General features: G+C 47.7%; 20 protein-coding genes and 2 long non-coding RNA genes across 51 annotated transcripts in view; 5 read left to right on the top strand and 17 right to left on the bottom strand.

Annotated features, from left to right (window-relative positions):
- The window catches only part of htr2cl1 (5-hydroxytryptamine (serotonin) receptor 2C, G protein-coupled-like 1), a 17,757-nt gene extending 17,367 nt beyond the window's left edge, over positions 1-390 (bottom strand). The window contains exon 1 of the mRNA XM_061294985.1: positions 196-390. The gene's annotated coding sequence lies outside the window, so the exon portion shown is untranslated. The remainder of the gene's footprint in view (positions 1-195) is intronic.
- A 9,359-nt stretch (positions 391-9,749) lies between these two features.
- ccnb3 (cyclin B3) lies at positions 9,750-13,220 on the bottom strand. Of its 8 annotated transcripts, none has more exons than XM_061294315.1 (12): positions 13,074-13,220; positions 12,857-12,921; positions 12,659-12,775; positions 12,244-12,362; positions 12,078-12,189; positions 11,906-12,004; positions 11,347-11,439; positions 11,115-11,252; positions 10,867-11,022; positions 10,545-10,694; positions 10,347-10,477; positions 9,750-10,062 (listed from the first exon to the last, which is right to left on the bottom strand). In XM_061294315.1, exons 2-12 carry the CDS (start codon positions 12,914-12,916, stop codon positions 9,969-9,971), a joined length of 1,269 nt encoding a protein of 422 aa, XP_061150299.1. In that variant the 5' UTR covers positions 12,917-12,921; positions 13,074-13,220; the 3' UTR covers positions 9,750-9,968. The 8 variants fall into 8 exon arrangements, with proteins under 8 accessions (XP_061150299.1, XP_061150301.1, XP_061150303.1 ...); XM_061294317.1 differs by having other exon boundaries at positions 12,659-12,772; XM_061294319.1 differs by having other exon boundaries at positions 12,659-12,769.
- A 30-nt stretch (positions 13,221-13,250) lies between these two features.
- On the top strand, positions 13,251-14,813 carry LOC133165242 (uncharacterized). Its single transcript, XR_009717544.1, has 2 exons — positions 13,251-13,904; positions 14,121-14,813. It is a non-coding gene; the product is annotated as an uncharacterized LOC133165242 (long non-coding RNA).
- Positions 14,814-15,243: 430 nt separating this feature from the next.
- Positions 15,244-22,822, bottom strand: LOC133163723 (FH2 domain-containing protein 1-like). 4 transcript variants are annotated; one of them, XM_061293921.1, is made up of 15 exons: positions 22,513-22,822; positions 21,395-21,495; positions 19,964-20,287; positions 19,742-19,900; positions 19,492-19,553; positions 18,633-18,735; positions 18,445-18,530; positions 18,264-18,364; positions 18,115-18,185; positions 17,940-18,047; positions 17,747-17,817; positions 17,562-17,679; positions 17,287-17,451; positions 17,076-17,171; positions 15,244-17,009 (listed from the first exon to the last, which is right to left on the bottom strand). In XM_061293921.1, exons 3-15 carry the CDS (start codon positions 20,159-20,161, stop codon positions 15,366-15,368), a joined length of 2,982 nt encoding a protein of 993 aa, XP_061149905.1. In that variant the 5' UTR covers positions 20,162-20,287; positions 21,395-21,495; positions 22,513-22,822; the 3' UTR covers positions 15,244-15,365. The 4 variants fall into 4 exon arrangements, with proteins under 4 accessions (XP_061149905.1, XP_061149911.1, XP_061149920.1 ...); XM_061293927.1 differs by having other exon boundaries at positions 22,658-22,822; XM_061293936.1 differs by lacking the exon at positions 21,395-21,495 and having other exon boundaries at positions 22,658-22,822.
- Positions 22,823-24,101: 1,279 nt separating this feature from the next.
- On the bottom strand, positions 24,102-27,163 carry hdac8 (histone deacetylase 8). Its single transcript, XM_061272674.1, has 11 exons — positions 26,933-27,163; positions 26,810-26,862; positions 26,620-26,750; positions 26,249-26,390; positions 26,067-26,179; positions 25,921-25,998; positions 25,732-25,840; positions 25,427-25,599; positions 25,007-25,101; positions 24,722-24,827; positions 24,102-24,469 (listed from the first exon to the last, which is right to left on the bottom strand). The coding sequence occupies exons 1-11, from the start codon at positions 27,044-27,046 to the stop codon at positions 24,447-24,449; spliced, it is 1,137 nt and encodes a 378-aa protein (XP_061128658.1). The 5' UTR covers positions 27,047-27,163; the 3' UTR covers positions 24,102-24,446.
- A 722-nt stretch (positions 27,164-27,885) lies between these two features.
- phka1a (phosphorylase kinase, alpha 1a (muscle)) lies at positions 27,886-38,124 on the top strand. 5 transcript variants are annotated; one of them, XM_061272637.1, is made up of 33 exons: positions 27,886-28,142; positions 28,734-28,892; positions 29,413-29,460; positions 29,547-29,715; positions 30,191-30,273; positions 30,359-30,439; positions 31,054-31,152; positions 31,430-31,576; positions 31,659-31,712; positions 31,796-31,918; positions 32,030-32,125; positions 32,189-32,296; positions 32,374-32,452; positions 32,524-32,658; positions 32,726-32,835; positions 32,951-33,095; positions 33,173-33,251; positions 33,329-33,396; positions 34,152-34,313; positions 34,396-34,639; positions 34,854-35,007; positions 35,088-35,246; positions 35,318-35,447; positions 35,570-35,671; positions 35,745-35,860; positions 36,094-36,129; positions 36,330-36,365; positions 36,582-36,611; positions 36,765-36,809; positions 36,921-37,082; positions 37,168-37,221; positions 37,331-37,531; positions 37,613-38,124. In XM_061272637.1, the coding sequence occupies exons 1-33, from the start codon at positions 28,065-28,067 to the stop codon at positions 37,784-37,786; spliced, it is 3,666 nt and encodes a 1,221-aa protein (XP_061128621.1). In that variant the 5' UTR covers positions 27,886-28,064; the 3' UTR covers positions 37,787-38,124. The 5 variants fall into 5 exon arrangements, with proteins under 5 accessions (XP_061128621.1, XP_061128596.1, XP_061128603.1 ...); XM_061272612.1 differs by having other exon boundaries at positions 33,329-33,492; XM_061272619.1 differs by lacking the exon at positions 36,094-36,129 and having other exon boundaries at positions 33,329-33,492.
- Positions 28,465-31,434, bottom strand: LOC133150258 (uncharacterized). Its single transcript, XR_009713745.1, has 4 exons — positions 30,881-31,434; positions 30,630-30,724; positions 30,334-30,561; positions 28,465-29,730 (listed from the first exon to the last, which is right to left on the bottom strand). It is a non-coding gene; the product is annotated as an uncharacterized LOC133150258 (long non-coding RNA).
- Positions 38,125-38,224: 100 nt separating the features above from the next.
- Positions 38,225-45,310, bottom strand: ache (acetylcholinesterase (Yt blood group)). Its single transcript, XM_061272660.1, has 9 exons — positions 45,086-45,310; positions 42,503-42,995; positions 41,991-42,214; positions 41,650-41,910; positions 41,330-41,552; positions 41,057-41,257; positions 40,766-40,955; positions 40,515-40,693; positions 38,225-40,376 (listed from the first exon to the last, which is right to left on the bottom strand). Exons 2-9 carry the CDS (start codon positions 42,954-42,956, stop codon positions 40,255-40,257), a joined length of 1,854 nt encoding a protein of 617 aa, XP_061128644.1. The 5' UTR covers positions 42,957-42,995; positions 45,086-45,310; the 3' UTR covers positions 38,225-40,254.
- Positions 45,311-46,920: 1,610 nt separating this feature from the next.
- Positions 46,921-50,719, bottom strand: si:ch211-63p21.8 (kelch-like protein 33). Of its 3 annotated transcripts, XM_061274359.1 has the most exons (5): positions 49,890-50,719; positions 49,249-49,814; positions 48,791-49,161; positions 48,546-48,716; positions 46,921-48,467 (listed from the first exon to the last, which is right to left on the bottom strand). In XM_061274359.1, the coding sequence occupies exons 1-5, from the start codon at positions 50,629-50,631 to the stop codon at positions 47,948-47,950; spliced, it is 2,370 nt and encodes a 789-aa protein (XP_061130343.1). In that variant the 5' UTR covers positions 50,632-50,719; the 3' UTR covers positions 46,921-47,947. The 3 variants fall into 3 exon arrangements, with proteins under 3 accessions (XP_061130343.1, XP_061130337.1, XP_061130351.1); XM_061274353.1 differs by having other exon boundaries at positions 49,249-50,719; XM_061274367.1 differs by having other exon boundaries at positions 48,099-48,337; positions 49,249-50,719.
- Positions 50,720-50,855: 136 nt separating this feature from the next.
- On the bottom strand, positions 50,856-52,820 carry ltb4r (leukotriene B4 receptor). The gene is made up of 3 exons (XM_061274402.1): positions 52,351-52,820; positions 52,013-52,289; positions 50,856-51,943 (listed from the first exon to the last, which is right to left on the bottom strand). The coding sequence occupies exons 1-3, from the start codon at positions 52,818-52,820 to the stop codon at positions 51,560-51,562; spliced, it is 1,131 nt and encodes a 376-aa protein (XP_061130386.1). The 3' UTR covers positions 50,856-51,559.
- A 498-nt stretch (positions 52,821-53,318) lies between these two features.
- On the bottom strand, positions 53,319-55,429 carry LOC133151414 (leukotriene B4 receptor 1-like). Its single transcript, XM_061274416.1, has 4 exons — positions 54,881-55,429; positions 54,178-54,378; positions 54,072-54,112; positions 53,319-53,857 (listed from the first exon to the last, which is right to left on the bottom strand). The coding sequence occupies exons 1-4, from the start codon at positions 55,427-55,429 to the stop codon at positions 53,560-53,562; spliced, it is 1,089 nt and encodes a 362-aa protein (XP_061130400.1). The 3' UTR covers positions 53,319-53,559.
- LOC133151416 (uncharacterized) lies at positions 54,294-57,736 on the top strand. 2 transcript variants are annotated; one of them, XM_061274431.1, is made up of 4 exons: positions 54,294-54,435; positions 56,851-56,990; positions 57,056-57,397; positions 57,468-57,736. In XM_061274431.1, the coding sequence occupies exons 1-4, from the start codon at positions 54,416-54,418 to the stop codon at positions 57,608-57,610; spliced, it is 645 nt and encodes a 214-aa protein (XP_061130415.1). In that variant the 5' UTR covers positions 54,294-54,415; the 3' UTR covers positions 57,611-57,736. The 2 variants fall into 2 exon arrangements, with proteins under 2 accessions (XP_061130415.1, XP_061130408.1); XM_061274424.1 differs by lacking the exon at positions 54,294-54,435 and adding an exon at positions 56,204-56,416.
- A 17-nt stretch (positions 57,737-57,753) lies between these two features.
- tec (tec protein tyrosine kinase) lies at positions 57,754-62,894 on the bottom strand. 2 transcript variants are annotated; one of them, XM_061274379.1, is made up of 17 exons: positions 62,735-62,894; positions 61,389-61,571; positions 61,220-61,324; positions 60,694-60,775; positions 60,494-60,622; positions 60,353-60,405; positions 60,099-60,274; positions 59,956-60,021; positions 59,813-59,867; positions 59,628-59,710; positions 59,432-59,565; positions 59,279-59,353; positions 59,018-59,189; positions 58,657-58,938; positions 58,468-58,586; positions 58,234-58,391; positions 57,754-58,166 (listed from the first exon to the last, which is right to left on the bottom strand). In XM_061274379.1, the coding sequence occupies exons 2-17, from the start codon at positions 61,524-61,526 to the stop codon at positions 58,083-58,085; spliced, it is 1,911 nt and encodes a 636-aa protein (XP_061130363.1). In that variant the 5' UTR covers positions 61,527-61,571; positions 62,735-62,894; the 3' UTR covers positions 57,754-58,082. The 2 variants fall into 2 exon arrangements, with proteins under 2 accessions (XP_061130363.1, XP_061130373.1); XM_061274389.1 differs by having other exon boundaries at positions 59,640-59,710.
- Positions 62,895-63,050: 156 nt separating this feature from the next.
- mrpl48 (mitochondrial ribosomal protein L48) lies at positions 63,051-64,895 on the bottom strand. Of its 3 annotated transcripts, none has more exons than XM_061274461.1 (8): positions 64,778-64,895; positions 64,536-64,641; positions 64,438-64,469; positions 64,270-64,358; positions 64,029-64,198; positions 63,851-63,953; positions 63,271-63,360; positions 63,051-63,201 (listed from the first exon to the last, which is right to left on the bottom strand). In XM_061274461.1, the coding sequence occupies exons 2-8, from the start codon at positions 64,583-64,585 to the stop codon at positions 63,124-63,126; spliced, it is 612 nt and encodes a 203-aa protein (XP_061130445.1). In that variant the 5' UTR covers positions 64,586-64,641; positions 64,778-64,895; the 3' UTR covers positions 63,051-63,123. The 3 variants fall into 3 exon arrangements, with proteins under 3 accessions (XP_061130445.1, XP_061130428.1, XP_061130438.1); XM_061274444.1 differs by having other exon boundaries at positions 64,536-64,564; positions 64,701-64,838; XM_061274454.1 differs by having other exon boundaries at positions 64,701-64,822.
- Positions 64,896-65,100: 205 nt separating this feature from the next.
- On the bottom strand, positions 65,101-68,785 carry zgc:92594 (uncharacterized protein LOC436996 homolog). 4 transcript variants are annotated; one of them, XM_061293427.1, is made up of 9 exons: positions 68,441-68,779; positions 67,304-67,957; positions 67,113-67,221; positions 66,927-67,025; positions 66,632-66,865; positions 66,522-66,544; positions 66,281-66,429; positions 66,070-66,218; positions 65,101-66,000 (listed from the first exon to the last, which is right to left on the bottom strand). In XM_061293427.1, the coding sequence occupies exons 2-9, from the start codon at positions 67,942-67,944 to the stop codon at positions 65,743-65,745; spliced, it is 1,662 nt and encodes a 553-aa protein (XP_061149411.1). In that variant the 5' UTR covers positions 67,945-67,957; positions 68,441-68,779; the 3' UTR covers positions 65,101-65,742. The 4 variants fall into 4 exon arrangements, with proteins under 4 accessions (XP_061149411.1, XP_061149394.1, XP_061149386.1 ...); XM_061293410.1 differs by having other exon boundaries at positions 65,101-66,218; positions 68,521-68,785; XM_061293402.1 differs by having other exon boundaries at positions 65,101-66,218; positions 68,441-68,782.
- A 716-nt stretch (positions 68,786-69,501) lies between these two features.
- On the bottom strand, positions 69,502-76,890 carry supt16h (SPT16 homolog, facilitates chromatin remodeling subunit). The gene is made up of 24 exons (XM_061293348.1): positions 76,573-76,890; positions 75,598-75,690; positions 75,349-75,519; positions 75,113-75,265; positions 74,893-75,039; positions 74,667-74,818; positions 74,383-74,555; positions 74,186-74,276; positions 74,050-74,123; positions 73,845-73,957; positions 73,681-73,746; positions 73,507-73,605; positions 73,110-73,225; positions 72,883-73,036; positions 72,683-72,810; positions 71,738-72,000; positions 71,552-71,670; positions 71,241-71,479; positions 70,982-71,057; positions 70,734-70,903; positions 70,534-70,663; positions 70,329-70,455; positions 70,178-70,252; positions 69,502-70,053 (listed from the first exon to the last, which is right to left on the bottom strand). The coding sequence occupies exons 1-24, from the start codon at positions 76,636-76,638 to the stop codon at positions 69,953-69,955; spliced, it is 3,096 nt and encodes a 1,031-aa protein (XP_061149332.1). The 5' UTR covers positions 76,639-76,890; the 3' UTR covers positions 69,502-69,952.
- Positions 76,891-77,861: 971 nt separating this feature from the next.
- On the bottom strand, positions 77,862-83,210 carry tox4b (TOX high mobility group box family member 4 b). 3 transcript variants are annotated; one of them, XM_061293360.1, is made up of 9 exons: positions 82,488-83,210; positions 81,520-81,668; positions 81,350-81,418; positions 80,994-81,278; positions 80,664-80,924; positions 80,213-80,536; positions 79,455-80,129; positions 78,924-79,078; positions 77,862-78,830 (listed from the first exon to the last, which is right to left on the bottom strand). In XM_061293360.1, exons 1-9 carry the CDS (start codon positions 83,161-83,163, stop codon positions 78,773-78,775), a joined length of 2,652 nt encoding a protein of 883 aa, XP_061149344.1. In that variant the 5' UTR covers positions 83,164-83,210; the 3' UTR covers positions 77,862-78,772. The 3 variants fall into 3 exon arrangements, with proteins under 3 accessions (XP_061149344.1, XP_061149352.1, XP_061149360.1); XM_061293368.1 differs by having other exon boundaries at positions 81,520-81,632; XM_061293376.1 differs by lacking the exon at positions 81,520-81,668 and having other exon boundaries at positions 82,488-83,207.
- Positions 83,211-83,289: 79 nt separating this feature from the next.
- Positions 83,290-84,667, top strand: anapc10 (anaphase promoting complex subunit 10). Of its 3 annotated transcripts, none has more exons than XM_061293469.1 (5): positions 83,290-83,478; positions 83,580-83,702; positions 83,944-84,034; positions 84,100-84,220; positions 84,332-84,667. In XM_061293469.1, exons 2-5 carry the CDS (start codon positions 83,588-83,590, stop codon positions 84,560-84,562), a joined length of 558 nt encoding a protein of 185 aa, XP_061149453.1. In that variant the 5' UTR covers positions 83,290-83,478; positions 83,580-83,587; the 3' UTR covers positions 84,563-84,667. The 3 variants fall into 3 exon arrangements, with proteins under 3 accessions (XP_061149453.1, XP_061149435.1, XP_061149444.1); XM_061293460.1 differs by having other exon boundaries at positions 83,291-83,478; positions 84,329-84,667; XM_061293451.1 differs by having other exon boundaries at positions 84,100-84,667.
- Positions 84,668-84,780: 113 nt separating this feature from the next.
- On the bottom strand, positions 84,781-89,975 carry LOC133163487 (F-box/WD repeat-containing protein 7-like). The gene is made up of 13 exons (XM_061293441.1): positions 89,772-89,975; positions 88,760-88,842; positions 88,542-88,671; positions 88,012-88,146; positions 87,800-87,923; positions 87,625-87,740; positions 87,450-87,563; positions 87,185-87,366; positions 86,885-87,110; positions 86,428-86,494; positions 86,202-86,345; positions 85,993-86,142; positions 84,781-85,865 (listed from the first exon to the last, which is right to left on the bottom strand). The coding sequence occupies exons 1-13, from the start codon at positions 89,808-89,810 to the stop codon at positions 85,684-85,686; spliced, it is 1,692 nt and encodes a 563-aa protein (XP_061149425.1). The 5' UTR covers positions 89,811-89,975; the 3' UTR covers positions 84,781-85,683.
- Positions 89,976-90,310: 335 nt separating this feature from the next.
- On the bottom strand, positions 90,311-94,035 carry trmt44 (tRNA methyltransferase 44 homolog). Its single transcript, XM_061293390.1, has 11 exons — positions 93,438-94,035; positions 92,723-92,840; positions 92,355-92,574; positions 92,199-92,267; positions 91,979-92,086; positions 91,786-91,857; positions 91,582-91,688; positions 91,320-91,503; positions 90,957-91,233; positions 90,744-90,860; positions 90,311-90,620 (listed from the first exon to the last, which is right to left on the bottom strand). Exons 1-11 carry the CDS (start codon positions 93,781-93,783, stop codon positions 90,385-90,387), a joined length of 1,854 nt encoding a protein of 617 aa, XP_061149374.1. The 5' UTR covers positions 93,784-94,035; the 3' UTR covers positions 90,311-90,384.
- A 1,833-nt stretch (positions 94,036-95,868) lies between these two features.
- On the top strand, positions 95,869-100,594 carry tnk1 (tyrosine kinase, non-receptor, 1). Its single transcript, XM_061280074.1, has 13 exons — positions 95,869-96,147; positions 97,011-97,220; positions 97,348-97,418; positions 97,497-97,661; positions 97,777-97,929; positions 98,004-98,281; positions 98,438-98,564; positions 98,625-98,866; positions 99,083-99,298; positions 99,371-99,432; positions 99,514-99,932; positions 100,103-100,198; positions 100,308-100,594. Exons 2-13 carry the CDS (start codon positions 97,064-97,066, stop codon positions 100,482-100,484), a joined length of 2,163 nt encoding a protein of 720 aa, XP_061136058.1. The 5' UTR covers positions 95,869-96,147; positions 97,011-97,063; the 3' UTR covers positions 100,485-100,594.
- Positions 100,595-100,866: 272 nt separating this feature from the next.
- Positions 100,867-104,336, bottom strand: LOC133155079 (phospholipid scramblase 2-like). 3 transcript variants are annotated; one of them, XM_061280092.1, is made up of 8 exons: positions 104,070-104,336; positions 103,748-103,783; positions 103,352-103,605; positions 103,095-103,137; positions 102,811-103,031; positions 102,046-102,207; positions 101,538-101,699; positions 100,867-101,463 (listed from the first exon to the last, which is right to left on the bottom strand). In XM_061280092.1, the coding sequence occupies exons 3-8, from the start codon at positions 103,577-103,579 to the stop codon at positions 101,404-101,406; spliced, it is 876 nt and encodes a 291-aa protein (XP_061136076.1). In that variant the 5' UTR covers positions 103,580-103,605; positions 103,748-103,783; positions 104,070-104,336; the 3' UTR covers positions 100,867-101,403. The 3 variants fall into 3 exon arrangements, with proteins under 3 accessions (XP_061136076.1, XP_061136070.1, XP_061136086.1); XM_061280086.1 differs by having other exon boundaries at positions 103,715-103,783; positions 104,070-104,330; XM_061280102.1 differs by lacking the exon at positions 103,748-103,783.
- Between the last annotated feature and the right edge of the window lie 323 nt (positions 104,337-104,659).

Below are 104,659 nucleotides of genomic sequence, written 5' to 3'. Positions count from 1 at the left end.
GTCACCCAAAATCTGTTTCCATGCATCCAAGACTGAGAGCGAGACCGAGATGGAGAGAGAAAAAATAGAGTGCGAGAGAGCGAGAAAGAGAGCGAGAGAAGCAGAGTGGGAGAGAGAGAAGCGGAGAGAGAGAGAGAAGCAGAGAGGGAGAGAGATGGGGGAAATGCGAGCTGAATGGGGAGAGTCGCGTCTCACCTGCCAGCTCGTCTTCGTCCTCCTCCGATCGCTCCACGTCGTGGCTTTGAGGAGGAGCAGCTTGTCTGGACGCACTTAAGAGAACTTGCCACTTCCCAACAGAGGGCGAAGGCAGGGCAAGGTGCCCGCCCCGTAGTGCTCTCGGTTCGGTTCTGTCTCCGGACTCAGCTGCCTGTGCGCAAAGCAGTCCTGCAGCGAGGCTGACTTAAAAAAAAAAATAGAAAGGAGGGAGGGGGCGGTGACAAAAGACCCTCTTGCGTGTCCAGTCCACTGGGGATGCCGCTCATTTGCTCATGCAAAGGCGTCAAGATACGCCTCGTTGAAAGTTAAAAAAAAAAAGCATGAAAAGAAGGAAAGCAGCTACCTCTCGCCGTCACGTTGCAAGAAAGCCAGCGTGTGCATATGCTAAAAGCTCCTGTCGCGCGCGTCCCTGCGGTAAGGACGCAAGGAGAGAAGAAATCAAAAGCAGGAGGCAGATCTGATCTCACAACCGCGCACGCGGCAGGGCGAGCAGGCTGCACTGCGTGACGAAGACACCTTTTCTCACTGCACTTGTCAAAACGTTCTTTTTTTTACATACAGCAACTCCAAGGACGAGCAAAAAACGCTGAACAGTGCAACGCACACTCACTCACGCAGTACAGAAACTGATTCTGCTCAACTTCTGGGCAGACGCCCCTGTTCGACCCATTCATTACACCTTACACCAGTGGCGTAGCCAGGAATTTTTCCGGTAGGGGCGCGCGCCCACAGGAAAAAAAAATCGAACATCACCCACGCCGTTCGCTGATCGCTAAAACAACATCCGGGTCCGGGAGGCAAACGGCGAATGGATAACATCGCGCACATAGAATAGCGCAAGCATTCGCGCAAGATCGAAAGAAAAAACGCCATGAAAATGAAGAATCGAAAAAGCTCGATTTTTTTTCAACCGGGGCGCAGGGAGTCCTAACCGGGGCGCCGCCCTGGCTCGCCTTACGCCACTGCCTTACACTATTCAACAATCATTTTTAAATTCGAGAAGCGACCTAAATGATCATTCAGTGTGCTCATCTGCGTCAAGCCCCTCGAAACTCCTATAATACAGCATTAGTGGGTCATGAGTTGTACTATGTGTTTGCATTACTCCACAAGAACGAAATTGAATCCTGATCCTACACACACACACTTTAAATCTTAATCAGAGGAGCAGATGTAATAGAATATGCAATGTGCGGAACAAACAGAAAGGAATCCCGAGACCAGTGCTCGGGGCTTCTTCGCACCATGATTACGGCGATAATACCTTCTGCCAACACGTTAAAGGGGATTTAAAAAGATGTCGACTGTGATGCAACCCGGGGGTCTCTATTGATGGGATGCGTAAGTGTCACTCCCGCCTCGACCCTCAATCGTCTTTGCTTTTCCCGGAAAACATTGATGGTGCTTGCCGATGTTTAATTAAAACCTAAGATTTACTGGCTGGCTCGCATTTAGGCAACTAGCATTGACATTCTCTCGCGTGCACGTAAAAGCAGGATTATTGGAGGAATAAAAATCAGAGCTTCCCTTAATCCCATAATGGTCGCATGAACAATCCCCCCGGTAAAACAGAGCACGCTTCATATGGGTACGCTTCACTTTTTTTTTTTTCTAATCCAATTCATTCAGGAAAAGACAGAAGAAGAACAAAATGTGTAATTTTGGGACATTTCTTTCATGCAGTCTTGTGATTTGACTCCACTCAGACTTCTTGGAATTTCTTTGAAAGGAAAAATCGTGCAGCTCCAATGGCTCAAACTGATGCATCTGACCGACCTGCAGTACTCAAGCATCCTTGGAATGGAGCAATGTAAATCTTGATTTATTGTTATGAAGAGGAAATGTCATTCAGATGACGAATTAAGCGGGTGACTAGACATTTTTCTCCAATAACATTTATCTCTTTTTGAACTTCCCGTTAAATCTTCCGAGTAGCAACGGCAGTGTTATGCTCATTTAAAAAAAAAAGATCTATGTGATCTATGACAGCATGGTTACGGCACCACACAGGTTCTTAGAGGTAGAAGAGCTCAGAAAGGCAAGGTGGGGCGAGACCACTTAAAGACAAAACAATCTTCCGACAAATTCTAAAAGAGTTAGGTTAAAGAAGGCTAAAATTATGTGCTGCCTCCTATGAGCTCCAGGTAAGAGGCGAGCGGGAGCATTTTGGACCAACTGAAGACGCGGTTTGGATCTACTGAAGACAACTGAGGGAGGACTGGTTGTCTCCAAAATAAAGTACATTACCATGGTTTGAAATAGAGCCGAGGGGCAGCAAATACAATGAAAACAGCAGGGGCCCTAGAACGGAACCCTGTGGAACCTCGGTCAACAGTTGGTTAGAGTAGGAGTGGTTCACACAAAAGGTTCTGGCTGCCAAATAGCACCTGAACCACATTAGAGCGTTTCCACTCAATCCCAACTTCCGCTTCAAACGAGCCAACAGATGAGCTGATGAAGTTCAACGAGAGGCCAAACATCTCCGACAACCGCGACAGTCCAGTTGCCCCAAATCCAGGATTGGTTGTGTTTCCTTCGATCCATTCCTCCCCTTTCCCAGTGCAAGGTAAAATATGCCAGACAAGTTGCTGAAAAACAAAAAATGACGGTTGTGATTGACGACTCATGCGTCGCGATTCTAAAATTAGATTCGGGGGTGCGGTGGAGGGGGAACGTACGCAGACACACTCCATTTTCGCAGGCATACGTTCCGAATGGGCACATCAATCAGGAATGATCTCAAACGGATCATTAAGTACTATTATTAGAACAAAGAAAGACATGGCGTGGACCTGCGTCCAATTTAGACTTTTGGTGACAAAGTCGCCCGAGGCCAGAAGTTGACGACGAGGTGGACCTTCACAAAAAAGTCGCTTCCTAAAAATAGGCCAGACTTGAACTAAATTGTGTCTTTTTTGTTTTTTTCCAAATGGCCCACGGCGCAAACAAGACGAGTCGTAGCGTTGATGGTGTCGAGCACAGTATAATCCTATAAACGGTGGCTTCCATCCAAGCGCTCAATAGCCACTCGTGCTAAACGTGGACATTCTCACTCAGTGGAAATTCAAAAAGCTTTGCTAGCAACTCTATTGTGTGCCAAAGACTTTGGAGTTGAAGTGGAGAGTGAGCAAAGATTGAAATAAGTATAAGAGATAATAGGTAATAGATATAATAAGAAATAATTTGATGTTGTGACTCAGCCTCACAGCTCCAGGATCGAAATGAAATCTTTCGACAAATCAGAGTCACTCGTGGTTCTTGGGCAACCCTGTGAGATTGGAAAACGAGAGAGGAGAGTCTTTGAGATTTCCTTCAAGGTCAAAGTTGAAGCCACGTTGCCTGGATGTAATTGGTTTCCAACTGGATCCCAGATAAAATAGTGATGAAAATAAAAATTAGAAGCTAGATTTCATCTCGTTTGTTGCTGGGTCTCCACACTGACCGGATTAAAAAAGATGGTGCAAAATTCATTTAGTTCCACTCCGAGCCAAACAGTAGTCACTCTCATCCCTCTTGTGGCTCATCCACAAGCCGGTGTGAGTAGGCGATAAACAACCACGTTGATGACACACGCTATTGTCTGCTTGGAACACAGGAAAGGTCGCAATCAAAGCGCCACCGGGGTCAATCCTAAACCAGAAGTGACTGTCCTAGTGAGTAATCTCGTATAAACAGAAAATGTTGGGGATGCTAAAGAGTGGCTTGTCCAGATGTTTAGCAGCACCTGAGAGCTTGACCAGGATTGCGCAATTCCCCGCAAACTAGATGGCAATGGAATGGTGCGGCATAATCTGAGCGAGAGGCGGCAAGTTGATATAAAATAGTAATGGTCCCGGGATAGACCCTTGTGGAACACCACATGGGATTTATATACTTGAAGATGGCTGTTAGGGTTGACAAATTATCTTGATTGTATGATTATGTTGGAATGTAGACTAGAATTATTAACTTTTACCTTTCCTTGACTCTGAAAAGTTTAAGCATTCAATTGTTGAAACTTTCCGTATGATGTGGAAACATTCTTGCTTAGTTAGTCATCTAAAATGCTCCACTAGTTTCTATTTTCCAGGACCTTGTAAAACAATGAGCTGGGACCCTCCGTACTGATTAACCAGTTGCTGAGGTGACCACCAAACATGTCCAATGTCACCTGGCCCACCGTGCTTGTTCTCAATGAATATGCAAGTTCCCCGAAATGGACTTCAATTGCAATTTCTCTTCCCCGTATATTTCAAGCATTTTGTTCCACCAAATCCAAACCAGAGTGAAGCCTTGCACGGTCTTGCACCACCAGACTGATGCAAGTCCATCAAACACGTTCATCTCAACGTCACCAAACCATCACGGCTGCTCCTACATTCAGCCAGTCGTTCTGCGTGAAGCTTCTTCCTGCTGACAGTTTGGACCAAAAAAATCCTGTTGATTCAAACGACATGCAACAGAGCGAGAGGCCTCCATTGTCGAGTCGTCACGTTTTGTAATCTTTTTCTTTCGGGGGGCTCCGCCTGCCTTCAAGCGCCATTGATCGCTGATGCAATCGGTGTCTTAATGCGGTACGAGTGTGCTTGCAGCCCATGGCGGCAGATGCTAATTTGGATCGTGCCATCGACGCCATGTTTTATGTGATGCTGAGGTAAGCGCGGATCAAAGTGAGCTTGTCCTCCAAAGCAATAAGCGCGATACAACTGCAGATAATCTCTCTCTCTCTCTCTCTCTCTCTCTCTCTCTCTCTCTGTCTCTCCTCGCACGCATCTGACAACACAGAGCATTGGAGTCTTCGAACACAATAACGATTTTGCCCTAACAGCAACAAACGATTTAACTATATTGGCAGAAGGAGAATGAACTCGCTTGCCAGAGCCAAGTGGCACACTAAATCACTACACGCACACTCAGGCACGCACATGCGAGACACACCTCCTCTCCCAGTTCACAAGTGATCAGTCCAACGGGGAAGAAAAGCTCTTTTTGATGCAGTAAATCCCGAAAAGCCAGTTGAGCTCGTCACGTTATGGCACACAAACCGTTTGATCCCCCGGAATGCAAATACATGCCAGGGGATGCAGCTTTTGTTCAAATTCACATGCACTTTTGTTTAAGAGCCTTTGCTCTGCTCAGGCCAAAGCAATTCATATTGGTGCCAAAAAAAATACCGGATGTTGACGTGAGACAAAAGTAGCAATTAGCCACCTATTGATCCATTTAAGTCAATGAAAAATGCTCAAGTAGTTTTGCAGCATTAAGGAGACAAAGGTCAGGGATTTGTTCAAAGCCACAATCACCCACAATTGCACTCTTGCGAGCCAATGCACAGAATAAATACACACGTGCTCTTGACGCCGAGCATCTTTTCAGGTCAGGCAGCCGCAAAGACATGTATGCTTTGATTGAGGTGAGTGTGCGTTTGAGCCCCGAGCCCGAGTCCAGGCGCCGGCAGATGGAGAGCGCAAATGAGGCTCCGAGACGGATGCGTCTTGCTCTGACACTGACAGTGCAATATGGCGCAAGCGGAAGGGGGGGGGGGGGGGTCTTCCCAAAAAGGGAACCAGAAAGAAGCAGACCCTTCTGTGGATGAGTGAGAACGCAAAAAAAAAAAAAGGCAGCAGCGCAAAAAGCAAGAAAGATCTTCACGGATGGATGCATGGGAAACATTTTCAAGTTGAATGTGAAGAATGCAAACGCAGATTTGTCAGCGCTCCTTTTCAAGTCAACCAATCAGCTCGCGAAGTGCTGCATCCACTTAAAATGACCCAAAGTCAGCAATCGTTTGCTTCGATAAAGATTCAATCGGTCACTTCAGAGTGATTGAAGACAAGCACATGGCAGAATAATATAAATGATATAAAGTTTGCAAATGTGGAATCTTAACTCCGAGTTGCATGACGTCAATTCTTCTGATGTGATCAAATCAGACACACACACACCTCTTCACTGACGTCTGGTAAATAATGCATCATAATGACATTCAGAGGCCAGGTTGAGGTCCAATGGCACCCCAAGGTGATACTGCAAGACTGACGCTTGCGGTTTCTTTGAATTCTCCAAGCACTTGGTCTTTCTGTCAGCAAATGAGCAATGACTTAAATGTGAGCTGAACCTCGGGAAAGCAACCAAATTGGAGGCTTGACTCCAAAATCCAACTTTGCTGATAAAAAGTGGGATTAAAAAAAAAAAAAAGGAAAAAAATCATCTTTGTGTGCTGAGACCTGGTGGCCATCTCCCTCGTGTGAACGGCGCCGAGGTCCCTGTCCTTGAAGAAAAAGCGTTTTCCATTGCACACTTCTGCAGACGCACAAAAGCCAATTACAACATAAAACATTGAGACAGCTTGTAGGGCTGGCAAAGTTTTCCTGTGGCTTTTTATCTTTGTGACCTTGAAGAAGTTAAACGAACAGAGAGCAGCTGATCACACGCCTGAACCTCCCAGACGGATGATCAGTACGGCAGTACGAAGACAGCGAGACAAAAGACTTGTGTTCCGACCAGATGAGGACTTTGAAACGTCTTTCGTTTCGAGTGGAATAAGGTGCCCCCGATTCATAATTTCCTTCGTGACCACGAGATAGAGCCAATTCTAATTGAAGCTGCATCCCTAGACCGAAGCCGCCTTGACATTGAAACAATAGTGTGGCCACGCTATACTGACCCAAAAAGGCCACATACAAAATACATTTTTAGGATCTGTCAATATGATGCAGTCCAGGATCAAAAGGAAAGAAAAGTTACAAGCTTGTGGAAATGGGGGGAAAAAAAATACAAACATAAGCTGATGACGCATGCCGGCCATCTTTTAAAAGACATTTTGTGTCATGTCAGAAGGGCGGATGATAATGCTGCTCGAGTGTGTGCAGTGTAAGTGTGTGTGTGTATTTGTGTGTGCGTACAACACACCTGTAGGCGTCAGCGTATGTGCTCCACTTTGAATTTATATAAGATACAAGAGCTTTCTAGACTGTTCCAGTCCTGTTTGCATAATGACGCACAATGAAGGGTGCCAACTGGTGTGTGCGTGTGTGAGTGTGTGTGTAATATTACAAAAGAGATTAGGGGGGGCAGGGATGCGACACCTGATTAATGCCCAAAAATGGATTGGAAAGTGGATTTGTACCAGTGTATTTCAGCTCACGCGTATTTGTATTGTTTGGGAACATGACGACGCTGTTTGGTGGCCTTCATTCGGTCAACTGAGAGATGGAAGCCGAAGGCCTGAAGGTTGACCCTTATGTATCCAACTTTCCTTTCGACTAATTCTTGTCATGCACAATAATCCAATTTTCAGATTTGAAAGCTAAAAGGCCCATCGCTTGCTTGCCTCATCATTTTGTTGTTATTTGGTGGAAGGAAGGCAGCCTCAATCCAGACAACCTGTAAATGTGCTGAATCAATATTGAATTTGCAGGGCGAGCGTAGCCAAGCCTTAGTTTGTCGATATTTGGTACTAGCCCGAGGGGGACGCAGCAGTTATCAATATATATCTGATGATGCATTGTGCTCCTCAAGGAAAAAGAGGCTCCAGGGTAATGTGTGATTTTGGCCACGAGATATATTTCAAAATATCCTCACTAGAAGAAGCGCAAGAACATCTTAACAAGAATGGACAAAAAGTCAACATTTCACAAAGCTAACTTGTGACTCTAATGAAAGGCAACATGAGGCAAAATCATTCCATAACTTCTGGTACGCTATCTAAAGGTTTTAAACCTGATGTAAAAGACTCAATTGCGTGTTGAGCTCACCTACGAGCATCACGGCAAGGCGACGGGACGTTGGGTTGTTGTGTCGACGAGCGTGTCTGTCTTGTGGTCTCACTAGCCAACGACCGCCTTCTTCGCACTCTGGAAAAACATAACAGCGGGTTAATGAATCACATCATATGAGACCCCAGGGATGAAAGGGATGTATGTCACTTAAATTGAAAAAAAAGAAAAAAAAATAGAAAAAATATTAAAAAATAAAAAAATAAAAAAATAAAAATAAATAAAGAAGATAAAAAAAAAAAAAAAAAAAAAAAAAATAAGAAAAAATGAGAATAAAAAAAAAAAAATTAGAAAATAAAAAAAAAAAAAAAAAAAAAAAAAAAGAAAAAAAAAAAAAGAAAGAAAAAAAAAAATAAAAAAGATTAAAATAATAAAAAAAAAAACTAAAAAAAAAAAAAACATATAAAAAAAATAAAAAATAAACAGAAAAAAGAATATAAAAAAAAATAAACATATAGATAAAGAAATTACGCCCATCCACCCCCACGGCCCTCCCCCCGCCCCCCCCCTGCCCCACCCCCCCCTCCTGCCCCCTCCTCTGCCCACCCCCTCACCTCCGCCTCCCCCCGCCACCTTCCACCCCCACCCACACCCCTCCCGCCCCTCCCCCCCTCCATCCACCCCCACCCCCCCCCGTGGCTAAACATTGTCCACCCAAAGTATGGATCAACTCCTCTAACTACTCCTCGCCTCCATGGCAGAAAATAAGCTCCATTTCTAATAAGCATCGTGTTGGCTAAAGGCGGAGTAGGGGTAGCGGCCCGTGAGACTCACCAAATGAGAAACGAGATTGCAAAGCTAATGTGAAAGAGTGCTTTGGTGTTGAACAGAGCACTTTCCACGCAAGTCTGGTCGGAGACGCGTTAAAAGTGCAACCAGCCATGAAGAGCAAATTAACAGGTTCATTGTAAAGTGTCAAGGGCAGGGGTCGGCAACCTTTTTGAAACTGAGAGCAGTGGCGTGGTTACTGCTGAATGCAAATGGCTACCATCAGTTTGAAGCAAATTGGTTCAAAATACTTGGTAATAAAATGTCCCCCTCATAATTGTTTCTGCCACAAGCACTTCTCTATGAACAATATTATGTAGTCATTCGGTGCAAGGGTGATCTTTGCCCTATACCCCCCCAATATTGTGACCAAATTTACTTCTGTGCAAATCATTTCAAAAGATTAAACGCAGCCGAGTGATAAGTGAAGCGACTACTTTTTTTCTCCCAGAATAATTCAAATACAAACAGCAAGCTATCCTATTAAAGAGGCTCACAGGTTACCCAAGTGGTCCTTAGGGGCTACCTCGTGGTTTAGAAAGAGAATAGAACAGCAAAAAATGACACAGAAGGCCTCAAAACCCGTTAGATTAATCCTTTACGGTAACCGGGTGCAAGGTGGCTCTTTACTGAAATTCAAACCTCAATGAAATTACATCTTAGACTCTATTCTAATCAGGATATTCCCGACAAAATAAACTTGAATAAGCTATACGTCATCTAATTAATTTTGACAAAGCGATGATGACAATATTAAGCGTAAATACTTATATTAGAAAGAGAATGGATTTTGTTCATGTTTGCAAATTGAACTGTACATATGGGGAATATAGTTAGGGTTTGTTTACTATTGTTGCCAACAGGATGCACCTGTGACGTCATGACAAAACACGAGCGACTGAACCGTGATGAGGCTAACCCTAACCTCACCAGACGAGCTAGCTGGTCTGCTTCTGCCCTCTAGCGGCTTGTGTCTTAATCGCCACAAAAGTCAAATGGAGACGTTCACAGTATGAAACATCTTTATTTTAAAACACTGGCAAACCTTAATACACATGGGCCATTAGAAAAGTAATGGACAAAATTACTTTTGTCAAGTTACCTTTTTTTTTTTTTTTTTTTTAAAGGCCGAACATTAATACTAAAATGTTTTTAAGAACCTGAACACTTTTTGCAACAGCAATAAAATGGGACAAACTGAATATAAATATTTAACATATTAACTATTTACAACTGTATCAGAGGGAACCTTTGAGGTTCTAAAGTCTTCTCCAAGACATCATAGTCCACCAGTGGCAGGGAAGCAACTCGGAAAAATACCCTGGGAAGGGGGACAGAACACAAATCAATTGGAAAAATCACCCGTTAAATATTAATGTTGAATTAGAAAGAAAAAGGTGTGTGGTGTGTTTTCTGTTTGCAGAAGTAGACTATGAAGTTGAATTGACAGTCAAATGGAGAAAAAAAAAAAGTTGGAAAATGACTAGGTGTGGTTTCTGATGCACAATTACAAACCCAAATTCCCAAAGATGTAGTGAACAAATTCTTCCTTGTTTTAATGTATAATAGTAATAATATTAATCATTTTGTAGTGTGTAATCTTACTCGTGGGAGTATTTGCTGCGGACCACCTTCAGCTCACTGCTGGGAGGCTGCGCCGCCATCGCGTAAATCTTTCGGACGACGGGGGCCAATTCGGAAATTTCGTAGCCGCTGTGAAACTGCAGGACGGGCGGCTACGAGCACAGAAACGAGAATGACAAGACGAAAGGCGTCCGGCGACGCGTCGCCACAAATCCGTACCCATCCTGGCAGATCTTTGGTGAGCAGAGCAAGAAAAAGGCAGGCGGCCGCCAGCAGCGAGCTTCGCTCCTGCACCAGCTCAAAGTCCATCAGGCTCAGCTCGCTAAAGTAGCGCGCCAGTGTCAGCATGTCCATACCCACGCCGGCGCACTGCACACGCGGCACAAAAACACATGAGTGACTTGCGTAGCTGCCATTGATAAACATCACGCCATTTATTATCTTAATTGATCTCTTTAAGCCATTGTCAAAAGTTTCTCTTTTCCCGATAGTCTTTTGGCCAAATGAAAATGCAAAGAAGGAACACTGGCTCGGGACTTACCTTGGCGTAGCGCCGGAGGAAGTGGTAGGCAACGGGGATGCCGATGTCGAAAGAGAGTGCTTGCAGGATGCTGGCCTCCATGCGGAGGAACTGCTCCCTGTTGTAGGCGTCGTCACAAATGTACAGGAAGTTGTCCACGGAAAGTGGGTCGCGCTCCTGCAAAACACACGGTGTAGTCTATTTCTTAGCGGGAATGAACCTTGCTTCCGGGTCTTGTCAGGTCTCAAAAGGCACCCACACCCGCGTACCTCAAACTTGGAAGCCAGCAGCATGGCGGTAGAGCCCACTAGCTGCAGCGAGTCGCGATGAATGGGGGTCCGTGCCAGGAAGTGGTCCGTCAGCTTCACAGCCAGGTAAAGAGTCTCGTGGTAGAGCTCAAAGTTCTCCTGGTGGTGTGTGTGAGGGGGGGGGGGGGGGGGGGGGGGGGGGGGTAGTGTGAGAGTGGCACGGGTAGCCTTCGCACGTGACGACGCCACTCACCTGTACTTCCACCAGCCAGTCCACAAGGATGGCACGCATCCCGGCGTTGATGCTGGGCTGCTGGCACATGTAATCTTGCAGCACAAACTTCTCCTGAAAGCAAGCGTAAGAAATACACGTAGGGCCCCAGAGAGCCCAAAAGGATCATAAAACAGAAAGAAAGAAAGAAAGAAAGAAAGAAAGAAAGAAAGAAAGAAAGAAAGAAAGAAAGAAAGAAAGAAAGAAAGAAAGAAAGAAAGAAAGAAAGAAAGAAAGAAAGAAAGAAAGAAAGAAAGAAAGAAAGAAAGAAAGAAAGAAAGAAAGAAAGAAAGAAAGAAAGAAAGAAAGAAAGAAAGAAAGAAAGAAAGAAAGAAAGAAAGAAAGAAAGAAAGAAAGAAAGAAAGAAAGAAAGAAAGAAAGAAAAAAAGAAAAAAAGAAAGAAAGAAAAAAAGAAAGAAAGAAAAAAAGAAAGAAAGAAAAAAAGAAAGAAAGAAAGAAAGAAAGAAAGAAAGAAAGAAAGAAAGAAAGAAAGAAAGAAAGAAAGAAAGAACTCTTGCCGGAACCAGATTGCACCGCTCACCTCTCGACTTTTGAGGTAGTCAAAAATGTCCTTGGCGTACTCGGGAATCATGAAACAATCGTTGCGGTTTTCAGAGTCCACATCAAACTCGACCGGAACCTGGAGAGGTGGAAGTGAATATTGAAAGCTCCCCTGGCGAGGATTTGGGAGGGGGGGGGGGGGGGGGGCTCACCTCAGGTGTAACAAGGTCCTGCGCCACGTGGCAGACCGCTTGCTCTTCAGCTTCCTCTTTCTCCTCTTCATCATTTTCAGACGATTTTCCCTCAGTGCTCTCAGACGTCGACCTGAACGACAAGCTGCTGGAAACGGTGCGAGGAAACCAAAGACGCGGACGCTACCTTTGCTGCTCGGCTTGACTTTTTTCTGACACCGAGCTGGTTTTCTTCACCTCCTGCTGCTGCTGCTTTTTCTTTTTCTTCTTCTTCTTGTCCAGGAAGCTGAGGTTGACTTTGTGAGCCTGTAAAGCATAATGCAAGTGAATGCAACGATTCCCAAACGCTGCAAGGGATCCTCGGGTGTGCGGCAGGAAAACGATCGTTTCGTGTAATGGCTCCAAAAAACGAGCATTGATTGTTGATTGCTAACTTGGTTGTGATTGATTCGCTAGGATTCAAACATAAACCAGGAGTGCTGAAATCATCAAAAATGCTGTGATTCTTATTGGTTAAGACACGCAGCCATGTCACACTTTGATGACTATGGCCGTGATGGTTGGTAGTGAATTTTAGAGGTGAAACAATATGCGATGCTCACATTGGTCATGTCGACCAGGGCTGTCCTCTTCTTGAGCTTGGGGACTCCGAGGCAAGGCGAAGTGGACCTCTTGGACTTTGAAACTTCTTGCTCTTCATGCTGCTGCTGCTGCTGCTGCTGCAAAACAACCGAGATGATTGAGCGGGACAGGGGCGTCACAACATGCACACGCATAACCCGGCTCCATTTTTTGCCTACCTCAACGGGAACATTAAGGGCAGCAGCAACAAGGCCTCTCCTGCCTCTGACGGAAGGCATGGCACCTGCACAAAAGAGCGTTTGGCATCGGGGGGCACGCGCAAGCCCCAAAGCTCAGGCCTCCAAAGTGGAGCAATTCTGTATCGACTTGTATCGACCACACGCGAATCTCTGAACTCGCTTGCATCCAAACTGTCAACAGGAGCGCTTTGCTTACCTTGTGTGACGATGCCCGCAAGTGGAACGCTTGGGAAACGGCGGAGTATGTTCACTTGAAGAAGATTGGAAGCCGTGCTTTACCAACCGCCAAGACCGACGTTGTTTTCTTTTGCAGACTCGAATCCTGGTGCAGCCTCGCGATTGGCTAGAATTAAAGCAGTGCGGACCAATCAGCGAGCTCCTAGGAATGCAGCTTTGAAGGACTGCTCGTTTTTTTGATGTCTTCTCCCAAGTGGGAGAGAGACGCGTGGTCTTACTGCATTCAAAGCCAAACACCAAGTAACTCAGTTGATTGGTGCTATTTTATAGGTCATCTAAAAGGTCATTAAATGCAAAAACAAAGTCAACTTCTCATCTTATATTTGTCGTCGAGCTCCAAATGTTACCGGGAGATTCTGCATTACTTTCAAACACACAAAGGGCCAAGGCTGGGAAACGACCAATAGGAATTTATATAGGTTTGAAACACGTGACCAACGAATACTGTCCTATGAAAAAATACAATACTTGACACTACCATACACACAGTCCCATTTAGATTCATTCATGTGCTTTTTTTCCTCACCAAGTGATGACACTTAGTCAATTATTACTACTTGCAAACTTTACACACATCCCAGCAATTGTTCCAGATAGGCCTCAGAGGTCAGGATGACAGCACGAATACAATGCAAACAACACACTCGATTTCTTGTCATATCAAGGATATTAATGCACACACACACACACACTCAATACACTTCCTGTTAAAGGCTCAGGAAGTGAGTGTGGTGGTTTGTGTTCAAACTCAGTGTCACAAGTGTCGTGGGAGCATTGAGAAAATCTTCCGGTGAGTTCGATGTAACTAAGATTGCATTTATTTGTTTTTGTTTTCTGCATTGTACTCTTTTTGTAGTAATATTTTCGCAAAGTGTGTGCATGTTGTTATTATGCATTGCATTGATGGCGTGATAAAACAAACAAAAAAAAAATCACCACTGCTGCTGCTTTGATCGGACTGGCCTTGATCCGATCTTTCTGATCAACTCTGTTTCCATATCAATAGGGAGCCACGATGAATACATTGACTGAAAATCCCAGCGGGTTGTCCGGACACGTGAAGGAAGCGCAGCAGCGATCCAATCCGCCCACCTGCATTCCCGGATCCGCCTTGGATACTTTCGCCGACTATCTGGCCCGCGATGTCGTCGGCCAACTCTTGCGTGGCAAAAGCAGCCGACCGGGTGGCCAAGACCCAGTTGGTGCGCTCGCCCGACAACTGGCTGGAAGCATCATCACTTCCTCTCTTCAAACTTTGATATGAGAACGAACGCTTAGGCGCCACAGTTGTTTTCACAAAAGGTCAAACGGTCCACAAGATGGGAGCACCCTTTGGAAACTTTAACAGGAGGCCGAGCTGGCTGAGTACAGTTCCCCCCACAACCCCCATGTTCACACCTCCATTTCCGTTATCACCTACTCTCTCTCTTTCAAGGAGAAGAAATCATTTCGCGCCCCCCCCCCCTCCCCATGTTATTAACATTAAAGAAAACAAAATATAAATAAAAAGGAAAGATCAAACTTCAATAAAGAATACCTATTAATAACATTGTTTTTTAGTCTGTAACAGAACAAATTCCATGTGCATCACTTTGCCTGAAATTAAAAATGAATTATAATTTATTTAAACTCTAAATATTCTTGACCAACTGCCATTTTATGTTGGAAAAAATACAATAAAAATACTTTTTATCCCCTGCTCTGTGCGGTGTATGAGTGTTCCGTGCTCTCTCCACTTTAGAGCGGATACTCCTTTAATCTAGTACAGCCAAAGGAAAAGCATGTTCCCTGGTGTCCCCCCCTTGGTATCGCACCGCCTAGGGGGGCGCGCCCCACTCCTCTACACCAACAATTGCTCCTCAGGCGACTCTTCTCCGGACAATACCACTCTCATTGGACTGTGGGCGAGGGGAAGAAAAGCAAAGCAGCGAAAAATGGAAGGGTTCTACTACAGTTCCTGCATTTTCATACAAATACTTTTTCTAACTTTTTCTAATCTTGGCATTGCGAAGGTTCCCCGAGACATTTTTCTTCGATGAGCGACAGCTTCCCAAAGCCACCAGACTCTCAGTGACACAGAAATGGACATGTCAGTCAAGTTGACAGCTCATCTATCAAGGAATTCACTGTTCTCAGTACAAATTGCTCCATTTATTGAGTAAAGCCAAGCAGGTAGCATGGAATGATCACAAATGCTCATTTCGTGAAGAGAGTATCTGCTTGTGGTGGTTCATGTTATCCGTGTCTCGTGTTATCTCCAGCTGGGTTTGCGGACCTCGAGCGAACGCCGCGATTGGCCGGACTTGTCCGAGAAGCTTCCGTCACCTCTGTGGCTTTTAGAGGAGGCCGGGGAGTTGGGGTCTGTCGAGTCCAGAGGCTTCCCGACGGTTGACGACGTCTTGGAATTAGGAGGTGATCTCGCACTCGAAAGAGTCTTGACGCTTGCAGGTGCCCTGCCTTTCAAAGGGGGCCTGATGTTTGGTGGTGTGCTGATGCCTGGTGATGTCCTGGCACTCGAGGGAGCCCTGGCACTCGAGGGAGCCCTGGCACTCGAGGGAGCCCTGGCACACGCTGGTGCCCTGGCACTCGCTGGTGCCCTAGCACTCGCTGGGATCCTGGCACTCGCTGGTGCCCTAGCACTCGCTGGGATCCTGATTTCCGAAGTGGGCCTGATGTTTGGTGGCATGCTGATGCCTGCCGATGGCCTGATACTCTGTGTGCCAATGCTTGGAGGTCCCTTCTTACTCTGGGTCTTCTTGGGCGAGGACAAAGATGAGGAGGCGCGAGGGTGCGCGGCAGATGCGGAAGCTTTGGAGGATGCTTCAGAAGCACGTTTGGGGACATTCGCTGGTGGACAGCCGGCTTGCGTTTGTCTGAAAGAGGAAGAGGCGGTGTTTCGGGCGAAAGACGGGCCTGACGACAGGTTGGGAGGACGAGCAACAGGTGAGCCGTCGGCGGGAGGGCTGCGTTTAACGCCGAGCGATTGCAGCGTCGAGCGACATATCTTCTCTGCTGGCTTGCGAGCAGAAGGAACACGGCGTGCTGTTGAATCCTGGAGCTGGAGGCTGCCGCGTCGGGATGACTGAGCAAGAGAGGGCTTCTCTCCTCGTTTCTCTCTGCCTGTCCTGGAAATGGGCACTACTTTCCTCATGTTTTGATTTTCAGAGGTGGTGAGGGTGCGCACCATCTTGGATCGGATCCCGTTCGCGACAGTAGCAACGGCTTCCGACGAGCCAGACTTCTTGCGCTGGTCTGGCTGAGGAAAATCCGCGGGTGGGACGGAAAGCGCCGAGGAAGGCGGCGGTTGGTGGCTGACTGGCTCGGAATGGGTCGGAGCAGCAAAGGACGCCGGGTCTTGTTCTCCCGGTTGGTCTGTCTCGCACACGGCCGTCACGCACCACGTCACCGCCGCCTGCGCTGTCGTCGCCTCTTCGGAAGCTCGCGGCTCTACCGCACCCACGGTGGCGACATCGCGGCGGTAAGCAAAGGCACCGATCTCTCTGGAGGTCTTTGGCTCAGGGACCAGCGAACAGTTCTCCAGGAGCGCCACGATGTTCCCGCCGTCGTTAGCATCACCGTGGCCGTCTTCGGGAGGTGTTTTGCAGCGACGATGCGCCGGCTGTGTCACGGAGGCAACCGCGTGGTCTCGGCCGGTGCTGTCCAAGTCGGAGGCGATGTATGGAGTTGTCGGTGTCAACGGCGACGTGTTCCAGGTGGGCGAGGATGAGCTTTGCGTCGGCGAGTGACGAGCGTGTCCCGTACGCCGGCGAGAAGCGCGCCAGCTGCGCGACTTGGGGGAGAGGAGCTCCAGGAGCACGCTGGCCTCGTCATGCTCCGACGTGGCTGCCGAAAGATCTGTTTCACTACTGTAGTACGAGCTGATTGTGCCGCCCACCTGCCACAGCGCAAAGTGGTCGGTCAACTGATTTACAGCACGCTTTGGGATTTGGTGCGGTTGTACCTCCTCGCCGCCGGCCCACGAATGTCTCTTCTGCTCCTCCAGCACTTGCAAGCGATGGCGCCGAGACCGCTCCTTGGCTTCCCGCTCTTTGTTCTCCTTCAATCAGCCAACCAGCCATTCGTCAACAACAACGACAACCGCTTGAGTCATTCTGCGAGCATGATCGAGAAATATTGCTGCAGACATTTTTCGCCCTGTGCCAGCAGCCTACCTTGACAGCGCAGCTGAACTTGCAGCAGAAGCCCTGCAGGACAGCAAAGCTCTCATCCAGTCGGAAGGTGTCGGCGTCCTCGCAAAAGAAGTCCATCAGCTCGCCGGCCTCCTTGCTCAGCAGCTGGCGGCTGCCGCGCAACGAGCACAGCTCCGCTGTTGTGTCCTGAAACACGGTCAGAAGGAATTGTGGAATCCTCACCACAAAGTTTCAGGCAAGTCTCGAGCGACACTGCCAAAAATAGGGCAAGTCATGAAGATACTTGTCAGCGGTACCTGCAGGAAAACGGCCAGCTGCTGCAGGAGCTCACTGTCCTTTTGGACACTCTCCTCGAGAGCGCGCATGCGGCACGTCAGCCGCTGCAGTTCGGCGTCCAACGTCTCCAAAGAGACCCTTTGCAAAAGGGAAAAGTTCAGACACTAAAGTCCACCCCATGACCGAGAAGAGAAGACTGTCTAACCTTGAAGCGGCCTGAATATGACTCAACTTCACTGGGAAGTCCAATAACTTCTCCTCTGTTTTCTGGGCTTCCTGGGAAGATGAGTTTGATCCGTTAGGAGGACAACCAACAGTCACGTCACTGAAGGAAAGATGCGGAGGAAGAAGACGAGGACAAAGGAGAACTTGGCTTGTTTTTGTTTGCGACGACCCACCAGAGCCACAAAATGCAGCAGGTTCATTCCAGGTTTGTTGGCTTTGGTGTCCGCCAGAGACAGAAGCGACGAGAGTTTGAAACCCGCCGCGTTACCGCCGTAACCTCCCTGCAAGACACGCGTGCGTGACTTAATCACGCATGCAACAACGTTAACACGCTAAGGAGTGGCTCACAGCGTTAAGGATGTTCCCGGCCTGCAGCACCAAGTGGAGGACGGCGTGCAGCTCCTTGCAGCCCAGAACCTCTGCAGCGGAGAAAGGATTAGCACTCTCTCAAAATACATAGCGGGACGAGGAGCCGACGCTAATGGCTTTGGCCTCACCTTTGGTTGCAGAGCGAAGGACGTCAATGTGTGCCCCCATGGCTTGGCACATGCCAGGAATCTCCTCCTTGCCCAGCATGCACTCGATGCGCGTGGCGTAACTGCAGGCCGATCAGGACAGCGCGATGATGACGAGCCATCCGCTAGCGGCGACGCGGCGGGCGAAAGTTTAGCGGCTGACCTGGGGAGCTGAATGAGCAGGAAGACGAAGGAGTCGGCCAACGGCAGCTTTGATCCGTCGCCGCCGTACGCCTTCATCTTCTTCACCTTGCTCCAAACATAATTACGAATCACTCGCTAGCCACTCCACACACTTGCGCTTTTACGCACATGCAAAATGACCTCAGTTAGCGGAAAAGTGGACCATACCTCGTCCGCCTCTGGTAGAAGCTTCATCAGCTCTCGAAGAGGCTCCGCCCCGTAAGACTCACTGTTGCCATTGCGAATGTCGTTGACGATGGCCTGATTGGACCTGAACGAGAAGGACGAGCAATAGGGCTTTTGTGTGCGCTGCAGTGTTGAGTAAACACACTCAACAGCACGCAAACACAAATGTCACGTTTGACTCCGTGTTTTGTGTCTTGTCTTACTTGGAGCTTGACAAACATCTGTGACGTTTTCACCTTTTACTTTTCTGGATGATGCATTTCACCATGCTGTAATTGTTGCAATTATTTACAATGTTTTCCCTTAAAACTAATCACTAAAACACAATCATAATTTGTATATTTTGTTAGTTTTATACCTTTAAACAAAAGTCAACTCCATTTTTTTTTCATTACAATATTACGCTAATCCAAACACTGTATTCTGATTAATGTTGCACTTGTCAAATAGGAATTAAAGCGGGAGTCAACCCAACCATTTTTTTTTTTTTGTAGTAGCCTAAATAGTCGTGTGTTTTGATTAATAGTACGAATTTGAATGAAACAAGCAAAATCTGCCTGTTCTTTCAGGGGGCAGCAATCTTGCCACTTGCTATGGCCTGAAAATTACATCAGTTGCCAGGTTCGCTTTAAAGACGTGGTTAATTCATTTTAAAATAATAAATAACAGTGACATTTGATTCATTTATGGGATCACAATAGTAACAAAATAAAGATGTATTTTACTTTCTTTTTTTTTTTGCACACTGTCCTAAAATGCTCACGGACATGCAATGGTCGTGACGCCGTGTGTTTTACCCACAACACCCTGTGGGCATGAGGGCGCCTCTGTCGCTTTTTACCTCTTGAACTGTTTGAGGAAGATGGCCACGTTCATCCCTCGCTTGTTGTCCAAGATGGAGACCTGCGGACCGACATCGGAATGATCGTTGGCGACGTCGACACCAAGTTACATTGAATCGTCCTCGTTGCTGTGTTTGATCATTGTCGTCACAGAGGTGGAATTGAAGTGAATTGCTGACGGCACTGCCGTTGCCATAACTTTTTCTTATTGTCACTGTTGTGATCGTCACCGTCTTCATCATTACCAACCTGGTCCTTTGTGTCTCGCAGGGAGGAGCGGCCCCTCCCTCCCCTTGCAGGTGTGTCGCCGTCTCGTGTCTGACCAAAGAGTTCTTCTACCGTGTTGGCGTCTATCTGGTAGCGCTGCTGCGCCTGGCCCTGCGTCCACAGGTTGGTGCGCCCCCGCACCTGCCGGCCCGAACGAAACGTTGCCTTCACACGCAGCTGGACGAGGTGCGCTTCCTTCCTTACCTGCTCTTCCGGGATTGTCTTCCAGAAGAAACTCCTCACCCTCTTACTGAGCCTCAGGCCTCCTGTGGACGCTCCTAGAAAGGGAGTCGGCGGAGGGAGAGGCGGAGGTGGTGGAGGCGGCGGTGGCGGCGGCGGCGGCGGCATCGTGTCCGCCGTCTGGTTCTCACTGGCCGGCGAGACGCCGTCCATCATGCGCATCCCGGCGGCAGACGGACGGGAGCGGCGGTGAGGTCACGGTCGTGCATGATGGCCAATCATTTCGCTTCATACGGAATGGCACCTCCCAGCCCGAGTTTTTGACAGTCCATGTTCACACACGAGGAACTAGAAAAAATATAATAAAACCATTTAAAAAAACTCCTGCGGTTAAGCAGCCACTACCTGAAAACATCTCCACACAGGCCCAAAACCACAGCTTGCTGGATTTAAGCGTGTGTTTGTGTGTGGGTGCGTGCTCGTGTGTGTCTTTCACATTGATGTCATTTGAAAGTTCACGTGCGAGCTGACTTTGTGTACTTGTGAGTGAAACCTGCTGGTCTGGTTTTACTTGGCACCGCATGCAAGGAGCTCCCCCCCCCCCCCACCCCCAACAGCTCTTCCTCTTGCGGCGCTAATGTTAAGACGCAAAGCAAAACGATTTGAGCAAAAGACTGAATTGTTATTTTCTGACCGGTATAGCGATTTGGATTGAATTCACCTTTTTCTTCAAATTCAACTCAAGTGCACAATTCACTATGCACAGAAGAAAAACATGACAGAACAGGACATCAGACCATTAAAAACTTAAAACGCTAACCATGCACAGACACGAAAGAAGTCGTATGAGTGAGGCAATCTTCTTTAAAACGGTTCGATGAGCAAGACCTGCTGCTTGTTGGGATACCTGTACAAATATGTACTTTTGTATAAGTGAAAAAAGTGTTTGCACACCAAACATTTTAAATTGTGTACTAGTACATGTACCCTATATGTCAACATAAGTTCTGTAGTTTGATGAATTTATTGAGTTGAACCTTTTTGACTTGACCTAACTGGTCACGACAGTTTGAGCTCGGAGCAAAAAAAATAAATAAAAAGCAGTAAAAGGTGGGTGGCTCAAAAGTCATCAGAATATCCAATGGGCTTCAATCATCTATTTCGCGGCTGTTGCCCAGATGCCACGTGCTACCGTGGCAACCGCTCAAAACCGCCGCGCTAATGAAGCGACTCACCAACAACGGGGCTTTGTTTGTCTGATGCCGACATGACAGTCGCAGCATGTGTGGCGACGCCTTTTAATGGGGCGCCTCCTGGAGCTGATTCGAAACCCCGATGACACCATCCCATGCAAATTCCCAAACATAGAATAACCAGCCTTTCCGTTGACCTCATTATGAACCATCGATCCAAACAAACTTGGCTTCATGTTCCCACAGCACCCTCAGCACTGACCTGTATGGAGAGCCGAACCGGATCACCTGCCGCCGATTCTTTTGGCGGTTCTGACGCGCACGCGATGAACAAACGCAGCTGGGAGACCACAGAAGTAGAATCTGTTTGAAGAAAAATCCAGAGGGGGGAGGGGGGGTTGAGGAGAACGCTCGTTCAACAAGATTGCTCTGGTTCGTCAGAACACGGCGTCCACTTGCATTCACGTTGGGAACTTAACACCAGGCCGGAACATCAAATGTGCTTTACACTACAGGCGCTCGCACACCTCTGTAGACGCAACGCGAGCAAATATTGACACTACAAATCCATCTGACCTGTCACACTTCCACAAATGAGGGCTGACTCATACAAGGTGACAAATCATGTGGAAGTTTCTACAACATTTTCCACACCAGTGACAAGGTGTCGGATGTGAGGCGAGAAGCTCCATCACGTGCATGGTAAAAAGAAGCATGGGGCCTTGTTAACACCTTCAGCTGTTAAACTTGGGAATGGGTGAGAATTGGATAAAAAGTGTGCAGATGGGTGTGACATCACACGCCTAAAAATATGACAAGAAGCAGAAAGAGTGGAAAAAAAGCAAGCAAAGAACTTCTGCTGATGTTTTGGGGAACAAGATTTTAAAAGTAGGGTCAAATGCTTAAAAACACCCCAGCTCCCGCATTTTTCAACCAATAATAGTGTAGATAGTTGAGCAATTTGAACATGTCAAGAGATAGTACAGTACAATTACCACAGGTATATTAGTTTTCTCAAAAATTAAAAAAATTACAACTTTAAAGTTGTCTTGAAACAAGTGTATTCTGCATGATTGTATTACACGATAGCGCCCCTAGTAGGCCAAGGCAGGCACGACAGAAGGAGCAGCACAACGACTTAGACTACAGCATCAAATCATGACACGCAGACTGTATTTGATATTCTAGGGGGGGGGGGGGGGGGGTGCAGCTCGCCTGCTCGGAGTCAGGATGCTGAAGCAGGGGCCGAGTTTCCATGGCAACAAAGACAAATGTTTTCGCGCTGTACATTGGTCACAACAAGGAAATAAAAAGTCTCATGAGAACAACTATGTCGAACTCAGACTACCACCAAGTACATTTGGAAAATATCTGACTCACCAAAATGTGACAGATGTTTAGCGCAGGTGAGGCTCCTTGACGGACCACAACGCCTCAATAGTCAGTCGATTGTGGCGCTAGATAGCCTGGCCGCTAGTCTGCCACAAGTCACCACGACTGCAACACGAATAAAAAAACAACTCACCGAGTCTCCACACCGAGGAAATTAACTCTTTCCCGAGAAGCCGCCGGTGATTCTCAATTGCAGCGCGTGTGCGTCGGAAGCCGACCAAAGCGCATGCGTGACAACTGCGGCGTGCACGCGCAACACGTGTGACGTATTTCGAAACGAGCGCTTATGTGCGTACTCCGGTGTGTGCGGCAAAGATAAGACTTGCGCGTGCCCCACCCTTCAGCGGAAACAGCATTTTGCCAATACACACACGCGCGCACGAACACGCTCACACGCTGTACGCACGCACGCACGCAGGTGTGACGTGCCACATTTCTTATTTTTAAATTTGTTTGCGTTAGGGTGACCAGACGTCCTACTTTTGAGGGAAAAAAAAAAAGACCGGGGGATTTCATAAATCGTCCGGGATTTTTTTGGACTGCCTCAAATGTAATACATGGACAGTACATTGTCAATAGAATTGCCAATCCGTTCCATTTCACTCAATTCCAGGTTTTTCTGTATCGTTCGCAATTATGTTCACGCCCTTCTCCTCAAATCTAGTCACTTTGCAAAGAAGGAGGGTGGGGTGGCCGGTCTACACCGAGTGTAAATGCACGTTCACGGAGGAGTTGAATCAAAAAATTCCCGTGCTTCCGCCAGAGTCGTGATTCTTGCGAAGTTGAGTGCTTGACATGACTGGCAGGCACTTACATGTCTCTGGCAAATAAATAAAGGTGGCAACGCAAGAGCCCTTTTTTTTTTTCTTCAAATGCACCGATGGCCGTATATTTTTTGGTCTTTTTTTACTTAGTGTACATCTACAAAACTAAAAAATGTCAGTGTACACATGTTTTTGTTAGTGTAAATATGCAATTGCAATTGCTATACAGACACCATGTCATTTGTATCATAACATGACAGAAAATGACGCCCCGCCCCGTTGAAAGACCCCGCCCCCTTCATAAATGACCACGCCCCCTCCCAAAAAAAAAGGTGTCCTCGTTTTCAGAAATTAACCTACACTACTGTTCAAAAGTTTGGGGTCACAAAATTGTTTGGGTGACCCCAAACTTTTGAACGGTAGTGTATATATTTATTTAGATAATTATTTATAGATTATATATATAATCTTCTGTGTAAAAAATCTTATAATATATATGTATACTTATATTCATAGATTATATATAATCTTATACAAATATAAAATATAATTTATAATATTTAATTCATAATATTTTATTATAATAATATTTACACTACCGTTCAAAAGTTTGGGGTCACCCAAACAATTTTGTGACCCCAAACTTTTGAACGGTAGTGTATGTCGAAGCTGACGTTACACTGCAACCACCGACTAGAGGGCATCAAATACTTGAAATGCTGGAATTATTATCAATATCATGCAATATTGGTAGAAATAAATGTTGACACTTTTAGGACCAGCTGAAGTAGAAAGTAAAAGAGACCAACGATACATGTTCCAAGTCAACTTTAAAAGTTTCAAAAGACACAATAACATGGGTAAAAGTATTTACAAGTAGCGGTGCAAAATTCTCAAAGCTGTACTGTTTCCATGGGAATAAACCTGCAGGTTGGTTTGAACTCATTCTAAACAAGTACTTGCGGATTCAGTGAGGCAACCGTGTAATTAAAATGCACTTTTATAAAAATTAAAAAAACCAAAACAAGAAACAGACACATCCAAACGTGAAGTGTACAACCCTCTTCAAGATAGCAGTGTGCCAAAAGTCCCCTAATAACCTTCTGCATTCCATATAAGGCAGACGGCTGAACGAACGCATGCCTTCCATAATGTCTTCTAAACCACATTTTTCAGATTGCCTGAGAAAAAAAAAAGAGAAGGTAATTGGCTGTCATCCCCAACTAACAGACTGATTAAATAAAAATATCACTTGTCTCATTAATTGATTGATCAGTTTGAATTAATTTGTGACTTTATATCATTCATATCATACTTGAGCCCCAAAACATTTTCATCACCATCATCATCATATGTGGTTCACAAAAGCCAGCTGTCATGTGTGAGTTTCACTAACTCACTAAAACCAGTTCTGCTGATTTCCTCTTACGTACGTTTAATGGTGGCCACGACCTGGTCCAGATGTTTGGCGTCGTTACGGTCTGGTCGGCAGCTCGGACTGATTTCTAGGGAATAGTCAGGGCCGTACTCTGTAAAAAACTAACAAAAAGACCATAAGTGCTAATTTGGGGCATGAATAGATGGGAGAGGATGGCGATAGGTTGGAAAGTAGAAAATGAAACAATTTGAAGAGTATATCACTCTCATGGTTGGCGTTCCATCTGACTGCATTTGCCTCGGACAAGCTTTAGGTTACTTTTGCGTGTGTGACATAATACCTCGTGGTCAGGTATTTCGGAAGCGAGGGTCTTTCCCAGAAGCACTGCTGTGAGGTGGGTCCAGCAGCGGGCTGTGTTGGCCAGATTGTATCCCCCTGGTGGAAAACAATGACATTACTTTTAATAACTTTCTCATGTTGCCCAATATTCACATTAGGGGTTAACCATACATACAGTAACCATACATAATGCTATTGAGTTGATTAGTTACTAATGATTAGTATGATGGTAAAGAGTGAAACTTGGTTAAGTAATACAATTAATTAACACAGGGAACCACTCATCAAAAGTATAAATCACTGGTCATGTAAATATTGACTTTTTTTTTTTTAGGTTGCTCTACGACATATTTATGTGACCAAAGGCTGAATTGCTGCAAGGAAATAGCGCCCCCCTCTGGAGGACAAAGGCAACACTCACCCCCTCCCAGCAGCAGCGTCGGAAGGCGCCACTGCAGCACGTACTGCAGGCACTTGGCCACCCCCGGTGGCGTCATGTTAAACGAGCACATGGGATCGCCTGCCATGGTGTCGGCGCCCAGTTGCATCACCACGGCGTCCGGGTTGAAGTGAGCGCGCACGTCAGGCATGACGCTGCGACGGAGACAACGGCGTTAGCGCTCAAGCACTTTCCAGACTCACGACAGGAAGCTTCCATTCAACGTAGTTCCACGGCACCGAAGCGATCTTTTAATCTTCGACTTCATTGGCATGGCAGTGACTTGCCTGGAGAAGATCTGGTAATATCGGTCGTCTCGGATGCCGTCCTCCAGAGGAACGTTAACCGTATACCAGCGGCCTTTGCACAAGCCAATATTAGTGACATCACCCGTGCCTACACACACAAGCACAGAAAGTACACGGCTATAACAGAAATGTCACCTGAGCTGAATATCACTTACAAAAGGTAGCGACCTGGGAAGAACCCTGGAGAGAACTTGTGCAGGGACACCGTCATGACTTTGGACGTGAAGCTGAAGGCTTCCTCCACACCTGCGTGGTTAACAAAAAGGACAGGAAGTAAAACAAAAGGATCCAACTATTGCAAAGGTCCCGTGTACCGTCTCCGTGATGCAAGTCCACATCGACGTAAAGGACTCTGTCATATTTTTCCCTCAGCTTGAGGATTCCCAAGACGACGTCGTTGACGTAGCAGAAGCCCGACGCTTGGTCCCTGGAGGACAGGGAGGAAAGCGGATGAGAGGCAAGTGGTCACATCGAGCCCCGGAAGAGTGACGCTTACTTCTTCGCATGGTGCCACCCACCGGCCCAGTTGATGGCCACATCGCATGCCTGGTCCAGTAGGCACTTGGCGGCTGTGAGTGTAGCGCCCCCTACTGCTGCCGCATAGTCAAATATGCCCTCCGCTACTGGGCAGTCGTAACCTGGAGAAGGATGAATGGATTTTGTGGAGAAAGTGAGGTCGACAAGGTCCCAACTTGCTTCTCCATGTTTATTGACATCTTAAAATGTCTTTAAACCCACAATCACATCTATCAATCAAAATCTCAACTGGACTTGAATCTAATGCGACTAATTTATGTTGCTGAATCACACAACTGGAATTAGGCGACTTTGGACATTGTTGCTGAACAATTTAGATCAGGTTCTCACCCAGGCCGTAGTCAACCGAGTGCGGGTCATCGTTGTCTCCGTCCTGACTGATTTTGTGAAGATGCTCCAGGTAGAAGTCTGAGTGGAACTCAGCCATATCCTCTATGGTGGCCACACGAGGCTTCACAATGCTGGAGGGAAAACAGTAGGATCCAGCTGATGCCTTCCTAATTGCCCTCATGTCACTTACCTCATATGTTTCAGGAGTCCATAAGCTTCTATCAGTGAGTGGACCATACTCGCCTATAAAAAGGATGCAACTATTCTCAAACTGCATTACCAAATACTACACAATGCAAAGATCCAAACTCACCCGGTTCGGCACTTTGGATAAAGAATCGCAAGTTTCAATGTATTCCTGGCTAAAAATATATGCGACTAATCGTTTAGTGGCACCAGCGTCATCGGCGTCCCCTTCACAACTCATGTTGTGTGGAGAAAATCTACAAGGGCGATGAATAAATATCAAAAATAAAAACAGTCAAGAGCGAGCGGAAAGTAGGGCTCGCTTCTGGTGTTACACTGTAAACGTTCCCCCTGACAACTTGAAAAACATTTGTTTTATGTCTTCTTGTGACTAAAATAAACATATCAAAATTAATGCCAGTGTCTTTTTGGTCGTAACTTAATCACTAGAAAATTAAATTTTTAAATATTTGATGGGAAGAGTATACATGGCAAAATTCTGTCCCCGGTGGGACATTTTAGAAATGGGGACTCGATTGGGCAAATGGCCTGCAGCATGCTGGGACTGTTTGTAGTTTCTAACTTGATTGAATGAATCATTTTTTTTAGCTTAAAAACAGGAAAATATATCAATAAAATATAAAAGGGAAAAAAAGAAAACAGGACAATAACAAAACGTCCCAAGTAAATCATAAATAACTTAAACAACAACATATTTTTTACGACTTGTAATCTATTTCACATTAGAATTTTCACAATAAAGCCGATTTTTTTTTTAAAAAAATTGTATCTTCTGTTCAGGGTGCTGCTTATATTCGACATTTTGCCACAACCGATCGGGAGATCATTTCCTCTTTGTTTTGTCCTCGCATCGGTAGAGGGTGCGAAAGCTTTGGTGTCAGAAATGTCATCACAATGCCATCCTAGGTTTATTTTTCATGTACCCCTTATATCTGCAATTTATTTAATAACACCAAATAACAAGTAATAAACATCAAAGTTGAATAGTTTTAGTTTGAAAGTAAAACATGGCGCTCATTGTCGTGCATCTTACTTTGAAAGTTCAAACTAAATATCTATCTATCTATATATATCCGCTTTTCCCGGACCGCGAGCTTACTTTGGCTCCCCCAGCTGGCTCGCTGTTTGGTCCGAAGTTGACCGTCTTTGTCTCTTTCTGAGCAGCAATGACTTTAGTGCGGGACATTTAGCGAGTTTGTCAAGTGCTTCCAAGCGCGAGTCCCACACACGTTGTCGCCATGAGGAGCAGGAGCAACTCGGGCGTGAAACTGGACAACTATGCCCGGATCGTGCAGCAAACTATTCTCCAGCACCAAGTGAGTGTTTCAAACGGTGTAATATCACAGTAATAAACTTAAATAACAGCCACCTCCCCTCCCTCCATACATTGCCTCCACAAAAGGGAAGTACGCGCGGTTGCGCAATTCTTTTCACATTGTTAGTATTGACCTAAATGACGTAATTTGCCTCTTCACACATTCATCCATGAACCTGCACTGACAGGTGGTAAAAATGGAAAGGTTTGGCGCTAAACATCTGCTAAAACTGTAAGAAGAGCCCATCAGTCTCAGTATTTGCAGCCAGTGTTGAATGCTGAAGGAGTTTCTAAGTAAGCTGTCTTTCACACCCAACTCCGGCTTATTCAAAGGCAGATTTGTATTCATTTATTATTCTCAGTAGAATCCCCAAATGACAATTTGTGGCAGGCATGTTTCTCCCACACACATTTAAACGGGTAAAAACACACTTATTACAAAATATTTCTTAATGCCTGTACTCACTCATACAGTTCTCCAAATAAGATGCCATGCGTGCTTGCTTCGATTTGTGAAATGCTTGGCTGTCTTACAAATTAATTTTTTTACTCAAACACGTTGCAAAAAAAATATGTGGCACGCGCTCCACAGGACCCCGTCACGGGCCTTTTGCCCGGAAGCGGCGAGCAGCCGGACGCTTGGGTCCGAGACAACGTTTACAGCATCGTGTCCGTGTGGGCGCTGAGCCTGGCCTACAGGAAGAACGCCGACAGAGATGAAGACAAGGCTAAGGCCTACGAACTTGAGCAGGTTTGGAGTCAGAAATTATAAATACTTACTTCATTATTTTTTCAGCTATCAGTCCTGCGGTCGCTTGAGAGGAAAGTAGTCAGCGCTACGAGTTTTTTTTAGTCATAAGAGCTGTCAATTATCCAATGAACCTCAATTGCACAATACCGCCCCCCGGTGGCCAAGGCAAGCATACCGGAAGGAGCAGCACAATGAACATTAAAGAATGATGAAAAAAATTGTATGAATTCTATACATTGTATTTAATGACAATGATAGTCTATATTATAGGAAAGTAGAATGCTAATTACAGTGTTTTATCTAAAAAAATGTTTTGTATGGTTTTGTAGGTAAGCTAGAACGCATTAAAGGCATTTCCATTCATTCTAATGGGGAGTGATGATTTAAATGTTGTATCCCAAGGTACCACTGTACACTGTCAAAGTGGTCTCGTTAGTTTAGACAACAATGTCTCCAAAAAGAGGGAAAGCCAATTGTCTGTCATTACTGATTGTGTCCTTTGGTTTGTGCGTTTCTGCAGAGCGTGGTGAAGCTGATGAGAGGAGTGCTGCAGTGCATTATGCGCCAAGTGTGTGGCCCCCCTGCGTACAGGAAGCACCACGACATTTTCTGGTCCGCTCTGATCTTGCGTTGTCATTTTTTTCTCACTTGCAGTTGGATAAAATAGAGAAGTTCAAGTACAGCCGCAGCACGTCCGACTCGCTTCACGCCAAGTATAACACCAGGACTTGCGCCACCGTGGTCGGCGATGACCAGTGGGGCCATCTGCAGGTGGACGCCACCTCACTCTTTTTGCTGTTCCTGGCTCAGATGACAGCGTCCGGTACGAGCGCGATTCCTACCGTTTCAATGAAATGGACTCAAATAAGCTCTTTGAAATGTGCGCTTGTACAATGATGCAAAAATACGCCCCATTGAAACCATCTTCAGGTAGGTGTAGCATGCAGCTTTCCTCAAAAACAGTTAGGTTAATCCGCTAGCCAAGGTCATTCATTTCAAATTCAAGATTCAAGCTTTCATTTTTGCAGTTTTAGTCCGGCCGAGAGACCTTACAGTCAGTTTCTTGACGTTGTTCTCAAAGTTCCTCTGTCCTGAATTTCACAGTGAGACTTTCTGTGTCACTGAGGTTTGCTCATAATGATTTGGCATGAAGAGGACACATTGGGTAATATTAAAATTGGCTTTTATGTTATTATTACAATGCAACTAATAACAAATGTCGGTTTTCCGAGAGCTTACCTGACCCCGATACAGTTAGTGTGTTAGGGAATGATCACGTTTTTTTTTTTGTGTGCCAGGTCTTCATATCGTCTACACGCAAGATGAAGTGGACGTAGTGCAGAATCTCATGTTCTACATCGAAGCGGCTTACAAAGTGGCAGTGAGTGGTGTTTTTTTTTTTTAGGCTTTGTTGATTTGTATTCATTTTCGGAGTACTCACAGATTCTGTTAATGGCTGCTCGCAGGATTACGGGATGTGGGAAAGAGGGGACAAAACCAACCAGGGCATCACTGAGATCAACGCCAGCTCCATCGGCACGGCCAAGGTAGGTCATTGAAGATCGCCCGCCCGCACGTGGTGTCCGGTCGCTCTTGTGACCTTTTTGACGATCTTTAAATGACCTCCTTGCTAGAGAGCAACTAGGGACAGTCAGTCCACAGACTTTCACTGCAAAAAAAAATTCAAGTCAACACAATCAGAATTTCTGGTGATAAAGGTCGTAAGATTTTACTGACGTTGCAAAAGTTGACATATTGACGTGAAGGTTCTTGGGCTTGTGGCGATCGAGAGGGATCAGGTTCCCCATGTCTTCCAAGAATGGCTTCCCACTCTGAAATAACACACACACACACACACACACACAAATGCACGGTGGCTAAATTAAGATGCTAGGAATCCAGTTTCACAGTGGAATGTAATTATCATCAAAACATAGTAGCAAGCCATACATTTGTTATGACAAAATGTGCAGATTGATAGAACTTACAACTTTTAGTCTGACCAACCGATTGGGATCTCAAACAGCTGCTTCAATCAAGGAAATTGTGAGGACAAATTGGAAAAACAGTCCAAGTGTCACTTAGCACTTAGCATTTGAAATAAAATCACGCGTGTCATTCCTCGCTAACTTAAAACACAGCGAATTTTATCCACTTCCAGGCAGCTCTGGAGGCTCTGGACGAGCTGAACCTTTTTGGAGCCAAAGGTGGACCAGGATCGGTGGTCCACGCCCTTGCTGACGACATCCAGCACTGCCAGGTAGTGTTCATGTTAGATCAGTGGTCGGACTCCCTCTAGTGGTCAGGAAAAGAAGCACAGAATCATGCTCATCATGTTAAAGTGGTTACTTGCGTTTTTTATTTTATTCAGTTCAGAATGTTTATTAAGTTCAGTTTAAATGAATTGAACTTGTGGCAATTAATGTTTTTCAACCATTGTTCTTAATATTTCTTTAGGTAAAATTTACATACATCGAAGCACTAGACTTCTATGATGGTGCTAATTGGAGCGACTTTGACTTTCTCCTCGTCATTAGTCCATCCTGACCTCCATGCTCCCCAGAGCATCCGTGTCCAAAGAGGTGGATGCCGGCGTCCTGGCCATCATCTCCTATCCGGCCTTTGCCGTGGAGGACATGAACATAGTCAACATGACCAAGGAAGAGATTATCTCCAAGCTGCAGGTACTCACATCAGGAGCTCCCTTCTGGTTCAATTTTAAAAAAGAGTAGTCCGATACCTCCCTGCCTGCGTGTGTGCGTCCAGGGTCGCTACGGTTGCTGCAGGTTCCTCCGAGATGGACACAAAACTCCCAAAGAGGTCCAGAGCAGAGAAACAAAAGCTTAAGTAACACGTACGGAGTCGACACTTCTGATTGCCGCCGTCTTTTATTCCACCCTCAGGATCCCAACCGTCTGTATTACGAGTCGGCCGAACTCAAGTTGTTTGAGAACATCGAGTGCGAGTGGCCTCTCTTCTGGACGTACCTCATCCTGGATGGAATTTTCATCAACAGCCCCGAGCAGGTACAACAGAACCTCGCCTCAGGAATTTGCGTTACCAAGCAACGCTCACTTGTCGAGAGCTTTATCTGCTCTGTGGATCTCTCCCAAAAAGTTCATTTGTGCTGCACGCAGGTGCAAGAGTACCAGGACGCTCTGGAGAGCATCTTGATCAAGCGAAAGGACGGAATACGACTATTGCCCGAGCTCTACAGTGTCCCGCCGGATAAGGTCCACCCTTTGACACGCTCCAGTCTGCCGCTTTTGTTTTTCATGTTGTTTGTTGTCAAACAGGTGGAGGAGGAGTATGTCAATCCTCACACAGTGGAGAGGGTTCCCATGGGGAAGTGCCCCCTCAAGTGGGGACAATCTCTTTACATCCTAGGAAAACTTTTATCTGAGGTCAGTGTGGCTTTATTTCGCCCCCAATCATGATGTTGCCATTATGTCGACTTCCTCCAATCGTCCCTCCCCCGCAGGGTTTTCTTGCGCCCGGAGAGATCGACCCTCTAAACCGTCGCTTCTCCACCATCCCCAAGCCCGACGTGGTGGTGCAAGGTCAGCACACTCTAATGCGCTGGGCCGGTTCAGCTTGACAGCTGATAGTCACGCCGGCCCTCTGCCGGCAGTGTCCATCCTGGCCGAGACGGAGGAGATCAAACAGCTACTGTTGAAGGAGGGCATTAAGGTGGAGACGGTGGCCGACATCCACCCCATCCACGTGCAGCCTTCCAGAGTGCTCAGCCACATCTACGCCCGACTTGGTACCCCCGCAACGGTCCGTCCGACGACATCGAGAGCGGTCGGTGTCTCAACGGCGCTGTGCTTCAGGTCGCAACCCCAGACTGGGTTTGACGGGACGACCCTACAGGAGGATCGGAGTGCTGGGGACCTCCAAGTTCTACATCATCAGGAACACCATCTTCTCATTCACGCCTCAGGCGAGTGCCCAATGGAGCAAAGAAATCCTCCAAAAAGTCCACGTAAAATACTAAATGCCTGCTTTCCTGGTGTTCCGTGAAATCCTGAAAAAGTTCTTTCTTCATCGTTCCATAGTTTCTGGACCACCAGCAGTTCTACCTTGCCCTGGACAACAAAATGATCGTGGAGATGCTGAGAACGGAAATTTCCTATCTGTCGTCCAGATGGAGGATGACAGGGAGACCCACCGTCACGTTCCCCGTTTCGCAGACGATGCTGAGTGAGCGCACGGATACGCTGCCACATTTTGTCTTCCGCGCTTATCAGTTCTAAGGTTGATCCTCCAACGCCTTACAGCCGAAGACCACAGCAACTTGGACCCTGCTGTGCTGGGAACCCTGAAGAAACTACAAGACGGCTACTACGGCGGAGCAAGGTCAAGCTGCCGCCGCCGCGCCGGGTGCATCTCCTCACACGTTGTGACGCTTCCTCCCCCTCCCATGCCCGCTCCAGGATCCAGACGGGAAAGCTGTCGGAATTCTTGACCACTTCGTGTTTCGCTCACCTCAGCTTCTTGGATGGTAAGGGCTCGTCGGGCAGCACGGAGCACCGTGCCGAGGACGAGTTTGCTGATGCCAACGGCGAGGGATACGTGCATGAGTTGGGCTGTGACGACGGTAAGCAAACGGCAGAGGGGACAGAGGAGTGATGGATGACGGGTCGCCTCTTTGTCCTTCCACCGGATCCCTTCCGGTCCTTTGTGATATATCCATCCATATGTCAATCAAACAGCACCCGGACCCCATCCCCTCTCGCCACCTCAAGACGATGTCTTCTTCATGACAGCATCGCTTCTCTTTGCTTTCGGGGTGGGCTAGCTGAAGGCTTCTCAAACTGACAACATTTATGATGAAAAGATCTCTTGACAAAACGTATATACAGGAACTGGCGCATTCATTTTAAAAGTCATGTCAAGCAAATTTGGCTATCCCCATTTGATATTATGACTACCTTGGAGAAATTTGATTAGAAGAATTTAGTTATTTTTAAAAGTGGGCAACATTTTAATTTCATTTAGGGGGTACAGTTTGAGAAACCCTTGTCTGGTGTATGTATGCTTGACATCTACTTTGGAAACTGGCCTGCGGACTTTCTGCTTGGAATTGCTTACACTCCTTTTTCTTTTTCCGCCATCGGCCCAAAACGTGCACGTTAGTGTGTGAATGTCGCCGACATTGTGTCAGTGCTTCAGCGTTGATTAGCAACAGTTGCTAGATATTTCCGTAAAACAACAAACCGCAGCGTTAGTGTCAACGACGACTCCCCCCTCCCATAGAGGCTGACGACCTCGCTCAGTACCTGGACCACCTTCTGGCCCATGCCGCCCCCAAGAAGACCAAAGCGGAGGTCGGAGGACTGGGCAAGTTCAAGGCGGCCGCCACCAAAACGAAAGAGATGGTGAGCCTGATGAACAAAGCTCAGGGACTCAACGTGCAAGGTAGGCAGAGCTGCACAACTTGTCATGCTCAGAGAAAACCATCGTCACCCACCCACTTCCTCGCTGCCCCATAACTTTCTAGAAGTCAACATGTACCTGCCCAATAAGCTGTTCCGCTCACATCAGACGTCCCTCAACCTGAACCTTCCGGAATCTCCCACACCTTCACCACTGGTTCAGGTCCAGGAAGTGACGGTCTCACCTCTGAGCGGCGTCCCGCGGGATGCCAGTGGAGCCGTGGATTACCACGCTCTGGCACGCCTCCTGAAAGACACGAGAAATCTGCAGGACCAAGCCGACATCCTCTACATTCTGTTCAAGGACAAGTGAGCTTTGCATCAAACACCACTGCCTTGAGTTACGTGCGGTCCAATTCACCAGTTTCCAGCAGTTAGCAGATGTCCGCCTTTGCGGCTACGAGACCATGACAAGCCACGCGTCGCGACTAGTCTACAAAAACACGTGACAGAATCTATAATGACGCAGGCGTATCGGGCGTGCCGCTACTGGCTGTCGTTTTAAAGCTTGTATCCAACGCAGGGGCATGGACTGGGACACCGGTCTGCACGGCAAAGGCCCGACAGTGAGGTCGTTGCTCAGCGAACTGTACGAGAAGGCTGGCGAGCTGAAGCACTGGGGGCTCATCAGGATGATCTCCGGCATGCTGAGGAAGAAGGTGGAGGAGCTGGACTCGGTACGTTTTGGCTTTGGGATTCCCACAAATCGGTCCAATTATGGTGACTTATTTTGGGTTGGACTCCCCCGTCCATCCAGGCCTGCTCTGATTTGCTGGCCCACCAAAAGCACCTGACGGTGGGTCTGCCCCCGGAGCCCCGAGAGAAAACTATCACGGCCCCCATCCCCCTGGACCAGCTGGCGTCCATTATTGATAAGGCCAGCGACAACAACATCAGCGTGGCTATTCTTACCCAGGTGAGTATGCAGACCCCCCCCCCCCCTCCCACCACCCGCCCTTGTTCACCGTGGGGCTCCTCCCCCTTCAGGAGATCATGGTGTACTTGGCCATGAGCATCAGGACGCAGCCCAACCTGTTCAGCGAGATGTTTCGTCTCCGCATCGGGCTCATCATCCAGGTCATGGCCACGGAGCTGGCCCAGTCGCTCAACTGCTCCGGTACCGCTCTTTACAGTTTGGCCTTTTGACCTAAAGCAAAATCACGCTTTCCTACGCGCACACAAACATTCAAATAGAGTACCAATGTCAACCCACCTGTTGAGCTTTCCATTTGCATTTAGGGGAGGAGGCCACCGAAAGCCTGATGAGTCTGAGCCCCTCGGAGCTGAAGAACCTCCTGCACCACATCCTGAGCGGAAAAGAGTTTGGCGTGGAACGTAGCGGTGAGCCCGCCCGTCACCTCGGCTTCAGCTCCGGCGCGGTCGCCTCACTCTCACCGCGTTTGTCGTCATGCAGTGCGAGGCGTTGACAGCGGCGTCAGTCCGGCCATCTCTATCCATCACCTTGGCAACGTGGGCGCCACCAAGAGCGAGCGGGCGGGAATCAGCAAGCTCAAGAGCGACATGAAAATGGTAGGAAGGGAACCTCCGTTAGCATTTCCCGCTTGGTACTTTTCTACAGTTGGCTTGCGGTGTGTGGGTGAAATAATCATCTGTGATTCACAAAATTCAGCATGTTGGTAATGACTTCAAAAACAGATTCAGGACATCTTCTCATTCCTCAAGTTGCCAGACTCTGAAACTCCCTCGCCACCTCGTCCTGTCCGGTCAACCTTTTTCAGCCTTCCCACTTGTTTTCTTTGCAGCTGGAGCACAGGATGTCTTTGAGGGGCCCCAGTCAGGTGATGATGTCGCTACGCTTGGGTGCTAATTTTCAGAGAAAGGGCTCTGTCTAATAATTCCCATCATGGAAATGATTGCACTTGCGTTCCTGATTTGAGGTTTTAATTAGCGCAATTCCTGGACTTTGGTGGTGTTTCCCTCGCTTCCTTGTGATGGCCACGGATGGGGAGAAGCATGTCATTTGTTGTTTTTGTTGCAGGCGGATCGCAGAGTGTCTTTGACAGACGCAGTCAAGGTGACCCCGTTGTGCCAGGAGCGCATACGAGCTGAGACGCTTCATGGGCCAAAGTTTTGGGATACATTCCACTGGCAGAAAAATTAAAAATGTGCTCGTGTGAAGTCGCGAGACTAAGAGTTCCCCATTGAGACGTTCATGAATCGTCCCAAGATTTTGGTCCGTGTTCTGTTGGTGTAAAGTTTGAGGCCCTAAAATGTCTTTCCTCCCTCTTAGCCGGAGCAGAGCTCAACATCCGCTCGCAAGGTGATCATCGCTCAGCCGCCGTCGCCATTTATTTATTGCTTGCTAGCTAGCTTGCTTGCGTATACTCCAATTTGCTCTCCTAGCCATTATGGTAGCGTGAATGTGTTGATTGGCGTTGTGGGTTTTACTGTTCTTCCTACATCTTTTCATCAGAACCTTCGATCTCAGTCACTGGACATCACCAACGTCCAGTCAGGGGTAAAAATTGTTGTCTCGTTGTTAGCTGCGACAGAAAACTTTTTTTTTTGGTCACGTTGAGTTGGCTCCTTCCTTTCTTACTTACCCGCTTGCTTGCTTCTTCCGCTTCAGAGCTACCAACTTCCTTCCATCGAGTCACTTGACATTCCTGTGAGCGCCTCGGTCGCCAAGGATACAAAACACGGGCAATGGCTGCGCAGGAGGCGCCTGGACGGATCACTCAACCGCGTCCCGGTCGGCTTCTACCAGAAAGTTTGGAAGATTTTGCAGAAAGTGAGTTGCTAAAATTTCAGAGTCAAAACTTTCAGACTTGCTTGATTTGCCGGGACTTTGTTGTCTCCCCCACATTGTCTTGCAGTGTCACGGGCTGTCCATTGAGGGCTACGTCCTCCCATCTTCCACCACCAGAGAGGTGAGTCTGTCGAGGCGGAAGGGTCAGATGTCAGAAGTCATGCGGTCGGAGGCTGACATTTTATATGCAGGAAAGCACTCATGATAGGGATGCTGTGAACGATCCCCAGATGACACCCGGTGAGATCAAGTTCTCGCTCCACGTGGAGACGGTGCTGAACCGCGTCCCGCAGCCAGAGTACCGCCAGTTGCTGGTGGAGGCCATCTTGGTGCTCACCATGCTGTCTGACGTGGACATCCCTAGTATCGGCTCTATCGTCCACGCCGAGAAGATTGTGCAGCTCGCTAATGATATGTTCTGCAAAGATCAGGTGGGAAGGGCGGCGGCTATATTCTCGCTCACCCTGCAACCCCCCCCCCCTCTCACTTCGCTTTGGCTGTCATCCCTCCAGAGAGACCTGGGCGCAGAGGAGCACATGCTGGAGCGGGACGCAGCCACCGGCGTATGCAAGCTGCTGTACGATAGCGCCCCCAGCGGGCGATTTGGAAGCATGACCTACCTGACCAAGGCGGTGGCCGTGTACGTGCAGGACTTCCTACCTGGTGGCTCGTGTACCGTCCAGTGACTGGGAGGTGCATTTCAAAGTTTATTTATTTCAGTGTTCTTCAAAAAAGCAAATTAAGTGCCTTCAAGGAAATATATTGTGTGTGGGTGTCTTTCCCCCCTAAAAATTGACAACACTAATATCATAATAAAAATGTCCTTAGGTCAAAGCTCACAGCACATTTAAACAATTTTGCTAAATGCATGGCTGTGTGTACAGCATGCTTTCATAATGCATGACAGAAAAAATGAACGTTGATGTTCATTTCCTGTTTTCATGTTGCAGTAAGACTGTCAAGTTGATTTCATCTCATAGTTGGCGTTTAATGTTGTTGAAAAGCAATAAAATGAAGATTATGACCATTTGAGCATTTCTTACCTTAACACGTCTTGATTAGAGAAACTGGCGTTAGCTTGTGAAACTGACTGGCCGCAAAATGAAGCAGACATGAGGTCAGGCTGGACAGAAGCATAAGGATATCTTTATTCATTGCTACAAGTCAGCATTCAAGATACACAGAGACATATTGGAAAGCGACAGAAGCCTTCAACATTTACGAGTTGAACTGCGAGGCTGAGGGAACGCTTTTAGCGTCATTACTGCTTCAATTCTATTGCTTTGAAAGCCTCTTCGTAGTTGGAACACTTCCCGGCCTTTACCACATTTGGAAATAAATATCAAATATATCTTGTATTTTTTATTGCTAACATCAAACCTAGCAAACTGTTGAGATACAGTTCTCACTTACTCTTGAAAAATAAATAGGAAATAAGAGTCTGGAGCGATTTTCAGGAATACTGGAGGACATGCATTAGGATGGGATTGCTTGAGGGCAAAGGGTAACATCAGATGAGAGCATGCATTTGGACATCAGCTTTCTCATCCATTCAACATGCCGACGCGCATTCATTTCAAGTCCGGTTCAAAAAGAATTTTTGGTTAGTTTTGTTCCGAAAAACTGTTGAGGGATGGATGAGAACCCATCTCAAGCCACCCATTAGTAAGTGACCAAAATTTGATACTAACAGTAAAATATGTGATATACAGTGAGGCCTTGAGCTAGTGTCAAATATATATAACATGACAAATATTAAACTCACGATGAAGATAATGAGGAACTCCATTGTCTTAATGTGTCCCGTTTGAGTTCAAATATCTATTGCTTCTGAAACAGCAATAATGTTTTGCATTATTTGGTAGCATTAAGCTAGTGGAAGCCTAATTTATGTAGTTTAAAATGCAACACATTCGCTCTGACTCCTGAACTGTGTGTAATGTGAAACGACAATGTTTTTTTTCTTCCAGAAATGGCCTACACAAAGCCCAGAGGGTTAATGCTTTAAGCAACATTCAGTCTCCTACGTGTGTTATGCAAGGATGTCTTTTCTCTTCACCCCCCCCCTTTCCATCCATTCACCATGCTCCACTGGCTGGCAGGGTAAAGGCTGAGCCAACGCTCTGTCACATCATCCCACCGCTGAGTGAATTACTCAGCCTCCATTACGCTAACGAGAAAAGAGAGCCGGAGAGCGAGATGGCAAAAGGGGCTGCGGATGCAGGTCGGACGCAGAGAAGAGAGGGATGACGGATAATAGCAAGGAGGAAAGTAGATGGTAATCGGTGGTGACGTTGACAGCCACAAGAACCAAAACTAATCACCTACCTAACAGACAATTAATGCCATTATTGTTGCCACACAACATCAAAATCAGTTGGTGGACATTTTGGAATAAATATTAAACAAACAAGATGGTTGTGATGCCCAACCCACAATGCAACTTCAGTGAACACAGCAAAAATAAAATAACATGGCGAATGGGAACCTACCAAAAGGGGGTCGTAATTGCCCTACGCATGCCACAAGATGGCTACGACACTTTTTTTTTTCTATGAGACAAGGCTACGGCTTGACCAAATGCTCTCCCCTCTTTCCAACAATTTCCCCAAGATGGCACCAACAACTTATCAAACAAACAGAAATGATCTCTGCATATATTTGATTTTCTTCTCAGAAAAGCATGGGAGGGGGCGAGGGGGGAAAACTACTCACAACACATTCCAAGAGCACTACAAAATGGCCAACTCACTATATAGGCCACGATATAGTGGCTAGGAAATGATTTCCAGCTAAGATGGCTTATGTTGAAATTGAGGGATGGAATTGTTTTTAAAGCCCCGGTGGCAGAAATCAACACAAAAATAATCAAATCCTGATGTGTTGGACAAAAAAAAAAAAAGACGAGCGAGGAGAGGCAGATTCCCTCAGATGCAAAACACAGAGAGTGAGAGAGATAAATAGTCAATAAATTAAGAATCATTCAAAAATAATAAATACGGACATACAGTGCTTGAGCAGTTTATCTACTGTTGTCATTAAAGTGGCTATGGAGGAAATAAGCTTGCCTGCTCCGTTTGGCCTGTGGCTTCAACCCGCTGGCGCCCCCTTTTGGCTCCACTCCCTCCTCCACGCCCTCGCCCACCCGGGAACCTCAGAGCTCGGTGCAGCGCTCCTGCCTGCTGTAATGGTCAAACTGGCTCTTCCAGTGCATCATGTAGGAGGACCAACGGTGGAACTCCACTTTCCACTGGCGCTCGGCCTCATCGATATTGTCTGGGGGAGGAAAAGGCACAAGTAGCGATCTGTTAGAATTGCCTTTTGCATAGCGCTGCTATTGAGAGGCCCGCACGAGATTTGACCCCAATTGGGTTTGCCTGTCACCGTTGCCACGGTTACTCGGAAGGGCTTAACCTGTGATGTTGAGGAGGCGTGGCAGGAAGTGGTTCCAGAAGGCGCACATCTGGTTCCTCAAACCCCTGTGGACCTTGACGGGCTCCGTGTTGAGCGCCACGTATTTCTGCTCGGCCACGGTGAAATGAGGCCAGCGCTTCCTGCTCTCCACCGAGCCGTCCACGTTCACGTTGGGATTGCTGAGCGGTGACAAGATGGCAGAGTGAGCGGCGGATCCGGTCGACCTGCTGACCGATCGCCGCCACTCTCACCCGGATCGTGCAAAGTTGGCCCAGTATCTCATGGTGCGGCGACTCAGCTTCTCCTCCTCCTGGGTGTAATTTAGTCTCTTCTCTAGGGGAAGGCCGAAGACAAACTCGATCTCGTAGCCGTGGATGACGCCCATCCACTCGGGCCAGGGCAGGTTGGACGCTCGGTGGTCAAACAGGTAGAGATAGACCCCTGATGGCGGAGCGTATGATGACAAAAAGCTTTGTGGATTGTGTTTTGCAAAAAATTCTGGGGGGAGAAGTCGGGTGAGATGGAGCGGCGGTGGAGCGTACCAGCGTTGGACTTGAGAGCGTTGTGCTGAGCGAAGGCGCGGGCGAAGAAAGCCAGAGGGCAGATGACGTTGTGGTCGCCCACAATGTCATCCAACGCGTCGCGGTTCTTCAGGCCATTGTTCTCGTCCATCCAGTCGGTGTACTGCAGCACCACCGCCTCCAGGCCGATGTCGTTGGCGTGCGGCACGCTCAGCTTGGCACCTTGCAGAAAGAAGGCGCCGTCGGTGGCTCAGCCGCAATTCCACACGGACGGCCATCTCGGGAGAGCCTCACCTTCCAGAAAGTCCCCCCTGGAGATGAGGCTGTCGTTGTCCTTGCTGAAGCCAGGGGCGCCGTACAGCAGGAAATAGGTGCCCTCGTCCTGGTTAACCCCGAGTAGCACCTGAGTGTCCTTAAAGTTTCCCGCGTTCAGCATGGCCTCCGGAGCGTCGGGCACAAAGTCGCCATCCACCACGGGGACGAACGAAAACCGAAAGATGGACATCCACGGGAGGACCTGCTCGGAAGATGGCGCAAATGCCACAAACGTGTTGTTGAAGTTATAGATAACATTCCGAGTGTGCAAGGGTTGCGGGCGCGGTGGTGGTCCTCACCTGAAACTCCTGGTCAATCAGCTCCTGTGGCGTTTTAGTGCGTAGACAGTCGACCAGCTCGGTGTCGTTGCCCCAGCTGCAGCCCACCAGTTTGGCCAGCTGCGTGGCCCGTCGACGGGCCTCGGCCGGGCTGACGGTGGCCCAGGGGGTGTTGGGAACTCCGCTTTGGAGGATGGCCCTGGTGAAGAGGGGCCGACTGTCTGGAGACAAGAGGTGGAATCCCACCGAGGCGCCGCCAGCGCTCTCCCCGAAGATGGTCACCTTTTATTGGAGCAGAAAAACACGCCCGAGCCGCTCACAGCCTGCCGACATCGGATTAAGTCTGCGGGCTTGAAAAGAACCTGCTTGGGGTTCCCGCCAAAGTAGTGAATGTTGTCTTGGACCCACTGCAAGGCCATCCTCTGGTCCAGCAGGCCCACGTTGCCGGGAGCCTCCGAGGAGCCGTCCAGAGCCAGGAAACCGAAAGCGCCGATGCGGTAGTTCATGGACACCACGATGACTGTCTCGCTGTAAGCCAGGTAACGGCCATCGTACACGTCCAGGGATGAAGAGCCGCTGTAGAATCCTGCAAAGCACAAGAGCCTGACTATACTAATGGAAAATGAAAACAATCAGGCATCATTGTCAGGTCAGTGTCACATAACGTACGTAGAAAGTCTACACACCCCTGTTGAAATGCCAGGTTTTTGTTTTCATAAAAATAAAAAAAAATTAAAAAAAAAGAGCTGAACAACTGCAATAACCAGATTGAAGTGTGCATCATCATCATCGGTTCCAAGTCCGCTTTCCAGTTATAGGAGGGTGTGTACACATGTGCAAATCCCAGAGTATTTTAACAAGACAAGTAACGTACCTCCGCCGTAGATCCACACCATGACGGTGAGATTGTGAGGTCTGGGCGACGGCGGCACCCACACGTTGAGGTAGAGGCAGTCCTCACTCATATCCCTGTTGGGGTTCCACATCTCACTGCCCATGAAGCCAGGGAAGGTGACGTCCACAAACTGGTAGCAGGCGTTGGGGTAGTGATGGGCGTCGTACACTCCCGCCCAGTGACGTTTGGGTTCGGCCGGGCGGAACCGCCCCTTCCCCACGGGCGGCTCGGCGAAGGGGACGCCCAGGAAGGCTGTCACGTGGCCCCGCTCCAGCACGGGCATGTGGATGCCCCGGACTCGTCCCGCCTGGGTCATGACGGTGAGGTCTGCCTCGCTCTGAGAGGATGCGATCGGAGCCAGGAGGGAGAAGAGGACGAGCGGGGACAGGAGAAGGATGGCGGTCTGCATGACGGCGACCAAAACGCCAAACATGGAGGGCGGAGGGGCTCGGAGATCGGTTTCCTCGCAGACCTGCAGACGGACGCAGGGGGTGACAAAGTAATCGGATTAAGCGGAGCCATGGCGAACAGATCCAAAGTGCAAGAATAAATCAGTGGAGGACATAAAAGCGAGGCCATCCGGAAGTATCTTCAAGGTGACCACGTGGAACGTGAACTCACGCTCGGGTCGGAGGCCGTTAAACTGAGACAATACGACAGCAAATACAAAGACAAAGGAGCTGACAGGCTACAAACAAGTGTGTCCTAAAGTGCAGTTATTGTTGTTGAAAAAATATTTGGGAAAGTGTACAAGATGGCTAAAATAGATTGTCGATTAAACAGAGGGAATGTTCCAAAATAGTGGCCATATCCTCCACACGCGCACACACACACACACACACGGACACAGACACACACACACACACACAGTAGGCCCTAATGCTGATTTTGTCACTATGACAACCATACATCGCAAAACATAAATAGCCGCCTCGAGGCAGACAGGTGCTCGTCGTGCATATTGTAGCACATTTACACTGCGACTAAAATCGGCTCGTTGAATCGTTTCGTGGGATCCTCCCCATCGGATGGCGGCGTGGCGGCTCGTGCCGTAGCTTCAATACAACAGCGAGAGACTGAACGAGTGGAAAGAAAGTGTGTCACTTCTCAAATTAGCCCGAAGAATTTGTGTATGAAGTTCACAGGAGGATTGAATTTACAGGAAGAGACGCTGGCAAGCGAGGTGGGTGGGGGTCATGTCATATGTTTCCAAATCCCCCTCATGGAAACACTCCGAATGAGCGTTCATCAAAGGACAGTTTATTAGGCACCTCTGCAATGTGGAATCACCGTGAGGATTATCTTCTGCTAAGGAAACTGACGTGAAGTCATCCCAGTTTTCATAACCGAATTTTATAATATGCATTTCGGTGGATGCTTCAAAGTGTCAAGAAGCCAATAAACCGCCGCGACTTATTCGAGTGCTGCAGTGGCTTGACTGGCAGCGGGGGAATTTTCCATCTGGCAACAGCCCGAGCGGATAAACATAAACACACCAGCGCACAGAATAGATCAAAAACCGCAACGTACAAATGCCAGAAAATGGGCACAAATGTTGATCATTGATAGTCAAAGCAGTTATTTATAAATGTCTTATTTGGAAAAATATTTAGTTCATGTCCCGCAACAGAAATTAAAAAAATCTTTTCTGTTTGAAGCCTGAAATTCAAAGGATTTGGACTAATTTAAGTGATAATGTCACTAAAGGATTAATCGATTTTGAAAATTATTTTCGATTCAGTTGGTAATCAATTAGGTACGTGTTGCAACTGAAGAGGTGATGAATAGTCAAACGTCTGTTCTGATGCAAAAACTAAAAAGCACTATATTGCTAGTGGCAGCATATATGCGATTTAATGGAGTCAATCAGGTTTCTATTTGACTATATATTCTATATTTGTTCTCCAGCAACATTGATTTAACATAAACAGACAACATTTTTAGATCGTTTTCACTTTTGGAATGTCTGAGGAAGTATCCAGCGGTACAAAATAACAGACATCCTCACAAGTGTGAAGCCGATGTACTCATTAGGTACTATTCACCAACTTGTCCAGAAAAAAAAAAAAACCCTTTATTAATTGTGGAGAAGTTGAGACCAAACCCTATTGCTTAGCTTCAATCATAATTAGGGAAAATATTGTAAAGGCAAATTACAGACGTTTTGAAAATGTCATTCGTTTTTTTTGTTGTTGTTTTTTTTACCAAAGCGAAGGGCTACAAAAATGAGCTAAATTGTGATGTTTGCTTTTAGTTTAAGGCCACGTCAACGTACATTAATTAAATACAGTAGTTGTATTCTCGGGCATCGCGAATAGATCTGGTAACCATGGCTACGGGCGATGTTGCAAAGATGAACTTAAGGGCGTCATGTCATTTAACGTCGTGCTTGCTAACAACGTCAGCTGAGTGATGGACGAAGCCAGCACAGGTTGTGATCAAACGCGCCTCTCCTCCGCTCGCGCTGGCGTCGACAGTCACGCTAAGCACATCATTCCAAAAACAAAGTGTTCGTTATTTGTATTGCAGGGAATAAGCTATGACTTTAGGAGTCCGACCTACCTGGCTGCCTTCCCTTCGGCGGCAAAGCGAATAGGAGCACTTGCTAGCAGTCGTCTCCTCCTCTTTCTCTTGTCTTTTTCGGATGGTCGTACAAATACAAAATGTGGCCCGGTTCCTTTTACGAGAAGGGGCGAGGGGGGCTCACATCCAGCAGGAGGAGCAGCAGCAGCAGCAGCAGCACGACAACACAGAAGTCTGAGGGGAGAGGAGGCGGGGTGTTTGGGAAGGGCTCGCCTTGAAGGGCTCGCCAAGTCTCGCGAGAACTCACCGGCGCGAGGTCCTGTCAACGACTTCACGTTCCTTCTATCAAGTTCACGTTCAAGATGCACAGTAAAAACGCAACGCCAGCACTGAGCAATTCATTTCTTTGCCAGGCTCAATCTACCTATGCTTATATGATAAAAGATTTAAAAAACAAATGCAGAAATTCATTATTTTGATATTATGAATATAGACAGACGTGTTTTGTTGTGAACAACCAATCAGAAAATGCTTTAGTCATTGTAATGCGATATCTTCTGAAGCAAATTGAAGAGTTCCTAGATTTGAAATTGTACTTTCGACTCATTACTGTCAAAAATGCATTTTACTCGTGTAATCGATCATTTTATAACTATTTGTTAGTGACATCCCAAATCTTTAATTAAAAAAAAAAACATTTGTACTAAATTACATTTTAACCACCGATGCTGGGCGATATGGCCGGAAAATGCTACGATCGGTCGACTTTGGTCAACATGTCAGGAATGTCGGGAAGAGACGAAGGGAGGGGGGAGTGGACGAGGCACTGCAGCTGACAGATTTTAATCAATCTAAGTGGCATCAAAACGACCTGTCCTGCTTCTCTCTTCTCCTTCGGGTAAATTAAAACACGCACGCGCGCGCGCACACACAGCCGGGCAATTGCTGCAGTGCTCAATTACTTGTTTTCTTACATTCATCATCCATGAATCCGGCAACATAGCCATCATAAATATAATAGCATAGAATATTGCAAGGCGCAAATGTAAAAGTAACTCAATTGGCCCGAGACAAAATAATGATAGAGATAAGAAAGTTTGTGTTGGAAGAATGTGCTCAAAATTGCAAGAATCAAGGGTTTAACGTGCACAGAAGAATGAGTGTAGTTTCGAACAGTTGAGTTTTGCGAGGAGAATAGTTTTGAACTCAATGAATAAATGTTTCTTTTTTTCTATAATCGCCCAACGCTTCATAGTTGACTTTCTTTCCTACTTGGACAAATGTTTTAATGATGCTGATATTGTGTCCCGTTCTGTGACTGATGTGAAGCGACAGAAACAAATATGACAAGCAGCCATTTGGATAGCTTTTTTTCTTGTCAGTCATGCACCCCCGTTTCCTCAGTGGCTACGGTCATGTCGGCGACAAATCTAATAGGCTGACTGTGGCCCAAGCGTGCTGACTGCTAATCCAGACCTTTTATCTAATTGCCACTGCAGCAACACTGACTGGGCAGAAGACATCAATCTCTTGGTGCTTTCTTCTTCCAAGCTCTGCTGTGCCATTCCCTCCCTCCTACCCGGCGGACTCATCTGCCTGTGCTTGCTGACACGCCATTTGTGACTTTTGCTCAACCACTATTGTTTGCATCGCGCTAGATTAGTCCAATGTTTAGATGAATGACGTCCCTCCTTGGACAAGAGCTCAACTCTCATAATGACATGCATGCAGCAGCTAAATATACTGTGGTGCGCTTTTAAAATAAGCAAATGCTCTCAATATGTCAGCCTCACAATCCGATTGGTCAATCGCAGTTATTTTTAGCGCCTATTCAAGCCGAACGTACTCCCCCCCCCCCTCTCTATGTTCAAAAGTGTTTTGTACAACTTTAATGTCCTGAGGCAGCTCACCACAAGCTTCTTTCACATTTGTGAATGACCACATCCCTTTTTCCACATGTGACTATTCATCTCACATCTTATTTCATGCTTTGTGTGTTGAACATTTTGGCTCCACACAGGAAGGAGTCTGGAAGGCCTCAGTTCCACCCATAACATTTTTTGATGATTACAGTGACTCCCAGTGGCTCAACAATGACATTACTTGACACCACACAAGTGCCCAACTACTACTGCCTAAATGTCTTTCCCCCACATCCAACTAATGCATGTACGTTCATTATTAGCGTCATTTATTATTATAATAATAATAATCATCATTATAAATAACTGCATAAAACCTTTTTGTGATTAAAAATATCTTTAGTAATAAAACAGGTTATTGGTGAGGTTGACACCTGCTCACTGGCTGAGCTAGAAGGGGCCAAAGAGGCACTGGCCCCCTGAAATACATTATTAATTAGAATAATAATAATGCATGCGCTAAATCAAACATACTAATCATTATGCATGGTGAATCAAACAAAATGATGCATGGTAAATAAAACAGAAGAATAATGCATGGTAGATTTATCATAATAATTGTTCTGCCCTCTGTATGTCTTGTATTGAAAGGTCAACAGTTTCCGTTAAGAGCGCCCTCCTGTGGACGCTTAGTGCAAGTGTTTTGCTCACTCAGTCAGAAATTCGTAACATGTAGTTTCACGGGAAAATAAATGTCAAAGCTCTTCAGCTTTGCTCTTGGTCGCTGTCATTCTCGAGTGTCTGTGACTAAAATGAAATAACCACATTAATAAACAGGAATAAAAAATAATTTTGTATCTTCTGTCCTTCTACCTGAGTGCGTCTATTCAGCAATTCCTCTCACATCAATCCGCAATGTCACTTTTGTTCATGTTACCATCGGTTTATTCGCAAAGGCCGCTGTAGAAGATTCCAATTTTTTGTTGGAAATAGTTTGCCGGCACACTGGTGAGAAAGCCAGTACACGTGACATTTCAAGCTAGCATCGCAAGGGCCGGGGCAGTCCAAGCACACAGGCTCGAATGTCAGTAACGGCCGCTGGCACTTTTCCCATCCTCTCCCAGCGTTGTGTGACGAGGTTAAACCTGTGGACGAGTCCAGATTCGCTGTAGTCTTCCTGACAGTACCCTCCAAGGATGTAGACATTCTCCTCCAAGATGGCCGAGGCTGCACCCACATGAGGTACGGGCAGCGGCGCAAGACACGTCCAGCAGTCAGTAGAAGGATCGTAAAGCTCGCAGGTGAGCTGGTCTGTGTAATACTTCCTCAGGTTGCACATGCCGCCGGCCACGTAGAGGAGACCTCGCAGCGCCTCCATGCAGTGTTGGGCCCGGTTTTGAAGCATATCAGCCAGGTGGGTGCTTCCCACCTCGGGGTCATACACGAAGAGGGAAGCGACACAAACATACCGAGGGTCAAAACCTCCAGACACCAACACCCTTCCATCAAAGACTGTGGTGGCATGGCCGCTTAGCGGCTGGTGCAGAGGACGGGCGAAGCTGAGAGAACCCGGGTATGGCGTGAGACAGGAAAGAAAAACAAATCAAGCCAATATATTTGTCCTGACTTAAGCTCACCTCCAGCTATCAGCCTCAGGGTCATAAATCTCCACACTGCTTAAATTAGTGTTGAGCTGCTTATCTCCACCAATGGCACAAAGATGACCTCGGTGCACCACCATTGAGAAGTTACTTCGACGTTCCTGCATGTCAGTGCACCTTTTCCAGAGGTCTAGCTCAGGGTCGTAGCTGGTTCGATGGGGAAAAAAAAACAACAGACTAGTGAGCGCCCGCCACTGTGGAAGAGCATCAAGCGTGTTCACCTGTAGGTGGATTTCATCACGTCGTCTTTGGCGTAGAAGTGACATCCTCCGACCACAAACAAGCGCCCGTTGAGTCTCGCGACGCCGTGTCTGAATTTTGGCTTACCTGGAATGTGGCCCAGCCTCCTCCACTCAATGTCCTTCACCAGGCCTATGCCGGAGCGCAGGGAGTTTACAAACCAGAGTTCGTCGCTTGGTTTGCGTTGACCCGTATCTGGGTCCAGCCGGTCCCCGCCGACAAGAACCAGGGAGTCTTTGGGGCGCCTCACCCGACAGTGATCCTCCATTGAGAAGCTGGATCCAAATTCCTTAAAAGCAGCAACATGAAGTTGCACCTCTTTGGTCTCCATTCGCAGGTTGATGGCCCTAACCTAAAGCAAAGATCACAAAGTGGGAAAGGAGTAAAGCATGTCAGTGCAACTCCACTTCGTTAAGATGCCTTGAACAAGATCACTGACCTCCCTGAACTCTCGAAAGGTCATGAGAGGGAAGCGAACTCCTCTCATCAGTTTGTCGGCGTGTCCTAGGCGCTCTTCAGGATCCGCCTCCACCCAGGAGACTAAAGCTCGAAACACGATCAGCTCAGACGGCACGCTGAGACCATCGCTGCAGAGAAACTCCAAAAGCTTCTCAGCTTGGAGGTCCAGAAACTTTTCAGTAGCCGACACCTCCGAGAAGTGTCGCAGCACGTAGTCATTGGCTTCCTCGAGGAGATCTGCCATTCCGTAAGCTTCAGCAAAAGAAGCCACATCCAGGCAGGAACCAGCATCCATTTCCTGTTTCATAAAGAGGAGGCAAAGCGAGACAGCCGACCGGAACTGGAACCGGAGCGCCGTGCAGGCCAGCTCGAAAACGCAGTCCCAGTTAAGAGGAAGGCTCCCGCGGTAGCAGAAGCAAACCAAAGCCGCCATCTCTGGGGTTACTTGGCAAGGAATGGCAACACTGCTTTGACGAGACTCTCTCATACCGCTGGTGAACATTCCTCGGAAGTAGTCGCTGCTTGCTGCCAGGATCGTCCTGTGGACTGCCACGAGCCGAAGTTCAGTTCGAGCAGAAGCAACCGTAAAAATAAGTTCACAACCAGACCGATTGTACAAACCATGGAAGAAAGCTCCGTTCACGTCCAAAATGACATCACAGCCCACACCTTCAGCCCACAGCTGCTCTACGGAACGAAGGGTTTGTCTCATTTCCTCCTCGGCAGAAATTGCTCGTCGCCTTCCCGGACCCGCCTCGGCTCCTGCGGTTCGCTCGCAGAGCTCCGACAATCTCGGAACGCCGAGCGCATGAGCCGCTGCCTCAATTTGGGGTAGGGTGTCGCCCATTCTGAGCTCCCCCGTGTAGGCAAAGTCTACAACTGCCCGCAGCCCACAATGACCCACATCTGGACCCAGAAGCAGACACCATTGATGGGCAGCGGTGTCTTCCTGACGGCCCTTGAGCATTTCTTCCTTCACCCTCGCCTTAATCAAAGCGCTGACGGCGGCAAGGATGGAAGAGTGAACGTGGAAGCTGCTCCCGTCTTCAGTAGTCAAGGTCAAGTCTGTGAGGAGACGCGAGTCGAGAAACTCCCTCAGGACCTTGAACGTCTCACCGGGAAAGCTTTCGCTCCAATATGGTCGGACATCGTCTCCGTCTTCCCTGAGTTTGGATCCGCGTGGTTCCGCCTTCTCGCTCGTCAGCCCCAATCTGGAGTCATTGAAGGCCACGATGTTCCTTAGCTCACGTTTGTCCTGCTCGACACCTTCCCTCCCTTCTCCCAGTACTTGTTTCCTCCTTTCCTTTTCCTTTCTCCACTGCTCTTCCCATTCCACTGGCAGGCCACTCCCGCTCGCCTCCATGTGGACTCAACCGAGATTTATTAGATTTTAAATTACAAATGAAAGTGCGCCTTGTGCACTCTTCTCTCTCTACAAGACTCAAAGCAGTCTGCTCGCGCTCCCGCTGGACAGCAACAAGATTCTATTCTAAGCGCGGCCGTTCCTCGGATTCACTTTCACACCGAGTTGGCACCATCATAGCATCGTGTGTCCGATTACTCGCATTCACAATCAAGAGGGGAATCTTACTTTCCAGCAAACCATTTATTTGATACTTTTCCCGCTCTAAGAACATGACGCAAAGATTCTGCTGAAACTGACAGTTCTCAGATGAGTGTCGCGTGAGGTTTTGAAAATAGCGTGTGGTGAAAGACAGGAAGTGCGCTTCGACAGATGCAATCTCGTTTTTGTCGCCACAAATCTTGAAAGTCCAATTTATGCGCGAGCGGACCAACTCTCGCTGTTATAGTAACAATAATAAACATACAGTGATCCCTCGCTACTTCGCGTTTTGTTTATCACGGTTTCACTACATCGCGGATTTTTTTCCCCAAATTAAAAAAACATTTAAAGTCAAAATAAAACTTCTAAATTGAGGACCATGTGTCTAAACTTTAGGACAATGTAGTATTGCTCAAAATATTCTTTTAAATTCCTTTAGAAGTCCGTTTTCGCGTGTTAGCACGATTGCAAATTAGCATCTTTCCGCTAACTCGTTAGCCTGCCCAGTACTTCTTGTTGGTGACCGTACTTGGTGGATTTCACTTATTCACTTCAATTATCCGCGATAAACCAGGGATTACTGTATTACATGAATAGTTCTCTCAAAATGAAGCAATATTAGCTATGTGAAGGCAGCATTGTGACAATGGAAGTGGGTATCATTGTAGGTATACAAAAACAAAAGGAAGAATCCACATTAGAAAGAAAGATGATCAGGGTATTTACACTATTCGAACGGCTCGACACTTGCCAGAGTCTTCAGTTCCGGCTCGTCCATCTCTCTCGTCGACACGTCGCCGCCGTCTCCCTGCCTCCCCCTGAACGGCTTCCCCAATTTGACCGACAGGGTCTGCAGCACCGAGGTGTCTTCCCGCGACGAGCTGGTGCGTCCGCTGCGGGTGAAGGTGGACGTGCTCCTGCTCTCCGAGTTGGTGGCCTCAAAGAGCTTGCCCATGAAATTGAGGCCGGCCTGGCGGATGTGAGAGCTGCCGGCAAAGACGTAGAGAATCGGATTGACGGCGCTGCTGAAGTAGGCGAAGGCGGTGACGTTGGGGCGGGCCACCAGGGCGGCCGCTACCGTCGCCTGGCTGCCCTGCAAGAGACCGATCACCTGGCGGAGGGGAGCACGGGGTTAAATGCGGGGACATCCACCATCCTCGCATGCGGAAGATCGAATCACCTCGATGGTGTTGACGATGTGATACGGCAGCCAGAAAACGGCGAAGGTGCAAATGATCATCAAGATGAGCCGGCTGCCCTTGCCGCGCCGCTGGAACATGGCGCTCTGCAGGCGGCAGATGACCGACGAGTAGCAAGTGTTGATGAGGGAGAAGGGCACCAGGCAGCCCATGATGGTCTCAAAGGTGTACTGAAAGACCCGATGGCCCACACTTCGCCAGTGGTACGGCACGCAAAATTTCAACGTGGCGTTGTTGGGGAACACTTTCCTCAGGTTGCTGCGCACACACGAGAAAACGTCAGTCTGCAATCAACGATCGGGGCACACGCGGGACTTACCTTCGGTAGAACGGCATCGGAAGTGACAGCACGAAGGCCATGACCCAGACTCCCAGGAGGAGGATCAGCAGGGAGCGCTTAGTCCGCATCCTCTGGGATAGGAAAGGCCTGCTGACAGCCAGCCAGCGATCCATGCTCATCAGACAGATGAGGTAGATGGACACGTACATGTTGACACTGGACAGGTAGTGCACCAGCTTGCAGGCCGCCGAGCCAAACTCCCAGCCCTGCCCCCCGGCCAGGTAACGCAGGAAAATGGGCGCCGTGAGCAACACCAAAGCGTCGGCCGCCGCCAGGTTGAGGACCAGCAAGCACGTCACCGAGCGCTTTTGGACACGACAAACCACCGACCACACCACAAAGAGGTTCCCCGGGAAGCCCAACGCGAAGGCCAAGGTCAGGATGGCCATGCCGACCTTGGCTGAGGTGCTGACGGGGAGAGAGAAGGCGCCGGTGCTATTGGACACCATGGCTTCGTCGGCCGAATACTTTGACTTCTCCTATTGTCGACGGCGACTTTTCATAGACAGAACAGGAAACAGGATATGTTGAATTAACTGCAGGGAGGCCAACTAGTTTCTGCTCGAGTCACGTTACAACATCGGCGTTTCGCAAAAGGTGCCCTGGGACACGGCCAACAATAAGATCTTCAAGGATGAGCAGAACAAAATGAAGCTTACCTGGATGGATGAGAAGGACGCTATTTCGAATATTTGGAACCAATGTTGGAATCAGCTCTCACGATGATAAGATAAGATAATCCTTTATTATTCCCTCAATGGGGAAACTCCTGATGCAGTGTGAGTTGTCTTGTTCAATGACAAGTGTGGATCTCATCGGCTTGTTCGGGTTTGCCCAACGAGAGGGCGTCCGGTTGTGAAAGCAGAACATGAATGAATAGAACAAGAAAAACCTCAGGAAGTTTCTTGACGGCAAGTCGGGGACATGACGTCTCCAGTGAGTCGTCATTTTTGTAACGGTGCGGCTGGAACAGCTTGTTTATTTGGACCTTTTCTGTTATGCAAAGACATACTTGCATAAGACAACAACACAGACCATGGCAAGAAAAAAAATGGACATCAATAAGTCCCCGAGCTCTTCTTTTGAGGCTCGCCGTCCTCATTGTTCATCAGGACAGCTCACCGTGCCAAAGGACGGACGAGACATTCGGAGATGCCAGCCAGCAGCGGCGAGATGTCAGAGGCTTCGTCACGTCGGAGACTTCAGCACTTTGACATTGGCGCTCGAGTTGGAGTCCTGAAATTTGTCCTTCAGCATGACCCCATCTGCCTCTTTGTCCTTGTCGCGGCTGTTCTGGCTGTTCTGACGGCTCTTCCTGGAGATGGAATCCAGGGCGGCCGCCTCAAACAGGCGGGCCATGAAGGCCAGACCCTCGCGCCGGATGTATGACTTGCCGGCAAAGAAGTACAGCACCGGGTTGGCGCAGCTGCTGATGAAGGCCACAGCGGACGTGACAGCGCGACTTCGGTGCCAGATTTTCGCCAGCCTTTCGGACAAACAAGCTCTCATGAGATGAAACGAACAACTTGAAATCCCACAATCAAAACACTTAAAAGGAGAAAAGCAAATTTGGGAAAGCCAAAGAGACAAGGACAGTTGACTGAGACCAACAGCAGAAGATCCCCAAGGAACCACAAAGAGGACGGAAGGCAGCCGAAGCCTCAAGACATCAAGAATTTAAAGGACGTGTGACGGCTTACGTTGTTTTAACCGAACCCTCAGGACAGAGCGCCCACGTGACCTAAGGAAACAAAAACGGAATATAAATTGGTTTGCGGACATCACGCGTCCGCGGCGAGCACATACCTGCACCATGTTGACCATGTGGTAGGGCAGCCAGAAGGCACAAAAGGTCACCACGATGGCCAAGATGAGTTTCTCGCTACGAATGCGTCGGCGGAATTTGGTCTGTCGGATGCGGCGTAGGATGCAGATGTAGCTGACCACCACGATGCTGTACGGGATCAGGAAACCCAAAACAAGTTCCAGCATGTACTGGACCACCGTCTGCAAACAAGAGGAACGAGACGACGTCCTCCTGTGAATGAGAGTGCTCAAGGCTCCGTGAGTCATCCGAACAATTGAGTCATTTCAATACGGGGGTCAATTTTTAGGTTTTCTTTTTTTTGGACAGCATCTGGAGTTCAAAGCGCGTTCTCACTAACTGGAATTTGGTTGCAAAAGTCTGCACACCCTCTTAGAACTGGGGAAGTGGCTCTGTTAGGAATGAACCAGTCATATTTAATCTCGTGCAGCTGCTACCATTTGAAGTGACCCAAAATATAGTTGAGCTGTTCTACTGGACCAGTAGTTGTACTGTAACATATTTCACTACATGAGGTTTTGGAGGATTGTGGTCTAGTGAAAACTTGAAAAGATCTTTGAGGTCATAAGTATAAAAAGTATGTTTGGCTGAAAGACAATTTGAGCTTCTGCTAAAAATATATTTTTCAAAAAAGTCGGGCTTATTTCCTTTCTCTGGGGAAAAAACCAATCGGAGAAAACTCACGTGACTCTCGTCGTCGTGGTAGGAGTCGCAGATGGCGCGGTCGGCATTGGTCCTCACGTCGCGGAAGACGATCGCGGGAACGGAGGCGATTGCCACCAACGCCCACATGAGCGCCAGCGTCCACGCCACCGTCCGTTGGCCCACCAGGACGCTCACGCGCTGCGGCCGCAGTACGGCCAGCAGCCGATAGAGACTCATGAGGGTGATGATGTGGATGGAGGCGTACATGTTGGCCAGGCACAGGTAGAAGAGCACCTTGCACATCACTGTCCCAAACACCCACCTCTTCATCACCAAGTAAGCAATGAAGAACGGCGTCAACGCCATCAGCGAACCGTCGGCGATGGCCAGGTTGAGGATGAGGAGCGTGGTGATGGTTTGCTTTCGGGCCCGAGCCATGATGCTCCAGATGACAAAGAGGTTGCCGGGTAAGCCCAAGAGGAAGACCAGGCTGAGGATGAGGGCGCCCACGGTGGTAGCGGCCGTGCTGTCCACGATGTTTTCGTTTTTCACCGGGTGCAACGTGGAGGAGCTGTTGGCTAGCGCCATCGGGGCGCAGCTGCTGGAAAAAAGAGAAAAAAAGCACAAGCAACTTTTGTCAAAGTGTGTGGGGTGGGGTGGGGTGAGCTTAACGAGTTTTAACAGAGACTCCTAATTCCAGAGTCCAGACCAGACATGCTTGGGTGAAGCAACATGTGATTCTTTTTTGTCAAGCGACCTCGACGCAAGAAATGTTTCACGAGTATCCTAATATCACCGACTTCTTCAAAATGGCTCTCTCAACTTGGAAAAGAGACCGAAAAATGGGCAGATAAGAAGTTTGCTCCGGTTCTTCTCGGCTAGGAAGTGTCAGATGCTTAGGGCTTTAAGAGCAGGCACGTTGCCATGGTGATGAGGCCACAACATGTTGAGCCACACTGACAGAGAAAACTTATTTGGGTTTAAACGATTTCTTTTGAGTCGCCAATTGTTGAGCTTCTCAAAACTATCTCATATTTTGTTCTCGTATGGTTACGCTCCACCACATTGCTACCGAAAGCCAAATATTGCGCAATCAGATTTGTCTTGTGTGTGGCTGCGTTGGTTTCCTGTGACTCACAACCTGCAAAGGAATCAAAGCAGCAACACACCCCTCTCAAATCGGAGTCTCTCGGAAAACGCATACGCAAACACTCCCAAAGCGAAAAAACTCAAAACTCACCTGTGAAAACCCAAAAGGGAAACAGACGGTGTCCAAAAACAATTGTGAGGCTGAACTTGCTGCGGTGGCTCGTCTTAACCTTTGCTCCCGCCCACCGGCTCGTCAAGGAGTCGCGCCTGCTGCAGCACGCAAGCTTAGGAGGGAGAGGGAGGGGCTTTCTCGTTACCTCTCCGCCTACGCTTACCTGGATGTGTAGTGTCGTAGAGCAACAAAGGGTCAAGGAGTGTCGGCAGCGGATTGTGAGACTACAATCATAAATATCAACTTCATATAATTTCCATGTACAACAGAAGTGATCTGAAGGCGCTTGAAACAGAGCTTCTGTGGAGACAAGCGTGAGCCATCCTTGACTATGAGCTTGATCATAAAGAAAAGATGGAGAGACCATACCTATGACCATAAGTCATACCTGGGAATCATTTGACTGGGAACTCTTGAAATGTGTTGGAAGGAAAATTGACATCCTAGAAAAATGTAAACATCGAGCTATGTGCTAATGACGGCTGGGAACATAGCTCCGGGCTTGTGAAAGGCTTAAGTTTTGAAATGTCAATAAAAAAAAAAAAAGAGTGGGGTGGGGCAGACTTCTTGATGGAAATGCATCCATTTTCTAGGTTTCACTGGAGCTGTCAGACTTCGCTTAATCTAGAACATTCTATACACGCGTATAATAACTCCACAATGGACCAAAGTGACTTTGGATGGTTCGTCACAAGATGACGTGAGGCAGGAAGATTAAATCTAACATTAGTTCTGGTGTGTTTCAAAGACTCACCACAGACCACAGATTGTATCTCGCCCCGGATGAGCATCAAGAATTTTTACTCCGATGTACTTGTGGCCGCTCCGGGAAGATGACGGCGATTTTCCCGATAACTCTGCTCATCGGCCTGATGTTTGCCAGCGTTTGTAAGTTGTCCTCATCTGACGCATCTGATCACGTAACCTGACTGCCCTCACGTTGACTTCTCCAGGTGGATTAGACGTGAACGTGACTCGGGACTCCTACTGGGCGCGAGAGAATGACAACATAACCCTGGGTTGGAAGTTCACCAGCCATCCCAACATGTCCCTCACCTTGCTTCGGATCCGCTGCGAGTTCTTCAGGGAGGGTGAGGTCACCGTCCTCTTTCAACTACAGGACAGCGTGGTGGTTCATTTGGTAGGACGGGTGCGGTGCGACTGGGATGCTCTGGGAAGGGGACAAATAAGTCTGCAACTGTCCAGCCTGCGAATGGAAGACTCGGGCGTGTACCGGTGTCAAGTCAACACCAGCAATCATGTGGACTCTGGAAAATATCACGTCATGGTCACAGGTGAGCTTTAAAAAAAAAAGGTGAAATGCAAATGGTGCGTCATAACCTTGGCTGCGTGTCGTTTTTGCAGCTAGTCCTGTCGACGGGACGCAGGCGAGACCGTCGACGGGCAAAGCGCTCATCCTCAAGGGACTTCTCCTGATTGGGGCGGCGGCGGCGGCCGCTGCGGCAGCCATTGCCGCAGGCTACCTATTCTCACTGATGCAGCTTTGACATTTTGTGCCAAATGGAGCCTTGCCACTGGCTGCACAAAATGGCTGCATTTGTATTGTTGGGATTCTTTTTATGACATGAGATTGTGCTTGCATATGTCAAATTAAAATTTTGATGGGATGATAAGAGAGACAATGGAATCGTTTGAGAAGTAAGTACAGTGCCTCGAGACACAAGTTTAATTCATTATGCAGAACAATGACACCTCAAATCAGTTTTACTCATTGGTATGAATGGAAATATTAATAATGCGTTCAAATCTGCCACAAAAAAGGAAAAATGGGTTGTTTTTCTCAATAACACTGACAGACAGGTCAGACATCTTTTTTTCTCGTCTGCCAAACTTAATGTGAAGTATGTGGACCCGTACAGCACTCATATCCCAAAAATCAGGGGAGAAGAACCATCATCTAGTTTGCATGCTACACACAGTCTTCGTCTCGGACCGCTCACCTCACGGCCGCCGCACGAGTCAGTTGGCGAGCGCGACATCGCCCTCCAGAAGATCAGCGACCATGAGGCAGAGCTGCGAGAAGGATGGACGGTCCTCGGGTCTCTGTGGAGATAGCAAGGGTGACTCGTTGGTACTAAGAAACTTCTTTGTGCGCGTGGGGTGGGCTGACCTCCTGCCAGCACAGCTGCATGATGTCATAGATAGTCGCCGTGGCAAGTTTGGGCCGAGGGAGGCGGTGACCCTTCGTTACCAAGGTAACGACCTCGTGGTTGTCACATTGCTCAAACGGCATGCGGCCTTCAGTGAACGCCTCCCACATCAGCACACCTGCGTGGTCACAGAGATGAAAATGCATCTGGATCTGCTAAACGTACAAGGGAATTTGTGAAGTGTGATGTCTGACCATAGGACCAGACGTCAGATTTGCTGCTGTATCTGCAGAAGTTGAAGACTTCTGGAGGTGACCACTTCACAGGGAACTTGGAGCCCAACGACGAGGTGTACTGGTCATCCAAAATGTACCTGCACCGCACAGCGGGACACCTGCCAACACCGCTTCATTCACGTGATGGGCAGCAAACGCCGCGCTAACCTGGCCATGCCGAAGTCAGACACCTTAACCACCAGGGCGTCGTTCACCAGGCAGTTCCTGGCCCCGAGATCTCTGTGAATGAAGCAGCTGCTCTCCAAGTGCCGCATGCCCTCGCACACATCCAGGCAGACGCTCATCAGTGAGGCCGCGCCTAAGCTGCCCCGCCGACTCCGCAGGAAGTCCAGCAAGCAGCCGTGCTCCATGAACTCGGTGACGATGTAGATGGGCCGCTGCTGGCTGCACACGCCGTACAGCTGCACCAGCTTGGGATGGGACAACTTCCTGGAGGGATGACAAAGGCTCCGGGAAGACTACAATTGTCCAGAAATGTCATCGCAAATAGCGGCGGGGTTCCTCATACATCATGACCTTGGCCTCCTCGATGAAGTCCTCTTCATACATGGCGCCCGGCTTGAGGGCCTTGATGGCAATTTTATGCTGCGCTCTCCACATGCCGAGCCGCACCACCCCTGCCTGACCGCTGCCAACCTCTTTCATGAAGGTCAGGTCACTGGGGTTGATCTCCCACTTCTCTGGGGGGGGGGGGGGGGGGTTACACACACGTCACAATAGATTAAACTAGCTGCATCGAAGCAGCATCATAAGGGAAAAAAAGTCCCACCGTAGCTGAAGCCAGCTGTGGACGGAGCCGACCTGTCCTGTTTCCCGACAGGATATCTTAATCTGGTGACCATCCCTGATGTGATGAGAGATGTTCTATTATTCTACCATACGTGAAAATATTTTGCACTTGACGCTTTCATAACAGTCGTACCTGCCGCGTTGTGTTGATGGTACGTGATGAGCTCGGCGATGGATGGAAACATATGTTTCCCCGCCAGGTAAAACTGTTTAGGCGAGCCTTTGGTCTCCCGGATTCGGTAATGTTTAATGGCGCCGCCTCCCTTCCTACGGACCAACGCGACAAATATGACACCCGTCGTCATCCGTCGCGCGAGTGTGGCGTTTACCCTGCCACGGACTTTGTGTAGAGCGAAACTGTGTAAGTCCCCCTGGTGCTGGACTCTCTGACAATGAAGGCTCCTTCTTTCTCCTGTAGGGGGCGGCAGAGATACAGGTAGCATGGTGTAACCCCCTATTATTTGCAAGGATAACAATTTTTGTATATCAAGAAAGGATAGCCAGAAGTCGACACCTCTTTCCGCAGGAGCTCCTCAGCCTTGTTCCGGTTGACATGTTTGCTGTACCAGCTTGCACACACACAAAAACACACACACGTTCCTCTGGATGCTTTTAAACGGCTAACACACTCCCCTCTACTGATTAAAAACAACTCACGCAAACTGCGCCAGGTTGCCAGATTTCTTCTCAGTGACGTAGTTACTCGGGATGTAGCCTTCATCCCTGTGTGGAGAGATGATGTTGTTTATTAATGTGATAACGATGTGCCTATGTGGGTTGCAGTAAAGTTTCCAACGCACCCGTCTTGGTTGCGTGCTTTGTACCAGTTGACGTCACAACGCTCCACGATGACGTATTCGTCTCCTTTGACAAGACTCAGGTCGTGCGGCTCGCTGCCGGCAAAGTCATAAAGCGCCACCACCGTGTCTTCAGCGTAGTCGTCGTCGCACACCTCGGGGAGGAGAGGTTGCGGGTGCTAGAAAAAAACGGGGCGGGTCAAAGGTGGACCATGTGTGTGTGGAGGGACACTGGGAGTGAGTGTGCGGGCGGTTACCCTTCCATATGTGCCGTCCTCAGCGGGAATCGGGGGTAACGGTTTCCTGGAAGCTGCAAAAGAGGAACGGAAAGTGGAAGATGAGTAAATAAGTGCGAGTGGTATTGGATTGTTTGGAGGATGAGAAAGGCGGCCGCTCACTATTTCCAAACGGGTTGTACTCCTCACAGCCGGGGGCTTGCTTCTCCACCTGACCACAGCACAGCCACTCGCCCTCCCACCAGAACCGCGGGTGAAACTTGGTCAGGATCTCCAGGTTGTCTCGGATCTCTGCGCGCGCACGTGGGTGCATGCTGGCATTGGCGCAACAGTTGAAAGGCAGAAAAGCAACCTGAACTAACCCTCTTTGATTCGCTGGACCCAGACGCTCCTGCTGTCGTGGCTTGGCGTGAACACGTACAGCGTGTTGGTGCTGTGCACCACCTGCCGGGAGAATTGTTTTGGCCAAATTACAAAGTTAAGGGCACTTGTGATTAAAAGTGCAGTTGTTAATAGTAATAAATGTGGGGGAGAGAAATCAAATGTTAAATATGAGCTTCTCACATTTATGAGACTCATAAAGAGCTTTTGGGGTGTAAATTGAATAGAGTTTGTGTAAGCAGATTTTTTTTATGTTGCACTTATTTGAATCATTGTTTGATGACTAAACCTAGATTCGATTAAAATCCAACAAACACACCAAGCATTTAAAAGATAGACATTTTTTGGATTTAAAGAGGGAGTCAAATAAAAAATGTTATACATGGTGTCAAAGGTGTCACATGACCAAGCGGGGGAGCCATGTTTGGTCGTTACTATTTGTAGCGCTTGTTTTCAGTGTGGTTGCGCTAGCGCTGCATTTTTCCCAAATGAGCACACACGACATACCTGGAAAGGATATTTGTTCTGGCAGGGGTTGAGCCCAACCTCGTCCTTGACCACCTCCACACATCGGATGCAACTCAGCTCGATGCAGCCTCTTTGGAACTTTTTCTGAGAACAAAAATACAACTTGTTAGTTCTTGACTTCCTATGCACGGCAAAAGAGAAACGTCACCTCCGCCCTGCCGTCGTAGTAGCTGAGGCTGTTCTTGGTCAGGACAAACAGCCTCTCCTTGAAGTTGAGCGGCGACATCCTCCTCTTCTGCTGCGATCGCTTGATCAGCTTCTCCTCCAACAACGGCTCATCACTCATCTTGGCCAAATGTCATCCCATGGCCGGTCGCTGACGCAACTCTATCTGAGTTGAGGGGAAAACTCTTGGTAATCATTAATCACAGATCTGGGAAAAGAACGGCCATGGAAGACATTTTTAGCATCCATAGTCTCTGACTGGACCTCTGACCAAAGTTTTGATGCAGTCAAAATAAAACTTACTCAAGAATTGAACGATGATGATTTTTACATGGCCGTTTGTTAGGGTGGTGCTAACTCTAACTTATTTTGCAAGAACCACACAGGAGTCAAGCAAGTCATTTTAAACACCTGCAAGTGGAGAGTCCATTCATAACTGTGCTTACAGCGATGGTCGAATGGAGGTCTGACTCAGGCCTAATCAGGTGCATATTTATTGGAAGCAACAGAGTGGGGTTGAAAGTGGGGGTGTGGGAACACAGGCTGGGGTGAAGCCGCTTCCCTGCTGATCAAAGCATAGCAGGGGGCCTTTTACGACGTTCTGTAAACAAAGCAACTTTGATTGCTTCCTCTGCAGCTAGTCAATCAGTTAAAAAGATCTTAGCACTTTGGTCTACTACTTTTGTTAAGACAGGACAAGCTAGTTAAATTATTACACGTTACATTCCAACATAATCAATCATACGATGAAGATATTCTGCAAACCCTAACAGCGTTAACCATTCACTCCTTTAACTGAGTCATTTTTTGCTCACAATCATGACATGATTGACACATAAATCATGATCCTTCTGACAAATGAGCGAACCATAAAGTCCACAAAACCAAAATAATTGGTGATTGGGGAGTCAGTATTCTAAACACAGGTCACCCTGATAATAATCCAACTTCATTAATAAGGTGCTAACAAGCTAATCAGCACCATTAGCAGCTAGCTGACATCAACTATCTCCTGAATATTTGTATTTTCTATTGCAAACAGTTTGTTTGATGAAACGTTTTTTAACGTTTGATTGAATTTTTTATGATAAAAAGAAACAATTGTTTCTCTGACACATCATTGAAAGAATATTTAACAGGAATATTTGCACAAAAGTGCAAGAGTTTTGGAAGAAACGAGAAGCTTTTGTTTTCCCTTCATCATGCCACCCCAGTTGGCAAAAAAGGGCGGGTTGAACAAATGAGGTGGAGTTAGAACAGCAAATTAAATCAGAGCATGGATTTCTTTTGTGAAAATGTGTACACACCCAGACGTGATAAATGACTTACAGGTCAAGGTGCCCCAGCTGTCTTGTGCTGGATTTTCTTTTTCTTCCACGCTGTTTCTCAAGCCAAGTGTGGCTTGAAGGATGATGTGACTGATATGATATGTACTCTCATTTATTTGCAACTTTCACTTCTCCTTTTGTCTGCTCCTCATGCATTTGTGACACGCATGCATCGGTCCAAGTCAACTTCCTGCCAAAGGCACAGACACTGAACACAAAGTGGAGAAGAAAATGTTCAACTCAAATCAAGAATTCTTTCACACCCTCGATAATCACATTTTCCCTCCATGTGTAATAAAAGAAAAACATAGAAAGGAAACAATAGACATGATTTTATTTTTTTTAAAAACCCACCATACAGTGCCAGCAAAAACAAATTTTGTACACAGCCTATTGGCCCATCTGAGCCATGAGCCCCTCCAGCTCAGGTCGTGCCTTGAAGCGGGCTAAGAAGTCCGCCTCCGTGTGCTTCCGGGAAAAAGACAAAATAAAACGTTAACGTGTGGGAGACGAGGTCTTCCACCAAAGCCAACTCACCTCCTTTACCGACAGGTTGACTCCCTCCGGCTGGTTCTTCACGAGGATGTCCATCAAGACAGGACACAGCGTCGCCTTCAGGCTCCTCAACTGTGTGTGCGCCAGAATAAGCGGCAGACTAAGCGCTTCAACCTTTTACTCCCAAACAAAAGATTCTACACCATCATGTGTATGAAACAATTTTGCTTTTGGAATGGCCCCACTCGCTTAATATGAGCACATAATGACATGCCATTGACAGGCTAACAAAAAGCAATGGCTATGTGAAGAAAAATGTTTAGGAACTCATGTAGACAGACACAACTGCACCGTATTTATGAACCGTACTGTTTCAGTGCTGCCCCCTGGTGTTCAAAGAAGGCACAATTGAATTGATGCACCAAATCAGAATGCGCAAATTGATTAATTCTCTATTCTATTTTTCAGTTTTACTCGGTTTTTAGTTCACAAGTACAATCATTGAGATTGCTATTTTTCTTGATTTTTTTCTTGGGTTTTCTGAACTGGCCCAGACAGATTAATGGCTCTTTCTGCGGTGCTAGGAAAAGGTGACATTTTCAAACATCTGCGCGAGTGTTACCTGAATGACACGTTTATGAGTCTTCAGAAGCGAGTCGACGTACATCTTGGTGCCACTCTCCTGCATCAGCATCACCTCAGTGCTTTTGGTGGGCAGCGCGTAGCTAACCGGGGGCCAAACAATGCACATTGGATTTCACAGCTTTTCAACAAGTGAGATTTTGCATCCCCAATCTCACCTCTCTGCCACGGTGATGTCGAGCCTGTTGCACAGGTTATGGAGATATTTAGCGTAGTGCTCCACCGCTGTCATGTCGTACCCCGACACGTGGATGTTGAGGGTGCCGTACGCCACGTTTGTAGCGGCCATGATGCTCTGCATCTGAAGCTTGTCTTTCTTTCTCTTTGGCTGTACATGAATAGATTTTATTTCCAGGCTGTGATGTTGGAATACCGTTTAAGCGTCTGGCCACCACTCACCACTTCTCTGGGCAAGAGATGCCGCCACCTCCCAATACCTTTGGTGGGTGAGCTTCTGTATGTCCTTTCTTGAGTTTGGGCCAACCCTCCTGCACGCCACACAGCAACATCTCAGGTAACCAACGCGCACAAGCCATACAGTTCCACACATTTCTCGTGTGCGCTTACCCCACGCAGAAAGTCGGGAGCATACTGGAGCCCTAGAGAGACAAAAAGAAGAGTCAACACAAAAGGAGACTTTGCTGAGCGCAACTTGGAGTACTTGCCTGCAGAGGTAAAGGGCTTGACTCGACACCTGGTAATTCAAAGCAAACATCACTCAGCAATCATGGGAGGACGGCATCAACATTGAAGGAAGCGAAAGTCAATGACCTTTTAAAATAAAAACAAGACGATCAGAAAAACAAGTATCAAATATACACAATGCATACCTTTCGCAGGACAGGATTCATATTTGTACAATTTAGCAATACAACGGCGACAAATGACTTCCACTAAAATCGCTAACCGTGAACGATCACGGGAAGCTGGTACGTCATCTTCACGTGTCCGTGTGGAGAATAAAATGTGTCTTCTGGTCCGTCATGTTTTTTTGAGCATATAACATTCTAACTTTTGACGGTATGATAATGGAACTACAGTATCAGACGAAATATTTAAAGTACCACAGCATATATTGTATTGTCATTTTGAAAGCAAATGACAAAAACGTTAAGTGTTAACCGAAAGCGAGTACGTCGCTTTTAAACGTCCGTGTTTGCGTTTGCTTCCGCTTTACAATTTTATTTTGACAAAAAAATGTTGGTGTGGAAAAAAAAATAAAAAAATGAATTCGTTCATGCCATTTTATTACAAACTTTCATTTCAATAACTATTTTATTAACAGTTTTACTTGTCCCAAAATCATTTATATGAAAACATTTAGATTCAACATTCAAATATAGTAGGCCCAACATAGCATAGCAGCCAATTAAATTAAGTGCAAACTCTTGCTTAAGTGAACATTCTAAGTTTGGCAGAAATAGAACACATCCAATTGCTGATAATAGCAGAGTGCAAACAATCTTGTATTTATCCACACAAAATATATTTTTTACACCTCTTTGGCTAACTACCGTGAATGAAGGCATTAATGCAATACAATAGATATTCTACTGACCCCAGTTAGCTTTGGGCGAGAGGTAGAGGTTCCCCCGGAATGATTGCCAGTCAATCATTGGTTATGTTATTGACAAACAAGCGTTCGCGTGGAGAGCCTCTAATTAAACTAGGATACATATTTTGTATCATGTTGATGTATAAACCACGCAAGCACTGAGATAATGTGAATACTATAAGAGAGTGATGAGCTGAGATTCCAACAAATAATTACTGCTTTTTTCTTCATGTGTAAAATATGGGAGAAAAAAAATAATCACAGAACCCAAGTGAGGTCACTTGATTCTACATTCAGCTGTGTATTTGTGCGTGACTCTAATCTCCTTCTTCCCCATCCTCAATATCTTCATAGTCCTCATCCTGAGCTTCCTCTCCTCCCTCATCAATCTCCTCTTCCCCATCCTCAATATCTTCATACTCCTCATCCTGAGCTTCCTCTCCCCCCTCATCCCTCTCTTCTGATTCTTCTTCTTCCTCCTCCTCCTCTTCGGGGATGTAAAGTGCATCAGAATCACTCAGTTCATGACTTTCATTCTCCTGCCCGTCTTCTTCATCCTCCTCTTCCTCCTCCTCCTGTTCGGGGATGTAAAGTGCATCAGAATCACTCAGTTCATGACCTTCATTCTCCTGCCTTTCTTCCACCTCTTCCTCACTCTCCTCCTCGTCCTCGCTTAGCTCTTCCTCGCTGCCATCATCGTGGTCACTGCCTTCATCAGGTTCGGCATCTTCAGTTTCCTCCCTGATCACGTCCTCGCTTTCATAACGCTCCTCCTCGTTATCACTCTGTTGACCTGATCAAAAGGAACATTTAATCTTGTTGCCGGGTCGGATTGAGTGGACGGACTTTGCTCACATATTGACTTGATGGCTGCAAAGATGTAAAAGGTGAGATCCAGGTTGAGGAACTTTTGCATTTCGTCCTCCATCATGATGGCCAGAAGCCCTGGATCTATATCCACGTAGTCTGGGTCGAACATGTTCTTCTTCAGCAGTTTGCGACATCTGGAGAGTGGAAAGATGATGCAGTGATTCTTTAACATATCACTAGGTAGAGGAAGTCCATACCAAACTGCAATATAGAATTGGCAGCTTACTGCTTTCCTGTGGTCTTGTATGCCTGGAGGCGGGCGGGGAGCACGACATGAAACATGGTCATGATAAAAGTTGAGAGACCGGGACACACAAAGACGTCTATGCGAGTCACCTCGATGAAGCGAAACGCGTCTCTTTCCTCCATGAGGCTCTTGATGCCGCTATGAACCTCCCAGAGACGAGTCAAGTCCTGGTTGATGCGGGTGATGTTCTTCTGAATGGTGGGCATGACGGCTTCGCAGTTGGTGCGCGCACACTCCAAAAGTCGGTTCACAAAGACCGCCACTTTAGCCTCCAGATCTTGACGCAGCCTGGTCAAGCAGGCATCAGAGTCCTCCAAGAACTTCTGCAGAAGAGACGGGTCACGGAAAAGAACGAATAACATGACATGCCAGAGCCTTCCTTGCCTTGTTCGCGCTCTCCTTCATTGACTGCTCATGGAGCATCTTCTGGGCCAAGGTGTACTTTCTCTCCATCTTATTGAGCTGCTTGTGTAAACGCACCTGCTAAAGGACACCAACATTGCTTCATCTGAAAGCCTCCAAGCCGCACGCCGAACATTCCTCTCAAGTGCCGAATGCTCCGTGTCACACCTTGATGTCGATCATGGTGTTCCTCAGGGTCTTGATTGTGTGTCCAGTATGTCCTCCTTCGACGGTGCAAGCGTTGCACACGCACACTTCATCCTGAAGGCAGTAGTACCTGCAGAATAACAGAATTGGAAACTTTCTGAGAGAGGGCATTGTTGAGTCTCGGCGGAGCGTGCGTCTCCTCCAACACATACTTAAAGATCTCATCATGGTCAGGGCATTTTCTCTTCCAAAAGTCTTTCATAGGTTCTGTCAGCGGATGCTCTCGAAACGCAGGCAGCTCCAGATGGGGTTTGACGTGCTCTGGACACATTGACACCTCGCATTTGAGGCACATCTTGACTGCCATGTTAGAATCGCCAGCGGAACCCGCCTGCATGTCTCCCTTGTCTTGCGAGTTGCCAGCGTCTGCAGAAGTTCCAGGGCCTGACAACTCGGCGGTGGGAGGTGGGCAGTAGTCACACGGGACGCATTCTCGTTGGCCAGTCGAGATGGATGCAACACACACTTTGGAAGCCAGGGCTGACGCCTCAGCTCCAGTAGAGGAGTTGGCCGCTCTGCGGCGACGGCGGAAGTCAAAGGCGATGTTAGCCAACTTGAAGTTCTTCTGGAAGCTCCTGTTGCAGCGGTGGCTCTCGCGGCACTCTGGGCACTGGAATCTGCTCTGAACCGTCAATTGCTGCAACTGATCCAGGCATATTTTACAAAAGTTATGGCCGCACGGAAGCAGGCGCGGGTCGTGGAAGACGTCCAGGCACACGGGGCAGGTCAGCTCCTCCTGAAGGACTTTGGATTGGTCCAATGGGCTGGATCGGTCCGACGGGCCCGATGCCATGTTGGTGACGGTCCTGAGGAGAAGTGCAAGTGATGACCCGAATGGAAGAGGCACGGGACATTTGACTGGAAAGAATCTCCATACAAGTGTACTTACATGATTAAAAGTAATGAGAACTAAAATGACTGGTTGGCATAAAGGACTTAAAACAGGCCACCAAAAACAAAACGTGGAAGAAGCTTCTTCTTCTTCCTTTATCTATGCAAATGTATTAAACAGTGCCCCCTTGTGGTCAGACAGAATAATATAACTGAAATACTCCGTATTTTAGGTTATATTTGAGGCAAACGAGGGAAAGACTTGGACAAACGATGGATAGTAAAATGTCACTTTTGATAAATTGCACCTTTTGTATTAAAATGTCAAAGTTACCCCAAGGGACACCGCTGACCGAACAGTGGATAAGTCCAAAACATTCAAGTCAACAAGCTAGCATAGTAGCGACAGGAGTAAATCCTCTTAGCGATTTTCTGATCTGGGGCTGCCTTGTACTCACCTTAACGGGCAAGGCGGACCAGCCTGTTGTCGGAGCTCACCGACCAAATACGACGCCGATGGAGCGCGAGGACCACTGACCTGGGCTGTCTGGGCTCACAAGCCGAGACGAACAATCCCGAAGCCGTGCTGCACCTGCTGGGCTAGCTCCCGCGTGACTCATCCATGGACACAATCCCCCAGCTTGTTGTACAATTGGTCTTCCTGGAAATTTCCGTACGTTACACGACAGTTCGAAACGGACTGAACTGTGGGATTGACACGAAAACAAGATAGATGAAGTCAAGTCGCACGTTGATGAGGCGAGAGACTTTCAGGTCGCCTCGGATATCCAGCAACCTGCCATACCCTATTTGCTACCTTCACAGCAACGCCGTTACACTTAAACAAATATAGTTAAAAAAAAACAAAAAAAACAACGCCGTTCTGGTTAACATTCTACGACGCCATTTTATGTGTAAATCAAACAAAATATTCGAGTCACGTTAAATTAGAATAAGACGGAAATGAGACGTCCACAGCACTCTTGGAAAAATGGCCTGTCAAATGTGCCCCGTCGTCTTACTTTTCAACTACGTATCTGTGGAAAGACTCGTTTTTGTGTGACTTTGTAGCTGTAATAATACCTTAGATAGAACAGAATGCTCACTTCGAGTCGTTGGCGCCTGCAGAGAGACTGTGATGTTTCAAGGCGCCTTAATGCTCGTGACGTTAGACGAGAGTCCAAAAAGTTTCTTTCGCGTTACGTCACAGTGACGTCAGTGACCATGGCCTTGCTCGCCTCACAGTGTACGTATTTGAATAACAAGTAAGGGACTATTATCTGCACATCTTCGCTGTCACCTAAAATGCCAGGTTTCTATCTCACAAATCAAAACAAATCACTTGAAAACCTTTTTGTACTCAGCAGAGCGTAAAGTATGCATGTGCATGAGGAAGCCAACAGCCATTAACATTCATTCACATCACATGAGTCGGTGTTTCCCCATATTTCCCTTCTCATATTTAAAAAGAGAAAATATTTTAAAAAGCTCATCAAAGCTTTTTAGAGATCCACGCAAATCAGGCATGTGTTCCTTTTTATTTTATTACAAAAACAAAAAAAAATGGATTTTTAGAATTAAGTACAACAAACACCTATCCAGAAAAAAAGACAAAGGAGGCAGACTGTGTGTGTTGTTTATAAACCCCATTAAAAAACAAAATACCCCCCCCCCCCAACAAATCATGTTGATTTCACAGTTAACAACACATGGGAGGGACTCATCATAAAAAGACTTGTCAGGGGGCATGTCAAGTGTTTTCTTTGGGAGCCAACAGAAATATTGGTGGTAAAAATGCATTTTGCGCACACACACAATGTAGAAGGTTGAGGAATGAAGAGAAAATGAACTTTGCTGGTACGTCACCATGATGACGTGACGTGGCGGGCGACCTCTACGCCGACACACGTCGTGTGAGCCAGAGTGCGGGAGGGCGAGACGAGTTGGGGCGGGCGGAGCGAGGAAGACATCTAGGACCGCCTCTTCTTCTTGACTGGCTGCATCCTTGACGACTGGTGCTTTCTCTTCTTGTTGGATGTGTCCTCGTCCTCGTAGTGACTTTCCTTGTCGGCTGCGTACGACAACATAAGCGGGCTTCACCCTCGGACTTTGTTCGATAGAATCATCCGTTTGAAAAAGATTGGATAGTGGCGGCCCAAGTTGAACTAAAGTCTGGTGACAAGGAGTTGACGCACCTTTCCTGGCCTCTTCTTCCAGCTCGTCCCAGTCCTTGCCGCTCTCCTCCTCGCTGCCCAGTGATGCACTGTAGTCTGCGGGTGACATCACGCGGCTTTATAGGTCTTGATGAAAGTCTCACATCGGGGCGGGCGTCTGGGAAAGACGTACCGGAATTCTCCGTCTCGGAGCTGTAGTCTTCGTCGCTATCTTCCTCCTCCACCTCCGTCTCGTCCGCAGAGGGGTTGAACGTCTCGTCCTCCATCTCAGACTCGGAATCTTCTTCGGCGCCGCTCCCCTGGTAGCCAAAGGACACAAATTGAGCAGAGTGCGGACGCAAAAGGCCGCCTGGCGCGGCGGACGAGTGCCAAAAGACCTCGCTCTCCGGGTCCAGGAAGGACCAGCCTCCTTGCTCGAAGAATCCCTCGGGGTCATCCACAATGGTCTTCATGACCTTGGTCCAGTTGAGGGACTGGACGCCCTCCGTATACTTAATGTCACACGAGCTGCAAAGGAGAGGAAGAAGCATGATGAACCCAGCACGGCGGGTGCCTTATTCGGCGACGGCTATCTTACTTGAGCCACTCCTTGATGGGGTCCAGGGAGTTGACGGGCACGGCGTTGATCATGGTGACCTTTTTGTTGTAGTCCTTGTAAACGATGACCACATCAAAGTTCTTCAGATGGAACTGCACACGCTCAAAGTGGACCAGCTCCACCTCGTCCAGAGTCACCACGAACGGCGGCTGCACGCATTTCGGATTCATGAGGACGAGTTTAAACGCACGTGCATTGTTGAAAACGGTTGCGCGTGTTGCACTCACCCATTCCGTAACGTTGACAAGGGAACTGGAGGTGGGCTGCAGCAGGCAGGTACTCCTGTAAGGGGCGCCCTGGAAACTGCAAACACATTGGAGGGCATGTTAGCCAGGTTGAAAGACTCAAAATCCATTCCAATGGAATCAACTGGTTGAAAACTGTAATTGACCAAATTAAAGGATGGCTCTTAGTTGTCTTATTTTGTATGGATGTCAGCTTTTGAGGAAGGAAAAAAAATGCTCTACTTATGCTGCAAAATCTCACCCTAGGTCCCTGAAGGGAACCTCGAACTCCAGCTCTTCTCGGGTGAGCGTCTCAACCTTCTCGATGAAATTCTTGAAAGCAGACTTGAGCTTGTGCCGCATTTCGCGCTCCATCTGCTCAGCGTAGAGGTCGTCGCGGTCGTGCATGTGCTGGTGCTTGCCCAGGTCCGTGGTGATCTCGCCCACTTCCGTGTAGAACTGCACGTCCGTGTGGCGGCGCTTGCCGAACATGATGGCGTTCTACAAAGCGGACACTTTTCAGCCCGGCCCGGGAAGAACGTGGCCGCGTTTTCCTCGATCGCCCGGCGGCACCTTGAGGTGGAAGTGCAGGACGATGATCATCTCGCCGTCGCACGGCTGGAAGATGGCGTGCTTGATGTTGTTGTAAAGGATGTCCACTTTATCGCCGCGGACAGATGTGAAACGGAAACCTGACCCGGGAGACCAATGTTATTATGATGACGTGGATGCGGGCGGAGGCGCGACCTCCGACCTTACCGTTGGTATGCGCCTCCAGCGAGCCCTGCATCCTCTTCTGGGCAATGTTGGGGCGGATGTAGAGGTCTTTGAGTTTGGGGTTGCTGCGATTTAGGTTGATGACCAACGAGTCCTGCTTGACGATGCCCTCTTTCTCCTTCTCCTCGGCCTCCCGCGTCTTGTAGCGCTTCTGGACCTCCTTGATGATCCGGAAGGCATTCTGCAGGTTGGTGGACGGCACCGAGGTGTCGCCAGGCGTCTTCAGGTTGGACGCACGGTACGTGCTAACAGTGCAGGAAAGAAGAGTCACTTGACAGTCTAACATTTACTGCGTGAGCAGTATTATCGTTGTCAAATTAATTTATATTTTAAAGACTCATTTATCATGAAATATGCATGGGGTGCAGCTTTTTTTTTTTGGGGGGGGTCACATGGAGTAGCTATACTCAGGTACTGGCAAATTTAAAAGGCGGGGCTTAGCCAGGTGTGTCAGGGAGCCAATGGGAGGCATTGATTCTGGAGGTATGACTTAGGATAGGAACTAAGTAGCAGTTGATTTATTCCAATACTTTTTAATCGTGATTCTATTTTTCTGTTCCGTAACTGCTTGCCCTCCGCCCCAACACAGTTCTAGTCAGACTTTGGTACTGTACATCAAAGCGTCTACTTGTAGCCTTATTCTGGTCTTTTCCAACTGTGCATTTCACAAAAGTGTTTAGCATTAACCTCATGGTCTTTTCTCTTCTTGTTCGGGTCGCTCCTATTACATAAAATGATTGGATGTGGAATTTAAAGTACCATTTCAAAATTCGCGATGCATTGACACCTCAATGTGGCGAGGACCAGACTTATCCCGACGCCGTCTCAACATTTAAGTGTGAAGAATATTTGCTCCAAACACGTAGTCACGACAAGAATGCAATTCTTGAACGGCAACCTCCAATCTCATGCTGTTAAGATACGCACATTTCCTTAACAAAAGTGGCGTCTGGATTGGGGAAGATGTTCCCTTCCTGTCGGCCCAAGGAGCTGCCGGGAACGTAGAAGTTAATCCTCAAGTACGTGTAATCCCCTTCCACAGACATGCTGATGTTCTGGACAAGGACACGGAGGTTAGCTGCAGTCCAACTCAGAAGTGGCAGGAAAAGGAGGCCAAGATGGCTTACCTTGATTGTGGCGATGTGAAACGGCGTGGCGATGCCGAAGATTGGCATGACGACAGTCTCGTATTTCTTGTCTATGAAGATCTTCATTTCTCTGATGTCCTTCTCTCTGGGCATCTGAGACACGTTCTTGTAGGACACGTTGGATTTTCTGGCCCTAAAGAGAAAGAGGTGGGAAGTGGAGTCTGGTTCCAAAGCTGATTCTGGTTTCATCTGCAGCCGACACTCACTTTTGGATCTGCTGCTCGCCTTTCTGCTCCGTCAGTCGTCGTTTGGCCTCTTCGTTCAAATTGTTGGCAAGCTCCTTCTGGTGGGTGCGCCGCTTCTCCTCCGCCGTCATCTCGTTCTGAGAGCACACACACACCCGTACGTCATTTTGGTGGACCGACACTCGACACAGACATGCGATGATAAAATGTTGAATATCAGAATATGGAATACAAACGCAAACATAACCACACAAAAAAAAAAAATACAAAAAGGACATGTGGTGTCTTTCAGAGTGATTTGAACTGAATTGCTGCCTACTTACCTTCCCAAGTAGCTAGTAAAGACCAAAAACACGCACACGCTTAGTCAGCAGCTTTCACGTGCGCATCAGGTCAACGCACCGCCACGTAGACTCACCCGAGTTCTGTCAGCTAGCAGCGCCGCGCCACGAGCGCCCTTCCCCAGCAGCTCCTCAGCATCGTCTCCGTCCTCCTCCTCATCTTCCTCGTCGTCATTCTGAGGGAGGCCACGTGTTCAGAAGATGGCGGTTGCACACCAGCGGGACTTCAGGAGGAAAGCAGCTACGCTTACCTTGAGGAAGATCCCCACGTTTTTGATCTTCTTTTTGACTGGTGTGAGTACAGTGGCCACTTCCTCCTGTCACCACCACGCACGATTAGAGGTGCAACAATTAACATCTAATTATAAATTTCATCCTACAAAATTTGACAGCTGCAGCTTGAAGCGCATCTCACCTCATTGATCTGCACCGTGTCGCCGATAAACAAGGCATACTTCTTCTGCTCTTCCTTTTTGCCTTCTTTATTTGTGAGGTCGGCAAAACCTAAACTGACACTCAGCACCATGCCTGACACGTGACAAAAAAAAAAATGATGAACATAAAACCAAAACGAAGACTCAGTCAACTGGGCGGTCCGAATTTAAAGTGACAGTGAAAACCTTTCTTCAGTTTGTATTGATTCTTTGCGTTGAGCACCAAGGAGCCTTCTCTGAACTCGATGCCCATGGCAAACCTGCAAGCGGAACACACATGAGATGAGCGTGTTACAGCGCGCAGTTTTTCGCAGGAACCTACCCGAGGTTCTTTGTTAGCTTGGCGACAAGATCCGGTTTCTCCTTCTTCACGTACTCCAAAACAGTGTTGTAGGCGTCAGAGATTTTCACACCTAGAAAAACAAGGCAGGTCATATGCATGCATGCATGCAAAAAAAAAAAAAAAAAAAAGGGGGGAAAAATACATATATAATTTTTCTTCTTTATAAAACCACACACCATGCTTGAGCTCCTTCAGCAACTCCTCCTCCAACTGCAGCAGGAAGTTGTAGTTGTCTTGCATCTCCTGCGGGGGGTCCACCATGAGGGTGCGCACCAGATTGGAGCAGTACGACTTGTAGCGGATGCCCATGGCGCACGTGATGGCACCAAAGTGCATGTGGTTCTTGTCACTGGCAGGAAGAAGAGAAGTTCAGCTTTGCCTTGAATCATATTTTGCGGGTCATGGCTAGTTTTCGGCTCCGACGTTGGTATCAACATTGGTGTCGGTATTGACGATCTACCTGACGACGCTGAACTTGAGGCTGTAGTTTCCACCGCTCTGGATGATGGGAGGGTAACACATCTCCACAGTGGAAGGGTCCACGCCGCCCAAGTACTTCTTCTCCTCAATGGCCTTTTCTACAGACTCAGCCAGTTTGCTGTGGCGCACTTTCTGTTGGCGAGATAAAAACACGCACATGAGGGGGAGGGCGAATGGCACTAGTGCGTTTATTCAGGCGTCCTCACCTCATCTGCGTCGACAATCTCCATGACTCGCTCCTTAAAAAACTTGGAGTAGACCTCGCTAGTGATTGCCGCTGCTTTCTTCATCAGGCCAAGCTCGCCGTCCTCCTTCACCGCCATGGTGTACGCCACCACGGCGCTGATGTCCACCTGCGGGCAAAGAGGAAGTGACATCACACCCCCTCGGGCGAATGCCGGTTGGCGGCCACGTCGCTTTTCTTGCCTTCTCCAGCCCCTCGGCCGCAAGCGCGTCGTTCCAACTCTTCATGTACTCGCCGGGAAATTTGTCCTTGCTGAACACACCCACCGTCTTCCCTCCACGGCTGCCGCGAATCGCCTCGATCATCTTGTCGAAGTTGGGCTTGTTGCTCTCGTTCTGAAAGAGACGCCGCATCAGCCGCTGTCGCAATTGTGTTTTTCCTTCAAAAAGTGAAACGGGCACCCGTCGGCCAATATCACCTTTTCCCTGGTGAGAAGCGTGATGGGCGGGACACCGTTGGCATTTTCGTTGCCCTTGGTTAAGGCCACTTGTTTGAGGAAGTCCACCTTCTTCTTACTGGCGAGGAAGAGGATCTTGGTTTCGCAAAAGACCATGATAGTGTCCGTCACCTCGTAACCAAACAGCCAAGTCTGAAGACAGAAGAAGAGCCTTAATAAAACACAAGGCCTCATTACGTACTTGCTGATTCCCTAACCACGTGCTCTCACCTGTATGGCTGTGGATTTAGCGTAGACTATTTCTTCGTCCACTCCAACAGACACCACGATGGCATCAATTTTACCAAACTCATCCTCTCCTTTCTGGGAAGAAAAGCATGATATAGAAGCCTATGATGACAAGCCGTTGGAATTGAGCAACGTATAGAGAAATTGCAAATCTGCATCAAGGTTGAGTTCCAATTGACTTATCGGAAAAATTCGGCGCAACACAGATTGTAGTCAGGTTGAAGTGGCCTTTCCATTCAGGCATTTGTCAGGGCAATCTTCTTGCTTGTTTGAGTGCCAAATTAAACCACACCACTACCTGACCGTCATATGCAAACTCTGTTTGACTCTTACCATTATTTTGTAAACTCAAATTTCATTCAGTTTATATATTGTCAGTTTTGGTGTTTGACAACTTTTCCTCTGATACCATACCAGCCATTTAAAAATGGGTCAAAATGGGACAAAAGTCTCGAGGAAACTCTTGTCACGCTGCTGTTACTTAAGCCTGAACTTGGCACCTTTTTAAAAAAAAAAAAATAGTCGTAACTGTCCAAACATTTATCTCAGGGAAACTTACACTGAAATAGTCTGATAATTATCTTATTGTGTTATATACCTACCTATACGGTAGTGTGTGGAGCATGTGTGGCGCTGGAGAACAAAAGTTGAGCTGCTCTTGCTCGCATGCACGCTGCTTGCCTGCCTCCTCAACCACTAACTTGGCAGCTAGCATTAGCGAGTAGCGGAATTGCTGCTCGTGGTGGGGAAAATGTCAACACAAACGACTGTCGAGGATTTCTTGATGTTAGCACGTTACCTAGGTGCAATTTTGGCCACGCCGACGCTCTAATTTGGTGAATAACAAGTGCGTTGGCGCGATGCTGCGCTAGCTAGCAAGCTAGTTAGCGGGCTAGTTAGCTAATGGTGATTTGGATTGGGCCAGTCCGAGAGCTGCAGTGCCGCTCACAAATTTACCTTCCAATTGCCGTAGAGTCTTTTAATCCGCCGGTAGTAGGCTTCCTTGTCCAGGTTAGCCGCCATGGTGAATCTGGTGTCGCACACTCCCGCTACCCGCCGCCGCCGGCCTCGCGTTCAGCTCAGCAGGCCGGATGGTGAAGATGAGGAAGATGATGATGACGATGATGCGTGTCACACCACACACAACGCGCTGTCGTCCCCCTCTTCCTCCGCGCACAAAAGATGCTGCTGCTATTGTAACGCTCTTAAAGCTGCGGATGTTACAAAGGAAAATTACGGTTTCGTGTTACTCTTCCTTCCGAGCACGCGCACCAATATTTGAGTCCACCTCTCGACCCCCTCCCCTTTTCGAGGTTTTGAAGGAAAAAAAAAAGAATACATAAATTCACAAATATCACGTCGAGGATCAACACCTCTTTGTTTTTATTTATTTATAAACTGTTTCTTTTTGTCTTTTTAATTAATTAATGGCCGTATTGTGATTGCAACACGCTCGTCTCACATGGACTGTCCTATTTTGCTTCTCCCGATAGCGTCTCCTGTCGCGTGTTGATTTTGTTGCTACTTTCCCGCCACGCTTGGTTTTTCCCGCCGGTGTCATCTAAAGTCGTCAACCGCCTCAAATCTCGCGACAAAAGGAGAGAAGAGGACACGGAAGTTAACCGATGTTATGCCAAACTTTTTTCTTTAATTTAAGATAGACGTTTGTGCTGACGGCTCGTGAAATTTTGTGAAATGTCCCCAGAAACACCTATTCGGTCAATGTCGCAAAACTATTAATTCAGAAATTTAAAGATGTATCTTTGATAACATTGACTCTCACCTTGTCATTGAGGGAAAAAAATGTATTACGGTATTTCCATCCATCTTCTGTACCGCTTAGTCCCCACGGGGGTCACGGGCGTGCTGGAGCCTATCCCAGCCGTCATCGGGCAGTAGGCGGGGGACACCCCGAACCGGTTGCCAGCCAATCGCAGGGCACACAGAGACAAACAACCATACGCACTCGCACTCACACCTGCTTAATCGGCCTAGCAAGCATGATTTTGGGTTGTGGGAGGAAACCGGAGTGCCCGGAGAAAACCCACGCAGAATTTGCGTGGGTGCCTGAGCGCATCTGTGTTGTGTGCCCAGGTCAAAGGTTCTGCCCCGCTACCAGCTGTGGTCTCCTACATTTTCATATACCTACATTTTAACCGCTATATTTTTTTAAATATAATACTGAGATGCAAAATTGTGACAATTTCAGATGTAATTTGTGAGCTCTCAGCCATCAAAACACCAGCTATATTAAAACATAAAATGTTTTATTCGCACTTCCTGGTGAATTCCTCAGCACACAAGCGCTCAATGATATTTCATATTTCTTTTTTAAAAAAACTCTTAAATTCATTTTCAGTAGCATCAACAGAATAGGTGTATTTTTCTTGACACCTCAGCTGTTCCACACGACACGAAATATGCATCACAGTTAATAACAACGATAATCCAAGCGAGAGGACAGTTCTTTTTTTGTTTCTTGAATCTTAGCACCAGTTCTCAAGTGTTGCTTTTGTCCTGAAGGCGGCCAGTACATATGGCGACCACCTCTCTAAAAACCTTGAACCCTCTCTTTTAACCTCAAACTAAAACCGACCCCCCTCACCCAAAGTCAGAAGTTGCCTTTTATAGCAGTCACCTTGCAAGCACGACAGAACGACAAACCTGATCCAACGATCCAGACGACAGACAGAAAAGAATTGTGCGTGATGGAATGGGGTGCATTTGTTCCACCTTTTCCCACGGCCAGAATGTTAACAGGGTAGCAGGCTTTTCACATTTCACTCACACACCTCAATCATCAATATAACACAAACACACAACTGAATCGTCACAAAGAGCTGAAGAAAGAAACACCCGGCAGCACCGTCTTGACTCCTCAAACTGGATCAAAGATGTGTGCTAATACCTGAGCCTCTCCTGGCCTTCACTTGGGGGGGGGCGGGGGTTTCTGATTTTGTGACTGTAGGTGTAAATGGTTGTTTGTGTCTATGTGCCCAGTGATGGGCTGGCAACCAATTCAGGGTTCAGTCCACCTTTCAGTCACTATCAGCTGAGATAAAAACTCCAGCTTCCCCATGACCCTGAATAGGGTAAGCGCTAAAAACAACAACAACAAATAGGATGGATGGATGGATTCCTTACAAAGGTTCCTTTGCTAAGTGACGGTGGTGGAGTTCTGCCCTCGGATGGCGCACCAGGCCGTGAACACATCCCTGTCGAGGAGCAACAGAGAAAGCATACGCTGAAATGTCAATCAAAGCTGCTGTTTGAAAGAAACAACAAAGTTTGAAGGAGCAGCCAGCCACCTGCAATGTGTGGCGACACACTCGTTGCTGCAGTACTCTTTGTCCCAGTCTTTGCTGTCCACCGCTGGGTTGGTGCAACCGGTGCGCACGCAAATGTTTGGACTGCCAGTGGGCGTGATGCCAGGCCCGGGGGCCACTTTCACCTCCACCTCCATCTGACACATGAGACAATGGCAACGTTAGGCCTCGCCAATGCATTTTCCAGAGGAACTGGAACATATTGTAGTTGTATTCAAATTTCATAAATGCAAATACAGAGTTATCCAAAAAAACACTTTTTGTGTTGACATTTTGTAGGGACAAGCAGTATGGAACATTTTTGAGCCCCAACCTAGAAAAGCTTTTTCCACACTGCACTTAGCAGGACCAGACTATTCATTTGTATGTAGTGGTGCATGCCTATGTCCCTGCACATCACAATATTTGTTTCTGACTTCATACAACAATGCGGAGAACACGCTTTGCCCAGGCCTGGTTAATGTTGACAGCAGCGCCCTCTGGGGGTTAAACTACAAAATCAAACGTGCTTACTCCTTCCTCCGCTTCCATCACTTCCTCCCCTCTTGTCACGGCAGCAGCAGCGGCGGCCGACTGTCCCGCCGCCTTGGCCGAATTTGAAGTTTCACAAGACGACGCCACAATGAGTTGAGCGCCAGGGTCCACCTGTCGTACCGACGGGACCACCTTGATCTGTAGCGGCGGCGGGGCGGCTGAAGCCACGGCGCCGCCGCCCCGAGGTTTGGCCTGCAGGGGCGGCGGCGCTTGGGCGTGCACCATCTGCTGCAACCTGGGCGGCGGCGGCGTGCTCTGCATTTGCTGCAGCGGCGGCGGCTGTCGGGGCGACGAGGCGGACATGGCCGTGACGGACACACCACCCGAGGGCAGCTGCGTCTGCTTGATGATGATCTTGGCGACAGTGGGCGGGTTGGATTCGGTCGGTGGTTGCGGTCTAATGGCGCCCGTGCGGGAGCGCGTGGTGACCTGAGGCAGGTCCAAGATGATATTGGAAGTGCAGATGTTGGTGATGGTGTTCTCCTCGGGGTTGTACTGCTGGGCCCTGCTAGGGCGGGAAGAGGCTGGGGCCGGAGGCGGCGACGGTGCCGAATCCAACACTTCGATGGGAACCTGACAGTTGAGGTTGGCCCTGTACTCTGCAAGTGCTCTCAAGTAATCCTTCTTGGCTAACTCGTTTTTCCTCTTATAAACCTGAAAGAAAGAAAAGAACCATTTATCACCTGTGAAGTCACTCCAAAGTCAAGGTAGCATTGCCGACATATTAGGCACATGACCTGCTTCTGTTCCTTCCCGAGGCTGTCCCACATGGAAGCCACGATCTTTGAAACTTCTCCTATGGTGGCTTTAGGGTTTTGTCCTTTGATGGCCGCCTGAGTGTCCCTAAAGAAGAGAGCGTAGGCCGGCACGGGCTTCGGTGGCTCGTTAGGGTCTTCCTTCTTCTTCCCCGTCTTCCCACCCCTGCCGCTCCCTCCCTTCCGGCTGGAAAGCGGCAAGGCGCCGGAGGCGAGGCCAGATGTCGGCGCCTCGGCCACAGCGGGGTCCAGGGAGATGACGCCGGGACAAAAGTTCTGAGATATGGGAGATTCCACTAGAATGCTCTGATGAGCAGGGAGAGAAACGGTGTGTCACATCACATGAAAAGTCGGCATGAAAAAAAGTTGCAAGCTTGAAAATTTCCTCAAGAATTAACAAGACATTTAGAGGAAAAAGGAGCGGGAATCTCACCCTCCGGAAGTCGTCCATGTCGTCATCCTGCAGCGAGCTGGTGGGTGACGCCGTGGCCGACAGCGGGCGCTCCGGCGACTGCGGGCGCTGCAAAATATTCCCAGCCCCCAATCCGAGACCCAGTTGAGCGCTGAGCTCTGACTGGTCAATGGTGGTCAGCTGGTTGGAGCCCAGCAGGCCTTGGCTCATGTCTCCCAATGGAACGTCAATCGTGACCGGAGATGAGCTGCTAAACTGCGACCCGATGGGATGGCCCAAATCCTGCGCACATGGAAAGGAGAGGAGCGTGTTTTCAAGTGTTGGACGGATCGCATCTTAGAACACCCTCACCATTCCCAAAGACGAGCCCAGTAGGGCGCCTCCAGACTGGTTGATGACTCCCAGACTTAGGTGCTCCAGACCCTGGGAAGGAGGGTGGACAAACGTGGAGGCAAAAGAGGGGTCGTCGCCTTCCACCACGGCATTCCCAGGGACCACCACGCTGTTTGAGGGACTGGCATCCGACAGCTCTCCAAAATGGGACACCACGTCGGAAACGGTGAGGGACGAATCCGGGTCCAGTGAGATGGGAGGGATCTCAAACTCCTCATCGCCCAGACTGGGAGTGTGAAAAGTCTGGAAGGAGGGATGAAATACGTCAATAGTAACATTTGGATCATCTGGAACATACAGGAAGGCTTACTCACCTCCGACGGAGCCAGGAAGGGGTGGCCTGACCCGGAAATCGCCAGGTAGTTGTCACTGCCACCTGGGTACTGAAACATTGAGGAGTTTGTCAAAAGATGGAAACATAGTTGAAATGATGGGAATGATAAATGACTTCAGCCTCCCCCCTGCACTCAACAAACAGGGTCACCTTGTTGTCTGAGTCAAATCCATTGAAGGACTGCGGGTCCAGGAACCCTGGATCCCCGTCGTGCTGCCCGCTTCCGCCGGTAAGATGGGAGTAAAAATTCAGGTCCATCACGCCTCCCCGACGAAAACAAACGGAACGGCGACTCGTTTCTTAATAATGACAATAACGCTCTCACGCTCTGCTTCTGGCACAATTGACAAAAGCCAACAAAAGCAGCGGCGGCAATCCAACATGTGGACGCCCAAAATAACCCCTCCTAACGTGGTTCTCTACACGTCGTACGGCCGTTTAGCTTTTAGCCGGATTTGACGCAAGGCTGCGGTATTGCTGCACACTTGGCGGTCGCTCGTCTGCCCCCCCAATATGAAAACACCCTCGCTCCCCAATCAGCGGGCACACGCCGGCCAGGGTCAGGGCATGTCACCGCCAGTTCAAACCACTTGAAGCGTGACCGTCGCGCCCGACCCAAATCGCAGACGTCTGGCACGGTCCAGGCTGCTCAATGGAACCCGAGCAACCGATGGAGGAGGAGGAGGAGGAGGAGGAGGAGTCAAGGTACGCTAAACGCCAGAGCGGATATACTCCTTCAAAATAAAAGCTTGCCACCCCCTCGGGGATTACTTCACAACACCGCGCTAATTGCGTGTGTCACAATTGTATCCAAGCAACAATACTGTCAAGCGCCAACCCGAGTTCCACCGGCGTGTGATTTTACGCTGACAAATCCGCTAAACTTTGAATCGCGCTCAACAAATACCAACAAAGTTAATCTTTCTTCAATCCGAGATGTTCGTACAGTCTCCACAACACAAACAAACGCGTGAATTAAAATGAAATCGTTATTTACGCCAAGCCTGTTGAGTTTAAATCAGCCATTATTTTTGTTTGTTTACTATCACCGTCAGTCATCACTTATTCCGACAAATGTGGAAATCGTTTTTCGTCATTTGGTGTCAACTCCCCCTTACCTCCATGGTCCTTGTCAAATTGTGCTCTTAGTAGAGTTTTAGATCCACTTTGCCGAGTGAACTTCGGCCACAATCGATTTCCACAACGATCACAACATGGCATCGGCGGCGCCGACCGGATTGGACGACGTCCGATTGGAAGTGACGTCAGCACGTCCAAGTGGGGCGTTTGCGGACCTAAAGTCAAGGTAGTACATTTAAAAACGGAACGAGACAGGCAAAACAGGTTTGCCGAATTGCTAAAATAAAATAAAACAAAAAAAACATCAATCCATTCTCTTGCACTTCTCAGAGATAATGTTGAGAAGACAGCAACTATAGCAGGGATGCCCAGCCTTCCCTCTCCCCAGCCATTTCGTACAGCTAGTCCACGGGGCTCCCAGGTGTTCCCGGGCCACTTGGGAGTCTCTCCATGGCTCCTGGGTCTTCCCAAAACATCCCCTCCACGGTACGTGCCTGGAACACCTTTGCAGGGAGGCATCCAGGCGGCATTGTAACCAGTTACCCGAGCCACCTCGTCAGGCTCCTTTTGGTGTCGAGGAGCAATGGTTCTAATAAACGTAAATATCGACGCCCTATTGAATGTGGCAAATGAGATAAATCCGGGAAATATTATAATAGATAATTGAAGAGGCAGTGAAAAGTAAAGGACCACACATGATACATGACTACCCATTTACGTACTAAAAGATGCATTATGCCAGAGAAATAGCATGCAGAGTTTCATTTGTGTGACTGACTATACAGTACCATTTAGTTCGTTTCCCCTCCAGTCCGGAAGGTGGCGGTAATGTACATAAAACAGTATTTTTGCCAAACGCAGATTCCCTCGAAGAAAAGCAAAACGCAGAATCGTCTTCAATCTCCTGCGTTATTTTGCATCGCCGTAGTAGAATTTCGGGACTTTTCCAAATGTTATTTCTAAGCGCCAGGGGCCCGTCGTAACCTCCGTTTAAATCGTGAGCGCGGACTACAGAAGGCCTTGACAAAGGTGAAAATTAACAACACGAGTGTTGTGTGTCACCCAGTTTCTGCTTGCCCGGTCCAAAGCCGCCCGTCTAGTCGGTTCACGGTCTCTTGTTCCTTCATCAGATCAGACGATGGCCACGCCGAGCAAGACGCCCCCCGGAGCTGACCCAAAGCAGCTCGAGCGGACTGGTACCGTCCGAGAAATCGGCTCACAGGCGGTGTGGTCGCTGTCCTCCTGCAAACCGGGTCAGCACCCTGCTGCTAAAGTTTGTAGAATTCAAGGAGGTTCCTGCTAAAACGAAACAGCAGAATTATGGAACATAAAGTCTGTTATAAAATTAATGACATAACAAAAGAATACTAATTACTTGCAATGTATCAATAACTTTGCAAAAGAGCCAGAAGAATGCAAATAAGCAAACCAAATTGGCAAGTTTGCCATTCACACAGATCAATGTCGACACCACCTGAACAATATGCCATTTAGGATTCGGCGTGGACCAGCTGAGGGACGACAACCTGGAAACGTACTGGCAGTCGGACGGATCCCAACCGCATCTGGTCAACATCCAGTTTAGGTAGGTGCTTGTGCACCTGCCCCTTTTTGTGTGCCACCGTTTAGTTGTCTCATTCCTGCATCCAGAAGGAGGACCACGGTGAAGATGTTGTGCATCTACGCTGATTACAAGTCAGATGAAAGCTACACGCCTAGCAAGATTTCCGTCAGAGTGGGGAACAATTTCCATGACCTGCATGAAGTCAGGGTGAGAAAGTCCATACCAGAAACCCACACGTCAAACCTAAAATTATCTTTGAAGTCATACCTGATGTGGTTGTCGTCCGTTTGCTTTTCTTGGTGTTGGTGCGTGCAGCAGTTGGAGATGGTGGAGCCCAGCGGCTGGATTCACGTGTCACTTCTGAACCAGCGGAGCAACGAGCCCGTCCGGACCTTCATGATCCAGATCGCCGTGCTGGCCAACCACCAGAACGGCCGGGACACGCACATGCGGCAGATCAAAGTGTACACACCGGTGCAGGAGAGCTCCGTGGGCAAGTTCCCACCGTGCACCACTGTCGACTTCATGATGTACCGAACCATCAGGTGATAGGCGGACGCACCTTTTGCTCCCGTGATTTTTTTTTTTGTAATTTGTATTTTTTTTACCAGAGCCTCTTTTGTCGATACCCAAATAAATCTCTTCTTAACCTCGTTTTTGGTGTCACTACTTATGGCCAAAATGTTGCCATGGTAACTAAGATGGCTCAGTTAAAGGATGGCTATGCAGTTTGACGATTCAACTCAAATGATGGTGTCACGCGCACATCTTTCAAAAAGTCGTCTTTATTGACATCTTCACCGTTACGGTTAGTTTTGCAAAAGCACAATATGTACACGCTTTCTCATAGATTTACACTTTCTTACAAGAGCTCCCGTACTACAGATGCAACAATTTAATCGATTAATCGTCAAATTGTTGACTATCCATTAACTTCAAATCGTCTAAATGCTCAGAATTTCAAACTCTCACCAGTAACAAAAAGTCTTTTAGCGATGTAAGACGTTTGCAAACATTCGCTTTTAAAACAATCCAAACCATTTTTGCCGATTTTTGGACAAATGCCATTGACCAATCCAGTGTTTGAATACTTCATTTATGTTTTCCGAATTGTCCATTTGCCATGTCCTGATTTTTAATTGAGATATAATGCGTTCTTAAAAATCTCAAATTAATCAAAAGTTAACTGACAGATTAATCGATTATTGTTTACATCGTTAGTTGAGCTGTATCAAGTCAGACACTCGCGTCTATCTAGTGGATGCAAGCGTTAAACTTCGGTTTTGGCAGGCGGCGGCGGTGGTGGAGTACTTCACAATAATGATTCTTAGCATTCCAGTTAAAACGTTTTGATTTGGGGGTCACATTTTCATTCTTCGCAGTTAATTAAGTCCCCACACGACACGCAAATTCATGACAGCACAACATTTTGGCCACTGAAAGAGTTAACAAGAGCGTCGATCGACGGGAGCCAAGGAGGGAAACAATCTCGGCAAAGCGTGCACTGGGGATGTCCACCGTTCGGACCGCGACCGCACTCTTGTCGGTCTGATGTGAACTTCCCCATTGGATAGCAGCAATAGTTAAGTCAGCACTTTCTGGTGCCGGAAAAGTTCCGCCTCCTCAAAACTTGGATCACCATGCGTACGGGTCCGGCGACAAATCCGTTTTTAATGAACGGAATCCTCAGCGTCGGAATCTTGGTCCGACTCAGCCGGTTCTTTTTGGTCCGTCTGGTGTTCGTCCAGGTCGAAGTCCAGCACCAGCAGTTTGGTCTCCTCGGTGCCCATCCTGCTGCCGGCCGCGCAAACCAGCCTGGTGTCGGAGGCCTTGATGCGCCACACCACACCACCTGGACAGCGATTGAATCGGAGTTCATCCAGAGAAGTAACCATCCCGTACATTCTGGATTCACAGGTCCATTTACTCAGGTGTCAGGTTGTTACGGCGCCTTTGTGTCGTGTGGAAGCGGCGCTTACCGGATCCGCAGCTCTGCAGCGCCACCACGTCGCGCAGCCATGCGCCCGTTCGGAGGTCCCAAAGTTTGACCGTACCGTCGTCTGAGCTGGACAGGACCAGACCACGGCAGAACTGCAGGCACGTCACCGCCGATTGGTGCTTGTTGGGACCTGGCGGCGACGACGCACATTCGGTGACGCGTTCTCGTGACGTGGCGCCGATGGCTCACCTTGCAGGGTGTGCAGACAGCGTCCAGTCCGGATGTCCCACACGCGAACGGTGGAGTCGGCGTTGCCGGACACCAGTATGCGGTCCCGCAGCTCCATCCCGCTGGTCAGAGACTGGTGGCCTGTCAGCGTGTGGACGCAGCCACCTGCGGGGAGAGACAAAACCGCTGGAAATCACAGCCCTATTTTTTTTTACACGCCGAACCTTCCTCCCATCAAACGTCCCACCTGTTTCCACGTCCCACACACGGATGGACGTGTCGAGCGAGCCACTCACCACAAAAACGCCGTCAAACTGCACAAAGCAAACATCTGTGGATCAGCACTTTCAAAGTTAGGACAAACTCATTTTTATTCAGCAATTTCATTAAGGTTCAATGACACATTTTCACACATCTCTCACCCATACCAAGTTGATACCTCCAATATGGAACATTATATTACGGCCAGCAAAAGCAAATCTTGTGCATCGACTTCCACTATTCTTGCTCAAACATCCCAAAATATTACATTTTCATTCGTGATAAAAATCTTCAGCATCACTTGAACAACTCTTTTCCTTGATTTTGAAGTTATTCATCAAATGTGTACGCATTTCCAAAGGACATCACAATCAACGATTGTAAAATAAGTTGTGGACAGCAAAGCCTTTCCCCCTTTGAATCTTGAGCGTGTGCGTGCGTACCTGAAGTGAATACACTCGGTTGGTGTGTCCCTGCAGAGTGTGAAGACATGCCTCCGTTTGGGGGTCCCACACCTTCACCATGTAGTCGTAGCCCCCCGACACGACGCGGCGGCCGTCGTATTGGACGCAGCGCACGGCCGCCACGTGGCCAGTCAGCACGTGCTCGCAGCGACCGCTCGAGACGTCCCACACGCGCACTGTCGTATCTCGGGAGCCCGACACCACCCTGAAAGGCGCACACGAACAAGGCGCCGCTCTATCCGTTGTCCAAAAACGCAAGTACGGAGAGCGTGTTGTTACCGGTTGCCATGGAGATGCATGCAGCGCACGGTGGACGTGTGCCCGTGCAGCACGTGGACGCACTCGCCGTTGTGGGCGTTCCACACACGCAGCGTGCGGTCGGTGGAGCCGCTGATCACCGTGGCGGCCGTCATCTGACTGCACCACACGCCGCCCGTGTGGCCTGTCAGCGTACGCAAACACTGACCGCAACACAGTAGACACCGTGTGGTTGCGTAAGTGTGCACCCCCTGCGATAGATATACACGCACGCACTCACTCCCACCTTGCCAGTGATGGCCGACCACACTTTGAGCGTGTTGTCGTCAGAGCCGCTGACGATGAGGTCGCCGCTGAACTGGAGACATGTGATCACATGGTCGTCGTGACCTTTCAGCACCTGCTGGCCACACGTGAGCACTCAGTCCACGTTTACTAGCTTTGCGCGGGCATGCGCATACCTTGGGCTGGCGCTCGTCCCCCTTCCTCCAGTTGGTGTCAATGCGGTGTTGTCGTATGTACTTGGACTTCCACGTGACGCATTCTCTGCGGCGAGGTGACGCGCACTCGGACACACCTACGCACGAGATAGTCGGATGGTTTGTTTCCCAAATACGCGCTCGGCGGTTAGCTCACCTTCCTCGTGACACTTCTCCCTCCACAGCAGGTTATCCTCGGCCAGGATCCGCCAGTACCTGCAGGTCTGTGCAGCCCGCAGCAGGTCTTTGGGAGCCAGGAAGTTCAACACGTATAGAGCCAGCTGAGACACACATAGGCGTATGTATCATGTGTAAAAAGGCCCAGGGGAGGAGGAGGAGGGGGGGCACCAGTGCGGTCGGCTATGGCACCTCTTTGGGCAGTAGGGAAATGAAGTCCCTCTGGAAGTGCGGTTGGATGAGCTGCATCACGTGCTTGAGCTGGCCCGTTTCACACACGTCAATCAAGTGATCCAGCACCAGTAGCCTCTCAGGTCCACTCCACGCCTGCACATTGGGACGCAATTGTGTACTTGACACACTCCCCCAACACTGGGACTGATTTTCGCGCAGGCCGGCCGTGGGTAAGGATTCCATTTCACTTAGATGGCTTGAGATGAGTTTTTATTTCTGATATAGATTTCTGTTCCGTAAATTATGCCGATGACAGGCAGAACATAAATTCGGGTCCACTTCATGGCTGAATAAGAAACAGTCAATTTGTAAGCTCCACCAGTATTTTTGAAGCCAATTCCAATAATGGGTAGGACAAAATAAAATAAAAAAAATACAAATAAACATAACGCTGACGTTTGCATTATCACTCCCGAATATGACGAATGGAACAGGCCATTGCGTGCGGGATGCTCGTACATGTGAACAACAAAGAAAGAGGGCAGTGCCTGAAAGGTGTGAAGCCAGTCTTGCAGGCCACGAGGGGGAGCGCCCGAGGTGACGCGCCGCCGCTGAGCTGAATGCCCGTTGGCCAGCCGGAGTTCCCCGAATGTGGTGGGCGGGCTCTGAACCGGAGGACTACAAGCCGCAAGGGAGCAAGGAAGTAAGGAAGCAAGAAAGGAAAGCAGTCCATGAGCATCTGGAGCGCTGCAGCATCCCAGCGTACCTGAAGTAAGCGTCGCCTCTGCAATGCTTCTTTCCTGAGGAAAATGGCCGACCGTCAGGACCGTAATCCAATTTCCTTTTCACCTAAACGGAGGATAGAAATACAATCATCATTCAGCATTTCTTCCTCATATTATATAGGGACGGTTTAAATTATGGGCTAGACCAGGTGGTCGCAAACATAGTTCAAGTGGGCACCAGATAGTTCTCAAGGGCCACATGAGTAACCCACAGAACGCTTCTAATAATAGGTCACCACTCAACAGCGATAGAACACTGTGATTTAAACAATGGTAGCGGTTTATTGGAAAATTGCATATTTACCTGTTTTCTGATTGGGCGAAATCCATGATCATTTTCAATTATCAGTCCTAGATACTCACTGAAAATCTCTGAAATTATTGGGGAGAGTCAGGAATCATAAATAACTTAGAACGCAGTTTCTGGAACTATATCTGCGGCGTTGCACTGAAATGTGCTGCCATTGAAATCTTGAGAAAGCCAGCTTCAAATTCAGCTGCAAAACGTCACTTCCGAGTCTCTAGGCCAGCTGGGCCTGCAGTCAGCAATCAAGGCCAGCCAATCAAGGTGCTCCGTCGGCTGCTTTGGCCTGGCATCTCCGAGCAACCCGGAAGTGACATTTTGCAGCAAGCCAAATGTGCAGCTGAATATCGAAAGTGTATTTGGTGCTGAATGTTGAAAATTGATTTGGTGCTGAATGCAAGTTAAATGTTTTAGTGCCAGTAATTCAAACTGTGAATGTCCAGACATGCCCTCCAGTGGGAGCGGACAATCTCCCCAATGCAGAGCATTTCAGACGAGAGCAATCAATACCAAATATGTCATTCGAGTTATATTTGTCATCGTCGTTCTTGCGGTTCTCATCACGAGCACTCTCCTCATCCGCCGAGCCGCAGTGGGCCACGCGCACGCGCATCACAAAGCGCCTCGTCATCGCCAAAGCGCGCGCACACTTGGCTTGGTTGGGAAATGTTTGGCGTTCGCCGGCTCACCTTGTAGAAGATGAGCTTCAAGGTCCCATAGAAGCCCATGGTTGCGAGTTCGAAAGCTGCCAAGGACGGAGGAAGGAAGAAAAGAAGAAGCCCCCGCAGCGCGAGAGGGGTCGTCTCGTCTCGCGTGCGCGTTCACGACGCCGCTCAAGTTGGCTGCATCGTCGCGCTCCCGTCTATTCCATCCTGCGTTATGTGATTGCAATTGTACTTTCTATCCAATAGGGGGCAATGTTTGCTTTTCATTGGAGTTAGAAGAAAATTTCTCCCACTGCCACAAAATTAATTCGGCATTGAGTTGAGGTTTTTTTTTTTCATACCACTTTGATCTGGTGAAATCATAACTTCATTTCTGCATGTGTTTTCCTTTTCATCAAGTAGGTTGCTGTTTTATCAGAATAACATTACCAGAATTAAGTATCATGAGAAAAAGTCAGAATTTCCCTTTTTCAATAACGCCATGAAGACAAATGATGGAATTGAAGGCCAACAGAGAGTGAGTGTTCATTTTGCAAGAAAACCTCACAAACAATGAAAAGTCATCATTTTTAAAAGTGTATTTTCTCAAAAAACATTTGGTGGTAACATTCCCAACAGTCAGTTGAAGGCGCCAAACTCAAAGATTCTTATTTGTCTTGTTCCTCACAGGTCTGGTGGACTCTCGCAGCTCCTCAAGCTCGTGCGCAAAGGTGCACTCTTCGGCCAGTAGGGGGCATCCCTGAGGGTGGTGACGGTCAAACCAGCACCGGCGGGTTTTAAGTGCGTTGGAGGAGACCTCCGCCTTTCTCTTGCCATGTGTCCTCCGGGGCATCCTGTCCCGCCAGTCCCGGATGCGCACCTTTCCCCCTTCCACTGAAAGAAATGAAAAAAGCCTTTTTAACAACAGCCAAAATGAAATCGGGCGACACGAGAACCAATTTTCTAATAAATAAATAAAACAATTGGCCTTACTAGCCAAAGCAGTGCCTTGTATACCTTGAAAAACTTGATGGTTGTTCTTAAGAAGCGTCTGCAGGCCTCCGCATTCGTTCTTGAGCTGCTTGAGTGTGTCCTGTTCCAACAGCGCCGCCACCTCGCCCACATACAAGCTGCCTAAAAGTAAAGGGCAACAAACACAAAGCAGAAAGTTAAAGACGTTCGAGTAGAAAGCCGCATTTTCATTTCAAAAGGCATACGAGGTTTGTGTACCTCCTCGCTTCCAGTCGTCGGAGGGCCGGGGCTCGTCGCACATTCCCAGCAGGGCTTGGGCCACGCGGAGCACGACGCCGTCCACCAGGTCGCGAGAGAGCGCCATGCAGTTGCGCACCGTTTCCACCCGCTCTCGAGGCCGGAAGCCTGATCCCCAGCCGGTGACAATGTCGCTTTTGGGAGCGGCGTGGCGGCTCTGGATGTAACCGGCTCGTTGATCCTCCGCTTGATCTTCCTCACTAGCCTCGTACGTCCGCCCTTTTCCCAGCAGACACACCTGCACCAACAACAAATTAAAAAAAAAAAAACTTTTTTTCCAAATTGATTTTCAGCCCAGTAATAGAGAACAAAAAAAAAGCATACCCGTTTAGTGGAGGGAATCCTGAGGCAGTCCCGGAACGTGTGGAAGCCGCTAACTCGGCTCACTTCGTCAACAAAGTCAATGTATTCCTTGTACTGAGACTTTTGGCTATGCCGCCGCCGGTACTTTCCGAAAAAGTCGAAAAAGCAACAAGGGAGAACGAAGTAGCGGCACGTGTAGGACGACCTGCAAAGCACACAAACGCCATCAGTTTCATCCAGAAGCCCCCCCCCCTCTTAGCCAAAGCAGAACACAACGCCTCGCCTGGCCGCCATGATGGGGATCCATGGCGTCAGCTCATCCGAGTGATTCCCGATCAACCAGTCCGTCTCCGGGAACAAGAAGTCCTCGCCGGGAGTGATGGCTTCCTCCTGAAAACGCAGACAAGAAACAACAGGAAATGGAAGGTTTTGCACAGCTAAACTAAATCGATCAATAATATGGAAAAGTGGCCTTCTCCTTGCTCACCTGTAACACAGTGTCGGTGCCGTACATGTCCCAGATCTTCCGCTTACGAACATCAATGCCCTTTCCTGGGTGCTGCGAAAACCAAAAAAATGCAACCAATTATAGTCGCAATGTTATAAAGACCATGTCATTTGACGAGATTAAATCTGTTACAGGACCAAGAATGCATCAGAATTTAAAATCCTAATTTTACCCCTTCGTTAGCAAGGATGTGCACAAGGAGTCCATTTCCGCAGCCCAGGTCCACAAAGGACTGGCGGGCGTCCACGTCGAGTTCCGCTCGCTCCTCGGACCAAAGCACCTGCGGCGGTGCCAGCGCGCATCGATCAAATAGATGTACATAAAATTTTTATTGATATCACAATAAAAACTGTTGTTGTTCAAGTCCCGTCAGTGGAATTGAAACGACCCACCAGTAGATACGTGGCGATGGCGACGTCTTCGTAAACAAACTTCTCTGGATCCGTCACCTCGGGCCATACCTAACGATACCAAACCATGCGAGAAACCTGACCATTTTTTTTTGCTCTTCTCCTTTTTCTGACTATCTTACATTGTTTGAAACCTACCTTGACCAGGGCCTTGTACTTTTCCTTGAGCCTTTGGTAGACCATGCTGTACTTCTCGACGGGCAGCAGCGACAAGGTGTTGGGGAAAAGGCCGCTCTTGCACGTGACGGCCCAGCGCAGAAGCTTAGGCAGCAGGTCGCTCGCCAGCCAGGCCAGATTGGGGTAGGCCACGCCGTCCGAGAACCACGTCTCCGCCGTCCGCACGTGCAGCTCCAACGCCCTGACATTCATCAAGCCCCAATTTGTAATAATAATACGTGTGACAAGTACTAACAAAATAGAGAATTAAATATGATATAAATTGACGGTACTAAAGCCTTTATAAAGGCCTCCTGCCTATAATAGATGCCCGATGGCCACTCAATCACCACTGGCCGGAGTCCACCGCACACAGCTTGATGCTGTAAATGTTGTCCTTCTTCCAAGACACCTGGCCGGCTTCGGACTCCTCAAAGGGAACAAACGTCACCTGCTGTCCGTCCAAGTCTACAACAAAGATAACAGAAGTCAACAAGATATAATTTTTTTTACAGATAATATACAAGAACGCAACAAAATAAGATGATGCTAACAACAACAAAGCTGTTAGCTTAATCACATTGTCATATTATATAATTTTACCGTTTTTGGTTGTTGTATTTTATTTCTTGATTGTGTATTTTTATTAACCTTGTTTTGTGTATTTAGTTATTTTCAGCACCCCCTTCCTTCTCAAAGAGTCACTTTTCTTTGGGTCAGGCCGCGATTGTAAATGAGAACTTGTTCTTAATTGTTTGGCTGGGTAAATAAAAGTTAAATGAATAAAAATTAAAAAATTAACCAGGCAAGAAGTCAATACTACAAGCCAAAAAGTCAACTGGAAGACAAAAAGAGTCAACAAAAACATGACAACACATACACAATAAAAATCAAGACAAATCAAGAGTGACGATCATTGGGACTTTATCTTGAAAACAAAACCCCAAGTGGAAGTAAAATAAAATAAAAAAAGCAAGGCGAGGAAACAAGAACACGGCAAAAACTACGACAAAGCAAGACAGCAAGAAGAAATCAAGAAGTCTTGCATTTGCTTCCAGCTTTTACCTTTAACAACAACTTCTTTCTGTTTGTGTGTCCCATATGTGTTGACTTTAGGGATAAACGTCCTGATATGAGAGGAAAGACATGTTCGGTGAGTGTTGTCTCTGCAGCTGCCACTGAGCCAAGCCACAACATCCTGCGGCAGCAACCGCAGCGCTGCTTCTTCTTCTTCCTCCTCTCCATCCATACTCTCCTGGACGCCGCACAGGCGCTTGTTGACGACGTGAGGTTTCTTTATCCAGACGTCCACGGCTGACCAGAAGCCATCGGGAAGGCTTTCACATTCCGCCGGAAATCTGACCTCAAATTGTTTGGGCATAGTTGAGCGTAAGAGACGCTCCAGCCACATGCGTACATGAGCAGCGCGATTACTTCCGGGTTTGTTTTTCCCTTTACAAACGACCGCTTCACGATTTTAACAAACACCGATGTCTGAGCATTGATTAAATCACAGAATCTTACTTTGTGCTAAAAACACAAAATGAGTCAAATTGAAATAAGTTTCTCAAGAGAGGAATCTATCTATTTGCGCAGCTGAATATTTTTCTCTGCGTGATGGCGTCTCCACACGTGACAACCAAAGAGGGCGGGTTTGAATAAATGGCATGCGCTAAGGAGATAACAGTCTGTTACCACAAGAGGGCGCTATTTATTTGTATTTGAGACGTGCACGAGCGAAAAAAATACTTGTAACGTCCCTTTTTCACGTTTTCAAAACATTGTTTTTAAATGATGTTAAGTTCTCTTGTGTGTTTTACAAAAATAACACACGATTTGTTAAAAATAAATAATTCACGGTTGGTTGGTTGGTTGGTTGGTTGGTTGGTTGGTTGGTTGGTTGGTTGGTTGGTTGGTTGGTTGGTTGGTTGGTTGGTTGGTTGGATGGATGGATGGATGGATGGATGGATGGATGGATGGATGGATGGATGGATGGATGGATGGATGGATAGATGGATAGATGGATAGATGGATAGATGGATAGATGGATAGATGGATAGATGGATGGATGGATGGATAGATGGATAGATGGATGGACGGACAAACGGATGGAAATGAATCATCAGAATCAGCTTAATTGGCCAAGTTTGTGCATGCCAAATAAGAAATTTGAGTTGATCTCAGCCTCTGGACAACATTTAAGTGACTAACAACATTCAGGTGACTAACAACATTATCAGTGTGTCATCACATACCACGAGGTAAACCTCGTTAAACAATTTTAGAAGAAAGAGAAACATTAGTTACATATGTTGTGAAATACTCAAGAGATATATCGTAAGAAAGATAATGGCCGGTGATTGGAAAAAGGTCAGTCAAGTCAGTCACCCACTCGTGAAATGAGAAATTAAAACCAATTCCCACACTGGAAGTGTTATCTGAAACTAAACTTCCCCCCAGAAACTGCTCATCCATTACTGGAAATAACAGGGTTGCGCAATACAGTCCATGGGCCTACATTATTCTAAACGTCTCTTCAGAATGATTTTAGGGCCAGGGACTGTAGGTAGGTCCCCCACCTCTCTCGTAAATGTTTATCATTGCTCTTTTCCACTCTGAAAAGCCACGAATCATCCGGTCCGATGTGGAGGACTGACTGTGGCAGGAAGTGCAAAGTTCAGACAAGATTGGATTGCTGCATACAAACACGTCAGAGGCTGCAAAGAAATCCTGTTGAACCTGCTTAGCAGCTTCCGCTATAGAGTGGGAGAAACCCTTGAAAAAACACATACTTCACCCGGAGCACATATTTTCAAAGCTGGAAACCACTCACGTAGTAGCCATCACGAAACTAACATTTTATACTTTTAGAAAACATGATCATATTTGGTTATATTATCCCGAATAAATACTATATGGTGTAGGTTTGGCATTTGTAATTATATTCGTAATTATATTTGGTCAATTAATTAAATTGTTTTGGATATCTTACATGAAACATACTGCAGTAATACTAAACAGTCATTATAAAATCAGATTAACCAAAAAAGGCTAAATTGGCAAAATATTGAATTGCTTATTTTGTAAAGGCTTTTCATTATTTATATAGTCTTTATGGAGGTTCTCATTGTTTATTTTGATCATCTATATTTAAATTTGTTTTAATATTGGGGAAAATATAAAAACAATTTGAGTAGTATAATGTTGTAATATATTAAATGTAGCTACGATGAACGATATTCAATAGAAAGAAAGAAATAGGCGTTTCTACATTTTTTTTGTCTTTATACAAAAATATTTTTATTAAGGACTTTGCATTCTTATCACGTCGAGCACAAAGCCCACCCCGGCTGTTGTACTTTCAAATAAGTACTAGGTTTATTTTAGAAACTTAAAAAAATATATATTTGTATTCATTTTGTTTTGTTTCAAATGTCACTTGGGTCTTTAACGCGTCGATTCAGGTGAGGCATGGGCGGAAAAAGGTGTAACTTATCCCGGAAATGAGAAAAAAAAAAAAAAAAAAGACAGGTACGTTCCTGGAGTCTCACTGACTTTTTGTTGACTCGCTCCGAATTGAAACCGAACGATCTTAAAGTGACGTTTAGCGGATTTTTTTTTTTTTTTCTGTTTGTCAAAGACAAGAGGGAATTCTGGAATCTGTGGCGCTTTTTTAGGACTTGTCAAAAGATTTGTGGGGTGGACGGAGACATGTCGTCTGGTGTGTGTGGGGGGGTGACGACGAGCTGTCAACAACATTCGTCGCTTACTCTATGTAAGTTTCAAACAGAAAGCACGCATGACACATTGGAGTTATATTTTGCATAGCTTTCATTTGTAATGAATACCTTATTAACACTCGCATTACACTGCGATACACACCACTGTATCTACTCCGATATAGTGACGTTTTATTATCGATAATAGTTTATATAGAATATATTGGTCGCGTAAAATGACTCCTCTTTACAGTATATAATTCAATAGGAAGTGTTGAGCTTGTCCGCCTTACAATTCTGAGGGTCTGGGTTCGAACCTGTGGAACTTACGCTTTTGCAAGACTAAATAAGGTTTTCGGCATTATCAAGAGTCCAGTCAATTTTTGTGCACCAATTTAGCTGTTTTTATTTGTTGTTTATTATTATAAGAATTAAACGAAAGCAAATAAGAAATGTAAATATTTAACCGTACACACTTTAACTTTTTTTTTCTTTCAACTTCATCAATGATCAACCTGGCCATGACTGCCCTTTAAAAAGATGAAATAAAATGTCCATAGATGTGAGTGCTATTGCTCGTTTATCACATGGTAGGTCCCCTGCTCGTGGGTGTACCCAAAGTCAGGTACCATGGATGGATACCAACTGATGATTGTGTTGACGTTACGGAGTGTGATCACAAGGAGTCAAGTGTGTTTTCAGTAGCTGAGCCGGTTAAAGATTCATCACTGTGCACATAAACGTTAGCATCACAAGCACTAACTTTGCTAGTTTCCATTCATTTGTCCCCCCCACATGCTGACGACTCAGGGTAGTTGAAGGCCAACTGGGCAGTAAAACACATTTAACATGAGCCACGTTACGATCAAACAAATCAAGTTATTTGTCTCCTGCTAAAATCTCAGTGAAACTATTGCAGAAAAGCTTCAGTATTACCCGTCCGCTGCCTGCTTGCGCTCCGAGCGCCCGCCGATGGAGCAGGACACACAATGGTTGTACCAACTCCTGGCTGACGTGCAGCTGGAGAAGTTCTACGTGCGCGTCCGCGACGGCCTCAACATCACGCGCATCGAGCACTTTGCCTACGTCAAGGAGGCCGACCTGGAGCACGTCGGCATCAGCAAACCCGGTGAGCCTCATATGCAAGAGAAACTATGCGCCATTGCAAAATGTGCAAAGCGTCGTAATACATTTAATCCTGGTTTTCATTTTCCATTGGCCGATTCTATTCTTGACATTGCACTTTTTTTCTGAAGCACAAAGAAGATTATGGGACGCACTAAAACGTCATAAGACATCCCGGAGCTGGCGTATGTGGGTGCCTAAGGTATGACAACATGAAAAAAAAAAAAACACAACTGCATTCATGACGCACCTGAGCCACCGTGATGTCTTGCACACGCAGGGGCCGAGCGGTCGCGGTCCAGACAGCGAGCCCAACGTGGAAAGCGCCAGCCGGGCGCTCCCTAGCCTCATCCAGGATAGCGAGCTGGTTCTCGGGGAGAGGCTGGGCTCCGGCTCCTTCGGGGTGGTCAAGAAGGGCGAGTGGCACACGCCCACCGGAAGAGTTGTAAGACAAATGCAAACGTGGAGGTTGGGGGTTTGATGTTTTGAAGGGCTTTGGATAAAAAGGTTTCGAAAATAATACCGCAAAATGAAGAAAATGTCACTTTGTTTTGCTGCAGGTAGCCGTTGCGGTGAAATCTCTGCGGAGCAGCTTGTCCCGTCAGGCGGACACCTTGACGGACTTTTTGCAAGAAGTCACCTGCATGCAGTCGCTGGACCACCCGCACATCATACGACTTTACGGCGTGGTGCTCACGCAGCCCCTGAAAATGGTGAGTGAAGCCCCACAGCTAACGCCTGCCACCTTCTGGGTGCGAACGAGCCTGTCGCTCTGCCCCCCTTGCAGGTGACCGAGCTGGCCTCGCAGGGCTCGCTGTACGACACGCTGCGCTCGCGGCAGTTCGAGTACCCGCTGGCGCGTTTGTGGCTCTTCGCCTGCCAGATCGCGTCAGGCATGGACTACCTGGAGATGCGGCGCTTCATCCACAGGGACCTGGCGGCCCGCAACGTCCTGCTGGCGTCTAGAGAGATGGTGAAAATCTGCGATTTTGGCCTGATGAGGGGCCTGAGCCATGACGTCGACCACTACGTCATGTCGGCGCATCGGCGGATCCCCTTCGCGTGGTGAGCGCCCAAACTAACTCATTCGCCCGTGTCAAATGGATATGACGTCTATACCCGTCAATGGCGGTGAAGTTAAGCAGCAATTGACTACAGTCGACATTTTGAACTTTGGTACCCCGATTGCTCTGCTATTCACAATTTTTTTGCGCCTGCCAGGTGTGCTCCGGAGAGCCTCCGCGTGGGTTCCTTCTCGCATGCGTCCGACGTGTGGATGTTCGGCGTTACCCTGTGGGAGATGTTCACGTACTGCGAGGAGCCGTGGTTCGGCCTGTCGGGAAGACAGGTAAATGGGCGGGTTACAGCGGGCGGCTGGGCTGAGCTGAGCCGAGCTTTTGTTTTGCAGATCCTATGGCGCGTGGAGCGCGAGGGCGAGCGGCTGGAGAAGCCGCCCGACTCGCCTCAAGAGTTGTACGCCGTCATGAGGAAGTGTTGGGCGTGCGAGCCGGCCGAGCGGCCCGATTTCGCCCGCCTCATCGCAATGGTGACCGAGGCCAAGCCCATGGAGGTCCAGGCCGGCCGGGAGTTCTCCGAAGCCAGGAAGCTGGCGCTGGCGCCCGGGGATCTCGTTACCGTCGTCGAGCACGGGTAACTAGGACTGGGAATCTGTAAAGCTGTTGCTAGGCTATGCCTGAAAATTTTTCCTCACGGAAATATATTTTTTGTTGGATTATGACTAGATTATACAATTCATCTCTGATAAGACAGCAATTTTTTGTAAGAGTCGTCAGGCGCGGGCAAATAAAAAATGGAGGGCGTATCCGAAAACTGACCGAGCTGATGCGATGTCCACCGACCGTCCAGCCTAGAGCTCAGCGAGTGGCGTGGACAGAACCAGAGGACGCTCAGCGTGGGCTGGTTCCCTCCGAGCGTCATCGTGCCCCCCGCTCCGGCACTAGTCCCTCCCGTTGCAGTCAACCCCGCTTTCATCTCACCCCCGCTGAAGGGCAGTCTGCATCACGCGGCGCATGGGGATGTCCACGTGTCTCGTAGCTGGGGATCGCCCGACAACCTGGACGAGTCAGTCGCTGCAATATAATACAATGGGGGGGGGGGGGGGCTTACCTACTCATACTTATGTGGTGTGTGCAGAGGCAGTAGCAGCTGGAAGCAACCCAGGGAGAATGAGACATCAAATCTGCTCAAATTGTCAGGTACTGTATTTCTTCAGATAATTCTCTCCGATCCAGAAAAGGCCCAACCTACAGTCTTCATTCGTGTCGTATGTCCCGCAGGTATTTCCCGAAGCCTGGAGTCAGTTTTGAGCGGTCGGCAGTCGCAAGCGCCTCCACCGCCCCCCTCGGGGAGGGCGGGAGCTCCGCCGATGGTGGCCCGCAGCGTGGTGGTCCAGCAGGACCCCCGGCGTTTCAGCGAGGCCAGCGTCCTGCCGCCTCCCCGACCGCCGCCGCCCAACCTCAAGCGCTCCAACTGGAAACCTCAGAAAAGGCCCACAGTGCACCCGATCTCGGGCTCCCACTGGCTGCCACCGCCGCCGCCGCCCCCTCCTTCAGGAGGGGGCGCCCACCTGGCCAAAATGTCCCAGCTGGCACGTTCCACCCCTCAACTGGATGATTACGGGGACGGGAGAGAGCGGCTTCGTGAAAGGGAGAAGCCGTCTCCTGTGCTCTACACCAGAGACACGCTCATCTCACAGGTATTTTATTTCCTCCCCGTAATTAATTAATCCAACAAGATTACAACTGTACTGGGGAATATTTTCTCCCAACATTTGTTGCTCAAATATAAATCTAAAAATAAAACGACGATCTAATTTCTCGTAAAATTAGGACGGTCGTCTCTTCTCACTCTTCTGGTTGTGTTCAGGTGATGGAGGCCGTGCACGGGGTAACCATCGAAGAGGCTCACGGCGCTCTGCAACGCAACGACTGGAACCCGCTGCGAGCTGAGCAGCAACTTAAGGTGAGAAATCAGACCTTATTCTCAGAAGACTTTTTTTTTTTTTTAATCCTGCGAAGATTACGACTTTATTTTCTCGTTTGTTTTGTCAAAACCTTTGCACTGTCCCAAGTTGGAACAGCTCTACTCGCTGAGTTTGTGCTCTCGAGAGGACTGCCTGCGGATCCTGACCAGGTACCAGTGGAACCTGCAGCTGGCCAGCCGCTACCTCATCCGCTGGTCGCGCGACGAACGGTCCGCTTCGGCCGAAAGGGAGCGGGCGGCGCTTAGCGGCGAGCGACGGCTGTAAAACTGCAATGTCACTTTTCAAAAGACACTACTTACACTTTTTTAAAAGTATATTTCATATTTCCTGGGATGTTTATATTGTTCTGTTGAATAAATTGATTTTGAGAAGTTCTTGCATCTTGTATAACATTTTCATTTCAAAAAAAGCTTGACATTTTTGTGCGATTCATTTTTTTTTTTTTTCACTCAAATGTGTGTTTGATATTTAAGTACAACTACTGATAAATGATGCGAGCATATAGCATTCCTTATTATGGAGTGGAAGGGGGATCCCATTTAGGCTCCAGTTTTTTTTTTGGTCCTATATTATTTCGACAAAAACTGAATTTATCAGAAGCTAATGATCACAATTATATAAGTATAAATAAAAAAAGAAACGTGACTAGCAGTGGCATGGGTATATTAACATACAGTGCTTCTATTTTTAAATTCATATTGATTAAAATATGTCAGAAATGTTTCAAACAGATATGTAGAAAAGTGACTATTGGATGAGAGGTAGTGTCAATATCTGCCGACAATTCTCGGAGTGGTTAAATAATCAGGCACGTGAGTAGGAGCCTGGCACATTATCCAAGGTGAATGATTGAATTTTGCGGGATGACTGGCACGGCTTCAGTAGGGGAGAAATTGCATGGAAATCGCATTATTTACAATTTGCACATATTCGGACTGAGCCTCATCACACAGACTGGACGTGACACGCCACTACAATGCCCGAATCACATTCGGTTTTTTTTTCTCTTTTTTTTGCTTTCGCAAGTTGTTTTTTTTGCCATGTGGCATATTGTGTTTGGGGGAGCCTCCTTAAACAATGCATTACTATACGACCCAGGATATACAAAGTGGAACTTCCTATTGGAGTGATAAGTGGCGGTCGGACGGAAATTCCCAAAATTCCTAACTATTCATTTGCTGTTTTAAGAGAAGACGGTGCTGCGCTGGTTGGCCTCGCCCACTTTCTCAAAGAACATGAAATCCTGAGAGAAAACAAAAAGGAACCGCTCAGCAATGCTTTTTGGACGTAAGCGAGATGAAGAGGAAGCAAACTTACAATGAGGAAGCAGGTGCCCAGGAGGACGGCTTTCATTTTCACGTCCAGATCCAAAGGGAACTGGATGCCAAAGTTGTCGGTGTCGGTGAAGACTTCCTTCAAGAGGCCGCTCCACTGCTTGCTGATGCGACCGATGGGCTGACTGCTATCTTTGCCCGTCAGCTGCAAAACAAACCGCGGTTGTGAGTGATGTGAGTCACCCCGCTCACTCTTTGTGTTTGATCTTCTTGCTCCATTTTTGCTCCTCATATTTATTGTTATTTGTTTATTTATTATTTATTCATCACTCTTATTTATTGATTGTGCTTTCTTGTCTTTATTTTTTTGTGTTATTTACTTGTATGTACATTGTGTACTATGTCTTGTCGCCGTGGGATAGTGGGAACGTAATTTCGATTTCTTTGTGTGTCTTGGCACGTGAAGAAATTGACAGTAAAGCAGACTTTGAGTCACAAATGTATAAGAGAAAAAAAAATAAAATCTATAAAAGTGTTGTAGTTTGTTTGACCTCAAAGTTGACATCCCCGCAGCAGTTGCAGGCGAAACAGGGCCCCTCCAGCTTCATCAGGGTCTCCTTGTTGGGCCCCTGGATGGAGAAGCGTGGAATGAACGGGTGCCAGTCCTGCTTGACGAAGCCCACGGTGGTACCCGGCGGCGCCTGCACCTCCATCTGGGGAGGAGAGGGAGGGGCATCACACACAACCACAGTATTCACACTTGACAATCCTTGACAATCCCACCATGTCGCTAGCGGTTCAATGTAGTTTCCATGGTCCTCTTCAAAAGTATTGGAACACCAAGATCAATTTATTTGTCATCAAGCCTTCACTGTCGTCATCGTTCCAGTATACAACAAAAACTATGAAATTGACCTTGCTGTTCCAATACTTTTGGCACGGACTGAACGGCTGAGTTCAGAGAGCGCGTTAGCAAACGTCACCGAGGTGGCATGACTCCAGTTAGGAGCGCAAACAACAAGCGAGCAGTCAAAGAAGAGCATGTGTGTGCTCAAACCAGCTGCTTGGCTTTCCATTCCACAAAGCACAGTGGGTTTGGGAAATCCCACGGGATCAGGACTAAATTTGATTGATTTGATTTGGATTCAAATTGAATCAACAATTTCAAATGTGATAGGTTTAACAAAACGGCTCATCGCCAATCAGATTGCAGCGACAACGCTGAGCGGGCAGATTAGACTGGCATGGCAACACAGGGACTTAAATGTGATTGGAGCAAAAAAAAAAAAAAAAAAAAAAAGAGAAGGAAAGCGTACCTCTTGCAGGCAGCACGGACACCAGCACGAAACGCAGCGGAAGGGCCTGATGAGGCGGATGACCTCGCGGTCACTGTTGTCCTTAATCTTCATGTCAAAGCTGCGCAGCGAGCCGCAGCAGTTGCGCGTGCAGCAATCGTTCTTCTCCTTAGCTTTGTAGATCTTCTGACCAAGGCTGTTCTTGATCTCATACTGGTTGTTGGTCTCGAAGCCGATGAACGCTAGCAAACGGCAATCGGTTAGCACGCGACGTTTTTAGTCGAGGGGGAGCCGGAGCAGCCTACCTTCCAGAAGTTCCACTTTCTGGTGGATCAGAATCTGGTCAATCTAAAAAGAAACCAGACAAGGAGATGAGCTGCATTATTTTTCTCACTGCTAAGTGTTTGACTCATAAAATAATCACGTTTGCACAATCTTGCACAACGTACCGTTCAAAGGTCAGAAAGCAGAAGCTGAACCTTTATGGTTTCTTTTGTTTTTTTTTACAAACAATACTAATAGAGTCAACCACACACTAAGACATTATGAAGAACTGAGTTACCTGAGTGAGGTATTCGAGTCCGGGAGGAACCCCAACAGGTACTACAGGAACTGGGGCTGGCGCAGGGCTGATGGCCCCAGGGGAGCCGCCCATTGGTCCCGGTTGAAACATAACAGGAGGTGGACCTTGGGTGTAGTCAACGTTGAAACCTGGGGTTGGAGCGGGGGCCCCGTACCCGCCCTGAAATGTAGGATAGGGGGCCACCGATTGGCCCCCTTGATGAGTCATTGGGTAGGGCACCTGGTTGGTGTAACCTGGCAAAAACAACAGAGTTCAGCAGCACAAAACTGGTGTGACACGACCAAGCAAATCTTGTTAAACAACTTAAAAAGTAAAAACAGATCAAACATCTGGGCAACTAACCTGACATAATGAGTGGTTGTGACTTCTGGTTACCTGTTTCTCAACTTCCTGTCACTTCTTCTGGGGAAACTAATGGGAGCGACGGAAGCACGTTTAAACTTTTTCAAAAATGTTAAACAAGGACGGTTTTGAAAATGTATACAGATACAATGCCCTTATATAAATAATTATTTGTTTCCATCACTAGCGCGTGCGGGCCTTCGGTGACTGAAACAAAGTTAAACCATGACATCTGAGCGCAGGGAAACGGAACAAATTCTTTCGTCCGACCTTCACGAGTCAAAAAAACAAAGTTTTTTTTTTTTTTTAATCGTTGTTGTTTTTAAAGCTAAAGCTACAGTCGACATAAACTCACCAGTTGAATGAGCAACTGTTTGAGCTCCTCCAAGGTAGAAAAAGTCCACAATCCCGTCGTTTGGTTCGTATATGTTGTTGTAGATTCCTCCCAAGGAAACAGTCTTCCCGTTTGATCCACGCCCCTTTCGTCATCTTTTTTTTTTCTTTTTTTTTTTACGTTCGTCGTCACGCACAGTGAATAAAGTGAACGCCCAATCTTTAAATAGTCAAGATTGTGGCTCCATAAATGCTACAGGATGTATGGATGGCGTTTGAGCTTGTTCTCTTCGATTTGCGTTGTTTCGATTTTGCAGAAAGATAAGTACTAGTGGACACTGACGTCATTGGATTTACTGCTATTGTGGTGTCCACAAGAGGGTGCCATTACGCCACTCACGCTTACCTCCGAAAAAAATTGCAAAAGTTTTAGTTTTTTTAAATACATTAAGATCATTGCTTCTGAAATAAAAAATTGTCTTCATTCAATTAGCTATGGGACATTATTGCATTTCTAGTTATTATTTTATCACTTTTTTTTTGCTGTCATTCATTCGTTTTTGCCTTCTTGTTGTGTGAAGGCGAAGGCCTTCACACATATGTTATTCTACA

Source organism: Syngnathus typhle, linkage group LG1, assembly GCF_033458585.1.
Source record: "Syngnathus typhle isolate RoL2023-S1 ecotype Sweden linkage group LG1, RoL_Styp_1.0, whole genome shotgun sequence".
NCBI lineage: Eukaryota > Metazoa > Chordata > Actinopteri > Syngnathiformes > Syngnathidae > Syngnathus > Syngnathus typhle.
The sequence above is the reverse complement of the archived record's forward strand: the minus strand, read 5'-3'. Positions and strand labels throughout refer to the sequence as shown.

Bases quoted from the DNA above. Each gene is read 5' to 3' on its own strand.
- ccnb3 (XM_061294312.1), bottom strand. From the start codon at position 12,916: ATGCCTTCCGTCAGAGGCAGGAGAGGCCTTGTTGCTGCTGCCCTTAAT. The intron at 11,253-11,346 runs GTGAGTGGCGTC...ACACACCACCAG, and splicing joins ACTGGCTGGTGGAAGTACAG to GAGAACTTTGAGCTCTACCA. The intron at 10,063-10,346 runs GTAAGATTACAC...CCCCCTTCCCAG, and splicing joins CGCAGCAAATACTCCCACGA to GGTATTTTTCCGAGTTGCTT.
- LOC133163723 (XM_061293921.1), bottom strand. From the start codon at position 20,161: ATGCGCATGATGGACGGCGTCTCGCCGGCCAGTGAGAACCAGACGGCG. The intron at 18,186-18,263 runs GTGAGGCCAAAG...TCTCCGCTGCAG, and splicing joins CCTTCGCTCTGCAACCAAAG to AGGTTCTGGGCTGCAAGGAG. The intron at 17,172-17,286 runs GTAGGCTGCTGG...GGCTGATTGAAG, and splicing joins AGTTCAGCTGCGCTGTCAAG to GAGAACAAAGAGCGGGAAGC.
- hdac8 (XM_061272674.1), bottom strand. From the start codon at position 27,046: ATGAGTTGTGAAGGGGACGCCGATGACGCTGGTGCCACTAAACGATTA. The intron at 26,863-26,932 runs GTGAGTTTGGAT...TCCTTTTTATAG, and splicing joins TATCCAAAGTGCCGAACCGG to GCGAGTATGGTCCACTCACT. The intron at 26,180-26,248 runs GTAAGCGTCACT...CCTGTCCTCCAG, and splicing joins GGGTGGCACCATGCGAAGAA to GGACCAAGCGTCGGGCTTCT.
- phka1a (XM_061272612.1), top strand. From the start codon at position 28,065: ATGAGGAGCAGGAGCAACTCGGGCGTGAAACTGGACAACTATGCCCGG. The intron at 32,453-32,523 runs GTCAGCACACTC...CTCTGCCGGCAG, and splicing joins GCCCGACGTGGTGGTGCAAG to TGTCCATCCTGGCCGAGACG. The intron at 36,612-36,764 runs GTGATCATCGCT...TCTTTTCATCAG, and splicing joins GCTCAACATCCGCTCGCAAG to AACCTTCGATCTCAGTCACT.
- ache (XM_061272660.1), bottom strand. From the start codon at position 42,956: ATGTTTGGCGTTTTGGTCGCCGTCATGCAGACCGCCATCCTTCTCCTG. The intron at 42,215-42,502 runs GTACGTTACTTG...TGTGCTTTGCAG, and splicing joins GGTGTGGATCTACGGCGGAG to GATTCTACAGCGGCTCTTCA. The intron at 40,694-40,765 runs GTGAGAGTGGCG...GTCACCGCTCAG, and splicing joins GCCAACTTTGCACGATCCGG to CAATCCCAACGTGAACGTGG.
- si:ch211-63p21.8 (XM_061274353.1), bottom strand. From the start codon at position 50,631: ATGGAGGCGAGCGGGAGTGGCCTGCCAGTGGAATGGGAAGAGCAGTGG. The intron at 48,717-48,790 runs GTGAACACGCTT...CCATCGAACCAG, and splicing joins GTGATGAAATCCACCTACAG to CTACGACCCTGAGCTAGACC. The intron at 48,468-48,545 runs GTGAGCTTAAGT...GGGTTCTCTCAG, and splicing joins CCTGAGGCTGATAGCTGGAG to CTTCGCCCGTCCTCTGCACC.
- ltb4r (XM_061274402.1), bottom strand. From the start codon at position 52,820: ATGGTGTCCAATAGCACCGGCGCCTTCTCTCTCCCCGTCAGCACCTCA. The intron at 52,290-52,350 runs GTAAGTCCCGCG...GTGTGTGCGCAG, and splicing joins CCGATGCCGTTCTACCGAAG to CAACCTGAGGAAAGTGTTCC. The intron at 51,944-52,012 runs GTGATTCGATCT...CCCCTCCGCCAG, and splicing joins ACATCGTCAACACCATCGAG to GTGATCGGTCTCTTGCAGGG.
- LOC133151414 (XM_061274416.1), bottom strand. From the start codon at position 55,429: ATGGCGCTAGCCAACAGCTCCTCCACGTTGCACCCGGTGAAAAACGAA. The intron at 54,113-54,177 runs GTATGTGCTCGC...TTGTTTCCTTAG, and splicing joins ACATGGTCAACATGGTGCAG to GTCACGTGGGCGCTCTGTCC. The intron at 53,858-54,071 runs GTAAGCCGTCAC...TTTGTCCGAAAG, and splicing joins GAGGGTTCGGTTAAAACAAC to GCTGGCGAAAATCTGGCACC.
- LOC133151416 (XM_061274424.1), top strand. From the start codon at position 56,361: ATGTACAACAGAAGTGATCTGAAGGCGCTTGAAACAGAGCTTCTGTGG. The intron at 56,991-57,055 runs GTAAGTTGTCCT...TGACTTCTCCAG, and splicing joins CCTGATGTTTGCCAGCGTTT to GTGGATTAGACGTGAACGTG. The intron at 57,398-57,467 runs GTGAGCTTTAAA...TCGTTTTTGCAG, and splicing joins ATATCACGTCATGGTCACAG to CTAGTCCTGTCGACGGGACG.
- tec (XM_061274379.1), bottom strand. From the start codon at position 61,526: ATGAGTGATGAGCCGTTGTTGGAGGAGAAGCTGATCAAGCGATCGCAG. The intron at 61,325-61,388 runs GTGACGTTTCTC...TTTTGTTCTCAG, and splicing joins ACTACGACGGCAGGGCGGAG to AAAAAGTTCCAAAGAGGCTG. The intron at 58,587-58,656 runs GTTAGCGCGGCG...TGTGCGGTGCAG, and splicing joins TCTGACTTCGGCATGGCCAG to GTACATTTTGGATGACCAGT.
- mrpl48 (XM_061274461.1), bottom strand. From the start codon at position 64,585: ATGTTTGCTTTGAATTACCAGGTGTCGAGTCAAGCCCTTTACCTCTGC. The intron at 63,954-64,028 runs GTGAGATTGGGG...GCCCCCGGTTAG, and splicing joins GACATCACCGTGGCAGAGAG to CTACGCGCTGCCCACCAAAA. The intron at 63,202-63,270 runs GTGAGTTGGCTT...TTTTCCCGGAAG, and splicing joins TCAACCTGTCGGTAAAGGAG to CACACGGAGGCGGACTTCTT.
- zgc:92594 (XM_061293410.1), bottom strand. From the start codon at position 67,944: ATGGCATCGGGCCCGTCGGACCGATCCAGCCCATTGGACCAATCCAAA. The intron at 66,866-66,926 runs GCAAGGAAGGCT...TCTCTTCTGCAG, and splicing joins TGAAGGAGAGCGCGAACAAG to AAGTTCTTGGAGGACTCTGA. The intron at 66,545-66,631 runs GTGACTCGCATA...GCCCGCCTCCAG, and splicing joins ACGCGTTTCGCTTCATCGAG to GCATACAAGACCACAGGAAA.
- supt16h (XM_061293348.1), bottom strand. From the start codon at position 76,638: ATGGCGGCTAACCTGGACAAGGAAGCCTACTACCGGCGGATTAAAAGA. The intron at 73,606-73,680 runs GTAAGCGTAGCT...GGCCTCCCTCAG, and splicing joins ACGTGGGGATCTTCCTCAAG to AATGACGACGAGGAAGATGA. The intron at 70,904-70,981 runs GTGAGTGCAACA...AAATGCGTGCAG, and splicing joins TTGTCAACGTTACGGAATGG to CCGCCGTTCGTGGTGACTCT.
- tox4b (XM_061293360.1), bottom strand. From the start codon at position 83,163: ATGGGTAGTCATGTATCATGTGTGGTCCTTTACTTTTCACTGCCTCTT. The intron at 81,669-82,487 runs GTAAGGGGGAGT...GTCATTATTAAG, and splicing joins ATTTGACAAGGACCATGGAG to AAACGAGTCGCCGTTCCGTT. The intron at 80,537-80,663 runs GTGAGATTCCCG...CCTGCTCATCAG, and splicing joins ACATGGACGACTTCCGGAGG to AGCATTCTAGTGGAATCTCC.
- anapc10 (XM_061293451.1), top strand. From the start codon at position 83,588: ATGGCCACGCCGAGCAAGACGCCCCCCGGAGCTGACCCAAAGCAGCTC. The intron at 83,703-83,943 runs GTCAGCACCCTG...TATGCCATTTAG, and splicing joins GCTGTCCTCCTGCAAACCGG to GATTCGGCGTGGACCAGCTG. The intron at 84,035-84,099 runs GTAGGTGCTTGT...TCCTGCATCCAG, and splicing joins CTGGTCAACATCCAGTTTAG to AAGGAGGACCACGGTGAAGA.
- LOC133163487 (XM_061293441.1), bottom strand. From the start codon at position 89,810: ATGGGCTTCTATGGGACCTTGAAGCTCATCTTCTACAAG. The intron at 86,495-86,884 runs GTACGCACGCAC...TGCTTTGTGCAG, and splicing joins ACCGAGTGTATTCACTTCAG to TTTGACGGCGTTTTTGTGGT. The intron at 86,143-86,201 runs GTGAGCCATCGG...CGTCGCCGCCAG, and splicing joins CTGTCTGCACACCCTGCAAG to GTCCCAACAAGCACCAATCG.
- trmt44 (XM_061293390.1), bottom strand. From the start codon at position 93,783: ATGTGGCTGGAGCGTCTCTTACGCTCAACTATGCCCAAACAATTTGAG. The intron at 92,268-92,354 runs GTAGGTTTCAAA...TGGTATCGTTAG, and splicing joins AGTACAAGGCCCTGGTCAAG to GTATGGCCCGAGGTGACGGA. The intron at 92,087-92,198 runs GTGGGTCGTTTC...GCACCGCCGCAG, and splicing joins CCATCGCCACGTATCTACTG to GTGCTTTGGTCCGAGGAGCG.
- tnk1 (XM_061280074.1), top strand. From the start codon at position 97,064: ATGGAGCAGGACACACAATGGTTGTACCAACTCCTGGCTGACGTGCAG. The intron at 97,419-97,496 runs GTATGACAACAT...TTGCACACGCAG, and splicing joins GGCGTATGTGGGTGCCTAAG to GGGCCGAGCGGTCGCGGTCC. The intron at 98,282-98,437 runs GTGAGCGCCCAA...TGCGCCTGCCAG, and splicing joins CGGCGGATCCCCTTCGCGTG to GTGTGCTCCGGAGAGCCTCC.
- LOC133155079 (XM_061280086.1), bottom strand. The intron at 103,138-103,351 runs GTAACTCAGTTC...GTTTCTTTTTAG, and splicing joins GACTCGAATACCTCACTCAG to ATTGACCAGATTCTGATCCA. The intron at 101,700-102,045 runs GTCAAACAAACT...TTTGTTTTGCAG, and splicing joins GCGGGGATGTCAACTTTGAG to CTGACGGGCAAAGATAGCAG.